The sequence below is a fragment of the Pseudophryne corroboree genome, chromosome 5, assembly GCF_028390025.1.
Source record: "Pseudophryne corroboree isolate aPseCor3 chromosome 5, aPseCor3.hap2, whole genome shotgun sequence".
Lineage (NCBI taxonomy): Eukaryota > Metazoa > Chordata > Amphibia > Anura > Myobatrachidae > Pseudophryne > Pseudophryne corroboree.
This window is the reverse complement of record NC_086448.1, coordinates 124,103,466-124,240,832: the sequence shown is the minus strand read 5'-3', so window position 1 is coordinate 124,240,832 and position 137,367 is coordinate 124,103,466. Positions and strand designations below refer to the sequence as shown.

The window sequence follows — 137,367 nt, the reverse complement described above, 5'->3', positions numbered from 1 at the left end:
GGCAGGCTACGCTTTGTATCACCGCTTTCCAGAATACGCACACAGCTGAAAACCTCTTACGGCAACTGAGGAAGATCATCGCGGAATAGCTTACCCCAATTGGACTCTCCTGTGGATTTGTGGCATCGGACAACGCCAGCAATATTGTGTGTGCATTAAATATGGGCAAATTCCAGCACGTCCCATGTTTTGCACATACCTTGAATTTGGTGGTGCAGAATTTTTTAAAAAACGACAGGGGCGTGCAAGAGATGCTGTCGGTGGCCAGAAAAATTGCGGGACACTTTCGGCGTACAGGCACCACGTACAGAAGACTGGAGCACCACCAAAAACTACTGAACCTGCCCTGCCATCATCTGAAGCAAGAAGTGGTAACGAGGTGGAATTCAACCCTCTATATGCTTCAGAGGTTGGAGGAGCAGCAAAAGGCCATTCAAGCCTATACAATTGAGCACGATATAGGAGATGGAATGCACCTGTCTCAAGTGCAGTGGAGAATGATTTCAACGTTGTGCAAGGTTCTGATGCCCTTTGAACTTGCCACACGTGAAGTCAGTTCAGACACTGCCAGCCTGAGTCAGGTCATTCCCCTCATCAGGCTTTTGCAGAAGAAGCTGGAGGCATTGAAGAAGGAGCTAACACGGAGCGATTCCGCTAGGCATGTGGGACTTGTGGATGCAGCCCTTAATTCGCTTAACAAGGATTCACGGGTGGTCAATCTGTTGAAATCAGAGCACTACATTTTGGCCACCGTGCTCGATCCTAGATTTAAAGCCTACCTTGGATCTCTCTTTCCGGCAGACACAGGTCTGCTGGGGTTGAAAGACCTGCTGGTGACAAAATTGTCAAGTCAAGCGGAACGCGACCTGTCAACATCTCCTCCTTCACATTCTCCCGCAACTGGGGGTGCGAGGAAAAGGCTCAGAATTCCGAGCCCACCCGCTGGCGGTGATGCAGGGCAGTCTGGAGCGACTGCTGATGCTGACATCTGGTCCGGACTGAAGGACCTGACAACGATTACGGACATGTCGTCTACTGTCACTGCATATGATTCTCTCAACATTGATAGAATGGTGGAGGATTATATGAGTGACCGCATCCAAGTAGGCACGTCACACAGTCCGTACTTATACTGGCAGGAAAAAGAGGCAATTTGGAGGCCCTTGCACAAACTGGCTTTATTCTACCTAAGTTGCCCTCCCACAAGTGTGTACTCCGAAAGAGTGTTTAGTGCCGCCGCTCACCTTGTCAGCAATCGGCGTACGAGGTTACATCCAGAAAATGTGGAGAAGATGATGTTCATTAAAATGAATTATAATCAATTCCTCCGCGGAGACATTGACCAGCAGCAATTGCCTCCACAAAGTACACAGGGAGCTGAGATGGTGGATTCCAGTGGGGACGAATTGATAATCTGTGAGGAGGGGGATGTACACGGTGATATATCGGAGGGTGAAGATGAGGTGGACATCTTGCCTCTGTAGAGCCAGTTTGTGCAAGGAGAGATTAATTGCTTCTTTTTTGGGGGGGTCCAAACCAACCCGTCATATCAGTCACAGTCGTGTGGCAGACCCTGTCACTGAAATGATGGGTTGGTTAAAGTGTGCATGTCCTGTTTTGTTTATACAACATAAGGGTGGGTGGGAGGGCCCAAGGATAATTCCATCTTGCACCTCTTTTTTCTTTTCTTTTTCTTTGCATCATGTGCTGATTGGGGAGGGTTTTTTGGAAGGGACATCCTGCGTGACACTGCAGTGCCACTCCTAGATGGGCCCGGTGTTTGTGTCGGCCACTAGGGTCGCTAATCTTACTCACACAGCTACCTCATTGCGCCTCTTTTTTTCTTTGCGTCATGTGCTGTTTGGGGAGGGTTTTTTGGAAGGGACATCCTGCGTGACACTGCAGTGCCACTCCTAGATGTGCCCGGTGTTTGTGTCGGCCACTAGGGTCGCTAATCTTACTCACACAGTCAGCTACCTCATTGCGCCTCTTTTTTTCTTTGCGTCATGTGCTGTTTGGGGAGGGTTTTTTGGAAGGGCCATCCTGCGTGACACTGCAGTGCCACTCCTAGATGGGCCCGGTGTTTGTGTCGGCCACTAGGGTCGCTAATCTTACTCACACAGCTACCTCATTGCGCCTCTTTTTTTCTTTGCGTCATGTGCTGTTTGGGGAGGGTTTTTTGGAAGGGACATCCTGCGTGACACTGCAGTGCCACTCCTAGATGGGCCCGGTGTTTGTGTCGGCCACTAGGGTCGCTTATCTTACTCACACAGCGACCTCGGTGCAAATTTTAGGACTAAAAATAATATTGTGAGGTGTGAGGTATTCAGAATAGACTGAAAATGAGTGTAAATTATGGTTTTTGAGGTTAATAATACTTTGGGATCAAAATGACCCCCAAATTCTATGATTTAAGCTGTTTTTTAGTGTTTTTGGAAAAAAACACCCGAATCCAAAACACACCCGAATCCGACAAAAATAATTCGGTGAGGTTTTGCCAAAACGCGTTCGAACCCAAAACACGGCCGCGGAACCGAACCCAAAACCAAAACACAAAACCCGAAAAATTTCAGGCGCTCATCTCTAATTTATGTGTACTGTATGTGTGTGTATGTATATATATATATATATATGTATGCATGTTTAATATACTATGTATATGTGTATATGGGTTCACTACGATCTCCCAGCTGCCGGCCTCCCGGCGACCAGCATACCGGCGCCGGGAGGCCGGCCGCCGGCTTACCAACAGTGTGGCGAGCGCAAATGAGCCCCTTGCGGGCTCGCTGCGCTCGCCACGCTACGCGCGCAACACTATTCTATTCTCCCTACAGGGGGGTCGTGGACCCCCACGAGGGAGAATAAGTGTCGGTATGCCGGCGGTCAGGCTCCCGGCGACGGTATGCTGGTCGCCGGGAGCCCGACCGCCGGCATACTGAAGACCACCTGTGTGTATGTATGTGTGTGTGTATGTGTATATATATATATATATATGTGTGTGTAGATATATGTATATGTGTATATATATATATATATATACACACACACACACACAGACACACTAGTTTTACGGACCCAGCATATACTGGGTCACCTCAGTCCCCACCCCCGTGATTGGCTCCGCCCAGTTCTGGAAACCCCCCCATGCAAATCCTGCGTTTGCCACTGACTATTATGTACTATTTTTATTGCATGAGCCACAAACAGTCCTGTTTTTTCTCACTTGGGGAAAGAAGAAGGGGCATGGCTAAAATAGTGGTGAAGATTGTGTGCCCCAGTCAATTCTGGATTTGCTGGTTTTGGCTGGGTGTTTCTGTGGTACATTGTAAACAGCTTGGTATTGCCGTCAATTTTGTCATATTTGTATTGCGTAAAGACGGATATATGTTACGTATGGGCAGCTTTGCACTATTGGGGACAAGCTTTTTCCTTCTTTTTCAAAGTATTATTATAGTGTAATTCCTTTATATAAAATGACTTGCAAAAGTACTTTTGCAGCCTTTTACTGTCTTGTTCATGTATATAACCTTCTCTCCCCATAAGATTCACTATATGATCAATGTTATTTGATTTAGGACATCTTTTATCCATAACAGCTGACATTTTGTTTAATGATTCACAGGTAGAGGCCAATTGAAAGCTAATTATTAGGGCAATATCCTTTATCTGTGTAAACTTGGAGCTTCCACAGCAGAGAGGTTACATTTTTATAAAAAGCATTTTTTTTAAACCAAATCTGTAGACAAATTATGAAGAGAGGGCGGGATGTACTAAAGTCAAAATATGGTAAAATCCCCATTTTCAGGGTTTTTACCACATTTTTGTATGCACTTTCCTCAGTTCTCCAGGTCTCCCCAGCATTTTTGCTGGTATTACCCTGCAAAAGCACATGTGGCTTCTTCTGCAATGCGATGTGGAGAGGGTCCGTCTTGAAACCCTCCCAGCATCCCCCTGCGGCTGCCACTGGTCTGCGGATGCGCAGATGGACTTCAGGTTCATAGCCCCAGAAGTCCAGCAGACGCAGCGCATCGCAAAGCACAGCTTTGATTGTAAGAGTTGTCCTTCGCAACACTAATCGCATATGTTAGTACATTTGCTATTTGTTTTGGCGTTTATGTGTGGTGGGATGTACCGTTACAGGTTGGTACTTCAACCCTATGAGTTTGAAAATTTACTTTCAGATCCTACTGGTTTGCAGTAAAATAATGTCTGGAATAATCTGTGTAAGGGTAATTTGCAATGCACACAAATTTGTTGACTTTTTAAAGTTTTGGATAATTTTGCAGATTGCTGCCTTAGAAACACAAGTGTGGCTAAACATATGCGCACAGAACATAAGTTAAAGACTAACGTTAAATGCGTTAATACGTGTATGGGTTGAGTCAAACTTCTCAACCACAAAAATATGAGTACAAGGGCCCTCATTCCGAGTTGTTCGCTCGCTAGCTGCTTTTAGCAGCATTGCACATGCTAGGCCGCCGCCCTCTGGGAGTGTATCTTAGCTTAGCAGAATAGCTAACGAAAAAGTAGCAGAATTGCGATGAAATAATTCTTAGCAGTTTCTGAGTAGCTCGAGACCTACTCCTACACTGCGATCAGCTCAGCCCGTTTCGTTCCTGGTTTGACGTCACAAACACACCCTGCGTTCGGTCAGCCACTCCCCCGTTTCTCCAGACACTCCCGCGTTTTATCCTGGCACGCCTGCGTTTTTCTGCACACTTACAGAAAACGGTCAGTTTCCGCCCAGAAACACCCACTTCCTGTCAATCACACTCCGATCACTTCAACAATGAAAATTCTTTGTTCGGACGTGAGTAAATCTACTAAGTTTTGTACTAAAATACTTAGCGCATGCGCGCTGCGTACCATGCGCATTCGCATTTTTGCCTTAATCGCTCCATTGCGAAAATCGGCAACGAGCGAACAACTCGGAATGACCCCCAAAGTGTACATCAGGTGTACTAAATTTGTATAATTACACACAAACCCTCCCACAGTCCAATAATGCAATAAAGTGTAATTAGAGGGAATCATTTTTGACAATAATGCTAAAATTTATAACACCATAAAAAAGATAACTTTCAGATCAACAACATTGATTTGTTCTAGACATACAAATTTTTTATTTTTTTATTTTATGATTTTCAAAATAGTATATAAAGTACGGAAACATAGGCAGATTAAAATATAGGGGACATAACAAAGGTTAAGGGATGTCAATAGATACAATCATGAACATGATCAAACAAAAAGCGACAATTGTAGCAATACCGGGCACAGAGCCGGCCCTAACCAATATGATGCCCTAGGCAAGATTTTGGCTGTTGCCCCCTAGCACCGCCGCTACTTCTGCAGGAGATGCCTGGCATGAGCTCTGCTAACGTTGGGCGCCTTTTGTTTATGAAAATGCATCTTATTTGCATTACTATGTGGCTACGATTCACAAGCAGTTTCTGCTGATTAAAATGATATGCAGCATGCTTATATTCTGTGTGTGACTGCGGCTGTATCTGCATACTAAATGCTACATTACAGTGATTTCCAGGAATACACTGCAACGTAGCATTTCATATGCAGATACAGCCACAGTCACACACAGAATATAGGCATGCCGCATATCATTTTAATCATCAGAAGCTGCTGGTGCCCCTAAGCATACCAAATGCCCTAGGCATTTGCCTAGTTTGCCTATGCCTAAGGCCGGCTCTGACCGGGCAATAGAAGTAAGCCATCAAATAATAGGCAATTTCAAAGTTCCAGCAAATAACTTATTTGCTGGAACACTGAACGGGTGAATCTTATCCAAGTTATTGAAAATAATATATAGAAAGTAGAATGGAGAATTTCAAGAACATAAAAGAGTGGCGCTACAGTATATGGTATTTAAGGTAGGTTCAGACTCAAAGTAATTCGTCCAGGGTGTCCAGACTTTTATGAAGTTGGAAGGGGTATCATCTGGGATCGGATGCAGGTGATTTCTATTGCAAAGCTGTATGACATTTACCCGAGTAAAAAATATGTTTCCTTTAATTTTGCATTGGACGAGGTATGTGAGGGATGGGTTGAGAAAGTAAAGAATGTAAGAGAGAATCTGAAAGCTGTACTCCTGGTATTGATCTGAGTCCAGAAATGCTGGACACAGGGCCAAGACCACCAAATGTAAGTAAAGGTGGGTACACACTGATAGATATATCTGCAGATCAATTGATCTGCAGATATATCTATGGACGGATCGGGCAGTGTGCTGTGCATACACACTGCCCGATCCATCGGGGACTGACGTCATGAACTAGACACGCATGCCCAGCTCAGCTGTCAGTCACCTCCGGCTGCCGCAGCATGTGTACGGGCGGACGGCTGGTCGCCCGTACACACAGAGCGATGTGCCAATATATCGGTATTGGCTGTCGGCTGTGCTGCGGGGCCGACGCGATATGTCTGGGAACGACGGAGTTCACAGACATATCGCCCGTACACACTGGCCGACGGACCCGCAATATATCGTCCGTTCAATAAAACGGCCGATATTTCGGCCAGTGTGTACCCACCTTTAGTCACACAAACGCCAGCATAGATCAGTAGCAGAGGGATAGATTGAGTGGAGACGTGTGGGGACTAAATACTACCAAATGGAATTGTTAACACTTAGAGGGATTTCCTATTAGCCTCGTTGTAATTTCAGCTGTCAAAAACGGTCAGATATCGCGATTAATGACTGCTGGTCATTATCACTGTATCCAATTAGATGCCGCTTTTAGCGGGCACAATTGAACCCGCGATCACACGAAAACACATGGGATTGGAGATATGTTCCCCATCCCATGTGTTTACGTGTGTCTCCGGCGGCTGCTTATTGGGGATTATGCGTGACTGAGGCACGTGAAGCATAATCCCTGATAAGTGCCGGCATCAGGGGAAAAGGATGCAGATATCAGGGCTAATAGGATAGACCCCGGCGAACCTATTAGCAGTGGTAAAGTACAGCTGCTAATAGGGTATCCCCCTTAGGGGGATATTAAATTAGCCACAGTATTTTACCGCTGCTAATTGACCCCCAATAGCCGGCAGTATCATGGATTTTGTTCCATCTGCCAGAGGCAGGAGAAAAAAAATCTGAGATTATGGACCCATTATCATAAATGGAAAAACACTTGGATTCGGGAACTTATCACAGATCCAGTGTGTTTTTGCTTGAAAATGAGAATATTATACTGCACATTGGGCAAAAATCGTGAAACACCCCCCTGTTTTTTCAGACAAAAGTTTACCGCTTTTAACACATCCGAGATATTTTTCTTTTCTTCTGAAAGCAATTTATTAATACGCTTCAGAGACGGATGATACAGAAAATTATGTATATAAGGGGTCAATACACAGAGCTGGGGAGGGAACGGTTTTCTATAAGATCAGCACAGAGGACACGTGGTCACTCGCTTAGGTTAGAGGAGAGGAGTTTACGCACATTGAAGCGAAAAGGTTTTTTCACAGTAAGGACAATACGTGTTTGGAATTCCCTGCCTGAGAGAGTAGTAACGGCGGACTCAGCCAACACCTTTAAGAATGGGTTAGATAAATTCCTATTGGATAAAGATATTCAGGGTTATGGTGCGTAAAAATAACTAGTCCTATAATAAGACTGCATAGGAGACCACAAATAGGTTGAACTCGATGGACAATTGTCTTTTTTCAACCTTAGTTACTATGTTACTATGTTGTACACATATCCATACAGATAACATGTAAAGGGTAAGTTATGTAGTACATCAAAAATGACGAGTATCTCTTGCTAACATCTAATTTAATCGACCATGTAAGCGATCCGTATATAGAAAAACTGAAGCTAAGGTAGTGACGTAAAGGATTCACTAACCCATTGAAGCAGGAACCATGTTGTATATTCAAAGACTCTAGTAATAGTGGTCTATAGGAGGACAGGAAGGATGAGAATATAAATTTCCCATTGTTTGTAAAACGCTTCACCCCATTTTCAATGTCGGAAAGAGCGTTACGTCTATCAAAGTAGATATGATCTAGTATGGTATAGTAGTTTGCAATTCCCAAATAGAAGGTGCTTTTAATAAATAATTTTTACAGTACCTCACACAATTAAAAAAAAAAAAAGAGTTGCAAAGATAATATTTCACCACAGGAGGGAGTTTTACTTCCATATTTCCTTCAGTTTTCTGCAAATTTAAAAATATAACTACTTTTTTTATTAAAAGATTTATAATAACTATTAACGTACACGGGAGAATGCAATTATACTTATTACACATCCCATTTAATGAATATTGGATCATCTATTCATAGACCATTGATATCTAAAATGCATTACATAAGCAAAAAATACATTGTCCATGGTCAGATCACTCCCTAATAATTTTGACTTTAGCACTCAAACATTTTACACACTTCTCAAGTACTCATACAAGACTCACACTACTGTATAAAACTAAAATTGGTTATACCATTGAGGAAACTTTACATCTACTGACCTACATGAGACTCCACAGGAAGCTCAAAAATGTGTAACTATGGTGGAAAAGTATCAAACTAGCCTTTTTAAATAAAAAACAGTTACTAGAACAATCCTAGAACAATTAATACAAACTAGATCAGTCATAAGCAAACATCTTAGAGATAAAATGAAATTTAGATTTTCGTAAATTCTCCAATAAATATTTACTGGGGGGAAGGGGGGATAAATCTGTATACATTTTGGAAAAAGCGAGCAGATGACAACACTAGAGATGAGCGGGTTCGGTTTCTCTGAATCCGAACCCGCCAGAACTTCATGTTTTTTTTCACGGGTCCGAGCGACTCGGATCTTCCCGCCTTGCTCGGTTAACCCGAGCGCGCCCGAACGTCATCATGACGCTGTCGGATTCTCGCGAGGCTCGGATTCTATCGCGAGACTCGGATTCTATATAAGGAGCCGCGCGTCGCCGCCATTTTCACACGTGCATTGAGATTGATAGGGAGAGGACGTGGCTGGCGTCCTCTCCGTTTAGAATAGATTAGAGAGACACTTGATTTACTAATTTTGGGGAGCATTAGGAGTACTCAGTACAGTGCAGAGTTTTGCTGATAGTGACCACCAGTTTTATTTATAATCCGTTCTCTGCCTGAAAAAAGCGATACACAGCACACAGTGACTCAGTCACATACCATATCTGTGTGCACTGCTCAGGCTCAGGCCAGTGTGCTGCATCATCTATTATCAATATCTATATATAATATTATATATATCTGTCTGACTGCTCAGCTCACACAGCTTATAATTGTGGGGGAGACTGGGGAGCACTACTGCAGTGCCAGTTATAGGTTATAGCAGGAGCCAGGAGTACATAATATATTATATAGTGAGTGACCACCAGACACACAGTGCAGTTTATTTAATATATCCGTTCTCTGCCTGAAAAAAGCGATACACACAGTGACTCAGTCAGTCACATACCATATCTGTGTGCACTGCTCAGGCTCAGGCCAGTGTGCTGCATCATCTATATATATATTATATATCTGTCTGACTGCTCAGCTCACACAGCTTATAATTGTGGGGGAGACTGGGGAGCACTACTGCAGTGCCAGTTATAGGTTATAGCAGGAGCCAGGAGTACATAATATTATATTAAAATTAAACAGTGCACACTTTTGCTGCAGGAGTGCCACTGCCAGTGTGACTAGTGACCAGTGACCTGACCACCAGTATATATAATATTAGTAGTATACTATCTCTTTATCAACCAGTCTATATTAGCAGCAGACACAGTACAGTGCGGTAGTTCACGGCTGTGGCTACCTCTGTGTCGGCACTCGGCAGCCCGTCCATAATTGTATATACCACCTAACCGTGGTTTTTTTTTCTTTCTTTATACATACATACTAGTTACGAGTATACTATCTCTTTATCAACCAGTCTATATTAGCAGCAGACACAGTACAGTGCGGTAGTTCACGGCTGTGGCTACCTCTGTGTCGGCACTCGGCAGCCCGTCCATAATTGTATATACCACCTAACCGTGGTTTTTTTTTCTTTCTTTATACATACATACTAGTTACGAGTATACTATCTCTTTATCAACCAGTCTATATATTAGCAGCAGACACAGTACAGTGCGGTAGTTCACGGCTGTGGCTACCTCTGTGTCGGCACTCGGCAGCCCGTCCATAATTGTATATACCACCTAACCGTGGTTTTTTTTCTTTCTTTATACATACATACTAGTTACGAGTATACTATCTCTTTATCAACCAGTCTATATATTAGCAGCAGACACAGTACAGTGCGGTAGTTCACGGCTGTGGCTACCTCTGTGTCGGCACTCGGCAGCCCGTCCATAATTGTATATACCACCTAACCGTGGTTTTTTTTTCTTTCTTTATACATACATACTAGTTACGAGTATACTATCTCTTTATCAACCAGTCTATATATTAGCAGCAGACACAGTACAGTGCGGTAGTTCACGGCTGTGGCTACCTCTGTGTCAGCACTCGGCAGCCCGTCCATAATTGTATATACCACCTAACCGTGGTTTTTTTTTCTTTCTTTATACATACATACTAGTTACGAGTATACTATCTCTTTATCAACCAGTCTATATTAGCAGCAGACACAGTACAGTGCGGTAGTTCACGGCTGTGGCTACCTCTGTGTCGGCACTCGGCAGCCCGTCCATAATTGTATATACCACCTAACCGTGGTTTTTTTTTCTTTCTTTATACATACATACTAGTTACGAGTATACTATCTCTTTATCAACCAGTCTATATATTAGCAGCAGACACAGTACAGTGCGGTAGTTCACGGCTGTGGCTACCTCTGTGTCGGCACTCGGCAGCCCGTCCATAATTGTATATACCACCTAACCGTGGTTTTTTTTTTCTTTCTTTATACATACATACTAGTTACGAGTATACTATCTCTTTATCAACCAGTCTATATATTAGCAGCAGACACAGTACAGTGCGGTAGTTCACGGCTGTGGCTACCTCTGTGTCGGCACTCGGCAGCCCGTCCATAATTGTATATACCACCTAACCGTGGTTTTTTTTTCTTTCTTTATACATACATACTAGTTACGAGTATACTATCTCTTTATCAACCAGTCTATATATTAGCAGCAGACACAGTACAGTGCGGTAGTTCACGGCTGTGGCTACCTCTGTGTCGGCACTCGGCAGCCCGTCCATAATTGTATATACCACCTAACCGTGGTTTTTTTTTCTTTCTTTATACATACATACTAGTTACGAGTATACTATCTCTTTATCAACCAGTCTATATTAGCAGCAGACACAGTACAGTGCGGTAGTTCACGGCTGTGGCTACCTCTGTGTCGGCACTCGGCAGCCCGTCCATAATTGTATATACCACCTAACCGTGGTTTTTTTTTCTTTCTTTATACATACATACTAGTTACGAGTATACTATCTCTTTATCAACCAGTCTATATATTAGCAGCAGACACAGTACAGTGCGGTAGTTCACGGCTGTGGCTACCTCTGTGTCGGCACTCGGCAGCCCGTCCATAATTGTATATACCACCTAACCGTGGTTTTTTTTTCTTTCTTTATACATACATACTAGTTACGAGTATACTATCTCTTTATCAACCAGTCTATATATTAGCAGCAGACACAGTACAGTGCGGTAGTTCACGGCTGTGGCTACCTCTGTGTCGGCACTCGGCAGCCCGTCCATAATTGTATACTAGTATCCAATCCATCCATCTCCATTGTTTACCTGAGGTGCCTTTTAGTTGTGCCTATTAAAATATGGAGAACAAAAATGTTGAGGTTCCAAAATTAGGGAAAGATCAAGATCCACTTCCACCTCGTGCTGAAGCTGCTGCCACTAGTCATGGCCGAGACGATGAAATGCCAGCAACGTCGTCTGCCAAGGCCGATGCCCAATGTCATAGTACAGAGCATGCCAAATCCAAAACACCAAATATCAGTAAAAAAAGGACTCCAAAACCTAAAATAAAATTGTCGGAGGAGAAGCGTAAACTTGCCAATATGCCATTTACCACACGGAGTGGCAAGGAACGGCTGAGGCCCTGGCCTATGTTCATGGCTAGTGGTTCAGCTTCACATGAGGATGGAAGCACTCAGCCTCTCGCTAGAAAAATGAAAAGACTCAAGCTGGCAAAAGCAGCACAGCAAAGAACTGTGCATTCTTCGAAATCCCAAATCCACAAGGAGAGTCCAATTGTGTCGGTTGCGATGCCTGACCTTCCCAACACTGGACGTGAAGAGCATGCGCCTTCCACCATTTGCACGCCCCCTGCAAGTGCTGGAAGGAGCACCCGCAGTCCAGTTCCTGATAGTCAGATTGAAGATGTCAGTGTTGAAGTACACCAGGATGAGGAGGATATGGGTGTTGCTGGCGCTGGGGAGGAAATTGACCAGGAGGATTCTGATGGTGAGGTGGTTTGTTTAAGTCAGGCACCCGGGGAGACACCTGTTGTCCGTGGGAGGAATATGGCCGTTGACATGCCAGGTGAAAATACCAAAAAAATCAGCTCTTCGGTGTGGAGGTATTTCACCAGAAATGCGGACAACAGGTGTCAAGCCGTGTGTTCCCTTTGTCAAGCTGTAATAAGTAGGGGTAAGGACGTTAACCACCTCGGAACATCCTCCCTTATACGTCACCTGCAGCGCATTCATAATAAGTCAGTGACAAGTTCAAAAACTTTGGGTGACAGCGGAAGCAGTCCACTGACCAGTAAATCCCTTCCTCTTGTAACCAAGCTCACGCAAACCACCCCACCAACTCCCTCAGTGTCAATTTCCTCCTTCCCCAGGAATGCCAATAGTCCTGCAGGCCATGTCACTGGCAATTCTGACGAGTCCTCTCCTGCCTGGGATTCCTCCGATGCATCCTTGCGTGTAACGCCTACTGCTGCTGGCGCTGCTGTTGTTGCCGCTGGGAGTCGATGGTCATCCCAGAGGGGAAGTCGTAAGCCCACTTGTACTACTTCCAGTAAGCAATTGACTGTTCAACAGTCCTTTGCGAGGAAGATGAAATATCACAGCAGTCATCCTACTGCAAAGCGGATAACTGAGGCCTTGGCATCCTGGGTGGTGAGAAACGTGGTTCCGGTATCCATCATTACTGCAGAGCCAACTAGAGACTTGTTGGAGGTACTGTGTCCCCGGTACCAAATACCATCTAGGTTCCATTTCTCTAGGCAGGCGATACCGAAAATGTACACAGACCTCAGAAAAAGAGTCACCAGTGTCCTAAAAAATGCAGCTGTACCCAATGTCCACTTAACCACGGACATGTGGACAAGTGGAGCAGGGCAGGGTCAGGACTATATGACTGTGACAGCCCACTGGGTAGATGTATGGACTCCCGCCGCAAGAACAGCAGCGGCAGCACCAGTAGCAGCATCTCGCAAACGCCAACTCTTTCCTAGGCAGGCTACGCTTTGTATCACCGCTTTCCAGAATACGCACACAGCTGAAAACCTCTTACGGCAACTGAGGAAGATCATCGCGGAATGGCTTACCCCAATTGGACTCTCCTGTGGATTTGTGGCATCGGACAACGCCAGCAATATTGTGTGTGCATTAAATATGGGCAAATTCCAGCACGTCCCATGTTTTGCACATACCTTGAATTTGGTGGTGCAGAATTTTTTAAAAAACGACAGGGGCGTGCAAGAGATGCTGTCGGTGGCCAGAAAAATTGCGGGACACTTTCGGCGTACAGGCACCACGTACAGAAGACTGGAGCACCACCAAAAACTACTGAACCTGCCCTGCCATCATCTGAAGCAAGAAGTGGTAACGAGGTGGAATTCAACCCTCTATATGCTTCAGAGGTTGGAGGAGCAGCAAAAGGCCATTCAAGCCTATACAATTGAGCACGATATAGTAGGTGGAATGCACCTGTCTCAAGTGCAGTGGAGAATGATTTCAACGTTGTGCAAGGTTCTGATGCCCTTTGAACTTGCCACACGTGAAGTCAGTTCAGACACTGCCAGCCTGAGTCAGGTCATTCCCCTCATCAGGCTTTTGCAGAAGAAGCTGGAGGCATTGAAGAAGGAGCTAAAAGGGAGCGATTCCGCTAGGCATGTGGGACTTGTGGATGCAGCCCTTAATTCGCTTAACAAGGATTCACGGGTGGTCAATCTGTTGAAATCAGAGCACTACATTTTGGCCACCGTGCTCGATCCTAGATTTAAAGCCTACCTTGGATCTCTCTTTCCGGCAGACACAGGTCTGCTGGGGTTGAAAGACCTGCTGGTGACAAAATTGTCAAGTCAAGCGGAACGCGACCTGTCAACATCTCCTCCTTCACATTCTCCCGCAACTGGGGGTGCGAGGAAAAGGCTCAGAATTCCGAGCCCACCCGCTGGCGGTGATGCAGGGCAGTCTGGAGCGACTGCTGATGCTGACATCTGGTCCGGACTGAAGGACCTGACAACGATTACGGACATGTCGTCTACTGTCACTGCATATGATTCTCTCAACATTGATAGAATGGTGGAGGATTATATGAGTGACCGCATCCAAGTAGGCACGTCACACAGTCCGTACTTATACTGGCAGGAAAAAGAGGCAATTTGGAGGCCCTTGCACAAACTGGCTTTATTCTACCTAAGTTGCCCTCCCACAAGTGTGTACTCCGAAAGAGTGTTTAGTGCCGCCGCTCACCTTGTCAGCAATCGGCGTACGAGGTTACATCCAGAAAATGTGGAGAAGATGATGTTCATTAAAATGAATTATAATCAATTCCTCCGCGGAGACATTGACCAGCAGCAATTGCCTCCACAAAGTACACAGGGAGCTGAGATGGTGGATTCCAGTGGGGACGAATTGATAATCTGTGAGGAGGGGGATGTACACGGTGATATATCGGAGGGTGAAGATGAGGTGGACATCTTGCCTCTGTAGAGCCAGTTTGTGCAAGGAGAGATTAATTGCTTCTTTTTTGGGGGGGGTCCAAACCAACCCGTCATATCAGTCACAGTCGTGTGGCAGACCCTGTCACTGAAATGATGGGTTGGTTAAAGTGTGCATGTCCTGTTTTGTTTATACAACATAAGGGTGGGTGGGAGGGCCCAAGGACAATTCCATCTTGCACCTCTTTTTTCTTTTCTTTTTCTTTGCATCATGTGCTGATTGGGGAGGGTTTTTTGGAAGGGACATCCTGCGTGACACTGCAGTGCCACTCCTAGATGGGCCCGGTGTTTGTGTCGGCCACTAGGGTCGCTAATCTTACTCACACAGTCAGCTACCTCATTGCGCCTCTTTTTTTCTTTGCGTCATGTGCTGTTTGGGGAGGGTTTTTTGGAAGGGACATCCTGCGTGACACTGCAGTGCCACTCCTAGATGGGCCCGGTGTTTGTGTCGGCCACTAGGGTCGCTAATCTTACTCACACAGCTACCTCATTGCGCCTCTTTTTTTCTTTGCGTCATGTGCTGTTTGGGGAGTGTTTTTTGGAAGGGCCATCCTACGTGACACTGCAGTGCCACTCCTAGATGGGCCCGGTGTTTGTGTCGGCCACTAGGGTCGCTTATCTTACTCACACAGCGACCTCGGTGCAAATTTTAGGACTAAAAATAATATTGTGAGGTGTGAGGTATTCAGAATAGACTGAAAATGAGTGTAAATTATGGTTTTTGAGGTTAATAATACTTTGGGATCAAAATGACCCCCAAATTCTATGATTTAAGCTGTTTTTTAGTGTTTTTGGAAAAAAACACCCGAATCCAAAACACACCCGAATCCGACAAAAATAATTCGGTGAGGTTTTGCCAAAACGCGTTCGAACCCAAAACACGGCCGCGGAACCGAACCCAAAACCAAAACACAAAACCCGAAAAATTTCAGGCGCTCATCTCTAGACAACACTACACAGAAAATGGAAAAATTATTTCACACTTTTTATGCTAACGTTTGCAATATATTAGCAGAAGCATAAATCATTAAAATTATAAAATAACAGTGGTTTCCAAACTTTTTGGAATCACGCACCCTATAGTATCAGAATTTTATTCACGGCACCCCTAGGACAAAAGTATCTTATTGAGAAATGTAGAAATAAATAATTAATTACTGTACTGTAAGTAAATTGTGTTTTTTGCATCCTTAGATCCAATTGTGTGGTGAGGGACAAGATTTGCGTCTGTTTGTCCACATATTTTATGATTGGCAGCCACTACAGTGGTTTTGCCTATTATATTGACCATAAATAATTTGAATTGGTCCTGGACTACCAATCCAAGGCCCCCCTCTAAGTGTTCCGAGGCATCCCAGGGTGCCTAGGCACACAATTTGAGAACCACTGCCATAGGCATAATGTCGTGTGAGCAATACTTTTTTTTTGCCTATATAATGCATACGTGTGTTTGTTCTTGAGTTCTTGATAAAGGTGGCAACACCGAAACGTTGAACAATTTGAACAGATTCAGTAGTCCTTTATTCGCCCGCCTAAGAGTGCCACCTTTCAAACATTATATATATATACTGTATATATATATATATATATCTACTGTGTATATATATATATATATATACTGTGTATATATATAGATACCAAATAATGGCACTCGAATGTATATATCCAACACCGGCACTCAGCTCTTGCAGTAGATATCACCTGGATGGCCTCCTTAGTCACCTCAGTGGCAAATATAGCAATTGTAGGTACGGCGGCACTCACAGGTCTTTTCGGCAACTCAAGTTAAAATCAGGCGACTGGCACCACAGCTGTCATCAACGTTTCAGTTTTAATGATAACATTTTCATCAGGATGCAGAGAAAGAAAATGTGTCTTACCTACAGTATATAGCCAAACACCCCCTCATGCAATGCACCATGCGGACGCCGGTGGCCGGGATGGGAATGACATCACAAATCTGCGGCGAGCGCTGTCCAGCGCTAATCCCATCACCTGTGTGGGTGTGGTTCATCAAATCGACAGTGTCTAGGTCGACAATGTTTAGGTCGACCACTATAGGTCGACAGTCACTAGGTCGACATGGATGGAAGGTCGACAGGGTTTCTAGGTCGACATGTGCTCGGTCGACAGGTCTAAAGGTCGACATGAGGATTTTTTTTTTTTTGGGTGTCGTTTTCTTCGTAGAGTGACCGGGATCCCAAATTAGTGCACCGCGTCCCCTCGCATGGCTCGCTTCGCTCGCCATGCTTCGGGCATGGTGCCTTCGCTTCGCTCGGCACACTTTACCGTTCCAATCGTAGTCCACGTGGATCGTTAAGTATGAAAAAATTCAAAAAAAGAAAAAAAATGTGAAAAACTCATGTCGACCTTTAGATCTGTCGACCTAGCACATGTCGACCTAGAAACCCTGTCGACCTTCCATCCATGTCGACCTAGTGACTGTCGACCTATAGTGGTCGACCTGAACATTGTCGACCTAGACACTGTCGATCTTCAGACCGGATCCCCACCTGTGTAGCCTAACATCATACAAAACAACAACAACAAACCATCATCCATCAATGTAATAACATCACATGGCATTATGGAGACCACTGTTACACACATCAAGTTGAAACAAAGTAGCCAATAAAACTATGCATGTATCTATCTTAACAGCGAGGCTATTTGCCCGGTCTAATGAATAAACAAAAAAAACGTATATCTTAATGTCAACTTGAAGTGCTTTCATACTACATAATGTATAACAAAAACACTTTTATGACAATAACTATATAATCATGCAAAGTCCACTAAGTAAGTTGGGAATGCCCCAAGGTGCATGCAGCCCCACATACTGTGTGAATACACTATAAAAGCAATAATGTAGCACATCAGATTTTGTAGCAAAATGATGTGCACAAGGGAATATGAAGACTGCTAATAACCTGAAAACACCACACTAATATAGCAACAAATACTTGTCACAAATGCCCGATCTCTGGGCCGTATATACAACCTGAACAACCTAAGATTCATAATTTACACATATCCACTTTGATGGTTTGTTTTTGTTTTATATGTTGCTGGGCTACGCAGGTGATGGAATAAGTGCTGGACAGCGCTCGCCGCAGGTTTGTGATGTCATTCTGCCCCGGCGTCCGCATGGTGCATTGCATAAAGGGGGTGTTCAGCTATATAGGTAAGACACATTTTCTATCTCTGTATCCTGACGAAAGTTTTATAATTAAAACTGAAGTGTTGCACCGAGGACAACTGACACATGCTATAATAAGTCAAAACAGGGTGCATAACTGACACATGCTATAATAAATAAGTCAAAACAGGGTACATGAGAAAATGGGATAGCAAAAGATTAATTATGAAAATGTATTTCAAATTGAGGCTTCCTCCTCTCTAAAGTCTATGAAAAAAAGACTGTCCCCAATGCCGCCCAAAAGTACGTATTATGAAATACGTACTTTTAGGTTGGATATCAAAAAGGACATGCATAGTTTAACAAACAAAGCACTTCAGCAACAAGGACTGCAACTTTTGGGGCAGAAGTGCTTGGATTGTTTGGGCCCCATAAACCAATTATTTGGAAAGACTACCTCCAATGACTATTGAGGACATTGATGTAGAGGGTGTTAATTGCAAATTATTATAATTTTTTAAAATAAATGTTATGTACTCATGGCAAATCAAATGGTGTAAAATGGAGGTGGTGCCTAGATGGTTAACGTCCCTACCTCTACTGACTTTGACACCACAAATGGAGCAGCTGCCTTCACAAACATTGTCAGGATTTTGGTAAAAATAATCCCACACCCAAGAGATGGCTTTTTTAGTCTAATGCCTAGGCATCACAAGGGCTATCTTTTTTAACATGGACAAGAACTGCTGCAACTGGTGCCTGACTTACACAAACGAAATCCTCCTTATCAGCATTCTCATTAATGGCTTTAGCTACATACTTATTTTTCTTATATTTGTATATATATATATATATATATATATATATATATATATATATAGAGAGAGAGAGAGAGATACTGTGTATTGTTTTTATATATATATATATATATATATATATTAGTTATATATATATATATTAGTTACCAGCACCAGCACCCTCAAAACTACAGGATAATATATCAGTAATGTCAGTGCAGGCAGCTGTGCATGCCCAAACGGAGCAACACTTGAATTGTTCCGTTGGGCGCCATCTAGTGGCCGTTGGCACGTAAAACACTTGAATTTCCCTCATAGAGGTGAGGTGCAGCGTTATCCTTTTGTTATACCAAATAAATAAATATATATATATATATATATATATATATATACCGTATTTGCAGGCGTATAAGACAACTGGGCGTATAAGACGACCCCCAACATTTCCACTCAAAATATAGAGTTTGTTATATACTCGCCGTATAAGACTACCCCCTCTTCTGCACACCTTCCACACACCAAATAAAACGTAAAAGAACATCAGATTGTAAAATGTATAAAAGTATACCCCTGTGTGCATTTATTGTTACCGGTTTCACATGAGTGCCATTAGTATTAGTGCCCTTACAGTACCTGTCATTGTCACCATTGCACGGCCACAACGCGACCGCAGCGCCTCCGGCCAGTCCCTGCATCTCCCTGTAATTGGCACTAGTGCGCAAGTCCGCATGTGCGAGCTCTGTGTAGACAAGGGGCGGGCCACGCTGATGACCCGCCGCGGCCGCACTGGATACGGCGCGATACTGGATGGTATGTAGAATGAGGTGGGCGGGCATCGGGAGGCCACTATGGGCACCGGGCGAGTATCGGAAGGCCACTATGGCAGCTATGTCTATCCCAACTGAAGTGCACCCGGCGTATAAGACGACCCCCCCACTTGGAGGCATGTTTTTCAGGGCAAAAAAGTCGTCTTATACGCCGGCAAATACGGTATATATAGCTACACAATTTTTCAGGACGAAAGGTGCTAATAAAGTGCACCTGAAACGTTGAAAGCATGCAGTTGTAGCTGTGGAAATTATTTACAAAGCCGAGGAGTGCCTCTCAAAAATTGTGTTGCTGTACATTGTGCCCTAGAGGTTCGGAGGGGGCACCCAGGTACTATCTGTTACTGTTTTATGGAGTGGCGGTCAAAACTGCTGGATTTTATATATATATACAGTATATATAATATATATATATATATATATATATTATATATTTGGTAATTTTATTGGTAGGGGTCCCCACAGGTATGTTGCCTACGGGCCTCCACAGACCTTAATCCAGCCCTGGCAACGGCTGTGTCCGACTCAGAATTAGCCCTTGTGTTTCTTCATGAGTATTGATCTCCAGTGCAAATTAACAGATGTCAGACTGCAAGCATCACTGGCACTGAAGCTGAAGGCCCTGAGATTAAATCTAGAAGAATTATTATAGAAGTTAGTTTCATAAACTCCCAGATTGCTGCTATTAAGCACCAGGAACCATTAATTATGGCAGGGGAAGGATTAGTTATTTGATTTCTATTAACCAATCTTTGGATCAATAAAATAAGATCTCGACTAAGGACGTAGTGTGTGAGATTAGTGCAGTGTGTGCTTAGAATATAAAAATAGGGACTGACAGAGTTTCTTTACAGTGGCTAGTAAATGTTGCTTGCTAGAAATGGCAGCATCACTTTCACACACAAAAATTATAATCTTATGAAAATGTTGTATTTTTGCTAACAGAACCCATTGCAGTACTTAGTAACTATTAATATAGTTCCACATTTAACACTTCAAATTACATATATATTTCACAGTGTATAAAACTGACAAATTCATACATAAATTAAAAATCAATTAACTGAGAAATACAAGTGATTATATGAGAGAAGGCATTTTTACCTTTTGTCTAGTTTCTTGAAAGCAGAAATGTTAACATGCTGTTACACTATGGAGAGGATCCCTCTTATATTTCATTTTATGACTGCTGTATCTTGCTATTATCCAATCAACTTGTCATGTGTCACATTGAAAAAGTCCTGATTATTACAAATATGACCGTACCAGAACTTTATGACACGTAGTTGCTGATGTCCTAAATTACACTTGTAGATGATAATTAATTATTTCTTATTTATTCAGCGATATATTTGGCTTTCTGAAGTAAATTTATTATACCAAAGATGATGCGTTTGCTACTAGGTGTGCATTTATAGTAGTAATAACAATACACTGTAACATAGATAAACTGTGGGCATTTAACTGATACGAATGGAATTAAACGCAGATGCCAATTGGTATATTGGGTTGACAATGAATTTCTTTAGAAATTATTTTGAAAATGTAAAAATTGCAACACTTAAAAAAAAAGATAAAGTAAATCCACAATAAGGAAGTGCACGTTGGTCGCTTGATTCTGAGCCAGACGCGCAATTCTGATATTCATACAAATTGTCATTTTTTTTTTTTTTTCATATATGTTTATTGAAAGAAACAAACATTACAGGTGATTCGCTTACATTTTTACATACAGGTTGGCAAGTCGATAGCAAAATAAAAGAGAACCAAAGCTCCAGAGGAAGACATTGGGAATATATATATATATATATAAATAGAGACATACATATAAATATGAAAATATCAAAAGAAGGGATTGTACACAGTTAATTGAGGATTTTAACTGCTCTATAAAAGAAAATCATAAAATAGGATAAAGCGAGCAGACTGACCCAATGTGGGTATCTAGCACCCATTAAATGAATCTCAACCTAGAAAGGTGGGTAGCCTTTTTCCAGTGTAGTTAAGTTATACCAAGAAGTGAGATGTACTATACCTCGAAGGAAGTCCTTCTCTTCAGTTGATAATGTGAGCACATAGGGCAGCTAAATATAAAAAAAAAAATTGTGATCGAGATTCTAAATCTAAAGAACAGTCTATCCACGCCATCCTGTAAGTATAAGCCAATCTCAGTAACATTAGAGAAAGAGCAATGGGAGTAGAGTGTATCCACTGGGACGAAATAGTATTTTTAGCTACTGCTGCTATTTTAGCAAGTAGAAGCGCAGTGCCTTTAGTATGGTGTAAGGATGGAGATTGAGTATAGTAATTCCACAATGCCCATGGCAACGTTACAGTGAAAGAAATGTGAAGGACATTGTTTATATAATTTTGAACAGTGGCCCAAAAGGCATGAACCACTGAACAAGACCAGAGGCAGTGAAGAAAGTCAGCATCAGGGAGGCAACACTTAAAACAATTGGAGTCTACTGCCACTCCAGTTCGAAATCTTAGTTTTGGGGTATAGTACGCTTGATGAAGGATCTTATATTGCATTTCAGCAACGAGGATGGGAGTAACTGTTTATTCAATTTGGCCGAGGCCGTAACAATAGTTTGTAAGGGGATATTAGGGGAGGAGTCGTTCCACTTTGCCATTACTGTCGATAAGGTAGTAAAGTCAATTTTCTTTCTAACCTGTTCGTATAATAAAGAGGTAGGGAAGGAGGTACCTAAATGGGTTTTAATCAAAACATCAAATACTAGAGAAAGATTTGAACGGGTTAGCTCAGATAATAATCTAGATAAAAAACTACGGGCCTGGAAATAAACAAATCTGGGAATCTGGATATCAGGAAATAACTCCTTGAGCCTCTCCAGGGTGTGGGTGGTGGAGAGACCATCATCCATCAAATGATATGCTAATTGAAGTCCATGGAGATGCCAAGTCTCAAAAATTAATTGAGGGTCACCCCGTTGAAAATCACTATTATGTAATAACGGTGAGAATATTGTACGAGTAAAGGACAATCCTACATGTTTACGTGATATATGCCAAGCCATACATGGAGTGCACAGCAGTGGGTTACCTTTAACTTCTACAGCAGTGATTTTCAACCTTTTTTTACTCGCGGCACACCGAACAATATTTTAAAACTGCCAAGGCACACCATCAGTTCCCCACAGAAAAAAAACAAAAAACACACATTGGCCTCATAGTAAAAAAAAATCTACACATACATTGGCCTACACAGAAAAAACAATCACATTGCTCCCCACATAAATCATATTGCTCCCTACATAAATCCTATTGCTCCACACTTGAATTATTCACATTGTTCCCCCCATAAATCCTTATTCTTCCCACATAAATCCTATTGTTCCCCACAGGAGAAAAAAAACAACAAATATTAGCCCCTAGCGGTCAGCTGTCCTCCTCCCTGTCCCTCAGTGGCGGGGATTGTCAATAGTGGAGTGCTGCGAATACTGAGCAGCGGGCGGTCATGCAGGTGTGGATGTGGGTGGGCAAGGAAAGATGTCTATGCAGGTAGGAACTGGAGGATGTGTGTGCAGGTGTATGGGCTGGCTGGGTGGTGAGAAGCGGCGGCCGTGACCTATGATATCACACCACCGTGTCTTCAAGGCATACGTCACAGCCGGAGCACGACTGATCCTCTAAGAAGAGCCCGGGCCAACAGTTCACTCTGAAGGTGCAGGAAGCTGCTCTGGCTCCACGGCACACCCTACAACTGGTCGCGGCACACTAGTGTGCCACGGCACACTGGTTGAAAAAGCCTGCTCTACAGGAAGAGAAAGCGGAGAGGTGTGCAAAATGGAAATCAAAGAGCCCTTGACAAGAAAGCCCCGTTCAATATCCAAATTAACAAAGGTAGAGGTTTCACCTATCCAGTCCAGTGCATATCTCAGATTAGAAGCTATTGCATATTCTTGTATGTTGGGAAGATTGATACCCCCCAAGGATACTGACTGTTGCCGTTTTAAAAACAATATGCGAGGGGGTTTGCCCGCCCATATGAATTTGGATAAGAATCTATTGACAGTGGCGATATCTTAAATTCTATAAAAATGGCAGCATATGGACTGGATATAGAAACCGAGGGAAAGAAATCATTTTAAATAAATTACATCTCCCAATATATAATAATGGCAGATGTCTCCATTTTTCAAAATCTGTCAACATTTGAGTGACAAAGTGGGTATAATTGACAGTATATAGTTTGGTAGGATCACTGGGAAATCGTAAACCCAGATACAAGAGATGATCTTGGGCCCAGTGAAAAGGAAAGGAGCTACACCACCCAGATTTAGCTAAAATATGTAAAGCTAAATCTTCAGTTTTAGTAAAATTAACAGTGAAACCAGATATCAATTGAAAATCTGCCAAAATATTTTGTAAGGAGGGGAGCGCCTGTTTTGGATTACTAAAATACAAAAGCAGATCATCTGCAAAGGCCGATACTTTAACCTCTGTAGTGCCTAATCTAATACCTTGCCACGTATTGTCCTTGCAGAATACTCGGATCAGTGGGTCAAGTGCCAAATTAAACAACAGTGGCGAGAGGGGTAAACCTTGGCGGTTGCCTCTAGACAGTGTGAAAGGTGATGAATTTAGTCCATTAATAGTTAAATAAGCCATTGGATGTGAGTACAACATATTAAAAATACCAATAAATGCCGGGCCAAATTGTTGGGCATGGAGTATATGTGAAATATGTGACCAGGAAACCGCATCAAAAGCCTTGTCAGCATCACAGCTGACAATGATGGCTTCTTTGTTGTTTAATTGATGATAACGATGCAACGCCGCTACCAACATACGCACATTGTGGACCGAAGTTCTGCCCTTCACAAAGCCATTTTCAGCTGGGTGCAATATCCGAGGGAGAAAACTCTGCATACGTTGCGCCAATAATTTAGTAAAGAGTTTCAGGTCCTGATTTAATAGAGAAATGGGCCTATAGGATTGGACCTGTATAGGATCTTTGCCTGGTTTTGGGAGAACTACAATCCTAGCCTCAGTGAAGTTTAAGGGGGGTTGTTCTCCAGAAAGCAAGGAATTAAACAAAGTAACCGTGTGGGGTAACAAATGATCAAAGAGGAATTGATAGTATTCTGCTCCGAAACCATCAGGACCTGGGGATTTACCCTTAGCCAATGATTTGATCAAAAAGGATAATTCTACATCAGTTACTGGCACAGTCTCTAAATCTCTTTCCTCCTCAGTAAGGACAGCCTTAGAAAGAAATTGGTCGCCTTCAGATGGATAATCAGGTTGAGAGGTATATAGCAACTGGTAATAATCCCTGAAATGATTAGATATCTCCAACGGATCAGTAACCGGAGATCCATTTGAAGGGCCTATTTAAAATATACGAGAAGGGGCGTTATGTGAACGTACAAGGTTAGCAAGCAGTCTCCCCGATTTATTGGACCCATAATAATATTTACTACGCTGGACATCAAGGGCAAATTGTGCCCGTTCAGTACATAAGGTATCATAAGAGTGTTTGGCATCTAAATAATGTTGTCGACAGGCTATAGAGTCCGACTGCAACATGGTATCATATGCTGTGGTCAGCAATTTACTGTGATCTTCAATAATTTTTGAAAGTTTTCTTCGTTTCCTGGTCACATACTCCATCACCTGACCTCTAATTACAGGCATCGCCACAGCCCAAAACAGCTGAATATCATCTAAATGGCTTGCATTATCTTGTTCATAATTACAGAAAGCAGTTGTTAAGTGATTACGAAAATCAGTAGCCTTGGCAAGATAGGCAGGAAATCTCCAATTATAAGATTAATCAGGGGATCTTTAATAGATAAGGTTACCCAAACTGGTGCATGGTCTGAAAGAGCAATAGGGCCTATACCTGAGTCCACCACCCTATATATAATGTGTCAGAAAGTAACCAAAAATCAAATCGAGAGGAAGTATGATGGTGGTGAGAGTAAAAAGTATATTCCCGTGAAATCGGATGTTGGCATCTCGGTGGATCACATAACTTTAAAGAATCTTTCAAAATGGCCAACGAGGAGACATCTCCCCCCACCCCCCAACCAGAGGAACGATCCAGGCCCCTAGAGAGAACACAATTAAAATCGCCACCAAGCAGTAATTCTCCTTCTGCTCATTCCTGCAATTTTGAATATATAGTTGTAAAAAACGGTCTAGTCGAGCATGTCAGTGCATAAAGCGCCACTAATGTATATAGGGAGCCCAGAAGTGAGAGTTTTATGAAAAGAAAATGACCTTCTGGATCAGATCACGTATCTTTAATGGTGTACGGCAAGTGTTTCCTAAATAAAATCAAAACCCACCTACGTTTTGCAGTAAATGAAGCAGTCTTAAATTCCCCCACCCAAGGTACCCTAAGGGTGTTGGGATATTTTATATCCCAGTGGGTCTCTTGTAAAAATGCAATATCCGGTTTAAGGCGTTTTAAACGTGACAATACTTTGCGTCTCTTAATAGGGTAGTTGAGTCCCTCCACATTCCAAGTGATAAAGAGGACTGAGTCCTAGTGGAGCTGTCAATGTGAGTAGCCATGCTATCCAATACTTACTCTAGGCAACTGAATTATTACGATTATGGGAAATAGTCGTGTCTAGCCCGTCCCAGCGAGCGGGCGGGGACAGTTATATGAGTACCTAGAGTATCTTGCCAAACATGTACACAAATATCACAAATCTAAAACATTAAACCAAACAATCAATGTCCAAAACGTCTTATAACTTTTTTAAACCCATGAGGGCAATCCATTTGCAATACCCGGATTGCCAATACCTAGAATAATAATAGCAGGACCAGAGGAGGAGGGATAGGGGAAGTGAAAGTAGAGCATGGAATAACATAACATTAGCAATCCAACAGCGATAATAATGAAACAATAAAACATTGTGAATCCACATATATAGCAAAATCAGCAACAATGAAAATAAGTAATAAAACTCAATTGCAGTATAGCTACAACTCACAATCAGCAATACTATGCCAAATATGGAGAAGCAAGTAATGGAGGCTGTGAAAACTAAAAGAGAACTGAAAGACCTGAATGTAAAAAGGGCCATGAGATAACAATACAAACAATACTTCTCATCTTCAATCTTCGTCTGATTTAAGTGCCGAGGATCCTGAGGAGAATGAGTCCACAAAGTTCTTGGCTGCCTGTGGCGAATCAAAGAAATGGGGTTTGCCATTGTGAAAAACACAAAGTTTTGCAGGATACAATAGTGAAAAGCGGCACCCCAAATCAAATAACTTCTTGCAGGTCGGGGCATATTATCGTCGTTTCATAGCCACAAGATATAAAAAGTACTGGAATAGTAGTAGCTTTACACCGTGGTAACGAAGATCAGCATGTTTACGATAAGCCTCTAGCAATCGCACTTTGGGGTCATTCCGAGTTGGTCGCTAGCTGGCGTTGTTCGCAGCGCAGCAATCAGGCTAAAAATCGTCTGTTCTGCGCATGCGTATGGGCCACAGTGCGCACGCACGAAGTACTTTCACACAAAACTATGTAGTTTTACACAAGGTCGAGCGACTCTTTTCAGTCGCTCGGCTGATCGGTGAGTGATTGACAAGAAAGGGGCATTTCTGGGAGGTAACTGACCATTTTCCGGGAATGTGCTAAAAAACGCAGGCGTGTCAGAAGATAACGCAGGCATGCCTGGGGAAACTGGGGAGTGGCTGGCTAAATGCAGGGCGTGTATGTGACGTCATAACAGGAACTAAATAGTCTGTAGTGATTGCAAGGTAGGAGTAGGTTTGCAGCTACTCAGAAACTGCCTGAAATTTTTTTTAGCAGTTCTGCTAACCTTTTCGTTTGCACTTCTGCTAAGATAAGATACACTCCCAGAGGGCGGCGGCTTAGCGTTTGCACTGCTGCTAAAAGCAGCTAGCGAGCGATCAACTCGGAATGAGGGCCATTGTCGGCATAATTCACGATCCGCAATATCACAGGGCGAGGGCGATCCCTAGTAGCCTATCTATCAGGGCCCACCCGATGCACCGTTTCCACTAACAATGATGAACCAGTTGGAACACAGCCCAATTCTTGTGGCAGCCAATCAGAAACCAGCGACATGAGCTCCGTATATTTGACTGATTCAGGAAGGCCGATAATGCGGACATTATTTCTACGATTTCTGTTCTCTAAATCTTCTAGCTTGTCCGCCATGGACAATACCGATTTCTCCTGATCAGATAAAGTGGCTTTAGCCGCTGTAAGCTCGTCTTCCAGATCTGATATGTGCTGTTCCGCTTCAGAGAGATGTTGATTATATTTTGTGAGTTGTGAGAGTGCAGAGTCGATAGTATCTTTATGTGGTACTAATTTCTGGTCCAGAAGTGAGGCTAGAAGGGTGGTTAGTTCTTGAGAGGTGAGAGAGCCAGCAGTGGCAGAAGTAGTGTCATCATAGGCTTGTTATTTTGCAACATTGCCCCGTTGATTACCAGGAGAGGCGGGTGATGCGGAAGATGGCGTGTCACTACCACGACCCCTACCCGTCTGGTCCCCCTTAGTGCTTCTAGTAGGTCTGGCCACGTATTTATCCATAATTAGCACAGTGGTGAATATAGGGGAATTTGTTGAAATCAAATGTAGGTGAACTCTGTTATTCCGAAGTATAAGACTCCAGACAGCCTGGCCCGCCAACAGTTATCAGAGCCAAGGATGGCGTTGTGATGACCCCTATCCACTGCTCCCTGTGCCCACCAATCTCTAATATGAGCAGGAGGAGTAAAGTAGGGGGTATCTGGCAGTTAGGGGCAAGAGAGTCCCCAGGAGAGAGTAACAGAGCCAGGAAAATAACAGAAGGGGTGGGGGTGTTACAGCCTACCCCAGCAAATTAGCAGCAGCTGCATCGGAGAGCTGATGAGAGTAATAGTAGCAAACTGGTAGCTTTGTTCTGCAAGGGCTCTCAGCCAAGAACCCCACTGCCTGTCAGCTATTAATGTCCTCTGTAGTCCCCTCCGGGTCCCGGTGAGTCTCTGCGAGCTGCCGCGTGCTGGTCGGCATTCAGGGGTAGATTGGAGCACCAAACTCCAGGCTGCGGCTTCCTCCAGTGGGGTAGGCCGCAGCTCGCTGGAGCTAATGGCTGCGTTCCCTGGCCCTGCGCGACCACCCCTCGATGCCTCGGACTGTGTTGGTCTGTTGGCAGTGCGAGCAGGGTGCTAATGCTTACTGTAGCTCCTCTCCCAAGGTGGCAAAGGGAATTTGGCTCCGGAGCACAGCGGCAGCACATCCTTCCTCAATGCCCACTAGTCCACGCCCCACAAATTGTTAGTGTTTTTTAACTGCAGACGCATCTAAGTAGCTAAAAAGTCACACTGTGTGCAGATTCAATTGTGATGTGCAGTGTCTGAAATGTATTGAAAATGTATTGAGCGTTACTTCCTAGATGGTGACTGGGAGGTGCTACTCAGATGCAGGCAAATGGGGGTGCTATGGGAGTGTAACAGGCAAGTCACAGAAGTTGCTGTTATCTCAGATACTCTTCTAATTTACATACTTTGGAGACCATACTGACGGAGATTTTATGTATTTTGAACTGTGGGGCATTTATGTACCTGGCACTGTGGGGGAATTTATGTATCTGGCACTGTGGGGGCATTAATGTATCTGGCACTGTGGGGGCATTTATGTATCTGGCACTGTGGCGGCATATCTGGCACTGTGGGGGCATTTATGTATCTGGTACTGCTGGGGGGCATATCATGTGTAGCTGGTACTGCTGGGGGCATATCATGTGTAGCTGTCACTGCTGGGGGGCATATCATGTGTAGCTGGCACTGCTGGGGGGCATATCATGTGTAGCTGGCACGGCTGGGGGGCATATCATGTAGTGTTCCCGTGTCTTAGTGCAATTCCTAGTGCAATGTGTCTCAGTGTTCTGCCTGGCGCAAAGTGTATAACGTGCTCTGCCTGGCGCAAGGTGTATAATGTGCTCTACCTGTCGCAGTGTGTATAGGAGGTTCTACCTGGTGCAATGTGTAATAGAAGTACTACTGTGTGGTGTAATGCGAATTGGCACTATTATGTGGCCACGCCCCTTCCCAATGGAGCAACACCCCTACATTTTTGCTGCACGCCTTTGGCGCGCACTGAACGTTGTCTGGCTTGTGGGAAGGGGAGCACCAAGCATTATGGTATGTACATAATTTTGACCTTATAACTTAGAAATGTGTCCTCCCCGTGATCAGCACCCTGCCCTAAAAAAATCCTACAGTGAACACTATTATGTGTAGCTGGCACTGCTGGGGGGCATGTCATGTGTAGCTGGCACTGCTGCGGGGCATGTCATGTGTAGCTGGCATGCTGGGGGGCATGTCATGTGTAGCTAGCACTGCTGGGGGGCATGTCATGTGTAGCTGGTACTGCTGGGGGGCATGTCATGTGTAGCTGGCACTGCTAGGGGGCATGTCATGTGTAGATGGCACTGCTGGGGGGCATGTCATGTGTATCTGGCACTGCACTACTGTAGACATTGTGTGTAAGGAACACTACTGTGGCTGTTATGTGTGAGGCTGCTAATTGTGTGCGTAGAGGGGATGTGAAAATATATTTATTTATAGTTTGATAATATGAAGTTGTGAGGCCACGCCCACTTTTCCAGGAGCCCACGCCCACTTTTCTAGGAGGGGGGGCGCTTTGAAATTTTCTCGCTCAGGGTGCTAGCAGGCCTGGAGCCGACCCTGTGCTGTTGCAAGGCTCGTCCTTCACATTTGATGCATTTGATGTTCTAAAAAATTGGTAACAGTTATTATTCCTGTAGGATTGTCTTTATTTGGTTTTGGTATTTGGTGGCAGAAAATGAATTTTTACATTGGTAAATAACTCTTTAAATGCTTATATTGTAGCTCTTAACATTTATAACTCTTTCATTGCATGCAAAGGCTCTAAGTAGAGTGGCCAATCCCGGGATCAGGATTGGCAGGATCCTGGGATTTAGGACAAAAATAGGCCAGGTCTCCATACTGGTATTGGAAGCTCCAATCTCAGGGATTGCGGGATCAGGCGGCCCTTTAATGCCGGGCAGCGTTGAGCATCTTCAGGACGCTCAACACTGCCCAGCTCCCTCCTCCTGGATCCCCTGGTGCAGCGTGACCTCTGACTGTGACGTCACGCTGCGCAGTCACCCACTGCTGAGGCCACTGGTAAGGTGGACGTCACCCTGCACCTCCTCCCGGCTCCCCCTGAAGTCACCGCGGCTGACAGAAGTTTACCTTCCATCCGCCCAGCAGGTTGGTGAGTTAATTTAATGTGCGGGGTGGGTGGGGAGAGGCGGGACGGCAAGACGGTACCCGGGATTGAAAAACTGGCCCGGGATTGGCCTTCCTAGCTCTAAGGCAGGGGTGGGCAATAAGATGTCCATGCAGCTGCTGTCCATCCCAGCAAGCCCTGCCACAGTTTTGTTTTCAGGTTATGCTAAAACTGTGGCAGGGCATGCTGGTTTGTGTAGTTCAACAGTAGCTGGAGGGCCTCTTATTGCCCACTCCTACTCTAGGGGGCTGATGACTACTGTATCATGCTATTATCCAATCATCTTGTCATGTGTCACATTGAACGAAGGCCTGTTTATTACAAGTACGACCTTACCAGACCTTTATGACACGTAGTTGCTGATGTCCTAAATTAATTACACTTGTAGATGATAAGGAATTATGTCTCATTTATTCAGCGATATATTTGGCTTTCTGAAGTAAATTTATTATACCAAAGTTGAAGCGTTTACTACTAGGTGTGCATTTATAGTAGTAATAACAGTACACTGTAACATAGATAAATTGTGGGTATTAAACTGATACGATTGAAGGTAAACGCAGATGCCAATTGGTATATTGGGTTGACAATGAATTTCTTTAGAAATTATTTTGAAAACGTAAAAACTGCAACACTTAAAAAAAAAAAGATAAAGTAAATCCATAATAAAGAAGTGCACGTTGGTCGCCTGATTCTGAGCCAGGCGCGCAATTCTGATATTCATACAAATTGTCAGTGTTTTTTAACTGCAGACGCATCTAAGTAGCTGAAAAGTCACACTGCATGCAGAACCAATTGCTATGTGCAGGGTCTGAAATGCATTGGAAATGTATTGAGCGTTACTTCCTAGATGGTGACTGGGAGGTGCTACTCAGATGCAGGCAAATGGGGGTGCTATGGGAGTGTAACAGGCAAATCACAGAAGTGGCTGTTATCTCAGATACTCTACTAATTTGCATACTTTGGAGACCATACTGACGGAGATACTGCGCCTAGCATAGAGCTGGTGCAAGTTTTGACTGTACTGTCTAAAAAACGCACCAAGCTGGGTGCCCTAGTCTTTACATATTCAAACACAAGGATGTACAGTATGCCAGGGAAAGGCTTATACTGTACTACTATTAGCATAACGTCACAGGTGCGACTAGGGGCGGATGGGGATCGAACACCAGCCCGGGAAATTTATGGAATCAGCCCTAATGGGGGCGGTGTCTGTTGAGTGGGAGGGTCTGTCAAGAGGGCTTGGTCACTCCTCAGTGGTCCGGAATCTGTCCCAGTGGCCGATCCGCCCTGATTATATACATAGCCACCACTTTATTTATTACACGAATAGCACTGCATTACATGAATAGCACTGCATTACACGTATAGCACCGCATTACACGTATAGCAACACATTACATGTATAGCACCGCACTACATACGTAGCCACCCCATTACATACGTAGCTGCCGCATTTCATATGTAGCCACCGCATTACATAAATAGGCTCATCATCATGGACAGACCTTTGGCAGCTATAGGGCTGAAGGACTTTGCATGAGAGATTGTCCCAGGGCTGGCTGTGAGTGCTGCCTGGTGAGCTGGCATCCCGAGAACAAGGTACATCCTGCTCCTGTCCAGTCCCCAAACCATACACTGCGACCAGGGACGCCCTAACCCTTACACCATCATAATGCAAATAATGTAAATAAAAATAACCTCTCTGCCGGGTCCCCTTCAGTGCTCAGTCACCGCTCTGGCCAGTTCAGTGAGAGTGCGGGAAGCTAGGGTGGCGGCGGGTGTAGTGAACCCAGCTTCGACCATCGCTATGCTGCTGCTCCCGGGCCGGGCTCGTTGAAGAGACCTTTGGCCAGGGTCAGGGAGAGGATGCTGCTAGGCAGGTTAGCTTTCTCAAGGTCCCCCATTGGTAGAACAGCTTCACAACTTTTCACGGCTAGCGGCACCCGGAAGTGCCCGCTAGCCTAACTTCCGGATTGTGTTCCAATGAACCGCAAGTACTGGAAGGAGTGTGAGCCAGCCCAGCCTGAGTGTGAATCGGCCTGGCTGAGGGGGATATCAGACTGGTCCATCGGAATCTGTCATGGTGTCCTGGTGGGCCAATCCGCCCCTGGATGCGACTGCAGCATGTTGACATTCTGACTTTCTCTACATTTGTCAATGTCAACATTTTACATGTTGACCTTATGTCCATGTGGGCATTTTCATTGTTGATATTCTGACCAGGGGGGTCATTCCGAGTTGTTCGCTCGGTAAATTTCTTCGCATCGCAGCGATTTTCCGCTTAGTGCGCATGCGCAATGTTCGCACTGCGACTGCGCCAAGTAAATTTGCTATGCAGTTAGGAATTTTACTCACGGCTTTTTCTTCGTTCTGGTGATCGTAATGTGATTGACAGGAAGTGGGTGTTTCTGGGCAGAAACAGGCCGTTTTATGGGCGTGTGGGAAAAAACGCTACCGTTTCTGGGAAAAACGCGGGAGTGGCTGGAGAAACGGAGGAGTGTCTGGGCGAACGCTGGGTGTGTTTGTGACGTCAAACCAGGAACGACAAGCACTGAACTGATCGCACTGGAAGAGTAAGTCTCGAGCTACTCAGAAAATGCACAGAGATGTCTTTTCGCAATATTGCGAATCTTTCGTTCGCAATTTTAAGAAGCTAAGATTCACTCCCAGTAGGCGGCGGCTTAGCGTGTACAAAGCTGCTAAAAGCAGCTTGCGAGCGAACAACTCGGAATGAGGGCTCAGATACCTTAACCCTTTATGACACATTGCATGTTTCCGGCGTATCCCAGAGATGACACAGGTATAGAAGAAACCAATAAAAATATGGTTTGGTCATTTGGACCCATTCCCAATGGACAGTGATTTGCTAGCCTTGTAGCTCGTACACCAAAACTTCGCCATTCATTCTAATTCAATTTTTTGATACTCTAGCAACTAAAGTTACTGTTCGCATAAGGATGACATGTAACTGATAAAATGCGTCTTTCTGCTGCGGGGTACACTGGGCTCCACAAGGATGGACAATGGGGTGTAGAGTAGGATCTTGATCCGAGGGCACCAACAGGCTCAAAAGCTTTGACTGTTCCCAAGATGCACAGCGCCGCCTCCTCTATAACCCCGCCTCCCTGCACAGGAGCTCAGTTTTGTAGTTGGTGCTGCAGATAGCAGGCACTTAACAGATGGGCTGCTCCTGGCATCCCTAAGAAGAGCTTTTTAGAAGAAAAGTGAAGACTTCAAGGGCTGCAGCAGTGTGTAGATGTCAGCAGACATTCACTGCTGCAGCTCCATCTCTCACTAGCGGCGCTGTACACTCCCGCGCCCTGGTTGCCGGGTAACTACAGCGGGAGGCTCCGGTTTTCTTCCTGTTAGACACACATGGCTGGGGCTCTCCGGGATCGCGTGGCCGCGTTTCGAGAGGTGGTAAGTGGGTCTCGCTCGTGGGACCCGCACTGTATCGCGATCCGGCGCGGTCGGTGGGAGGCGAGTCGCGCTCGCTGGCGGTGGACACTGTGGCATACAGGCGACCCCAGTAGACCACCAGGGCATGGGTACAGGTCAGGTTTTCTCTCTAAACCTATTTATATTGGCCTGCAGTACCAGGAGGTTATGCCAGCAGAGGGGATAAGGCTTAGACCTGGAGCCCCTCCCCCAGCCCCAAGGTGCCATTTACAGTAAATGTTCCCGCCCTGTAGCTGCATATCTGTCTCTCCCTCACTCCCTGTCAGTGTTTGGGCGCCATTTCTCTCAGCTACACTGTTCCTGGGACTGCTTGGGCAAATCCTCCTTTGTAAAGCCGCCTGATAGTCAGCGCTGTGACTTTACATGACACTTAAGTATTCTACATGTCATTTAGACAGTGATAGTTAAGAAAAAGTGCATTTAGTCGGGTTCTCTGGTACAAGTACCCTGGGATATACATCCAGTTTATACTGTGCGGTGTTATATCTATTGTTTACATAGCTGTATATAAGCTGGTCCAGTGCAGTATTATTGTGTGTAATAATCTCTGCATTGTACAACTGTGACTATATGTGTGTGCATTAGCTTGCTGGGTGATTTTCGTTTCGTGTTTCTCACTCAACTTGCTATCTCTATATTCTATAACCTGAGGGGGCTTGGTGCGTCAGGTTTATGATACTGTAATATAGGATATTCACAAAATATACTTTAATTGTATTTTTTTCTGTTATTCTAGTCACCGTATCTCTCCTGTGTCCCTGCTTGTGCTGACTACATTAAGCAGGGGTTTGGGTCAGGTATTGTGCTGCTGACAATTGTACTGTGTTACCTGATATTGCAAGTTATATCATGTCTGCGTATAAGGGTAACGGGTCTGGGGCCAAACACACTACCGGTGTTGCTGACGCCACAGATACCTATAAGGAGAATATAGCAGCTGAGGGCTCTGGTTCTGGGGGTTCCTTGCCTCCCAGTGGGACTGTGGCAACGGGGGTCCATAATGACCCACCGTGGGCTACTTTCTCCACACTTATGAATACGCTAGTTACTAAACTAATGCCCCCTGTGGGACCTCCTATGCCGGTTCAGCCGTATATGGGGGGTAATTCCAAGTTGATCGCAGCAGGATTTTTGATAGCAATTGGGCAAAACCATGTGCACTGCAGGGTAGGCAGATATAACATGTACAGAAAGAGTTAGATTTGGGTGGGTTATTTTATTTCTGTGCAGGGTAAATACTGGCTGCTTTATTTTTACACTGCAAATTAGATTGCAGATTGAACACACCCCACCCAAATCTAACTCTTTCTGCACATGTTATATCTGCCTGCCCTGCAGTGCACATGGTTTTGCCCAATTGCTAACAAAAATCTTGCTGCGATCAACTTGGAATTACCCCCATGGTCCCTGCGGCCGTGGGCAGATAACTTGTCCGCTCAATTGAAGAAATTGAACCAGTCACTGACTACTAAAAGGTCTAGCCCTCGCTCGCCTCTAAGCGAGCTATTGTCTCCTCACAATCCACTGCTGTCACTGACACCTCGTCTGATGAAGATGGCGCTTACACTGACCCCACAGATTCTGACACAGATAATGCTGAGGGGGATAGTGGTTCACAAGTGGATGTTCCTGATCTTTTGGAGGCTATTAAGTTGATCCTACAGATTACGGATGATCCCAAGCCATCCGTCCCTCCTAAGAAACCAGATAGAGTCAAGCGTCAGAAGGTGGTTAAACAAGTTTTACCTCATTCTGATCACCTGGTGGATATACGTCAGGAACCCTGGGAAAATCAAGGTAAGAAGTTCGTGCCTCATAAGAAGCTGCTTGCTCGATATCCCCTCGCGCCAGAGCTGTCTAAAAATTGGGAGACACCTCCTCCGGTGGACTCGCATGTGGCAAGGATGGTGGTTTCTCAGCTCTACCTGTCACTACCATCACGTCTCTGAAAGAGCCTACGGATAAACGCGTGGAGGGTTGTCTGAAAGCGATTTACACCCTCACGGGTGCTGCGCAAAGGCCCACTATTGCAGCGACATGGGCTGCAGAAGCTATTGAATCGTGGACCCTAGAGTTGGAAGCAGAACTCTCTTCTGACCATGCTAGACAATGCTTATCATATATTGTAACAGCTCTCACTATATTAAGGAGGCGGCTTCCGATGCCGGTGTTCTGGCAGCTAAGGCTTCTGCTACGTCAGTCCTAGTTCGCTGGATATTGTGGCTGCGATCCTTGTCCGTGGATCTGGATTCTAGAAAAACCCTGTAGGTACTCCCTTTTAAGGGAGATATCCTGTTTGGAGAAGACTTAAATAAGATAGTGGCTGATCTGGCTACTGCCAAAACGGCCTGTCTTGCAAGTACCGCTCCTTCTGTGCCGAAGGCTAAAAGTACTTCCTATCGTCCTTCAGGTAAAGCAAAAGGTCAGGCGTACCACAAACAGGCCCGCACTTCCAAACCTGGTAAGCCAAAGCCCAAAAGAGCCTGGGCTGCCCGTCTGCCAGCTTCCAAGACCGATAAGCCTGCCGCATAACGGGGCGGGCCTCCCCCTGGGGGACCCCAGGGTGGGGGGCCGGCTTCTAGGGTATACCCAGGAATCAGGAATGGTTGAAGACCACTTCAGATGCCTGGGTAAGGGAAGTCGTTACTCGAGGTTACGCCATAGCCTTCAAAAACCGTCCCCCTTGTCGATTTTGCCTGACAGGCGTCCCTGCGGATCAGATCAAGGCAAAGACTCTACATTCGGTGGTACAGACCCTCCTGGACACAGGAGTGGTGGTACAAGTGCCCCTTGTTCAGAGAGGCCAGGGGTACTACTCTCCACTGTTTCTAGTCCTGAAGCCGAATGGGTCTTTTCGGCCCATTCTCAACCTCAAGGCACTGAACAAGTTTGTGAAAATTTCCAAGTTCTGTATGGAAACCCTTCATTCTATAGTTCTGGCCTTGGAACCTGGGGACTATATGGTCTCCCTGGATATACAGGATGCTTACCTGCATGTTCCTATAGCAGTGTCGCATCAAGAAGTATCTGAGGTTTGCGGTTGGCAACCTCCACTACCAGTTTCGGGCGTTACCTTTTGGTTTAGCCATGGCCCCACGAGTTTTTACCAAAGTTATGGCGGTGATGACGGCAGTGCTCCGCCATCAAGGGGTCAGGATCCTACCATATCTGGACGACTTGTTGATCCTGGCAAATTCCCCGGAAATTCTCCTACGTCATCTAGATCTGACTGTCCGGTTTCTGCAAGCCCACGGGTGGCTCATCAACTGGAAGAAATCCTCCCTGGTCCCTGCTCGGAGCATGGTGCACCTGGAAGCGCTGTTGGACACTCACAACCAGTGGTTGTTTTTGTCTCAGGAGAAAGTCCTGAAGCTTCAGGACAGGATTCGTTGCTTCCTCTCTCGTCCGCAAGTGTCGATTCATTCGGCGATACAGGTGCTGGGCCTCATGGTGTCAGCATTCGACATGGTGGAGTATGCTCAATTCCATTCTCGCCCTCTCCAGAGGCTGATTCTTGCCAAGTGGGACGGCCTGCCTCACCGGATCAGGTCTCACATGATCTCATTGACTCCAGATGTCCGTCTGTCGCTATCCTGGTGGCTCCAGGAACAACAGTTGAGCAGGGGCCATCCCTTCTGGATACCCGACTGGGTCCTGTTGATGACGAATGCCAGTCTAAGAGGTTGGGGCGCGGTGTTGGAGCAACACTCCCTTTAGGGTCGGTGGACCAAGGAGGAGTCTCTCCTCCCGATCAACATTCTGGAATTGCGGGCGGTCTTCAATGCATTGAACCTGGCCCAGCATTTAATACAAAACCGTCCTGTTCAAGTACAGTCAGACAACGCCACCACAGTGGCTTACATAAACCATCAATGTGGCACTCGAAGCTACCTGGCAATGAAGGAAATCTCGTGGATTCTTCAATGGGCAGAACACCATCTTCCGGCCATATCGGCAATATTCATTCCGGGGGTCCTGAATTGGGAAGCGGACTTTCATGCCGGAGAGTGGGGCCTCCATCCAGAAGTGTTTCAACTTCTCATGGAAACGTGGGGCCTTCCAGATGTAGATCTGATGGCGTCTCGACACAATTACAAGGTTCCGGTCTTCGGAGCAAGGACAAGGGATCCTCAAGCAGCATTCGTGGATGCGCTGGCAGTGCCATGGAAGTTTCGGCTGCCGTACGTGTTCCCTCCGGTGTCACTTCTGCCCAGGGTAATTCGGAAGTTCAAGCAAGAAGGAGGAATCCTGCTTCTCATAGCTCCAGCGTGGCCCAGACGGCACTGGTTCTCAGACCTTCAGGGCCTCTCGTCAGATCGTCCAATTCTACTTCCACAGTGCCCAGACCTCCTCGTTCAGGGCCCCTGTATCTACCAGGACCTGGCCTGGCTATCTTTGACGGCGTGGCTCTTGAAGCTTCCGTATTGAGGGCTAAAGGTTTTTCAGAGGCAGTGATTAAAACTATGTTACGGGCCCGGAAACCGGCTTCTGCTCGGATTTACCATAGGGTCTGGCATTCTTACTTTGTTTGGTGCGCATCTAACAATTATGATGCTTCCAAGTTTAGTACGGCCAAATTTTTGGCTTTTCTGCAGCAGGGCCTGGATTTGGGCCTGCGTCTGGCCTCCCTCAAGGTTCATATTTCTGCCTTGTCGGTGTGGTTTCAGAGAAAAATTGCGACCTTACCTGATGTTCATACTTTCACTCAGGGTGTGTTGCGTATCCAACCTCCCTATGTCCCGCCCGTGGCTCCTTGGGATTTGTCGGTGGTTTTGGAGGCGTTGCAAGAGTCCCCATTTGAACCTCTTGGCTCAGCTGACTTTAAGTGACTTTCTCTTAAGGTGGTGTTTTTGCTGGCTATTGCCTCCGCTAGAAGAGTGTTGGATTTGGGTGCCTTGTCCTGTAGTTCCCCATATCTGATTTTTCACCGTGACCGGGCGGTCCTTAGGACTCGTCCCGGATATTTACCTAGGGTGGTTTCTTCGTTCCACCTTAACCAGGAGATTGTGGTTCCGGCCCTTGTATCTCCTGACTTGTCTCCCAAAGAACGGTCTTTGGATGTGGTACGGGCTCTCCGTATTTACATGAAGAGAACGGCTTCTCTTAGAAAATCGGATTCTCTCTTTGTTTTGTTTGGTTTTCAAAAACGTGGCTGGCCTGCTCACAAGCAGACGTTGGCCAGATGGATTAGAATGGTGATTGCACATGCTTATGTGAAGGCTGGTCTGTCAGCTCCTGGTCACATTACGGTCCATTCTACTCGGTCTGTTGGACCTTCTTGGGCGGCTCACCGTCGGGCGACCCTTGAACAATTGTGCAAGGTGGCTACATGGTCCTCAGTGAACACGTTCATAAGGTTCTATGCATTCGATACTGCTGCTTCCCAGGATGCTTCCTTTGGACGCCGGGTTCTTGTGCCCGCTACAGTGCATCCCCTCCCATAAGGAACTGCTTTAGGACATCCCCATTGTCTATCCTTGTGGAGCTCAGTGTACACCGCAGCAGAAAATGAGATTTATGGTAAGGACTTACCTTTGTTAAATCTCTTTCTGCGAGGTACACTGGGCTCCACAAGGCACTTAGCTTCTTTGGGTTGGTATGGCATTAGCCGCTGACACTTCTCCTGTCGTGAGACTGTGGTGTTTGTGGCTACTAACTGTTGTCGTCTCTTTTCCTGCTACTGCATTGGGATGGTTAACTAAAAACTGAGCTCCTGTGCAAGGAGGCGGGGTTATAGAGGAGGCGGCGCTGTGCATCTTGGGAACAGTCAAAGCTTTTGAGCCTGTTGGTGCCCTCGGATCAAGATCCTACTCTGCACCCCATTGTCCATCCTTGTGGAGCCCAGTGTACCTCGCAGAAAGAGATTTAACAAAGGTAAGTTCTTACCATAAATCTCATTTTTTACTTGTAAAGTGGTGATCTTTCTGGGAAAAAACAGCTTTCAGACTCACAGCAACCATTACAAGCCGGTGCTGCCATCTGCCAGAAAATATCCACAGTATTTTTATGCGCATTGGGATTGGAATAGGCAACCGTCATCGCAATACAGTTTATGCAATATTTAGGATTTTTTTTTATGTCCATGCCAGCAAGCCCTGCCACAGGTTTGTTTTCATGTTATGCTTAAACTGTGGCAGGGCATGCTGGTTTGTGTAGTTCAACAGTAGCTGGGGGGCCTTTTATTGCCCACTCCTACTCTAGGGGGCTTATTGTGAGTCAGATGCATCTGTGTCCACTTTTCCCAATGGGGAACAACAGATTGCTTGCTTCCTTATACAAGTATCTGCTCATCTATGCCAATTATCCATGTGTCTGCAAGTGGAAGGCATCATCAATAGTGTTGGGACTTACATTTACGCCATTCTGGGTGCAAAAGATCCATCTACTTGCTATGAATGATTAGTGAAGTCAGCCTACATGCTCACAGCACTCACATGATACTCCTATGGGACGGATCAGTGTCGTGAAATTGCATGGTTGCTGCTCTAGTTACTGCCGACAAATGCCCATTTCAAAGAAAGAGTGGTCCACCAATGAATAGATTAATCCAACCTACATTTGCAATCTCCATCTGTGTGCATATGCATGGTTCCACTGAGCAGGGATGTGCGGTGAGCTAAATGGCTCAGGAGGCACTGGCTAACCCCAGAGCCAGATTCGTCACTGCCACTGAGGTACAGATGATGATATCCCACATCTCATACACAGTTTGCAGATACAGGAGTAAAGCTACTGTATTTGAAATTGTCACCACACCGAGTGATAGTACAATGAGAAAGGGAAATTAGGGACTATTACCCAGAAAAAAAACTTTTTTCAACTTGTATTATTTTGTGGTGCAGCTGACAGAGCCACAACAACCAGTACAGCAATATATGCTGCCTCTCAAAAACACACAATCTTTCCTTGAAATATTTAAATCGAATTAAGACTTGATATTTATTTTTAAAACACAAAATAATAGGATTTTGGTTACCTACCGGTAAATCCTTTTCTCGTAATCCGTAGAGGATGCTGGGGTCCACATTAGTACCATGGGGTATAGACGGGTTCACCAGGAGCCATTGGCACTTTAAGAGTTTGAGAGGGTGGGCTGGCTCCTCCCTCTATGCCCCTCCCACCAGACTCAGTCTAGAAACTGTCCCCGAGGAGACGACATACTTCGAGAGAAGGATTATACACAGATAGTGGTGAGATTCATACCAGCTCACACATACAAGGCACGTCAAGTCAACTAGCTTGAACTACTCGGCAACAGCTGAAACATTACTTACAAAGTAACAATGCAGTACTCAACTAAAACGAAGTTGTACTGAACCAAATAACATTTGCAAGAACGAAGCGCTGGGCGGGCGCCCAGCATCCTCTATGGACTACGAGAAAAGGATTTACCGGTAGGTAACCAAAATCCTATTTTCTCTTACGTCCTAGAGGATGCTGGGGTCCACATTAGTACCATGGGTATGTACCAAAGCTCCCAGAACGGGAGGGAGAACGCTGAGGCTCCTGCAGAACTGATTGACTGAACTTCAGATCATCAGAGGCCAAAGTCTCGAACTTGTAAAACTTTGCAAACGTGTTAAACCCAGACCAAGTTGCAGCTTGGCAAAGTTGCACTGCCGAGACACCCCGGGCAGCCGCCCAGGAAGACCCCACCTTACGAGTAGATTGGGCCTTAACAGATTTTGGACATGGCAGCCCTTGCCGTAGAATAAGCGTGCTGGATAGTGAACCTAATCCAGCGAGAAATAGTCTGCTTAGAAGCAGGGCACCCAATTTTCTTGGAATCATAGAGGACAAACAGAGAATCCGACTTTCTGTGACGAGAAGTTCTTTTCACATATATCTTCAAAGCCCTTACGACATCCAAGGACTTTGATGTAATTGACGAGTCAGTAGCCACTGGCACCACAATAGTTTGGTTGATATGAAATGCTGTCACAACCTTCGGAAGAAACTGCTGATGAGTCCGTAGCTCAGCTCTATCTTCGTGGAAGATCAAGTAAGGGCTTTTACAGGATAAAGCCCCCAGCTCGGACACACGTCTAGCAGAAGCCAAGGCCAACAAAATGACCGCCTTCCATGTAAGAAATTTGACCTCTACCTCCTGTAGAGGTTCAAACCAATCCGACTGGAGGAACTGCAACACCCAGGGGCGGAAGTACTGGCAGGGCAGGCAGTGCATTGCACTGGGGCCCCGCCGCACTCAAGGGCCCACAGCCGCCGGCATTACAATGAGTCACAATGACTCATTGTATCATGCCGCAGCCGCACACCAGCGCTCCCGTCGGGTCTGCGTCCCGCGACTCCCGCCGCCCGCCCGTCGTAATGAACAGATCAGGCCAGGGCACTACGTGCAGCTGCCGCCTCTGTAACACACGAAGAGGGAGGAGGGTCGCTTGGAGATGAGAGGAGCAGCGGCACGGGGGGGAGGAGGAGGAGGAGGGAGGTGGAGGAGGGAGCCGCAGCAGCGCTTTGTTACTGGTGGAGGCGCTGCTGCTGCTGCCCCTCTGCTTCACTATAGGCTGTCTTCCGAGAACAGCCTATAGTGAAGCAGAGGGGCAGCAGCAGCAGCGCCTCCACCAATAACACAGCGCTGCTGCGGCTCCCTCCTTCACCTCCTTCCTCCACCTCCTTTACTGCCCGGGAATCGTCAAGCTGCACGAGGAGCCTGAGCCAGCGGAGAGGGTAAGTATAATTCTTCTTTCTTTCTTTCTTTCTTTCTTTCTTTCTTTCTTTCTTTCTTTCTTTCTTTCTTTCTTTCTTTCTTTCTTTCTTTCTTTCTTTCTTTCTTTCTTTCTTTCTTCTCTTTCTTTCTTTGTTGGGACTGCCTGCCGCTATGTGTAAAAAGGGGGACTGCCTGCCGCTATGTGTAAAAAGGGGGAATCTGCCTGCCGCTATGTGTAAAAAGGGGGAATCTGCCTGCCGCTATGTGTAAAAAGGGGGAATCTGCCTGCAGCTATGTGTAAAAAGGGGGACTGCCTGCCGCAATGTGTAAAAAGGGGGAATCTGCCTGCCGCTATGTGTAAAAAGGGGGAATCTGCCTGCAGCTATGTGTAAAAAGGGGGACTGCCTGCCGCAATGTGTAAAAAGGGGGAATCTGCCTGCCGCAATGTGTAAAAAGGGGGAATCTGCCTGCCGCAATGTGTAAAAAGGGGGAATCTGCTTGCCGCAATGTGTAAAAAGGGGGAATCTGCTTGCCGCAATGTGTAACAAGGGGGAATCTGCCTGCCGTAATGTGTAACAAGGGGGATGCTGTCTGCCGTAATGTGTAACAAGGGCACGCTGTCTGCCATAATGTGTAACAAGGGCACGATGTCTGCCATAATGTGTAACAAGGGCACGCTGTCTGCTGTAATGTGTAAAAAGTGTATGCTGTCTGCCATTATGTGTAACAAGGGCAGGCTGACTGCTGTTATGTGAAAAAAGTGTACGCTGTCTGCCGCTATGTTTAACAAGGGCAGGCTGTCTGCCGTTATGTGTAAAAAGTGTACGCTGTCTGCCGCTATGTTTAACAAGGGCAGGCTGTCTGCCGTTATGTGAAAAAAGTGTACGCTGTCTGCCGATATGTGTAACAAGGGCACGCTGTCTGCCGTTGTGTAAAAAAGGGGGATGCTGTCTGCCGTAATGTGTAAAAAGGGGACGCTGTCTGCTGTAATGTGTAAAAAGAGGAATCTGTCCGCCGTAAGGTGTAAAAGGGTCTCTACCTGGTGTAGTGGTGCTACTGTGCGGCGTAATTTAAATAATGGAGACTACTGTGCACCGTTTTATGAATTGGTATTATTTTGTGGCCACACCCCTTCCCCACGAAGCCACGCCACTATGTATTTTTGCGCGCGCCTACGGCGCGCACTGCCCCTGTTTTGCATGCAGGGGTGGGGCTCCAATGCCGTTTCTTGCACACAGTGCTAAAATGTCTAGTTACGGCACTGTTGCTAGGTATCCACTTCCCTGAGCAGGCCCCCCTCACCAGATCCTCTCCAGGGGTGAGGGGGTGGACTTGGATGGGATGGGATGGGGGGGGGCCCAAGCCATTTTGTCGCACATGGGCCCACTGCTCGCTAGTTCCGCCACTGGCAACACCACGTTATGGTCCCAAAGCACCGTAGGCGGTACAAAGGGAGGTTGGATATGCAGAACTTCCTTAAAAAATGTCTGAACCTCAGGGAGGGCAGCCAATTCTTTCTGAAAGAAAATGGATAGGGCTGAAATCTGGACCTTCACAGAAAGCAAACTCAGGCCCATATCCACTCCTGCTTGCAGGAAGAGAAGGAAACGTCCCAGTTGAAACTCCACTGTAGGAAACTTCTTGGGCTCACACCAAAAGACATATACGATGGTAATGTTTAGATGTTACCCCTTTCCTAGCCTGTATGAGGTTAGGAATAACCTTCTTCGTAATGAACGTCCGAGCAAAAATCAGGCGCTCAACTTCCATGCCGTCAAACGAAGCCGCGTTAAGTCTTGATAGGCGAACGGCCCCTGCTGCAACAGGTCCTCCCGAAGAGGAAGAGGCCTCGGCTCTTCTTGCAGTAGATTCAGAAGGTCCGCGTACCAAGGCCAGTCTGGGGCAATGAGGATCGCTTGATCCCTTGTTCTCCTTATGAGCTTTAGGATTCTTGGGATGAGTGGGAGTGGTGAAAACACGTACACTGACTGGAACACCCAGGGAGACACCAGGGCGTCCACTGCCACTGCCTATGGGTCCCTCGACCAGGAACAATAACGTTGAAGCTTCTTGTTGAGACGAGAGGCCATCATGTCTATTTGGGGTAAACTCCAAAGAACTGTTATTTCCTTGAACACCTCCGGATGGAGTCCCCACTCTCCTGGATGGAGATCGTGTCTGCTGAGGAAGTCTGCTTTCCAGTTGTCTACTCCCGGTATGAAGATGGCTGACAGCGCTAACGCGTGCTTTTCTGTCCAGAGGCGTATTCTTGTCACCTCTGACATTGCTGCTCTGCTCTTCATTCCGCCTTGTCGGTTTATGTAAGCCACTGTTGTTAAGTTGTCCGACTGCACTTGAATGGCCCGATTTCTCAGAAGAGGGGCCGCCTGAAGAAGACCGTTGTAGACGGCTCTTAGTTCCAGGATGTTGATGGGCAGGCCGGCTTCCAGGCTTGACCACCGTCCTTGGAAGGTTACTCCTTGAGTGACTGCTCCCCAGCCCCTGAGGCTCGCATCCGTGGTTAGAAGGACCCAGCCCTGAATCCCGAACCTGCATTCCTCCAGAAGGTGAGGCAATTGGAGCCACCAGAGGAGTGAAAACCTGGCCTTTGGCGACAGAAATATTCTCTGGTGCATGTGGAGGTGAGATCCCGACCACTTGTCCAGATGATCCAGTTGGAAGGTCCGAGCGTGGAACCTCCCGTACCGGAGAGCCTCATAAGAGGCCACCATTTTTCCTAATAGGCGAATGCATTGATGAACCGACACCATGGCTTGTATCACCAACGCCTTTTCCTGCGGAAGAAACACCCTCTGCACATCCGTATCCAGGTTCATTCCCAGAAATGACAACCTCTGGGTTGGTTCCAAATGTGATTTTGGAAGGTTCAGAATCCAACTGTGACTCTGGAGCAGTCGCGTTGTGAGGACAATGGACTGCTGCAGCCTCTCCTTGGACTATGCCTTTATCAGCAGGTCGTCCAGATATGGAATGATGTTCACACCTTGCTTGCGGAGGAGAATCATAATTTCCGCCATCACCTTGGTAAACACCCTCGGTGTTGTGGAGAGGCCGAATGGAACTGGAAATGACAGTCCAGCAATGCGAATCGGAGATCAGCCTGATGCGACAGCCAGATCGGAATGTGGAGGTACGCATCCTTGATATCCAGGGATACCAGGAATTCCCCTTCTTCCAGACCTGATATCACCACCCTGAGAAGACTTCATCTTGAACTTGACCTCCTTTAGAAAGGGGTTCAATGATTTTAGGTTCAGAATAGGCCTGACCGAACCATCTGGTTTTGGTACCATGAAAAGGTTCGAATAGTAACCATTGTTCAGCATGTGAGGTGGTACTGGCACAATGACCTGTGCCTCTACCAGCTTTTGGACAGGGTCTTGTAGTACAGTGCTGTCCTCCAACAGAGTTGGCAAGCCTAACTTGAAATAGCGATGAGGAGGGAGACTTTGAAATTCCAGCCTGCATCCCTGAGACACAACATCTACCACCCAGGGATCCAGGCCGGAAGATACCCAGACATGACTGAAGTGTCTGAGTCTCGCTCCCACTGGCCCCACCAGCGGGGCGTGCAGTCCACCGTCATGCGGAGGACTTTGGCGTACCCGAAGCAGGCTCCTGGGAACCTGCAGCGGCAGGTTTCTTGGACTTAACCCGACCTCTCCTAAAGAAGGTATTGGAAGTTCTGGCCTTTCTAGGCTTGTTAGGCCGAAAGGACTGCATTGCAGATGAAGAGAAAGATTTCTTCGGAGCAGGTGCTGCTGAGGGAAGAAACGGAGACTTACTCGCTGTAGCGGTGGATATCCACGCATCTAGAGCTTCCCCAAAGAGAGCCTGACCTGTATAGGGTAGGGACTCCACACTTCTTCTGGATTCCGCGTCGGCCGACCACTGGCGCAGCCACAGTCCCCGACGAGCTTAAACAGACATGGAAGATATTCCCGCAGCCATAGAACCCAGGCCTTTCATGGATTCTACCATAAAACCTGCAGAATCATGAATGTAGCGTAAATACAATGCAACGTCATCCCTATCCATCGTATCCAAATCCTCAAGTAAGGTAGCTGACCACTTTACTATTGCCTGTGCAATCCATGCAGTAGCAATAGTGGGACGTAATATGGCCCCTAAAGCAGTATACATTGATTTAGACATGTAATCAATTTTCCTATTAGCCGGCTCCTTTAAGGCGGTAGATCCTGGAACAGGTAAAACCACCTTCTTTGAGAGTCTGGACACAGAGGTGTCAACAATTGACGGGTTTTCCCATTTTTTCCTATCCTCCTCAGGGAAAGGGAACGCCACCTGGACCCTTTTAGGGATCTGGAATTTTTTCTCCGGGTTTACCCATGCTTTTTCAAATATAGCATTCAATTCCTTTGACGCAGGGAAGGTTAGCGAGGCTTTTTTATTTTCAGTGAAAAAAGCCTCCTCAACCTGCTTAGGTGTGGTATCATTAACATTTAACACATCCCTGATAGCCTCTATCAACAATTGCACCCCCTTTGCAAGAGATGTGGACCCCCGCAAAACATCCCCATCACCATCTGTACTGTCAGAATCAGTATCCGTGTCGTCTTGTGTGACATGCACAAGCGCACGTTTGTGGGGGTATAAAACGGGGCATCCTGAGGTACCAGAACCAGGCCATACTGCCATAGAGCTCTGTAATACCTGGGTTGCAGATTCATTAGAGGAAAACCACTCTGGTTCCCTTGCTGGTATCTGTGCTAAACTAGTTCTATCCTGATTACATGGAATGGGATCATCCTGGGAGTATAAATCCTCTGCAGCATATGACACAGTGTCCCTGGACATAGCTAAAGGAGACCATCAAACCAGTGGCGTAAGTTCGTCCCAGTCGCCCGGAGGCATGATAAATGTTGGTACCCCCCTATACACACACACACACACACACACACACACACACACACACACACACACACACACACACACACACATACCATATGTAACTATCCGGCACTCAGGGTAAACAGTAGTTGCATGCTCAGGTACCTTTCCCAATAGTAATATAGATACACATAAAAAGTGGATGCACTCCAAGTCAGTCATTACAATAAAAACAGATACCAGCATACCTTTATAGTACACCTACTGTGCTCCCTCACCCGCCAGCAGGTCTCGATGGAGATGCTTTGGTGCAGCGGTGTGCCGATATATATAAAAACCACACAAACACCTCATTCACTTAAAAGCACACACATGCCTCTCACTTACACACACGCCTCTCACTTACACACACACACATGCCTCACACACACACACACACACACACACACACACACACACACACACACACACACACATTCAGAAATGGACACCCCTCCATATAATTGTAAGGTAGCGTGTACCCAGACCAGGTGTGTGCTCTGTACATAGGTGGTCATTCCGAGTTGATCGCAGCCGGCAACTTTTAGCTGCTGCTGCGATCATTAGTCCTCGCCTATGGGGGAGTGTATTTTAGCTTAGCAGGGCTGCGATCGCTTGTGCAGCCCTGCTCAGCTAAAAAAATTTCAAGCAAAAGAAGAGTAGCCCTGGACATACTTACCCTGTGCGATGGATCCAGCGATGATGGGCCCGGCTTTGACGTCACACCTCCGCCCTCCGTTGTCCTGGACACGCCTGCGTTTTACTCACCACTCCCCGAAAACGGTCTCCAACGGTCCGGATCCACCCTGCCACTCCTCCTTCCTGTCAATCTTCTTAGCGGTTGCCTCTGCGACCGCTTCATTTGGTAGGCGCGACGTAACCTGGCGAACGTCGTGCACAGCGTCCGCCGCGCATGCGCATTCCGCACCCATTCGCACCGCTGCGAGAAACCGCTGCGTGCGAACGGGTCGGAATGACCCCCTTAGTCCTGTAGAAATGCTCAAATGCCTTCTTTAATCCTTGCCTCTCACACACGTGCCTCTCACTTACACACACACACATGCCTCTCACTTACACACACATGCCTCACACACATGCCTCTCACACACACATGCCTCACACACACACATGCCTCTTACTTACACACATTCATGCCTCTCACTTATACACACACGCAACACACACACACACACACCTCACTTACACACACGCCTCTCACTTACACACACATACACACATGCCTCTCACACACATGCCTCTCACTTACACACACACACATGCCTCACACACACGCCTCTTACTTACACACATTCATGCCTCTCAATTATACACACACGCCACACACACACACACACACACACACACACACACACACACCTCACTTACACACATGCCTCTCACACACACATACACACATGCCTCTCACACACATGCCTCTCATTTACACACATGCCTCTCACACACATGCCTCTCACTTACACACACACACATGCCTCTCACTTACACACACACATGCCTCTTTTACTTGAACACACAACTTTCCTTAAAAACACACACACACACACATCTCACTTAAAACATGCACACACAAAACACAGTGCTTCCAACATTTATCAAAGCCCCTCAGCACCCCCAACTACACCTTCCCCACCACAGTGCAGCTTCAGGCCAGTGGCTACCTTTGGCTATCATCAGCCTGACGGAGGAGCAGAGAGCTTCACTCGGCTGGCTTGCTTAACTGGAAGGGCCCGGGAGGAGCTGCGCTCTGGAGCTCCCCCTAGCTGCAGCCAGTGCCAGCTCTCTATATACAGGAGGCAGCTTCCGTGTCACGGACACAGCTCCTCCGTCTGTAAGAATCATTAAAAAAAAAAGTAGCAGCGAGCGATGGTCAGCGGGAGTCAGTGGAGGAGAAGTGCCCCCTTGAGGTCAGGAGCCCGGCGGCAGCCGACTCCACTGCCTCCCACAGTTCCGCCCCTGCATCAAACACTCCACACACACACACACAGGTGGGGGCAGACAGAGTTTCCCCCTCAAGAACGGCAAGAGAGACACAGAGATCGGAGCCAACCCACACACAGCGCTTTCAGTAAAGCGAGACCCCTTGTCAGCGCAGACTGTGTCCCTTAATAGGAGACACAGTCAGTTTACAGCCTCCCCTCACCCTTCTACAGCCCCCTGGTACCGTGTACTGACAGTTGGAGCTGCTGGGGAGGGACCTGTTCTTCCATCCAGCACTGTGCAGGCAGGAAAATAGCGCTGAAATGCTGCTGGGTCCGCTCTGAGGAGAAGCTCCGCCCCCTTAATGGTGCTGTCTTCCCGCTCTATTAGGGATGACGGTGACTCACCACTCTTCAGCTCTGTAAGGGGTTGGCTGCATGCTGCTGGGGCGAGCGGTCCCCTGTGGCGGAGAACGATCAGACCCCTCTGGAGCTCAGTGTCCAGTCAGCGGAGACAGTGGCTCAGACCACACAGGGCGGACACTGCTCCCCCCCTTAGTCCCTCGCAGCAGGCAGGCTGTTGCCAATAGCCTCCTGTAAAATAAAAAACTCTAAAAATAACTTTTACTAGAAAAGCTCAGGAGAGCTCCCCTAGCTGTGACCGGCTCCTCCGGGCACATTTTCTAAACTGAGTCTGGTGGGAGAGGCATAGAGGGTGGAGCCAGCCCACACTCTCAAACTCTTAAAGTGCCAATGGCTCCTGGTGGACCCGTCTATACCCCATGGTACTAATGTGGACCCCAGCATCCTCTAGGACGTATGAGAAATATATTTTCAAATTTTATGATGTTGGGGTGCAGCTGATGGAGACACAACACCCAGAAACTACAGTAATATACGCTGCCTCTCAAAAACACATAAGGGGAGTTTAAAATGTTTGAAAAATAAAATAGACTTTTATCTAATAGACAGGGAAAAACAGACACCCAACCGACTTTTCAAACATTTGACTTCCACCCATAATCTTCACTTTACATATTTACATTGAATTATAAAAGATTTGAGGGGTTTTTTTTTAAACCAAAAAAAAAAAAAAGTTTTTAAACTTCTATTATTTCGGGGTGCAGCTGATGGGGACACACACAACACTCGGCAAGTACAGTAATATGCACTGCTTCTCAGAAACACATAATCTTCTCTTTTAATATTTAAATTGAGTTATACAAGATTTGAGATTTTTTTAAACCAGAAGAAAACTAGTTTTACAACTGCTATTATTTTGGGATGCAGCTGATGGCGACACAACACCCAGTAAGTACAGTAATATGTGCTGCTTCTCAAAAATACATAATCTTCTCATTAAATAAATAAATTAAAAGATTTGAGAATGTTTTTTAAACCACAAATGTGTTTGTTATTAACTTGGATTATTTTGAGTACAGCCTCACAAAAAAAATCCCCCTCGAAATATCTAAATTAAATTATAAAAAAGTTTAGCTTTTTTTAAACCACAAAAAGATGTCTGCTTAGCAGTGCAGCGTCTATTCATAGGAGACAGAGGGTCTGGGGGCAAGGCCAGCAGTTCACAGAGCATTGGACATGCCCCAATAATCATGACAACAGGAAACGTGGTTCGTGGTCATGGCGTTCCCGTGAAGCCATGCCCCCTACTAAATATTAATAACCCCTTTATTTGGAGTAAATAATATACAGCACAGGACAGCACCACTGAACTTATAAGGCAGCACCACTGAACTGGATTTATACGGAATTATATGGAATTATACGGCAGGATCACTGGAATTACACAGCAGGATCACTAGAATTATACGGCAGGACCACTGGACTTATACGCCAGTACCACTGAAATTATATGGCAGGATCACTGGACTTTTACACCAGTACCGCTGGACATATACGGTAGTACCGCTGGACATGTACGGCAGTATCAATGGACATATACGGCAGTATCAATGGACATACACGGCAGTATCACTGGACATATATGGCAGTATCACTGGACTGGACTTATACGTCAATACCACTGTAATTATAAAGCAAGATCAATGGACTTATACGCCAGTACCACTGTAATTATACGGCAGGATCACTGGACTTATACGGCAGTACCACTGGACATATACGGCAGTACTGCCTGAGAAGTTCAGATTATTTCTAATAAATATTTCTAATGCCAGCGTTAATATATGTTATTACCATATATGATAAAAGTGCACTGTAGGTCACAAACACTACATCCCTTAAGAGAAAACAAGCACTCGCACACATTGTATGAGTTCCAACGCTCATAGATGTATATATTTGTTATTAAAGGATATGTATACAATAAATCACATGTACAGTATATATCATTCAGTTATAAAGTTACAATTACACAAGAAGCAGACAGTTACAAAAGAATCCATTACAGCCACAGCCAGCATACATTACCATTTCCCTCAATGCACACTCCGCTCCATCTCTCTCTCTCTCTCTCAGCAAAAAACAGCAACTAACACAGTAACAGAAAAACAGCAAACAGAGCTTCTTGGGTGAGTGGAAATGCCTATATCCTGTGTATTTTGGGGGAGTACATATCTGGGACTGAGTCTTCTGTTATTGGTCCAGAGGAGCTTTCTCATTCATGATGTGTTATTGGTCAGTTCATATGCATGCAACGTCCAGCCTTGAAGATGACATCATAGGGGTTGGCCACTGGTATCCTGCCCACATGCTTTCTTTGGAATGTTCTTTGTTCTAATAAGAGTGACTTTAGATTTCATACATTTAATCATAACTAATTGTTGCAATGTGCTACAACCTAACCTCACCTATCAAACCAACACACTCATTCCTCTGATTATTTTGACACCAAGCATGACATGTTTATCTTGTTCCGTTCCAATAATACATGTATATCTGGTTTTATACTCTATTATATAATTTAGTACATTATAATGTCTGGTGCTTGACATGTTTAATTTATGTGTTGTATGAAAATATGTGTATGTATTCATTTCGCAAATCAGACAGGGAGGAGGACAGGACATCCTCTATATGCACTCGGCGGTCACAGGACCACTGGTTGGATGTGGGACAACATTCAACCTATAGAATTTGCTGGGACAGTGCTATGGCCTATGATCGTCTATGTCATGGCTAGTGGCAGCAGCTTCAGCACTAGGAGGAAGTGGTTCTTCTTGATCTTTCCCTATTTTCTCCTCAAAATTTTTGTTCTCCATTATTTTTGGGGAGTTATAAGAGACAATATGCGTCACAGGAATGACTGGTAGTGTCTCAATCCGCAAAGTATGTGGGACTTGTGGATGGAGCCCTTCATTCGCTTTGCCAGGATTCAAGGGTGGTCAATCTGTTGAAATCAGAGCACTACATTTTGTCCACCGTCCTCGATCCTAGGTGTGCAGAGGTGAAAAGACCTGCTGGTTAGTAAATTGTCAACTCAAGTGGAACGTGACCCGTCAACAGCTCCTCCTTCAATTTCTCCCGCCACTGGGGCTGCAAGGAAAAGGATAACATTTCCTAGCCCACCCGTTGGCGGTGATGCAGGGCAATCAGCAGCGAAAGCTGACATCTGGTCCGGACTGAAGGACCTGCCAACGATTACTGACATGTCTACTGTCACTGCATATGATTCTGTCACCATTGAAAGAATGCTGGAGGACTATATGAGTGACAGCATCCAAGTAGGCATGTCAGACAGTCCGTACATATACTGGCAGGAAAAAGAAGCAATTTGGAGGCCCTTGCAGAAACTGGCTTTATTTTACCTAAGTTGCCCGCCCTCCAGTGTGTACTCCAAAAGATTGTTTAGTGCAGCTGGTAACCTTGTCAGCGATCGGCGTAGGAGTTTACTTCCAGAAAATGTGGCAAAGATGATGTTCATCAAAATGAATTATAAAGTCTTCCGGGAAGACCTTTACCAGCAATTGCCTCCAGAACGTACACAGGGACCTGTAAACTATCATTCCAGTGTGGACGAATTAATACTCAGTGAGGAGGATGTACACAGTGAAAGGGGTGAGGAATTGGAGGATGATGATGAGGTGGACATCTTGCCTCTGTAGAGCCAGTTTGCGCAAGGAGAGATTGATTGCTTCTTTTTTGGTGGGGGCTCAAACAAACCAGTCATTTCAGCAACAGTCGTGTGGCAGACCCTGTCGCTGAAATGATTGGTTTGTTAAAGTGTGCATGTCCTGTTTATACAACATAAGGGTGGGTGGGAGGGCCTAAGGACAATTCCATCTTGCACCTTTTTTTCTTCTTTGCATCATGTGCTGTTTGGGGACTAGATTTTTTTTTGCGCCATCCTGTCTGTAACTGCAGTGCCACTCCTAGATGGGCCAGGTGTTTGTGCCGCACACTTGTGTCGCTTAGCTTGGCCATCGAGCTACCTCATTGCACCTCTTTTTCTTCTTTGCATCATGTGCTGTTAGGGGACTAGTTTTTTTGTGCCATCGTGTCTGTAACTGCAGTGCCACTCATAGATGGGCCAGGTGTTTGTGCCGCACACTTGTGTCATTTAGCTTAGTCATACAGCCACCTCAGTGCAACGTTTAGGCCTAAAAACAATATTGTGAGGTGTTCAGAATAGACTGGAAATGATTGTTATTGAGGTTAATAATTCTGTAGTAGCAAAGTTACCCCCAAATTCTGTGATTTTAGCTGTTTTTATGTTTTTCCCCAAAAAATCATCCAGATCCAAAACCAAAACCAAAACACGAAAGGGTGGTTTTGATAAAACCAAGCCAAAACCAAAACACAAAAATGGAATTAGAACCAAAACCAAAACACAAAACATGAAAAGTGCCAGCCGCACATCTCTATGATGTGCACCGGACATTTTTCGGGTTTTGTGTTTTGGTTTTGGATTCGGTTCCGCGGCCGTGTTTTGGATTCAGACGCGTTTTGGCAAAACCTCCCTGAAAATTTTTTGTCGGATTCGGGTGTGTTTTGTATTCGTTTTTTTTTACAAAAAACCCTCAAAAACAGCTTAAATCATAGAATTTGGGGGTAATTTTGATCCCATAGTATTATTAACCTCAATAACCATAATTTACACTCATTTTCAGTCTATTCTGAACATCTCACACCTCACAATATTATTTTTAGTCCTAAAATTTGCACCGAGGTCGCTGGATGGCTAAGCTAAGCGACACAAGTGGCCGACACAAACACCTGGCCCATCTAGGAGTGGCACTGCAGTGTCAGGCAGGATGGCACTTCAAAAAAATTGTCCCCAAACAGCACATGATGCAAAGAAAAAAAGAGGCGCACCAAGGTCGCTGTGTGACTAAGCTAAGCGACCCAAGTGGCCGAAACAAACACCTGGCCCATCTAGGAGTGGCATTGCAGTGTCAGACAGGATGGCACTTCAAAAAAATAGTCCCCAAACAGCACATGATGCAAAGAAAAATGAAATAAAAAAGAGGTGCAAGATGGAATTGTCCTTGGGCCCTCCCACCCACCCTTATGTTGTATAAACAGTAGTGATGAGCACCGGAAATTTTTCGGGTTTTGTGTTTTGGTTTTGGGTTCGGTTCCGCGGCCGTGTTTTGGGTTCGAACGCGTTTTGGCAAAACCTCACCGAATTTTTTTTGTCGGATTCGGGTGTGTTTTGGATTCGTTTGTTTTTTTCAAAAAACCCTAAAAAACAGCTTAAATCATAGAATTTGGGGGTCATTTTGATCCCAAAGTATTATTAACCTCAATAACCATTATTTCCACTCATTTTCAGTCTATTCTGAACACCTCACACCTCACAATATTATTTTTAGTCCTAAAATTTGCACCGAGGTCGCTGGATGACTAAGCTCAGCGACCCAAGTGGCCGACACAAACACCTGGCCCATCTAGGAGTGGCACTGCAGTGTCACGCAGGATGGCCCTTCCAAAAAACACTCCCCAAACAGCACATGACGCAAAGAAAAAAAGAGGCGCAATGAGGTAGCTGTGTGAGTAAGATAAGCGACCCAAGTGGCCGACACAAACACCTGGCCCATCTAGGAGTGGCACTGCAGTGTCACGCAGGATGTCCCTTCCAAAAAACACCCCCCAAACAGCACATGACGCAAAGAAAAATGAAAGAAAAAAGAGGTGCAAGATGGAATTGTCCTTGGGCCCTCCCACCCACCCTTATGTTGTATAAACAGGACATGCACACTTTAACCAACCCATCATTTCAGTGACAGGGTCTGCCACACGACTGTGACTGAAATGACGGGTTGGTTTGGACCCCCACCAAAAAAGAAGCAATTAATCTCTCCTTGCACAAACTGGCTCTACAGAGGCAAGATGTCCACCTCATCATCATCCTCCGATATATCACCGTGTACATCCCCCTCCTCACAGATTATCAATTCGTCCCCACTGGAATCCACCATCTCAGCTCCCTGTGTACTTTGTGGAGGCAATTGCTGCTGGTCAATGTCTCCATGGAGGAATTGATTATAATTCATTTTAATGAACATCATCTTCTCCACATTTTCTGGATGTAACCTCGTACGCCGATTGCTGACAAGGTGAGCGGCGGCACTAAACACTCTTTCGGAGTACACACTTGTGGGAGGGCAACTTAGGTAGAATAAAGCCAGTTTGTGCAAGGGCCTCCAAATTGCCTCTTTTTCCTGCCAGTATAAGTACGGACTGTCTGACGTGCCTACTTGGATGCGGTCACTCATATAATCCTCCACCATTCTTTCAATGGGGAGAGAATCATATGCAGTGACAGGAGACGACATGTCCGTAATCGTTGTCAGGTCCTTCAGTCCGGACCAGATGTCAGCATCAGCAGTCGCTCCAGACTGCCCTGCATCACCACCAGCGGGTGGGCTCGGAATTATGAGCCTTTTCCTCGCACCCCCAGTTGCGGGAGAATGTGAAGGAGGAGATGTTGACAGGTCGCGTTCCGCTTGACTTGACAATTTTGTCACCAGCAGTTCTTTGAACCCCAGCAGACTTGTGTCTGCCGGAAAGAGAGATCCAAGGTAGGTTTTAAATCTAGGATCGAGCACGGTGGCCAAAATGTAGTGCTCTGATTTCAACAGATTGACCACCCGTGAATCCTTGTTAAGCGAATTAAGGGCTCCATCCACAAGTCCCACATGCCTAGCGGAATCGCTCTGTGTTAGCTCCTCCTTCAATGTCTCCAGCTTCTTCTGCAAAAGCCTGATGAGGGGAATGACCTGACTCAGGCTGGCAGTGTCTGAACTGACTTCACGTGTGGCAAGTTCAAAAGGTTGCAGAACCTTGCACAATGTTGAAATCATTCTCCACTGCACTTGAGACAGGTGCATTCCACCTCCTATATCGTGCTCAGTTGTATAGGCTTGAATGGCCTTTTGCTGCTCCTCCAACCTCTGAAGCATATAGAGGGTTGAATTCCACCTCGTTACCACTTCTTGCTTCAGATGATGACAGGGCAGGTTCAGGCGTTTTTGGTGGTGCTCCAGTCTTCTGTACGTGGTGCCTGTACGCCGAAAGTGTCCCGCAATTCTTCTGGCCACCGACAGCATCTCTTGCACGCCCCTCTCGTTTTTTAAATAATTCTGCACCACCAAATTCAAGGTATGTGCAAAACATGGGACGTGCTGGAATTTGCCCAGATTTAATGCACACACAATATTGCTGGCGTTGTCCGATGCCACAAATCCACAGGAGAGTCCAATTGGGGTAAGCCATTCTGCGGTGATCTTCCTCAGTTGCCGTAAGAGGTTTTTAGCTGTGTGCGTATTCTGGAAAGCGGTGATACAAAGCGTAGCCTGCCTAGGAAAGAGTTGGCGTTTGCGAGATGCTGCTACTGGTGCCGCCGCTGCTGTTCTTGCGGCGGGAGTCCATACATCTACCCAGTGGGCTGTCACAGTCATATAGTCCTGAGCCTGCCCTGCTCCACTTGTCCACATGTCCGTGGTTAAGTGGACATTGGGTACAACTGCATTTTTTAGGACACTGGTGAGTCTTTTTCTGAGGTCTGTGTACATTTTCGGTATCGCCTGCCTAGAGAAATGGAACCTAGATGGTATTTGGTACCGGGGACACAGTACCTCCAACAAGTCTCTAGTTGGCTCTGCAGTAATGATGGATACCGGAACCACGTTTCTCACCGCCCAGGATGCCAAGGCCTCAGTTATCCGCTTTGCAGCAGGATGACTGCTGTGATATTTCATCTTCCTCGCAAAGGACTGTTAGACAGTCAATTGCTTGGTGGAAGTAGTAAAAGTGGTCTTACGAGTACGACTTCCCCTCTGGGATGACCATCGACTCCCAGCAGCAACAACAGCAGCGCCAGCAGCAGTAGGCGTTACACGCAAGGATGCATCGGAGGAATCCCAGGCAGGAGAGGACTCGTCAGAATTGCCAGTGACATGGCCTGCAGGACTATTGGCATTCCTGGGGAAGGAGGAAATTGACACTGAGGGAGTTGGTGGTGTGGTTTGCGTGAGCTTGGTTACAAGAGGAAGGGATTTACTGGTCAGTGGACTGCTTCCGCTGTCGCCCAAAGTTTTTGAACTTGTCACTGACTTATGATGAATGCGCTGCAGGTGACGTATAAGGGAGGATGTTCCGAGGTGGTTAACGTCCTTACCCCTACTTATTACAGCTTGACAAAGGCAACACACGGCTTGACAAATGTTGTCCGCATTTCTGTTGAAATACTTCCACACCGAAGAGCTGATTTTTTTGGTATTTTCACCAGGCATGTCAATGGCCCTATTCCTCCCACGGACAACAGGTGTCTCCCCGGGTGCCTGACTTAAACAAACCACCTCACCATCAGAATCCTCCTGGTCAATTTCCTCCCCAGCGCCAGCAACACCCATATCCTCCTCATCCTGGTGTACTTCAACACTGACATCTTCAATCTGACTATCAGGAACTGGACTGCGGGTGCTCCTTCCAGCACTTGCAGGGGGCGTGCAAATGGTGGAAGGCGCATGCTCTTCACGTCCAGTGTTGGGAAGGTCAGGCATCGCAAACGACACAATTGGACTCTCCTTGTGGATTTGTGATTTCGAAGAACGCACAGTTCTTTGCTGTGCTTTTGCCAGCTTGAGTCTTTTCATTTTTCTAGCGAGAGGCTGAGTGCTTCCATCCTCATGTGAAGCTGAACCACTAGCCATGAACATAGGCCAGGGCCTCAGCCGTTCCTTGCCACTCCGTGTGGTAAATGGCATATTGGCAAGTTTACGCTTCTCCTCCGACAATTTTATTTTAGATTTTTGAGTCCTTTTTTTACTGATATTTGGTGTTTTGGATTTTACATGCTCTGTACTATGACATTGGGCATCGGCCTTGGCAGACGACGTTGCTGGCATTTCATCGTCTCGGCCATGACTAGTGGCAGCAGCTTCAGCACGAGGTGGAAGTCGATCTTGATCTTTCCCTATTTTTGGAACCTCAACATTTTTGTTCTCCATATTTTAATAGGCACAACTAAAAGGCACCTCATGTTAACAATGGAGATGGATGGATACTAGTATACTTATGGATGGACGAGCGACTGCCGACACAGAGGTAGCTACAGCCGTGGACTACCGTACTGCGTCTGCTGCTAATATAGACTGGATGATAATGATATAAAAAATATATATATATCACTACTGCAGCCGGACAGGTATATATTATATAATGACGGACCTGCTGGACACTGTCAGCACTGCAGACTCCTAAAGTAAGCTACTAGTATCAAGAAGATAGAAAAAAAAAAACACCACAGGTAGGTGGTATACAATTATGGATGGACGAGCGACTGCCGACACAGAGGTAGCTACAGCCGTGGACTACCGTACTGCGTCTGCTGCTAATATAGACTGGATGATAATGATATAAAAAATATATATATATCACTACTGCAGCCGGACAGGTATATATTATATAATGACGGACCTGCTGGACACTGTCAGCACTGCAGACTCCTAAAGTAAGCTACTAGTATCAAGAAGATAGAAAAAAAAAAAACACACAGGTAGGTGGTATACAATTATGGATGGACGAGCGACTGCCGACACAGAGGTAGCTACAGCCGTGGACTACCGTACTGCGTCTGCTGCTAATATAGACTGGATGATAATGATATAAAAATATATATATATATCACTACTGCAGCCGGACAGGTATATATTATATAATGACGGACCTGCTGGACACTGTCAGCACTGCAGACTCCTAAAGTAAGCTACTAGTATCAAGAAGATAGAAAAAAAAAAACACCACAGGTAGGTGGTATACAATTATGGATGGACGAGCGACTGCCGACACAGAGGTAGCTACAGCCGTGGACTACCGTACTGCGTCTGCTGCTAATATAGACTGGATGATAATGATATAAAAAATATATATATATCACTACTGCAGCCGGACAGGTATATATTATATAATGACGGACCTGCTGGACACTGTCAGCACTGCAGACTCCTAAAGTAAGCTACTAGTATCAAGAAGATAGAAAAAAAAAAAACACCACAGGTAGGTGGTATACAATTATGGATGGACGAGCGACTGCCGACACAGAGGTAGCTACAGCCGTGGACTACCGTACTGCGTCTGCTGCTAATATAGACTGGATGATAATGATATAAAAAATATATATATATCACTACTGCAGCCGGACAGGTATATATTATATAATGACGGACCTGCTGGACACTGTCAGCAGCACTGCAGACTCCTAAAGTAAGCTACTAGTAGTATCAAGAAGATAGAAAGAAAAAAAAACACCACAGGTATGTTGTATACAATTATGGATGGACGAGCGACTGCCGACACAGAGGTAGCTACAGCTGTGGACTACCGTACTGCGTCTGCTGCTAATATAGACTGGATGATTATGATATAAAAAAATATATATATATCACTACTGCAGCCGGACAGGTATATATTATATAATGACGGACCTGCTGGACACTGTCAGCAGCACTGCAGACTCCTAAAGTAAGCTACTAGTAGTATCAAGAAGATAGAAAAAAAAAAAAACACCACAGGTAGGTGGTATACAATTATGGATGGACGAGCGACTGCCGACACAGAGGTAGCTACAGCCGTGGACTACCGTACTGCGTCTGCTGCTAATATAGACTGGATGATAATGATATAAAAAATATATATATATCACTACTGCAGCCGGACAGGTATATATTATATAATGACGGACCTGCTGGACACTGTCAGCACTGCAGACTCCTAAAGTAAGCTACTAGTATCAAGAAGATAGAAAAAAAAAAACACCACAGGTAGGTGGTATACAATTATGGATGGACGAGCGACTGCCGACACAGAGGTAGCTACAGCCGTGGACTACCGTACTGCGTCTGCTGCTAATATAGACTGGATGATAATGATATAAAAATATATATATATCACTACTGCAGCCGGACAGGTATATATTATATAATTAATGACGGACCTGCTGGACACTGTCAGCAGAATGCGTTTATAGAATAAAAACACCACACGACGAGTGTTTATCTTTTTCAGGCAGACAATCACAATATACTGGTGGTCAGACAGTGGTCACTGGTCAGTCACACTGGCAGTGGCACTCTGGCAGCAAAAGTGTGCACTGTTAAATAATATGTACTCCTGCTACTGCTCCCCAGTCTCCCCCACAATTAAGCTGTGTGAGCACTGAGCACTCAGCACAGTCAGATATACATAGATGATGCAGCACACTGAGGCTGAGCACAGATATGGTATACTGTTACTGTGTCACTGTGTATCGTTTTTTTTCAGGCAGAGAACGGATTATATTAAATAATAATATAATTAAACTGCACTGGTGGTCACTGGTCAGTCACTAGTAAACTCTGCACTCTCTGAGTACTCCTAAGCTCCAGTAAATCAAGTGTCTCACTCTCACTCTCTCTCTTCTAATCTAAATGGAGAGGACGCCAGCCACGTCCTCTCCCTATGAATCTCAATGCACGTGTGAAAATGGCGGCAACGCGCGGCTCCTTATATAGAATCCGAGTCTCGCGATAGAATACGAGCCTCGCGAGAATCCGACAGCGGGATGATGACGTTCGGGCGCGCTCGGGTTAGCCGAGCAAGGCGGGAAGATCCGAGTCTGCCTCGGATCCGTGTAAAAAGGCTGAAGTTCGGGGGGGTTCGGATTCCGAGGAACCGAACCCCCTCATCACTAATAAACAGGACATGCACACTTTAACGAACCCATCATTTCAGCGACAGGGTCTGCCACACGACTGTGACTAAAATGACTGGTTGGTTTGGGCCCCCACCAAAAAAAGAAGCAATCAATCTCTTCTTGCACAAACTGGCTCTACAGAGGCAAGATGTCCACCTCATCATCATCCTCTGATTCCTCACCCCTTTCACTGTGTACATCCCCCTCCTCACAGATTATTAATTCGTCCCCACTGGAATCCACCATCTCAGGTCCCTGTATACTTTCGGGAGGCAATTGCTGCTGGTGAATGTCTCTACGGAGGAATTGATTATAATTCATTTTGATGAACATCATCTTCTCCACATTTTCTGGAAGTAACCTCGTACGCCGATTGCTGACAAGGTGAGCGGCTGCACTAAACACTCTTTCGGAGTACACACTGGAGGGAGGGCAACTTAGGTAGAATAAAGCCAGTTTGTGCAAGGGCCTCCAAATTGCCTCTTTTTCCTGCCAGTATACGTACTGACTGTCTGACGTGCCTACTTGGATGCGGTCACTCATATAATCCTCCACCATTCTTTCAATGGTGAGAGAATAATATGCAGTGACAGTAGACGACATGTCAGTAATCGTTGGCAGGTCCTTCAGTCCAGACCAGATGTCAGCACTCGCTCCAGACTGCCCTGCATCACCGCCAGCGGGTGGGCTCGGAATTCTTAGCCTTTTCCTCGCACCCCCAGTTGCGGGAGAATGTGAAGGAGGAGATGTTGACGGGTCACTTTCCGCTTGACTTGACAATTTTCTCACCAGCAGGTTTTTGAACCTCTGCAGACTTGTGTCTGCCGGAAAGAGAGATACAACGTAGGTTTTAAATCTAGGATCGAGCACGGTGGCCAAAATGTAGTGCTCTGATTTCAACAGATTGACCACCCGTGAATCCTGGTTAAGCGAATTAAGGGCTCCATCCACAAGTCCCACATGCCTAACGGAATCGCTCTGTTTTAGCTCCTCCTTCAATGTCTCCAGCTTCTTCTGCAAAAGCCTGATGAGGGGAATGACCTGACTCAGGCTGGCAGTGTCTGAACTGACTTCACGTGTGGCAAGTTCAAAGGGTTGCAGAACCTTGCACAACGTTGAAATCATTCTCCACTGCGCTTGAGTCCGGTGCATTCCCCCTCCTTTGCCTATATTGTGGGCAGATGTATAGGCTTGAATTACCTTTTGCTGCTCCTCCATCCTCTGAAGCATATAGAGGGTTGAATTCCACCTCGTTACCACCTCTTGCTTCAGATGATGGCAGGGCAGGTTCAGGAATATTTGGTGGTGCTCCAGTCTTCGGCACGCGGTGGCTGAATGCCGAAAGTGGCCCGCAATTCTTCGGGCCACCGACAGCATCTCTTGTACGCCCCTGTCGTTTTTTAAATAATTCTGCACCACCAAATTCAATGTATGTGCAAAACATGGGACGTGCTGGAATTTGCCCAGATGTAATGCACGCACAATATTGGTGGCGTTGTCCGATGTCACAAATCCCCAGGAGAGTCCAATTGGGGTAAGCCATTCTGCGATGATGTTCCTCAGTTTTCGTAAGAGGTTGTCAGCTGCGTGCCTCTTCTGGAAAGCAGTGATACAAAGCGTAGCCTGCCTAAGAACGAGTTGGCGTTTGCGAGATGCTGCTACTGGTGCCGCCACTGCTGTTCTTGCTGCGGGAGGCAATACATCTACCCAGTGGGCTGTCACAGTCATATAGTCCTGAGTCTGCCCTGCTCCACTTGTCCACATGTCCGTGGTTAAGTGGACATTGGGTACAACTGCATTTTTTAGGACACTGGTGAGTCTTTTTCTGAGGTCTGTGTACATTTTCGGTATCGCCTGCCTAGAGAAATGGAACCTAGATGGTATTTGGTACCGGGGACACAGTACCTCAATCAAGTCTCTAGTTGCCTCTGAATTAACAGTGGATACCGGAACCACGTTTCTCACCGCCCAAGCTGCCAAGGCCTGAGTTTTCCGCTTTGCAGCAGGATGACTGCTGTGATATTTCATCTTCCTTGCAAAGGACTGTTGGACAGTCAATTGCTTACTGGAAGTAGTACAAGTGGTCTTCCGACTTCCCCTCTGGGATGACGATCGACTCCCAGCAGCAACAACAGCAGCGCCAGCAGCAGTAGGCGTTACACTCAAGGATGCATCGGAGGAATCCCAGGCAGGAGAGGACTCGTCAGACTTGCCAGTGACATGGCCTGCAGGACTATTGGCTTTCCTGTGTAAGGAGGAAATTGACACTGAGGGAGTTGGTGGTGTGGTTTGCAGGAGCTTGGTTACAAGAGGAAGGGATTTAGTTGTCAGTGGACTCCTTCCGCTGTCACCCAAAGTTTTTGAACTTGTCACTGACTTCTGATGAATGCGGTCCAGGTGACGTATAAGGGAGGATGTTCCTAGGTGGTTAACGTCCTTACCCCTACTTATTACAGCTTGACAAAGGCAACACACGGCTTGACACCTGTTGTCCGCATTTGTGTTGAAATAATTCCACACCGAAGAGCTGATTTTTTTTGTATTTTGACCAGGCATGTCAATGGCCATATTCGTCCCACGGACAACAGGTGTCTCCCCGGGTGCCTGACTTAAACAAACCACCTCACCATCAGAATCCTCCTTGTCAATTTCCTCCCCAGCGCCAGCAACACCCATATCTTCATCCTGGTGTACTTCAACAGTGACATCTTCAATTTGACTATCAGGAACTGGACTGCGGGTGCTCCTTCCAGCACTTGCAGGGGGCGTGCAAATGGTGGAAGGCGCAAGCTCTTCCCGTCCAGTGTTGGGAAGGTCAGGCATCGCAACCGACACAATTGGACTCTCCTTGGGGATTTGTGATTTAGAAGAATGCACAGTTCTTTGCTGTGCTTTTGCCAGCTTAAGTCTTTTAATTTTTCTAGCGAGAGGATGAGTGCTTCCATCCTCATGTGAATCTGAACCACTAGCCATGAACATAGGCCAGGGCCTCAGCCGTTCCTTGCCACTCCGTGTCGTAAATGGCATATTGGCAAGTTTACGCTTCTCCTCAGACGCTTTTAATTTTGATTTTTGGGTCATTTTACTGAACTTTTGTTTTTTGGATTTTACATGCTCTCTACTATGACATTGGGCATCGGCCTTGGCAGACGACGTTGATGGCATTTCATCGTCTCGGCAATGACTAGTGGCAGCAGGTTCAGCACGAGGTGGAAGTGGATCTTGGTCTTTCCCTATTTTACCCTCCACATTTTTGTTCTCCATTTTTTAATGTGTGGAATTATATGCCAGTATCAATAGCAATGGCCTACTACTATATATACTGCGCACAACTGAAATGCACCACAGGTATAGAATGTAGATGGATAGTATACTTGACAACACAGAGGTAGGTACAGCAGTGGCCTTCCGTACCGTACTGCTATATATACTGGTGGTCACTGTGTAAGCAAACTGCAAAACTAAAATGCACCACAGATATAGAATGTAGATGGATAGTATACTTGACGACACAGAGGTAGGTACAGCAGTGGCCTTCCGTACCGTACTGCTATATATACTGTTGGTCACTGTGTCAGTAAACTGCAAAACTAAAATGCACCACTGGTATAGAATGTAGATGGATAGTATACTTGATGACACAGAGGTAGGTACAGCAGTGGCCTTCAGTACCGTACTGCTATATATACTGGTGGTCACTGTGTCAGCAAACTGCACAACTGAAATGCACCACAGGTATAGAATCTAGATGGATAGTATACTTGACGACACAGAAGTAGGTACAGCAGTGGCCTTCCGTACCGTACTGCTATATATACTGGTGGTCACTGTGTCAGCAAACTGCAAAACTAAAATGCACCACAGGTATAGAATGTAGATGGATAGTATACTTGACGACACAGAGGTAGGTACAGCAGTGGCCTACTGTACCGTAATGCTATATATTATATACTGGTGGTCAGCAAACTGTGCAAAACTGAAATGCACCACAGGTATGGATGGATAGTATACTTGACGACACAGAGGTAGGTACAGCAGTGGCCTTCTGTACCGTACTCCTATATATTATATACTGGTGGTCAGCAAAATTATGCACTGTACTCCTACTATATACTGTCTACAATGCAGCACAGATATGGAGTGTTTTTCAGGCAGACAACATATACTGGTGGTCACTGGTCAGCAAAACTCTGCACTGTACTCCTCCTATATAATATTATACTGGTGGTCCCCAGTCCCCACAATAAAGCAGCACACTGAGCACAGATATGGAGTGTTTTTCAGGCAGACAACGTATACTGGTGGTCATTGTCAGCAAAACTCTGCACTGTACTCCTGCTATATAATACAGCTGCTCCCCAGTCCCCACAATTAAGCAGTGTGAGCACAGATATATGCAGCACACTGAGCACAGATAAGGAGGGTTTTTTTCAGGCAGAGAACGGATAAAACTGGTGGTCACTGATCAGCAAAACTCTGCACTGTACTCCTCCTATATTATACAGCTGCTCCCCAGTCCTCCCCACAATTAAGCAATAAAGCACAATCAAGTTCAACAATAACGGAGAGGACGCCAGCCACGTCCTCTCCCTAACATTTCCAATGCACGAGTGAAAATGGCGGTGACGTGCGGCTGCTTATATGGAATCCGAATCTCGCGAGAATCCGACAGCGGGATGATGACGTTCGGGCGCGCTCGGGTTAACCGAGCCATATGGGAGAATCCGAGTATGCCTCGGACCCGTGTAAAAAGGGTGAAGTTCGGGGGGGTTCGGTTTCCGAGAAACCGAACCCGCTCATCACTACTTATTACACATTACGGCAGACAGCGTCCCCCTTATTACACATTACGGCAGACAGCATCCCCCTTTTTACACATTACGGCAGACAGCGTCCCTCATTTTACACATTACGGCAGACAGCATCCCCCTTTTTACACATTGTGGCAGACAGAATAGAGAGAGAGAGAGAGAGAGATACTTACCATCTCTCCCTGCTGGCAGTCAGGCTCCTCGTGCTGGCAGATCCCGGGCAGCCACAGGGGAGAAGGAGGAGGAGGGAGGGGGACTGGAGCCGCAACAGCGCTTTGTAATTGGTAGTAGCACCGCTTCAGCAGTCCCCTCTCCTTCTGCATTGGCTGCCCGCCGCTGTGAATGCTGGGATGAGGGAAGTGTATCCCAGCATTCACAGCAGCGCTGGGCAGCCAATGCGGAAGGAGAGGGGACTGCTGCAGTAGCGCTACTACCAATTACATAGCGCTGCTGCGGCTCCAGTCCCCCACCCTCCTCATCCCCTGCCTCCGGCGCTGCTGCTCTCCTCCAGTGCGGCGCAGAACAGGCGGCTTGTAATGAGTCAATTTGACTCATTACAAGCCACTGGCCGTGCGCCCTCAGGGCAACTGCGCTGTGTGCCAGGTAGGGCTGTAACTACGTGTGTGCCAGGTGTGTCTGGCACACAGCGCAGTTGCCCTGGGGGCGCAATGGCCAGTGGCATGTTTATGAGTCAAATTGACTCATTACATGCTGCCTCTGCTGTGTGCGCCACGCTGGGGAGGAGAGCTGAAGCGCCGGAGTCAGCGTAGAAGGAGGAGGAGGGAGGGGGACTGAAGCCGCACCAGCGCTATGTAATTGGTAGTAGCGCCGCTGCAGCAGTCCCCTCTCCTTCCGTATTGGCTGCCCGGCATTGCTGTGAATGCTGGGATGCGGTTCCTTTATCACAGCATTCACAGCGGCAGCGAGCAGCCAAAACGGAAGGAGAGGGATTGCTGCAGCGGTGCCACTACCAATTACATAGCACTGTTGCGGCTCCAGTCCCCCTCCCTACTCCTCCTTCTCCCCTGCCTGCACCGAGGGATCTGCCAGCACGAGGTGCGATGGTAAGTATCTCTCTCTCTCTTTCTCTATCTATTCTGAAAAAGGGGAACGCTGTCTGCCGTAATGTGTAAAAAGGGGACGCTGTCTGCCGTAATGTGTAAAAAGGGGACGCTGTCTGCCGTAATATGTAAAAAGGGGACGCTGCCTGCCATAATGTGTAAAAAGGGGGACGCTGTCTGCCGTAATGTGTAAAAAGAGGACGCTGTCTGCCATAATGTGTAAAAAGGGGGACTGTCTGCTGTAATGTGTAAAAGGGGCTCTACCTGGTGTAGTGGCGCTACTGTGCAGCGTAATGTGTATAATAGAGACTACTGTGCACCATAGTATGAATAGGTATTATTCTGTGGCCACGCCCCTTCCCGTGAAGCCACGCTCCTATATATTTTTCACGCGCCTACGCGCACACTGCCCCTATCTTGCATGGGGGGGGGGGCGCCATTGCCATTTCTTGCACACAGCACTAAAATGCCTAGTTACGGCACTGGTGCCAGGCACACCTGGCACACAGGTAGGTGCGGCTCTGCTGAGCGTCCCCTCACATGTCAGGGTGGCTGATTGTAGCTGTGCAAAATTTTGCACGGCTACGATCAGGTCTGAATTAGCCCCTTTATGTGAGTCTGCCTGCATTTTTAAAGTGCCAATCATTTACAATGCAAAGCTAGGTTGATTTTGGATGCATGCCCGGCCGGCCAGTGTGAGAGTGTACATGGCACTCGCCCATAGTAAATATGTCTGTTGCTGCGTTAACACATCTCTGTTGAAGAGATCTTTAATTAAAATCTTAATATTGTATTAACATTAAGCCAACGTGTAAAGTTAGGAGGAAAAAAACTTATGCCATCTATAAGGAAATCTTACAAGAACTCAGTAAAAAAAGCCTATTACTGTAAATTCAAAATTGCTCCCATGCGAAGCTGGGGCGAGTCGCTAGTATAATATAATATTATATACGCTGCGTCACTTGTTTACATTTTATCTTATTTAATAATAAAAAATATTTTGAAGTACAGACAGATAGGCGGTAACAGGCAGACACCCAGTAACACAACCCAGCTAATATAATATACGCTGCATCACTTGTTTTCAATCTAAAATAGCAGGGACAATTGGTCTTCTTTAATCATAATAAGAATTATTTATTGTTACTATTGACGAAAATAAGAATTTACTCACCGGTAATTCTATTTCTCGTAGTCCGTAGTGGATGCTGGGGACTCCGTAAGGACCATGGGGAATAGACGGGCTCCGCAGGAGACTGGGCACTCTAAAAGAAAGATTAGGTACTATCTGGTGTGCACTGGCTCCTCCCTCTATGCCCCTCCTCCAGACCTCAGTTAAGGAAACTGTGCCCGGAAGAGCTGACACAACAAGGAAAGGATTTGGAATCCAGGGTAAGACTCATACCAGCCACACCAATCACACTTTACAACTTGTGATAACTATACCCAGTTAACAGTATGAACAACAACTGAGCCTCAGTAACAGATGGCTCATAACAATAACCCTTTAGTTAAGCAATAACTATATACATGTATTGCAGAGAGTCCGCACTTGGGACGGGCGCCCAGCATCCACTACGGACTACGAGAAATAGAATTACCGGTGAGTAAATTCTTATTTTCTCTGACGTCCTAGTGGATGCTGGGAACTCCGTAAGGACCATGGGGATTATACCAAAGCTCCCAAACGGGCGGGAGAGTGCAGATGACTCTGCAGCACCGAATGAGCAAAGGCAAGGTCCTCCTCAGCCAGGGTATCAAACTTGTAGAACTTAGCAAATGTGTTTGAACCTGACCAAGTAGCAGCTCGGCAAAGCTGTAAAGCCGAGGCCCCTCGGGCAGCCGCCCAAGAAGAGCCCACCTTCCTTGTGGAATGGGTTTTTACCGATTTAGGATGCGGTGACCCTGCCGCAGAATGAGCTTGCTGAATCGTGTTACAGATCCAGCGCGCAATAGTTTGCTTTGAAGCAGGAGCACCCAGCTTGTTGGGTGCATGCAGGATAAACAGCGAGTCAGTTTTCCTGACTCCAGCCGTCCTGGCTACATAGATTTTCAAAGCCCTGACTACATCCAGTAACTTGGAGTCCTCCAAGTCCCGAGTAGCCGCAGGCACCACAATAGGTTGGTTCAAATGAAACGCTGATACCACCTTAGGGAGAAATTGGGGACGAGTCCTCAATTCTGCCCTGTCCATATGGAAGATCAGATAAGGGCTTTTACATGACAAAGCCGCCAATTCTGACACACGCCTAGCCGAAGCTAAGGCCAATAGCATGACCACTTTCCACGTGAGATATTTTAGCTCCACGGTCTTAAGTGGCTCAAACCAGTGGGATTTCAGGAAATCCAACACAACGTTAAGATCCCAAGGTGCCACTGGAGGCACAAAAGGTGGCTGAATATGCAGCACTCCCTTAACAAACGTCTGAACTTCAGGCAGTGAAGCCAGTTCTTTTTGAAAGAAAATAGATAGGGCCGAAATCTGGACCTTTATGGATCCCAATTTTAGGCCCATAGTCACTCCTGACTGTAGGAAGTGCAGAAATCGCCCCAGCTGGAATTCCTCTGTTGGGGCCTTCCTGGCCTCACACCAAGCAACATATTTCCACCATATGCGGTGATAATGATTTGCTGTCACATCCTTCCTAGCTTTTATCAGCGTAGGAATCACTTCATCTGGAATGCCCTTTTCCCTTAGGATCCGGCGTTCAACCGCCATGCCGTCAAACGCAGCCGCGGTAAGTCTTGGAACAGACAGGGCCCCTGCTGTAACAGGTCCTGTCTGAGAGGCAGAGGCCATGGGTCCTCTGAGATCATTTCTTGTAGTTCTGGGTACCAAGTTCTTCTTGGCCAATCCGGAACGATGAGTATAGTTCTTACTCCTCTCTTTCTTACTATCCTCAGTACCTTGGGTATGAGAGGAAGAGGAGGGAACACATAAACCGACTGGTACACCCACGGTGTCACTAGTGCGTCCACAGCTATCGCCTGAGGGTCCCTTGACCTGGCGCAATATTTTTTTAGCTTTTTGTTGAGGCGGGACGCCATCATGTCCACCTGTGGCCGTTCCCAACGGTTTTCAATCTGCGTGAAGACTTCTGGATGAAGTCCCCACTCTCCCGGGTGGAGGTCGTGCCTGCTGAGGAAATCTGCTTCCCAGTTGTCCACTCCCGGAATGAACACTGCTGACAGTGCTAGCACGTGATTCTCCGCCCATCGAAGAATCCTTGTGGCTTCTGCCATCGCCATCCTGCTTCTTGTGCCGCCCTGGCGGTTTACATGGGCGACCGCCGTGATGTTGTCTGATTGAATCAGCGCTGGCTGGTTTTGAAGCAGGGGCTCTGCTTGTAAATGGCCCTTAGTTCCAGTATATATATGTGTAGTGAAGTCTCCTGACTTGACCACTGTCCTTGGAAGTTCCTTCCCTGAGTGACTGCCCCCCATCCTCGGAGGCTTGCATCCGTGGTCACCAGGACCCAGTCCCGTATGCCGAATCTGCGGCCCTCGAGAAGATGAGCACTCTGCAGCCACCACAGCAGAGACACCCTGGCCCTTGGGGACAGGGTGATCAACCGATGCATCTGAAGATGCGATCCAGACCATTTGTCTAACAGATCCCACTGAAAGATCCTTGCTTGGAACCTGCCGAAGGGCATTGCTTCGTAAGAAGCCACCATCTTTCCCAGGACTCGCGTGCAGTGATGCACCGACACCTGTTTTGGTTTCAGGAGGTCCCTGACCAGAGATGACAATTCCTGGGCCTTCTCCACCGGGAGAAACACCTTCTTCTGTTCTGTGTCCAGAATCATGCCCAGGAAAAGCAGACGCGTCGCAGATATCAGCTGCGACTTTGGGATATTCAGAATCCAGCCGTGCTGTTGCAACACTTCCCGAGAGAGTGCTACGCTGACTAACAACTGCTCTCTGGACCTCGCCTTTATAAGGAGATCGTCCAAGTACGGGATAATTATAACTCCCTTCTTCCGAAGGAGTATCATCATTTCGGCCATTACCTTGGTAAATACTCTCGGTGCCGTGGACAGACCAAACGGCAACGTCTGGAATTGGTAATGACAATCCTGTACCACAAACCTGAGGTACTCCTGGTGAGGTGGGTAAATGGGGACATGCAAGTAAGCATCCTTGATGTCCAGCGACACCATAAAATCCCCCTCTTCCAGGCTTGCAATAACCGCCCTGAGCGATTCCATTTTGAACTTGAACTTCCTTATATAAGTGTTCAAGGATTTTAAATTCAGAATGGGACTCACCGAACCGTCTGGTTTCGGTACCACAAACATTGTGGAATAGTAACCCCGTCCCTGTTGAAGGAGGGGAACCTTGATTATCACCTGCTGGAGGTACAGCTTGTGAATTGCCGCCAGTACTACCTCCCTTTCCCTGGGAGCAGCTGGCAAGGCTGATTTGAGGTAACGGCGAGGGGGAGTCGCCTCTTACTCCAGCTTGTATCCCTGAGATACAATTTGTACAGCCCAGAGATCCACCTGTGAGTGAACCCACTGGTTGCTGAAGTTTCGGAGACGCGCCCCCACCGCACCTGGCTCCGCCTGTGGAGCCCCAGCGTCATGCGGTGGACTTAGTGGAAGCGGGGGAGGATTTTTGTTCCTGGGAACTGGCTGCCTGGTGCAGCTTCTTTCCTCTACCCCTGCCTCTGGGCAGAAAGGATGCGCCTCTGACCCGCTTGCCTTTCTGAGGTCGAAAGAACTGTACATGATAATACGGTGCTTTCTTAAGCTGTGAGGGAACCTGAGGTAAAAAAGTTGACTTCCCAGCTGTTGCTGTGGATACGAGGTCCGAGAGACCGTCCCCAAACAATTCCTCACCCTTATAAGGCAAAAACGCCATGTGTTTTTTAGAATCAGCATCACCTGTGCACTGCCGAGTCCATAATACTCTCCTGGCAGAAATGGACATTGCATTAATTCTAGATGCCAGCAGGCAAATGTCCCTCTGTGCATCCCGCATATATAAGACGACGTCTTTTATATGTTCGATGGTTAGCAAAATAGTATCCCTGTCGAGGGAATCAATGTTGTCTGACAGGGTATCAGACCATGCTGCTGCAGCACTACACATCCATGCTGAAGCAATAGCAGGTCTCAGTATAGTACCCGAGTGTGTATACACAGACTTCAGGATAGCTTCCTGCTTTCTATCCGCAGGCTCCTTTAGGGCGGCCGTATCCTGAGACGGCAGTGCCACCTTTTTTGATAAGCGTGTGAGCGCCTTGTCCACCCTAGGGGATGTTTCCCAACATAACCTGTCCGTTGGCGGGAAAGGGTACGCCATCAGTAACCTCTTAGAAATCACTAGTTTCTTATCAGGGGAACTCCACGCTTCTTCACACAATTCATTTAATTCATCAGATGGGGGAAAAGTCACTGGCTGCTTTTTCTCCCCAAACATAATACCCTTCTTGGTAGTAACCGGGTTAACATCAGAAATGTCAGCAATACATTTTTCATTGCAGTAATCATGCATCGGATGGCCTTTGTAGACTGTACATTTGTCTCATCCTCATCTACACTGGAGTCAGACTCCGTGTCGACATCTGTGTCTACCATCTGAGCTAGCGGGCGTTTATGAGCCCCTGATGGCCTCTGAGACGCCTGGGCAGGCGCGGGCTGAGATCCCGGCTGTCCCAAGGCTGCTGCGTCATCGAACCTTTTATGTAAGGAGTTGACACTGTCTGTTAAGACCTTCCACATATCCATCCAATCCGGTGTCGGCCCCGTCAGGGGCGACACCACACTTATCTGCCCCTGCTCCGCCTCCACGTAACCCTCCTCATCAAACATGTCAACACAGCCGTACCGACACACCGCACACACACAGGGAATGCTCTGACTGAGGACAGGACCCCACAAAGTCCTTTGGGGAGACAGAGAGAGAGAGTATGCCAGCACACACCACAGCGCTATATAACACAGGGATTTACACTATAATGACTGATTTTTCCCAATAGCTGCTTATTATCCTATTTGCACCTAAATTTATGTGCCCCCCCCCCCTCTCTTTTTTACCCTTCTTGTACAGGATACTGCAGGGGAGAGCCTGGGGAGCGTCCTTCCAGCGGAGCTGTGAAGAGAAAATGGCGCTGGTGTGCTGAGGAAGAAGGCGGGCTTCTCCCGCGTTTTGTATAGCTTAATGGCGGGGTTTTTTACACATATACAGTTTTCCAGACTGTATTAAGTGTATTTAGTGCCAAAAGGTATTCTTATTGCTGCCCAGGGCGCCCCCCCCCCAGCGCCCTACAGTGACCGGAGTGTGTGGTGTGCAGTGGGAGCAATGGCGCACAGCTGCAGTGCTGTGCGCTACCTTAATGAAGACCGGAGTCTTCTGCCGCCGATTTCATCTCCTTCTTCTGTCTTCTGGCTCTGCAAGGGGGACGGCGGCGCGGCTCCGGGAACGGACGATCGAGGTCAGGCTTTGTGTTCGAACCCTCTGGAGCTAATGGTGTCCAGTAGCCTTAGAAGCACAAGCTAGCTGCACGCAGGTAGGTTTGCTTCTCTCCCCTCAGTCCCACGTAGCAGTGAGTCTGTTGCCAGCAGATCTCACTGAAAATAAAAAACCTAAATATACTTTCTTTCTAGCAAGCTCAGGAGAGCCCACTAGGAGCACCCAGCTCTGGCCGGACACAGATTCTAACTGAGGTCTGGAGGAGGGGCATAGAGGGAGGAGCCAGTGCACACCAGATAGTACCTAATCTTTCTTTTAGAGTGCCCAGTCTCCTGCGGAGCCCGTCTATTCCCCATGGTCCTTACAGAGTTCCCAGCATCCACTAGGACGTCAGAGAAAACAGGAAGAAGATGGTTTCTTGGGGTGCAGTTCAGACACAGCGTTTCTTGGACAGATAATCTGTAATCAAGACTGTCTCTGTCCAGGCTCATACATAAGGCATATCTGGAGGAAGATAGCGCCGCACATTGAAAGCAAAGACTCTGGCACTGTGCCAGTCTTTGCTCTCTAGTGGCCAGCGTCATCTTCCCAAATATCACTGGGAAGATGGGGCTGGCCAGGGAGGAGAAACCAGTTTCCTGATCAAGTAAGGTAAGAAGCGGGTGTCAACCCCCGCCACCCTGCAATTATTTTATTTTTTACTTTAATAAAACTATTTTAAGCCACATCTCCACCCCCCTTACTGGGGCCATGCCGGCTCTCTACGCCCCTGATCACCCTTCCCAGTTCTTCTAAAAGATCCCTAATGTGCTTATTAATGACGTTGCAGCTCCGTTCCTCCCCCTCTCCTTCCACTCTCCACTTTCAAATGGCACCCAATCACGAGGGAGGTACTTTTATATGGTATCCAAAACACATGAGATGTGGCACCAGGGGAATCTAAAACATACGAGATCTGACTCCAGGAAAATCACGTTTTGTTTCAGTCTGGTATCCATGTGTGGCAGGAATACCCGAACCGGTACTCGGAGATACTCGGATCCCCTTTGTTTGGGGGTGTTTGGATTTTGCAGAAATTGAACTACACATCTCTAGTCAAAAGTGAAGGAATGCAGTTGAAATATAAGAATAACACATAAACACAAGAAATAAAGCCTGAGTACGATAAAGCATAATAACAAGTACATTAATGCAAACAATATAATCAGGGTCGGACTGGCCCACAGGGGTACCAGGGAAACCACCGGTAGGCCCCACTGCCTGAGGGCCCACTCCTTCCTCTAGGGATCAGGTTCCAGACTGTGCACTTATATTATACATGGTAGATATGTTGCGTTACATTGCACTAAACTATTGTGTATTTCAAGCCTCTGCGGAGGCTGGTCACACCCCCTTTGTAGGCTGGCCACACCCCTAAGCATGGGCCCCTATAACTGCATTCCCCCGGTGGGCCCTTCATGCCCCAGTCCGACGCTGAATATAATATAATAAATATAATAGTGAATACAATATGCAGAATAATGGCATAATGTGGGAGTAGAACTTATAACACCACAAGCAGACCAACGGATGGAAGTTAGAGAGGACATTGCTCTTGAGAGTTTACATTCTGGAGGGAGCAGCTGGTGACAGTGGGAGCAAATCAGCAACAAGTAACCATTGAAGGATGAGAAGGAAAGGAAATAAGTCATTGTGCACAATAGTAGTCAACCAAGTAATTAATAAGCAGAATCATTCCTATGGAAATATATAAAAATGATCTTATATGAATATATTTTCTGTAAAAGTCTGTACACACACCATCCATTTTTTCATCTCTGTGTATACTTCTATAATCAGACGGTCAGGCATGTGTAAAAAAAGTTCTAGATAAACTTAAAATGATTAATCTACAATAACTTCGGCAACATGAAAACTTTTGGTAGTAGGTTTATCCGGTATCCGGACTCTGGGTCAACACCACTTAGGTCGACATCTATTGGTCGACAGTGACTAGGTCGACACTAGAAATAGGTCGATATGACCATCAACATGCAAAAAGGTTGACATGAGTTTTTTTTTTTAAAAATCTGTTTTTGAACTTTTTCATACTTTACGATCTGCGTGAACTATGATTGGGAACGGTAAACTTGCCCAAAGCATGGCGAGCCATGCAAGGGGACACTGTGCACTAATTGGAGTTCCCAGTAACTCTTTACGGAGAAAACGACACCCAAAAAACATGAAATACTTATGTCGACCTTTTTCATGTCGACCTTGTTCATGTCGACCTAATGGACATGTCAACCTATTTCTAGTGTCGACCTAGCCACTGTCGACCAATAGGTGTCGACCTAATGGATGTCAACCTAGACACTGTCGAACCTGAGTCCCATACTCGGTTTATCCGTATAAAAAACTATAAAGATGGAGACTCCTCATAGTCTCACTAATACAGAGTCCAGACTTCAGACCAGAAGTGACGGCACTGGTATCTTTTGCTTAGCCATTGAATAACCAGCCTCAAACTTCTAGGAAATATCTCTGCTATTGAGAGGGCTAATAGTTTATTGATTACCCAGACTTATATTGCTGTAGGTGGAGAGTGAATGAGAAGCTGGTGGTGAGCTACAAACAAATAATGTCAAATACCTAATTAGAGGATCGCCACACCTGTCCAGTTATATGCTACCTACTGAGGAGATGCCTAGGATGGTTGTCTTCAGTTTAACAAAATAATAAATGCTATATTGCCCAAGGGCCTCATTTATAGTTCCACATAAGTGTCTTTTTGAGTGCTAACTTTATGTTTTGCATAAAAATTATGCCCCTATTTTGTGTTGCCCTCACAGCTCCATATGCTTTAAGAGGTGACTCCTGGAATGTGTCCTATTTTTGGTTTCACCTATAATAATAATAATAATTATTACTATTATTATTATTATTATTAATAATAATAATAATAATAATAATAATACTGTAATGTCATTTTAATAAAACAGCTGCAATAAAGTATTTTTTTTATTATTATTATTATTATTATTATTATTATTATATAGGAGAAACTAAGGTGGTAACTAGGCTGCATGTATCTAAAAGTATCTGCTACAAGCACATATTAACTCTGTATGCAAAATGTATACTGTATCTTTCCATGTAACTCCAAATGACATCAGAATACATTTACTACCAAATTTACTTAAAGATTGCTGTACAAAAGTAATTTTTTATACCCCACACATTTAGTACTGCAGTAAAAACAGGGGCGTATTAAGAGAGAAGGGGGCTCGTGTGTGCAGTCTCCAACTTTGTCCCCTCTTCTCTCTAGCTGGCAGCTGGGCAGCTCCTAGTCAGTTTCTGTCTCCGGGCACTAGTAGACTCTAGAGCTGTGCTAGAGTCTACTGCGCATGCACAGTACTTCGGGAAAATGGCATGGCGGACATTTTCCCAATGATTCTCTTACTGCGCCTGCACAAAACACTGGGAAAATGTCTGCCACGCAATATTCCTGGTGATTTTGCAGTTCTCTGGAAAGGTGAGTACTAAAGAAATGGGTGCAGGGTGGGTCCCCTGGATACAAGGGGCCCGTGTGCACCTGCACATACCACGTCCATTATAAATACGCTACTGAGTAAAAGTCTTTCTCATCCCTCATACTGTAAACTAATAAATCAATCCTCCTATCTCATGACGCTACACCACTGTTCCCTTGGCAGGAATATTACATCCCTTTGCCAAGTAATATATATTCAATTGTTTTGTTTTGGGGGTTTTTAAGAGTAATATTTAACAGCTCTCTTCTTTGGAAAAATTGTAATGCTACAAAGGTCAAAGCCAGCTGTCCTTTATTAGTTGCCAAGCCATAAAGATATGAATGACTCCCTAGATACTGGCTGGTTTACCAAAGAAATGATACCATTCGTCATTGGATCTAACAAGGTTGGCTTTATACTTTCCTGTCTTCCTTCTCTGTGAGATAATAGGAAAGTGATAATGTCCCGGTGTAAGACAGACTGTATACAGTCAGAAACCCCTCTCTCGCGTATTCTGCGGGCTTGGAACACTGGTGGCAAGGTATCCCTGGTGGTTCCTAGTTATTCCTCTTATTGTATCTGCTGGGCTGGGAGCTGGCTTTTACTTTTTACCCCAGAGAGAAGCTAATGACATAGAAGACCACTTCACACCACTCGGAGGTCCAGCTAAATCTGAACGAGAATTTGTCAAGGTGCATTTTCCAACCAATGACTCAGGCCAGTTTTCTGCACAGCGACTGTATACAGAAGGATCATTTGTCTCACTCATTGCTGTCAGTGTGTCCGATAATGTCCTGACTACAGACACATTCACAGAGCTGCTGAGGCTGGATGAGATGGTGCAGAACCTGAACATCACCATGCCACAACCTGGTGCTGATGTCAGTCTCGATTTCCAGCAGCTGTGTGCAGAAATACCGGGGCAAAGATGTGTTGCTGCCAATCCACTCCTATCCGCAGTGCAAGGTGACGCCAGTCTCATAGAGACAATGAATATAACTTACCCCATGTTTCAGCGTAGAACATTCCTTGGTACACACCTGGGTGGGGTGACACTGAACACAGACAACACTGTGCAGAAAGCCCAGGCAATCAGGTTAGTGTATTACCTGAGAGAGGACAATGAGCAGGACCACGACAACAGCCGGCAATGGATCCAGCACTTTCTCCAATCCATCTCGCAGGATATAGACACATTACAACTCAGACATATAAAGGTAGGTTACAGATAGATAGATAGATAGATAGATAGATAGATAGATAGATAGATAGATAGATAGATAGATGATAGATAGATAGATAGATAGATAGATAGATAGATAGATAGACAAGCTGATTTTAAAACAAACAATATCACACCTGCCAAGCATATATTTTTTACATTGTGTTTTACACATTTTATAAATATGTTTAAATGATGCATCAGTTAAATGAAAAAATATACTGTATATATACTTTTAGTGGTGCATTGGGTTAACTGCTTGGGAGTAGCCAGGTAAACCCCAAAAAACCCTACTGCACTTACTGCTGATTTCTGTCTGCACCTCAGGATGGTGCAAACGGAAACTCATGAAAAGTGCAGCTTGCGGGCTTACTGCATAATGTAAAGGTATAGCCCCAGGCACTTAGGGGTCTATTCATAAAGCAGTCAAAAGGGTGGAGAAGTGAGCCAGTGGAGAAGTTACCCATGGCAACCAATCAGTGTTGAGCCATGGCGACCAATCAAGTTTCGAGGTAACATTTATTAAGTGCCTTCTATAAAATTATACGTAGCAGATAATTAGATGCCATGGGCAACTTCTCCACTGGCTCACTTCTCCGCACTTTTCACTGCTTCATGAATAGTCCCCTTTACCTGGGAACTACAAGCCCTGGGTTACTGAATTTAGCCCTATATGTTAGAGATGTGCACCGGAAATTTTTCGGGTTTTGTGTTTTGGTTTTGGGTTCGGTTCCGCGGCCGTGTTTTGGGTTCGAACGCGTTTTGGCAAAACCTCACCGAATTTTTTTTGTCGGATTCGGGTGTGTTTTGGATTCGGGTGTTTTTTTCAAAAAACCCTAAAAAACAGCTTAAATCATAGAATTTGGGGGTCATTTTGATCCCAAAGTATTATTAACCTCAATAACCATAATTTCCACTCATTTTCAGTCTATTCTGAACACCTCACACCTCACAATATTATTTTTAGTCCTAAAATTTGCACCGAGGTCGCTGGATGACTAAGCTCAGCGACCCAAGTGGCCGACACAAACACCTGGCCCATCTAGGAGTGGCACTGCAGTGTCACGCAGGATGGCCCTTCCAAAAAACACTCCCCAAACAGCACATGACGCAAAGAAAAAAAGAGGCGCAATGAGGTAGCTGTGTGACTAAGCTCAGCGACCCAAGTGGCCGACACAAACACCTGGCCCATCTAGGAGTGGCACTGCAGTGTCAGGCAGGATGGCCCTTCCAAAAAATACTCCCCAAACAGCACATGACGCAAAGAAGAAAAAAAAGAGGCGCAATGAGGTAGCTGTGTGACTAAGCTCAGCGACCCTAGTGGCCGACACAAACACCTGGCCCATCTAGGAGTGGCACTGCAGTGTCAGGCAGGATGGCCCTTCCAAAAAACACTCCCCAAACAGCACATGACGCAAAGAAAAAAAATGGCGCAATGAGGTAGCTGTGTGAGTAAGCTCAGCGACCCTAGTGGCCGACACAAACACCTGGCCCATCTAGGAGTGGCACTGCAGTGTCACGCAGGATGGCCCTTCAAAAAAACACTCCCCAAACAGCACATGACGCAAAGAAAAAAAGAGGCGCAATGAGGTAGCTGTGTGACTAAGCTCAGCGACCCAAGTGGCCGACACAAACACCTGGCCCATCTAGGAGTGGCACTGCAGTGTCAGGCAGGATGGCCCTTCCAAAAAATACTCCCCAAACAGCACATGACGCAAATAAGAAAAAAAAGAGGCGCAATGAGGTAGCTGTGTGACTAAGTTCAGCGACCCTAGTGGCCGACACAAACACCTGGCCCATCTAGGAGTGGCACTGCAGTGTCAGGCAGGATGGCCCTTCCAAAAAATACTCCCCAAACAGCACATGACGCAAAGAAAAAAAGAGGCGCAATGAGGTAGCTGTGTGAGTAAGCTCAGCGACCCTAGTGGCCGACATAAACACCTGGCCCATCTAGGAGTGGCACTGCAGTGTCACGCAGGCTGGCCCTTCCAAAAAACACTCCCCAAACAGCACATGACGCAAAGAAAAAAAGAGGCGCAATGAGGTAGCTGTGTGAGTAAGCTAAGCGACCCTAGTGGCCGACACAAACACCTGGCCCATCTAGGAGTGGCACTGCAGTGTCACGCAGGCTGGCCCTTCCAAAAAACACTCCCCAAACAGCACATGACGCAAAGAAAAATGAAAGAAAAAAGAGGTGCAAGATGGAATTGTCCTTGGGCCCTCCCACCCACCCTTATGTTGTATAAATAGGACATGCACACTTTAACCAACCCATCATTTCAGTGACAGGGTCTGCCACATGACTGTGACTGAAATGACGGGTTGGTTTGGACCCCCACCAAAAAAGAAGCAATTAATCTCTCCTTGCACAAACTGGCTCTACAGAGGCAAGATGTCCACCTCATCATCATCCTCCGATTCATCACCGTGTACATCTCCCTCCTCACAGATTATCAATTCGTCCCCACTGGAATCCACCATCACAGCTCCCTGTGTACTTTGTGGAGGCAATTGCTGCCGGTGAATGTCTCCATGGAGGAATTGATAATAATTCATTTTAATGAACATCATCTTCTCCACATTTTCTGGAAGTAACCTCGTACGCCGATTGCTGACAAGGTGAGCGGCGGCACTAAACACTCTTTCGGAGTACACACTTGTGGGAGGGCAACTTAGGTAGAATAAAGCCAGTTTGTGCAAGGGCCTCCAAATTGCCTCTTTTTCCTGCCAGTATAAGTACGGACTGTCTGACGTGCCTACTTGGATGCGGTCACTCATATAATCCTCCACCATTCTTTCAATGGGGAGAGAATCATATGCAGTGACAGGAGACGACATGTCCGTAATCGTTGTCAGGTCCTTCAGTCCGGACCAGATGTCAGCATCAGCAGTCGCTCCAGACTGCCCTGCATCACCGCCAGCGGGTGGGCTCGGAATTCTGAGCCTTTTCCTCGCACCCCCAGTTGCGGGAGAATGTGAAGGAGGAGATGTTGACAGGTCGCGTTCCGCTTGACTTGACAATTTTCTCACCAGCAGTTCTTTGAACCCCAGCAGACTTGTGTCTGCCGGAAAGAGAGATCCAAGGTAGGTTTTAAATCTAGGATCGAGCACGGTGGCCAAAATGTAGTGCTCTGATTTCAACAGATTGACCACCCGTGAATCCTTGTTAAGCGAATTAAGGGCTCCATCCACAAGTCCCACATGCCTAGCGGAATCGCTCAGTGTTAGCTCCTCCTTCAATGTCTCCAGCTTCTTCTGCAAAAGCCTGATGAGGGGAATGACCTGACTCAGGCTGGCAGTGTCTGAACTGACTTCACGTGTGGCAAGTTCAAAAGGTTGCAGAACCTTGCACAACGTTGAAATCATTCTCCACTGCGCTTGAGACAGGTGCATTCCACCTCCTATATCGTGCTCAGTTGTATAGGCTTGAATGAACTTTTGCTGCTCCTCCAACCTCTGAAGCATATAGAGGGTTGAATTCCACCTCGTTACCACTTCTTGCTTCAGATGATGGCAGGGCAGGTTCAGGCGTTTTTGGTATTGCTCCAGTCTTCTGTACGTGGTGCCTGTACGCCGAAAGTGTCCCGCAATTCTTCTGGCCACCGACAGCATCTCTTGCACGCCCCTCTCGTTTTTTAAATAATTCTGCACCACCAAATTCAAGGTATGTGCAAAACATGGGACGTGCTGGAATTTGCCCATATTTAATGCACACACAAAATTGCTGGCGTTGTCTGATGCCACAAATCCACAGGAGAGTCCAATTGGGGTAAGCCATTCTGCGATGATCTTCCTCAGTTGCCGTAAGAGGTTTTTAGCTGTGTGCGTATTCTGGAAAGCGGTGATACAAAGCGTAGCCTGCCTAGGAAAGAGTTGGCGTTTGCGAGATGCTGCTACTTGTGCCGCCGCTGCTGTTCTTGCGGCGGGAGTCAATACATCTACCCAGTGGGCTGTCACAGTCATATAGTCCTCAGTCTGCCCTGCTCCACTTGTCCACATGTCCGTGGTTAAGTGGACATTGGGTACAACTGCATTTTTTAGGACACTGGTGAGTCTTTTTCTGAGGTCTGTGTACATTTTCGGTATCGCCTGCCTAGAGAAATGGAACCTAGATGGTATTTGGTACCGGGGACACAGTACCTCAAACAAGTCTATAGTTGGCTCTGCAGTAATGATGGATACCGGAACCACGTTTCTCACCGCCCAGGATGCCAAGGCCTCAGTTATCCGCTTTGCAGCAGGATGACTGCTGTGATATTTCATCTTCCTCGCAAAGGACTGTTGGACAGTCAATTGCTTGGTGGAAGTAGTAAAAGTGGTCTTACGACTTCCCCTCTGGGATGACCATCGACTCCCAGCAGCAACAACAGCAGCGCCAGCAGCAGTAGGCGTTACACGCAAGGATGCATCGGAGGAATCCCAGGCAGGAGAGGACTCGTCAGAATTGCCAGTGGCATGGCCTGCAGGACTATTGGCATTCCTGGGGAAGGAGGAAATTGACACTGAGGGAGTTGGTGGGGTGGTTTGCGTGAGCTTGGTTACAAGAGGAAGGGATTTACTGGTCAGTGGACTGCTTCCGCTGTCGCCCAAAGTTTTTGAACTTGTCACTGACTTATGATGAATGCGCTGCAGGTGACGTATAAGGGAGGATGTTCCGAGGTGGTTAACGTCCTTACCCCTACTTATTACAGCTTGACAAAGGCAACACACGGCTTGACAAATGTTGTCCGCATTTCTGTTGAAATACTTCCACACCGAAGAGCTGATTTTTTTGGTATTTTCACCAGGCATGTCAATGGCCATATTCCTCCCACGGACTACAGGTGTCTCCCCGGGTGCCTGACTTAAACAAACCACCTCACCATCAGAATCCTCCTGGTCAATTTCCTCCCCAGCGCCAGCAACACCCATATCCTCCTCATCCTGGTGTACTTCAACACTGACATCTTCAATCTGACTATCAGGAACTGGACTGCGGGTGCTCCTTCCAGCACTTGCAGGGGGCGTGCAAATGGTGGAAGGCGCATGCTCTTCACGTCCAGTGTTGGGAAGGTCAGGCATCGCAACCGACACAATTGGACTCTCCTTGTGGATTTGTGGATTTGTGATTTCGAAGAACGTACAGTTCTTTGCTGTGCTTTTGCCAGCTTAAGTCTTTTAATTTTTCCATCCTCATGTGAAGCTGAACCACTAGCCATGAACATAGGCCAGGGCCTCAGCCGTTCCTTGCCACTCCGTGTGGTAAATGGCATATTGGCAAGTTTACACTTCTCCGACGACAATTTTATTTTAGATTTTTGAGTCCTTTTTTTACTGATATTTGGTGTTTTGGATTTTACATGCTCTGTACTATGACATTGGGCATCGGCCTTGGCAGACGACGTTGATGGCATTTCATTGTCTCGGCCATGACTAGTGGCAGCAGCTTCAGCACGAGGTGGAAGTCGATCTTGATCTTTCCCTATTTTTGGAACCTCAACATTTTTGTTCTCCATATTTTAATAGGCACAACTAAAAGGCACCTCAGGTAAACAATGGAGATGGATGGATACTAGTATACTTATGGATGACCAGTGACTGCCGACACAGAGGTAGCTACAGCCGTGGACTACCGTACTGCGTCTGCTAGTATAGACTGGATGATAATGATATAAAATATATATATATATCACTACTGCAGGACAGGTATATATTATATAATGACGGACCTGCTGGACACTGTCAGCAGCAGACTCCTAAACTACTAGTATGAAGAAGATAGAAAAAAAAACCCACCACAGGTAGGTATACAATTATGGACGAGCACTGCCGACACAGAGGTAGCTACAGCCGTGGACTACCGTACTGTGTCTGCTAGTATAGACTGGATGATAATGATATAAAAAATATATATATATATATCACTACTGCAGGACAGGTATATATTATATAATGACGGACCTGCTGGACACTGTCAGCAGCAGACTCCTAAACTACTAGTATGAAGAAGATAGAAAAAAAAAACCCACCACAGGTAGGTATACAATTATGGACGAGCACTGCCGACACAGAGGTAGCTACAGCCGTGGACTACCGTACTGCATCTGCTAGTATAGACTGGATGATAATGATATAAAAAATATATATATATCACTACTGCAGGACAGGTATATATTATATAATGACGGACCTGCTGGACACTGTCAGCAGCAGACTCCTAAACTACTAGTATGAAGAAGATAGAAAAAAAAAAAAACACCACAGGTAGGTATACAATTATGGACGAGCACTGCCGACACAGAGGTAGCTACAGCCGTGGACTACCGTGCTGCGTCTGCTAGTATAGACTGGATGATAATGATATAAAAAATATATATATATCACTACTGCGGGACAGGTATATATTATATAATGACGGACCTGCTGGACACTGTCAGCAGCAGACTCCTAAACTACTAGTATGAAGAAGATAGAAAAAAAAAACCCACCACAGGTAGGTATACAATTATGGACGAGCACTGCCGACACAGAGGTAGCTACAGCCGTGGACTACCGTACTGCGTCTGCTAGTATAGACTGGATGATAATGATATAAAAAAATATATATATATCACTACTGCAGGTATATATTATAATATAATGAATGACGGACCTGCTGGACACTGTCTGTCAGCAGAATGCGTTTATAGAATAAAAAAAAAAAACACCACACGAGTGTTTAACTTTTTCAGGCAGACAATATACTGGTGGTCACTGGTCAGTCACACTGGCAGCAAAAGTGTGCACTGTTATGTACTCCTGCTATAACTGCTCCCCAGTCTCCCCCACAATTAAGCTGTGTGAGCAGTGAGCACTCAGCACAGTCAGATATACATAGATGATATTATCATGCAGCACACTGAGGCTGAGCACAGATATGGTATGTGACTGTGTATCGTTTTTTTTCAGGCAGAGAACGGATTTTAAATAATAAATAAAACTGGTGGTCACTAGTATAACTATCAGCAAAACTCTGCACTCTCTGAGTACTCCTAATGCTCCCCAAAATTACTAAAATTAAATTACTAGTAAATCAAGTGTCTCACTCTCTATCTAAACGGAGAGGACGCCAGCCACGTCCTCTCCCTATCAATCTCAATGCACGTGTGAAAATGGCGGCGACGCGCGGCTCCTTATATAGAATCCGAGTCTCGCGATAGAATACGAGCCTCGCGAGAATCCGACAGCGGGATGATGACGTTCGGGCGCGCTCGGGTTAGCCGAGCAAGGCGGGAAGATCCGAGTCTGCCTCGGACCCGTGTAAAAAGGCTGAAGTTCGGGGGGGTTCGGATTCCGAGGAACCGAACCCGCTCATCTCTACTATATGTACTGTATCTGATTGAACGTAAAGAATTTAAAATACTGATGCAAGCTTCAAAATTAAAGTTTAACATGGTGACACAGATGGACTCAAAAGAAAAATAATATATTGTGAATCATGAAAATAAATGAATTTATAATTTGCCTAATGCTATGTACTTACTTCTGGCAGTTGAGATATTGGGCCGGGTGTAATGGAGTCCGAGATCGCCAGACGTGGAGTAGATACGTTTTTCTTGTACCAAAATATGTCTCCAATTTTGGAGTGATAGGGGAGAAAAAAGAAAAGGAATATAGTGCTCACTGTATAAGCTAAGACATGTAACATGCTCTTCCCATAAAAATAAGTCCAATAATATTAAGTATATATAAATGTAACTTCCACTATTAATAGCATTTCTGTATGCTGAATAAAATACAATAAAACCACATGGTGCAGAGTTTTCTCTATGAAATATGTGTAAAATAGAGCGATGCACAAACACATAACCAAATGCTTATAGTGGCACTTTGGAATTAGAACGATGGTGAAAGTGCCTTGGACAGAATATCCTGCGACTTGGGTGGAAAGTTAGTACTCCCCATGATCAAGGAGCACATCATGCAGATGCAGGGCAGTAGAGAGCCTGGCTGGGCCCAGGTACTTTTCAGGGGGCGTGGTCTAATCACAGGAGGTGTGGCCGTGCACCCTTAGAAAATAAATCCAGACAAAATAGTACTTTAAGCGCCTCCCTGGCCACACTCCAGCCCAGCACAGAGCAGCAAGTGCTGGGTTACGGAGAAGAGCTGCAGCTGATGCTGTCAGTCAAGGGGGGTGGGGGTGGGGGTGGACTTGGCCCCTCCATCAGACCTGGGTTCGGGTAATTATTCCGCCCCAGAACCACTGTGCAGATGCTACAATACCATAAGTATTTTTCTTTTTTGCTTCCAAAGTTGATACTCAAAGGACTAAACCTAAGTACTTAATGGGAGATTTATTAAATCGCGGAGAGAAACAAAGGGGTCTATGTACTGAGCCTTGGAGAGGGGTGGGGTGGACGGAGATGAGGTGCCAGTCAATCAGCTCCCAACTGCCATGAAACTAGAGATGAGCGGATTTGGATTTACTCGTTTCTTTACGCCAGAATTATCGCCATTTCTTATTTTCTGGATTTTTCTTATTGGCTAACCAAAACACGTGACGTCCTATAGCCAATAAGGAGATTCGGGTAAATCCAAGTAAATCCGAGTAAAACCAAACCCGCTCATCTTTACATGAAACAGGCTGTGTTAGAAAAATGGCAGGAGCTGGTTGGTTGGTGCTTTATCTCCATCCACTTTGTCTCTCTCTGGGACTTAGTACATAAACCCCACAGTACAATCCAATCCGCTCCCGTCATTTTTCAAACAGTCTGTAACATGGCAGGAGTGGTGGACTTGGCTTGTCCCGTACATGACAACTACATTTTGTGAAAATTGTTTTGCGTTTAAAGCAGCAAAAAAAATTCTACCTAAAAAATGAGCCTAGCTAGGCACTTTGATATTATGTTTTTTTATTTTTTTTATTTCTTTGTTAAGTTTTAACAAATATTTATATGTTAAAACTTGTATAAATGTCCCATACATGACAGTATTGCTAATTGTTTACTTCCGTAATTTCACAGACCTAGATTAAGGTGGGAAAATTTGCACTATACTGTGCAAAGATATATAATACTACCAGAAAGGTGTCTCCTGGGCAATGTGGTTTGGTGTCTCAACCATGAAACTGTGTAGATGGTGGCCAATTGATCTTTTTTTTGTGAAATTCTTTATTTATACGTGGTCAGGTACATTGAGAAGGCATTCTAGAAATACATGGGACAGGCGGCCAACATAGCCAGCGTCCAAGATAGACCACAATTTTCAGATACATAACAGGGTTAATCGGTGTGGGAAAACAGTCGAGTTCAAACATGGGAAATTGCAGAGTCAGGTGCGCCAGATGGACAATTTTGGCTGAAACATGGGGATCAGGGGGGGGGGGGGGAGGAGAGGAACAGGGGGGGGGGGGGAGAACCACATTTATGTTCATACATAATATATATCTCGAGAACAACGAGATCATAATAGAGGGGAGGAGGGGAGACAGGAAAGAGACGAAGAGAGAGAGGGTAATAGGAAGAAGAGGTAATTGAGAAAGATAGGAGTGGGGTTGAAGAGGAATGTCGGAGAGAGAAGGTGGTGGGTGCCCAGACTTGCTCGAAGACGTGGCCCCGGTCGTGGAGGTAATAGGTGATCTTTTCCATGGAGGCGATGTGCCAGATTTTAGCTTTAAGGGATAGTAGGGAAGGTGGTGAGGGGCTCTTCCAGTTGAGGGCGATCAGTGATTTCGCTGCCGCTAGAATGTGTGAGGTCAGCTTTTGGGAGAATTTATTGAGAAGTGGGGGGGGGATAACACAGTAAGGAGATCCAAGGATCTTTCGGCATAGGAGATTCTAGAAGTGAGTTGAGGAGGGAGTGGACCAAATCCCAGAAGGACATGATAACCGGGCAAGTCCACCATATGTGGAGCATAGTACCTCTAGCTCCACAGTTCCTCCAGCAGGCCGGAGAGGCGGACGGGAAAAATTTGTTAAGACGGTCGGGGGTGTAGTACCAGCGGTAATAAACTTTGTAGGCTGTTTCCTTAAAGGCGGTGGCAATAGAGCATTTAGCAATCCCTAGTCTCATGTCCTCCCAGTCTTCAGTTTCGGGTGGAGGCCCGAGGTCCCGTTCCCATGCGAGTTCATGGGGCCGGGATAAAGGCAGGGAGGATTCCAGTAGGAGAGAGTAAAGTTGGGAGATTATGCCTTTGGAGGAGTGGGAGTTGACACATAGGGATTCAAAGGGAGTAAGGGCACGAAGTAAGGCGGTGGGGGGGAGGGAGGTTAGAAAGTGGCGTATTTGTAGGAATTGGAAGGGATTGAGTGGTTGTGAGGGGATTTTCTGCTGGAGGTCAGGCAGGGACAGCCATTGGCCCCGATCGGCAAAGTCGATTGGGAATTTAAGGCCCAGTGTTATCCACGTCCGGGATCTCGTAATTGAGAGTCCGGAGGGAAACATGGGATTCTGCCAGATGGGGGTCAAGGGTGAGGGTGTAGTAGTGAGACCCCACTTCAGAGAGAGGGTGTCCCAGGTTTTGAGGTTGAATTTGATGGTGGGAAGAAGTTTAGAGGTTGGGGGTCGAGAGGTGGAGGAGAGTCCCCATAAGGGGGTCAGGTCTGGGATGCCAATGAAGGCTGCCTCGATGTCCAACCAGGATATCGACCCTGGAGGAGCGTATGAAGTGACAATGTGGGATAAGTGGGAGGCGAGGTAGTATAACTTGACGTCGGGAAGGCCTCTGCCTCCCGTGGAGGTTGATCTTTTCAGAGTGTTGGCAGCAATGCGGGGAGGCCTGTGGTTCCAAATAAAGCGTATAAGGGCTCGTTGGATAGTGCGGAGAAAGGAGGCCGGGACCGCTACAGGAAGAGTCTGGAAAAGGTAGAGCCATTTGGGGATTATGGTCATTTTAACTGCTATGATCCTGCCCAGCCATGAGATGAAGAGACTGTTCCAAGAGGTCAGGTCGGCTAGTGTGTTGGTGAGGAGGGGCGGGAAGTTTTCCCGGAACAGGGAGTCATAGCGCGGGGTTAGGTATATCCCTAAGTATTTAATCTTCGTGGGCTGCCATTTAAATTTAAAGTTGGCGCGAAGGGATTCAGCCTCATGTTGGGGGATATGTAGCATCATGGCCTCAGATTTGGAGTAGTTGATCTTATAGCCTGAAATAAGGCTATAGGCTTGTAGAACTGAGAATAAGTTTGGGAGTGAAATAAGGGGCTGGGTCAGGGAGAGTAGGATGTCATCTGCGAAGAGGGAAATTTTGGGATCTGTGGGGCCTACCTGTATTCCGTGTATATCCGGATGTGTTCTAATTTGAGAGGCAAGGGGTTCTATGATGAGGGCAAATATTAAGGGGGAGAGGGGGCAGCCCTGACGTGTGCCATTGGAAATACTAAGTGGGGCGGATGGGGTACCATTGATAAGGACGGTGGCAGAGGGGGTGGAGTATAATGCTAGGATGCTAGTGAGGAAGCCCCCGGACAGGCCATAAGCCTCAAAGGCGGGTTTCAGGAATTCCCAGGAGATACGGTCAAATGCTTTTTCGGCATCTAAGGAGAGCATGATAGTAGGGGATCCCATGGAATTCGAGATATGTATAAGGTCAATAGCTCGTCTGGTGTTGTCTCTTGCCTGGCGGCCCGGGATAAACCCTACTTGGTCGTAGTGAACAAGGGAAGGGAGGTATGGGTTAAGACGATTGGCCAGAATTTTAGCAAAGATTTTCAGGTCTAAGTTCAGGAGAGATATGGGGCGATAGCTAGCGCAGTTAAGGGGATCTTTGCCTTCTTTGGGGATCACCACAATTCTAGCCTCTAGCATCTCAGGGGGAAAAGGGTCGCCTTGGACAATCCTATTAAACAGAGAGTGTAGGTGGGGGGAGAGAAGGGCAGAGAATTTTTTGTAATAAAGAGCCGTGAACCCGTCCGGACCCGGGGATTTGCCGATTTTTTGCATGGAGTATAGTCTGGGTGATTTCATCCACCGTAATCTCTCCGTTAAGAAGGTCCAAGGCGTCCTGGGGTAGTCTGGGTAGATTAGAAGCAGAGAGAAAGTGGGAGATAAGGTCGGATCGAGGTCGGGGGGAGGAGCCCGGTGGAGGGGGCGGGAGGTTGTATAGATCGGTGTAGTAAGATTGGAAAGTGGCTCTAATGGCGATGGGATCCTGAACAAGTTGATTGAGAGAGTTTCTGATAGTGACAATGTTGGTTTTGGCTCTCGTGGAGCGGAGTCGAGCCGCCAGGATCTTGTCCGCCTTGTCACCCTTCTCATAAAAGGACTGGCGAAGCCACTTAAGACGCTTGGCCACTCGTGTAGTAAGGAGGAGATCAAGTTCCGCCTTAATGGTGCGAAGTTCGGACAAGACCGTTGGGTCGGAGGACGCCTTGTGTTGGGTCTCAAGTGCGTGGAGTTTAATGGAGAGCCTGTTGTATTGGGAAAGGGATTGCTTTTTGGCTTTTGAGGCTAGGCTGATGAGGTGTCCACGAAGAACAGCCTTATGCGCCAGCCAGAGGGTGGATCTGGAGATATCGGGGGAATCATTTAAGGTGAAATAATCAGAGATTTTGTCATGAAGATGGGACCTAATCTCAGGGTTGTGTAGGAGGGAGTCGTTGAGGCGCCATGTCATAGGGCGAGGACGGGAAACCAAACCTGCCAAGTCGCAGGAGATGGGAGCGTGGTCGGACCATATTAATGGGTGAATATGGGCATCGCGGAGATTCAGAGCAAGATCATGACTGAGCAGGACCATATCAATGCGGGAGTAGGAGTTATGAGGGGCAGAGTAGAAGGTATAATCGCGGGTAGAGGGATCTTTTATCCTCCAGGAGTCGTAGAGGAGTTGAGAACGCATAAGTCGGAGGAGGGATCTAGAGCGGAGGGAGTACGATGGGGAAGGAGTAAGGGAAGAGGAAGAGCGATCTAGCTGTGGGTTGAGGACGGAGTTGAAGTCCCCTGCAAGTATAAGGTCGCCCTGGCGGACTCGGGTGAGAAGATTATCTAGCCTTGTAAAGAATCGTTCCTGTCGCTGGTTAGGGGCGTAAACGTTAACCAGGGTGCATAGATTATTATTAAGTTTCCCCACCAGGACAAGGAACCGGCCGTCTTTGTCAGTATGAGAGTCTAGGAGTTCAAAAGAGAGGTGGCGGGCCATTAAAATCGCTACTCCACGTTTTTTGGCCAAGTGATCGCAGGCGTGAAAGGAGACAGGGAATGGTTTACATTGGAGGGTAGAGTGAGAGTCGTGTACGAAGGGAGTTTCCTGTAGGAAGATCAGATCGCCTCCATGGTGTTTAAGGGAAGCAAAGAGCTTACCCCTCTTTTGAGGGCTATTCAGGCCCTTCACGTTATGAGAGAGTACCCGGAGACCCATGGGCAGGCAACAGCGAGGTCAGCGGATTTGAAAGGGCGGAGGTGGTTAAAGGTGGAGAGGGGGGAGGGGGAGACAGATCGGAGATATATGATGTGAGAGAGAGTGTGGTCAGAAGAGGGGGGGGAGGGAAAGAAGACCGGAGGGGGTGGGAGGGTGGGTGGTCGTCTGGCGGAGGAGGCCAGGACCGGTAGAGCTGACAAGGGGAAGGAATACTAGGTGTCGGGGGAGCACCTAGGTCAGCAGTAGGGCCTGGGGCCCTGTGGGGGCGCGGCATGGGGTCCAGATCGCGGATCACGAGCCGCTCGGGAAAGGACAGGAGGCAAGCCTCCTCTGGGGGTACCTGAGGGAGAGAGCTGGAGAGAAGACAGGAGGAGAAGACAGCCGGAGCGCCAGCCCCAAAGGGCGAGGAATAGGAAGGGGGGGGGATGGAAGAGAGTAAATCAAGTGTCAGCATGGAAACATATCAGAAGGGAGAGCTTCGAGTTTTTAGGCAGTTAGGCATTTAAGCTTTTAAACATTGTAACAATTCAACAAGGGATAACAACAAAACATTTGTGAGGCAACTAAGGGATCAAGAGGCAAGGTTACGGGGAACCTAAAGTAAAGTAGCGCCTCTGATGGGGGGATACGACCAGGAGTGATCGCCCCAATTCAATGTGGGGAGCGTTAGCGCAGAGAGGTTAAAGTTCTCAGGGAACTGGAGGTGGAGCCTGGGAGGCCGCAGAGGATGGCACCGTGAACCACTCGGAGCGAGGAGATTGAAGTGAGACCCGCTGTGTTCGTGGTGGGAGGCGTGGAGAATGGACATCTTGGTCAGGAGCGGAGATGCCCAGTCTGGAGAGGAGCGTGATGGCCTCAGGTTGGTCTCTGGCTGTGAGGAGCTTCCCTTGGTGCCACACTAGGATCCGGAAAGGGAAACCCCAACAGTACTTCACGTTGTGACGGGAGAGCAGGGAGGTGATGGGTTTAAAGGCCCTGCGTTTAGCTAAGGTTAGGGGGGATAAATCCTGAAAAATTTGGAGCGGGGTATTTTGGAAAGTCACAGAGCCCAGTCGTCGGGCCTCCCTCATGACGGCCTCCTTCGCTGTAAAGTAGTGCATTCGGAGGATGACATCTCTGGGCTGGGAGGAGTCCTGGGAGCGAGGCCGTAAGGCCCGATGGGCTCGGTCCAGTAGGAGATGCTCCTCAGGGGTGTCAGGCGACAGGTGTGCGAAGAGACGTTTGAGGTAAAGCTCAAGATGGGTCGCCTCGACCTCCTCTGGGATGCCTCGGATCCTCATATTATTTCTCCTTGCTCTATTGTCTTGGTCCTCGTTCTCCTCCCGGAGGTGGGCAAAATCCTGATGGAGTTGATGAAGATCGGTCTCTGCTGTTTGCTGGAATGTTACCACTTCTTCCACTCTCCTTTCAAGTTGGTCGGTTCTGGAGCCGATATCGGCTATATCGGATTTCAAGGAGTGTAGAGCCTGGACTGAGGACTTGATGTCCCGCATCTCCTTAAGGAGGGAGAGGTAGTCTTTGTGGGTGAGGGGGGTGAGATTGTCATCTTCGGCCTCCGATTCGGAGGGACCTTGGGATGGGCCGGGATTGTCAGGCCTGTTCGTGGCTGGAGTGCTTTTTTTGGTTAGAAATGGTGTGAGGTCGGACCCCTGGGATTTTTTGTTACCCCTGGTCATCTTGGGAGCGCAGGGGGGTGGGTGGAGAGCAGGGTGGGAAATGGAGGCGGCGCTCCTGCAGTGAGGCTCAGGGCCAGGGAAGGTGAATCGGGGGCTTTAGGGAGGCATCATGGTGTGGACATCAGCCGAGCCCGGCAGATGGAGCCTGCCCAGGGAGGCTCAAGAGAGCAGAGGGAGGGCACCCAGCCCCGGATTGGAGGCTGATAATCCGAAGCCGCAGGAGGGGGGGCCCCGGAGACGATCTCCACCGCTCGGGGACCACGGGGGCGGGTCCCGGGCACGGACCAGCCAGTGAGTGGGGTAGCCCCGCGGCTGGGTCCCGGCAGGGGGAGAGGACCGTGGACCGGTATGGAAACGGCCCTCGGGTGAGCTCCAGTGTAGGCCCCAGCGGGATTTAGGTGGTTGGAGGCAGAGGGGAACTGCGGTCCCGGAGACCCACAAAATGGCCGCCGCTGGAGTAGGCTGCAGGGAGCCGGAGGCTGGGGGGGATCCGGGCCGGCACTCCCCGAGAGGCAGTATAGGAAGGTCTCCAGGCAATGGAAGTGGAGCAGGTTCCCTCAGGCCCAGGAGGGGGACAGAGTCAGTCCCAGATTGAGGTCACAGGAGGGGGGGGGATGGAGCTGCGTCCAGCCCCTCCAGCGTGTTAGGGCCGCCGACGGCGGCCGTCCGTTGGTGGTGTGCGCTGGGGCCCAGAAGGAGGGAGCACCGCAGGGAGGCAAGATCAGGGGAAGCGGCTTACCACTTCGCCGGGGGGATCCCCGGGCCGCACGTCCTCCGTCCTCCCGTCCGGGTCCCGAGATCCAAGATGGCCGCCGCTGCGGGGATTCCGGGCCTCTCGCAGCCGCGACCAGTCGGGTTCTTCTCCCTCTTGCAGCACCGCCGACCCCAGGTGTCAGGTAAGGGTGGTCCGGATGCACAGATCCGAGCTGGGAGTCTTGAGCGGGCACTTCGGGGTCCCCAGAGGCGGACGGCCCCCGCGACGAGTGGCGCCGGACTGAACTCGAGGCCCCGGCTTCAGGTGGGTGGACAGGCCGCAGTCCGCAGAAGCCAGTATACCGGCTTCCCGACTCCGCAGCACGGGTCCACCAATGTGAGGGGGTCTTAGTGGTGCAGTGGAAGGTATGGTGGTGCAATCAGGGGATGAGGGGAGGAAAACAAGGGGATATTTTCCACAGGGGATAGAGAGCTCCCTGTATGTGCAGCCACCCTGGTCAGCCTCCAGGCCACGCCCCCCGCAGCCAATTGGTCTTTAATCCACTGTTCATAACATTTTACAGGTTCATTTGTTTTCTGCAAAAAGAGGCTAGTGTTGGTACTCTACCCTATTGGTAGCTCTATGCTCTTACTTTGAGTTATAGGTTTCCGGAAAGGAAAATTATGTTGCTTACTATCCTGTTTTGTATTGTTCAGTGGTAACCGGATACCTGTTAACCAAAATATTCTGAAAAGTGGAATGTTTCGGCCCTGTAGTGAAGTCCTGACGCGGCCGGCATCATGCTGTCAGTGGAGTCCACGGCCAATCACAGACAGGTGGGGGAGTAGCTTTTGACACCTGTATGTCCTAGCATCCTGCCGTGCTGGGGTTGAGGTTAGGTTTAGGCAGAATAAGGGGTATTAGGGTTAGGAGGAAGCACAGGGAAGGTTAGGGTTAGGGACCGAGGAGGGAGGGTTAGGTTTAGGTACATAGAAAGAGAGGTTAGAATTAGGCATTAAGCAGGGAGAGTTAGGTTTAGGCAGCAGGGAAGGGAGGGTTAGGGTTAGTCACCTAGCAGGGAGGGTTAGGGCTAGGCACCAACGGGGAGGGTTAGGGTTAGGCACCACCGGGGAGGGAGGGTTAGGGTTAATGTAGCCAAAAGGTGAGGGTTAGGGGGCTTACTGGGGGCTGTCGGGATTATGATGGATGGGATGCCAGTGTCAGTATGCTGACCACCGGCATCCCGTCCATCGGTCATTCATACTGATCCCTGGGAGATGGCTGAGGGGAGCCGCTGGTACTCAGCAGCAGCAACAGCAGTGGGCAGTTAGCAGCACCGTGCTCTGAAATGTCCACTGTGGGGCAAGCTTAGCCCCTCTTCAGGGTGCCAACTTTTACACCCTGCTGTGCCCCCGGTCCAAGTGCCACCTCCCTGAACTAATACTTTTCTAGATAGCACTTCAATGAACAGGCTCTCTGGGTCAATGGTGGATGCACAGTTTGAAAGACCTTTTCAGCTGCGGCTACAACTTCAACAGGGTACAACAAACATCACATACAGTAAGACACAATAAGCTTGGTCCAAGTATAAACTTTCTGAGGCAACATCTGGCTAAATTAGTTTGAACATCTCCTCTAACTATGCTTCTAGGTCAGCAGAAAGCTTGACCATGTCAATAGTTTTGGGAATATATTTGATCTGGATATTATTAAGATGCAACCTGTTCTCAAGGCTTTCAATCTTGTCCTTTATCCAGCCCACATAAGTTTTTAGAGATGTTTGCTCCAGGAAACTATATTATTGAACTTTCTTTACAGTTCTTACTCACTTTAGCCTCCAAAGCATCAGTTAAAAGATGTAAGAATGACACCTCAGTCTTGAATTCCATTAAAAACCTGAACCTACAATAAAGGTTCCTTCACACAAGGTCCCCTCTTCTGACGTGTCCTTCACAACTCGAAACTTCCCACCAACCCCAATCAGTAGCAACCCACTCATAAGAAAAGCTTATTATTACCTGCAAAATTACATTACCTTTGAACATTGATGCCAGCATTCATATGCTTTTTTAACTTTCTCAAGTACCGCTTATGTAAAAAGCTGATTCTAGTTTATAAGAACATTATGTCTTTGGACTGTGATACATAAGTAGGGAGGTCATTTAAGAAGAAATACTCTATTAAGTTATTTCATATGACCAATGGGACTAGCTGTGCTAGATTACATTTAGAAAGGTATTGGGGAAATGGTGAAATACCTCACTAATTGGAGCACATTACCTATTAGATAGCAATCAAATACAATTGTATAGTTCTATATAAAAACAAATGTATTCACTATAAACACAAAAATATAATAAATATATAAAAGATTAATATCAAGTGGCACAATTAGACTCACTTCTGGTAAAATGGACCCTTCTAGGAAAATTAGTAAACACAGTGACTAATATGCAAAAAACACAGTGGTAGCTGCTCAATCACTCTGGAAGCACATATCAGGTGCATGAAAAGGGAGGGGTCACAACAAACAGAAATGGGGGTCCTTTTTCTCCTCTGGTATCCCACTGCACACCAGCTAGCACTTATAACAATATTTGAAAACTATACCCATCTGGTGTACTTATATTTTGCGGATATCCCCCCCCATTTTCAGAGAATATCATGTAAAATCTGTTTAATAAACATGCCTCAGGGTAATTTACAATATGATGGAATGATAGAGTATATATAAAATAGTAAACAAATAAAGCAGCATAATGTTTTGGCTTAATGAAACTTATTAAAAAATCCTGATTATTTTACTGCTGCGCACTCAGCTAAATAATATAATCACCAAAGATATTTTCTTTTTTATACCAGATATTCTATTTCACATCAGTATCTCGGCAGCAGGAATTTGAAGGCACAACAACCGCTATGATTCCACTTTTATTCCATTACATACTTCATCACCATATTCTTTTCTATTGTTTCATGGGTAAGGTAAGGTTATCTCTCTTCTTTCACATAACTAATATACATGCTTAACAAATAATATTCCACCTCCAGAGTGTTTATGTATAGAATATTTGGATAGTTTTGATTAGTGATGAGCGGGTTCGGTTTCTCGAAAACCGAACTCCCCCGAACTTCACGCTTTTTACACGGGTCCGAGGCAGACTCGGATCTTCCCGCCTTGCTCGGCTAACCCGAGCGCGCCCGAACGTCATCATCCCGCTGTCGGATTCTCGCGAGGCTCGTATTCTATCGCGAGACTCGAATTCTATATAAGGAGCCGCGCGTCGCCGCCATTTTCACACGTGCATTGAGATTGATAGGGAGAGGACGTGGCTGGCGTCCTCTCCGTTTAGATAGAGAGTGAGACACTTGATTTACTGGAGCATTAGGAGTACTCAGAGAGTGCAGAGTTTTGCTGATAGTTATACTAGTGACCACCAGTTTTATTTATTATTTAATATAATCCGTTCTCTGCCTGAAAAAAACGATACACAGTCACATACCATATCTGTGCTCAGCCTCAGTGTGCTGCATGATAATATCATCTATGTATATCTGACTGTGCTGAGTAGTGCTCACTGCTCACACAGCTTAATTGTGGGGGAGACTGGGGAGCAGTTATAGCAGGAGTACATATTTAACAGTGCACACTTTTGCTGCCAGAGTGCCAGTGTGACTGACCAGCAGTGACCACCAGTATATTGTCTGCCTGAAAAAGTTAAACACTCGTGTGGTGTTTTTTTATTTTTTATTCTATAAACGCATTCTGCTGACAGTGTCCAGCAGGTCCGTCATTCATTATATTTCTATCTTCTTCATACTAGTAGTTTAGGAGTCTGCAGTGCTGACAGTGTCCAACAGGTCCGTCATTATATAATATATACCTGTCCTGCAGTAGTGATATATATATATTTTTTATATCATTATCATACAGTCTATACTAGCAGATGCAGTACGGTAGTCCACGGCTGTAGCTACCTCTGTGTCGGCAGTCGCTCGTCCATAATTGTATACCTACCTGTGGTGGGTTTTTTTTTTCTATCTTCTTCATACTAGTAGTTTAGGAGTCTGCAGTGCTGACAGTGTCCAGCAGGTCCGTCATTATATAATATATACCTGTCCTGCAGTAGTGATATATATATATTTTTATATCATTATCATCCAGTCTATACTAGCAGACGCAGTACGGTAGTCCACGGCTGTAGCTACCTCTGTGTCGGCAGTCGCTCGTCCATAATTGTATACCTACCTGTGGTGGGTTTTTTTTTCTATCTTCTTCATACTAGTAGTTTAGGAGTCTGCAGTGCTGACAGTGTCCAGCAGGTCTGTCATTATATAATATATATCTGTCCTGCAGTAGTGATATATATATATTTTTTATATCATTATCATCCAGTCTATACTAGCAGACGCAGTACGGTAGTCCACGGCTGTAGCTACCTCTGTGTCGGCACTGGCAGTCGCTCGTCCATAATTGTATACCTACCTGTGGTGGATTTTTTTTTCTATCTTCTTCATACTAGTAGTTTAGGAGTCTGCAGTGCTGACAGTGTCCAGCAGGTCCGTCATTATACAATATATACCTGTCCTGCAGTAGTGATATATATATATTTTTTATATCATTATCATCCAGTCTATACTAGCAGACGCAGTACGGTAGTCCACGGCTGTAGCTACCTCTGTGTCTGCAGTCGCTCGTCATCCATAAGTATACTAGTATCCATCCATCTCCATTGTTTACCTGAGGTGCCTTTTAGTTGTGCCTATTAAAATATGGAGAACAAAAATGTTGAGGTTCCAAAAATAGGGAAAGATCAAGATCCACTTCCACCTCGTGCTGAAGCTGCTGCCACTAGTCATGGCCGAGACGATGAAATGCCATCAACGTCGTCTGCCAAGGCCGATGCCCAATGTCATAGTACAGAGCATGTAAAATCCAAAACACCAAATATCAGTAAAAAAAGGACTCAAAAATCTAAAATAAAATCGTCGGAGGAGAAGCGTAAACTTGCCAATATGCCATTTACCACACGGAGTGGCAGGGAACGGCTGAGGCCCTGGCCTATGTTCATGGCTAGTGGTTCAGCTTCACATGAGGATGGAAGCACTCAGCCTCTCGCTAGAAAAATGAAAAGACTTAAGCTGGCAAAAGCACAGCAAAGAACTGTGCGTTCTTCGAAATCACAAATCCACAAGGAGAGTCCAATTGTGTCGGTTGCGATGCCTGACCTTCCCAACACTGGACGTGAAGAGCATGCGCCTTCCACCATTTGCACGCCCCCTGCAAGTGCTAGAAGGAGCACCCGCAGTCCAGTTCCTGATAGTCAGATTGAAGATGTCAGTGTTGAAGTACACCAGGATGAGGAGGATATGGGTGTTGCTGGCGCTGGGGAGGAAATTGACCAGGAGTATTCTGATGGTGAGGTGGTTTGTTTAAGTCAGGCACCCGGGAAGACACCTGTTGTCCGTGGGAGGAATATGGCCATTGACATGCCTGGTGAAAATACCAAAAAAATCAGCTCTTCAGTGTGGAAGTATTTTAACAGAAATGCGGACAACATTTGTCAAGCCGTGTGTTGCCTTTGTCAAGCTGTAATAAGTAGGGGTAAGGACGTTAACCACCTCGGAACATCCTCCCTTATACGTCACCTGCAGCGCATTCATCATAAGTCAGTGACAAGTTCAAAAACTTTGGGCGACAGCGGAAGCAGTCCACTGACCAGTAAATCCCTTCCTCTTGTAACCAAGCTCACGCAAACCACCCCACCAACTCCCTCAGTGTCAATTTCCTCCTTCCCCAGGAATGCCAATAGTCCTGCAGGCCATGTCACTGGCAATTCTGACGAGTCTTCTCCTGCCTGGGATTCCTCCGATGCATCCTTGCGTGTAACGCCTACTGCTGCTGGCGCTGCTGTTGTTGCTGCTGGGAGTCGATGGTCATCCCAGAGGGGAAGTCGTAAGACCACTTTTACTACTTCCACCAAGCAATTGACTGTCCAACAGTCCTTTGCGAGGAAGATGAAATATCACAGCAGTCATCCTGCTGCAAAGCGGATAACTGAGGCCTTGGCATCCTGGGTGGTGAGAAACGTGGTTCCGGTATCCATCATTACTGCAGAGCCAACTAGAGACTTGTTGGAGGTACTGTGTCCCCGGTACCAAATACCATCTAGGTTCCATTTCTCTAGGCAGGCGATACCGAAAATGTACACAGACCTCAGAAAAAGACTCACCAGTGTCCTAAAAAATGCAGTTGTACCCAATGTCCACTTAACCACGGACATGTGGACAAGTGGAGCAGGGCAGACTCAGGACTATATGACTGTGACAGCCCACTGGGTAGATGTATTGACTCCCGCCGCAAGAACAGCAGCGGCGGCACCAGTAGCAGCATCTCGCAAACGCCAACTCTTTCCTAGGCAGGCTACGCTTTGTATCACGCTTTCCAGAATACGCACACAGCTGAAAACCTCTTACGGCAACTGAGGAAGATCATCGCAGAATGGCTTACCCCAATTGGACTCTCCTGTGGATTTGTGGCATCGGACAACGCCAGCAATATTGTGTGTGCATTAAATCTGGGCAAATTCCAGCACGTCCCATGTTTTGCACATACCTTGAATTTGGTGGTGCAGAATTATTTAAAAAACGAGAGGGGCGTGCAAGAGATGCTGTCGGTGGCCAGAAGAATTGCGGCACACTTTCGGCGTACAGGCACCACGTACAGAAGACTGGAGCACCACCAAAAACGCCTGAACCTGCCCTGCCATCATCTGAAGCAAGAAGTGGTAACGAGGTGGAATTCAACCCTCTATATGCTTCAGAGGTTGGAGGAGCAGCAAAATGCCATTCAAGCCTATACAACTGAGCACGATATAGGAGGTGGAATGCACCTGTCTCAAGCGCAGTGGAGAATGATTTCAACATTGTGCAAGGTTCTGCAACCTTTTGAACTTGCCACACGTGGAGTCAGTTCAGACACTGCCAGCCTGAGTCAGGTCATTCCCCTCATCAGGCTTTTGCAGAAGAAGCTGGAGACATTGAAGGAGGAGCTAACACAGAGCGATTCCGCTAGGCATGTGGGACTTGTGGATGGAGCCCTTAATTCGCTTAACAAGGATTCACGGGTGGTCAATCTGTTGAAATCAGAGCACTACATTTTGGCCACCGTGCTCGATCCTAGATTTAAAACCTACCTTGGATCTCTCTTTCCGGCAGACACAAGTCTGCAGGGGTTCAAAGAACTGCTGGTGAGAAAATTGTCAAGTCAAGCGGAACGCGACCTGTCAACATCTCCTCCTTCACATTCTCCCGCAACTGGGGGTGCGAGGAAAAGGCTCAGAATTCCGAGCCCACCCGCTGGCAGTGATGCAGGGCAGTCTGGAGCGACTGCTGATGCTGACATCTGGTCCGGACTGAAGGACCTGACAACGATTACGGACATGTCGTCTACTGTCACTGCATATGATTCTCTCCCCATTGAAAGAATGGTGGAGGATTATATGAGTGACCGCATCCAAGTAGGCACGTCAGACAGTCCGTACATATACTGGCAGGAAAAAGAGGCAATTTGGAGGCCCTTGCACAAACTGGCTTTATTCTACCTAAGTTGCCTTCCCACAAGTGTGTACTCCGAAAGAGTGTTTAGTGCCGCCGCTCACCTTGTCAGCAATCGGCGTACGAGGTTACATCCAGAAAATGTGGAGAAGATGATGTTCATTAAAATGAATTATAATCAATTCCTCCGTGGAGACATTCACCAGCAGCAATTGCCTCCACAAAGTACACAGGGAGCTGAGATGGTGGATTCCAGTGGGGACGAATTGATAATCTGTGAGGAGGGGGATGTACACGGTGATATATCGGAGGATGATGATGAGGTGGACATCTTGCCTCTGTAGAGCCAGTTTGTGCAAGGAGAGATTAATTGCTTCTTTTTTGGTGGGGGTCCAAACCAACCCGTCATTTCAGTCACAGTCGTGTGGCAGACCCTGTCACTGAAATGATGGGTTGGTTAAAGTGTGCATGTCCTGTTTATACAACATAAGGGTGGGTGGGAGGGCCCAAGGACAATTCCATCTTGCACCTCTTTTTTCTTTTATTTTTCTTTGCGTCATGTGCTGTTTGGGGAGTAGTTTTTGGAAGGGCCATCCTGTGTGACACTGCAGTGCCACTCCTAGATGGGCCAGGTGTTTGTGTCGGCCACTTGGGTCGCTTATCTTAGTCACACAGCTACCTCATTGCGCCTCTTTTTTTCTTTGCGTCATGTGCTGTTTGGGGGGTGTTTTTTGGAAGGGCCATCCTGCGTGACACTGCAGTGCCACTCCTAGATGGGCCAGGTGTTTGTGTCGGCCACTAGGGTCGCTTAGCTTACTCACACAGCTACCTCATTGCGCCTCTTTTTTTTCTTCTTTGCGTCATGTGCTGTGTGGGGGGTGTTTTTTGGAAGGGCCATCCTGCGTGACACTGCAGTGCCACTCCTAGATGGGCCAGGTGTTTGTGTCGGCCACTTGGGTCGCTGAGCTTAGTCATCCAGCGACCTCGGTGCAAATTTTAGGACTAAAAATAATATTGTGAGGTGTGAGGTGTTCAGAATAGACTGAAAATGAGTGGAAATTATGGTTATTGAGGTTAATAATACTTTGGGATCAAAATGACCCCCAAATTCTATGATTTAAGCTGTTTTTTAGGGTTTTTTTAAAAAAAACACCTGAATCCAAAACACACCCGAATCCGACAAAAAAAATTCGGTGAGGTTTTGCCAAAACGCGTTCGAACCCAAAACACGGCCGCGGAACCGAACCCAAAACCAAAACACAAAACCCGAAAAATTTCCGGTGCTCATCACTAGTTTTGATATGGTCAGTCTAAAGTGGATTCAAACTTTTTACAATAATAAATGTATGTGCTTGATTGATGTGCTTGGCTGGTGGGATTGCTGCTCATCTTGAAAGCCTGTCTTGCCATATTCAAAGGCAGTACGTCACACCCAAACCTGTTTCCATGACACAACATTGCCACCGTACATCTCAACAACTTTAGACACAAAAATCTGATCACACCACTTACCTCTGTAAGTATGACTGATATGAGGGGCAGTCTAATGCCAATGAGTGGAAGCAGAGGCATAGCATGGAGAAATGACTCCCGCAGCAGGGTCATGTCACGGCATCCACCACCACTATATATATAAATATATATATATATATATATATATATACAAACAGAGACGCTTACAATGGGAAGCAGCTCTGTGCACTCCCAGCGTAACAAGGCGGACGGATCGCCTAGTCACGCCGGGAGTGCACGCCTGCGACTAGGCAGGCATAGATAAGAAAGGCTCCATCTGTATACAATAATTTCCGGACATTCATGTCCTATGTTTTTATCCATTCACCTAGAGAGCCCGTTGATGTTATAAGTGCGTCAGCATAAGCTACGTAGAGATAGCTGGTGTGTGCATAGACTCTTCAGTTTTTCTGGTCTCCCGACCGCCTGCATCTCTCTAATAGCACAAGTCAAAAGAAAGTGAAGATGAATAGTGCGCAGGAATTTAGCTGCCCAGCATGAACTGTTCAATGAAAATAGCGTGTCACCATACACCCAAAACAATATTCTAATTAACCAGAGATATCACCAAACTGCCCACAGGCACTGATGGATCTGCGTTTGGAATAATGCTCCTTAGCAGAAGGACTTTGAATTTCCAACCTTTTACAATCCTCCAACATGTATAATAAAACAAAAAAGAACAACAATGGTGTGATATTGTTATTTCAATTCAGTTCTTATAATAACACTGCAAGTGGGATCCGTACTGTGAGGAATTGTCTACTGCAATTGTAGACACTTATAGCATGAATGGGAGAAGGTCAATCCTTAATGGAATTCAGCTTCATCATCTATTCCTCTCTGATATACGTCTCTCACGTTTTCCAATGTCATAAAGAGAACAAACAGGTATAGTATAATACCGCTTTTATTAATATAAGACAAACAAGCTAGGATGAACACTGGACTCTCACCATAAAGGATTGTCCACCTTAACTAGTAGACAAACAAGGCATGATCTTAAAAAAACAGGCGTCCCCAGCACCTGTGGAGCTAATTATTTAACTTGCGATTCTGTGAGGAGACCTTCAAAACATGCACTGTGTGGGGTCCTGAGGACCGAGTTTGAGAACCTGTGCACTAGACAAAACATCATATTCCCAGTGTCGGCCCCTGCATGTTTTGTATTTTCCCAGAGTCAGATCTCTCCTGTTTTGGATAGTGATGTGCACCGGACATTTTTAGTGTTTTGTGTTTTGGTTTTGGATTCGGTTCCGCGGCCGTGTTTTGGATTCGGACGCGTTTGGGCAAAACCTCCCTGAAAATTTTTTGTCGGATTCGGGTGTGTTTTGGATTCGGGTGTTTTTTTACAAAAAAACCCTCAAAAACAGCTTAAATCATAGAATTTGGGGGTCATTTTGATCCTATAGTATTATTAACCTCAATAACCATAATTTCCACTCATTTCCAGTCTATTCTGAACACTGAACACCTCACAATATTATTTTTAGTCCTAAAATTTGCACCGAGGTCGCTGGATGACTAAGCTAAGCGACCCAAGTGGCCGACACAAACACCTGGCCCATCTAGGAGTGGCACTGCAGTGTCAGACAGGATGGCAGATTTAAAAAATAGTCCCCAAACAGCACATGATGCAAAGAAAAAAAGAGGTGCACCAAGGTCGCTGGATGGCTAAGCTAAGCGACCCAAGTGGCCGGCACAAACACCTGGCCCATCTAGGAGTGGCACTGCAGTGTCAGACAGGATGGCACTTAAAGAAATAGTCCCCAAACAGCACATGATGCAAAGAAAAAAAGAGGTGCACCAAGGTCGCTGGATGGCTAAGCTAAGCGACCCAAGTGGCCGACACAAACACCTGGCCCATCTAGGAGTGGCACCGCAGTGTCAGACAGGATGGCACTTCAAAAAATAGTCCCCAAACAGCACATGATGCAAAGAAAAAAAGAGGTGCACCAAGGTCGCTGGATGGCTAAGCTAAGCGACCCAAGTGGCCGTTACAAACACCTGGCTCATCTAGGAGTGGCACTGCAGTGTCAGACAGGATGGCACTTAAAAAATAGTCCCCAAACAGTACATGATGCAAAGAAAAAAAGAGGTGCACCAAGGTCGCTGGATTGCTAAGCTAAGCGACCCAAGTGGCCGACACAAACACCTGGCCCATCTAGGAGTGGCGCTGCAGTGTCAGACAGGATGGCACTTAAAAAAATAGTCCCCAAACAGCACATGATGCAAAGAAAAAAAGATGTGCACCAAGGTCGCTGTGTGACTAAGCTAAGTGACCCAAGTGGCCAACACAAACACCTGGCCCATCTAGGAGTGGCACTGCAGTGTCAGATAGGATGGCAGATTTAAAAAATAGTCCCCAAACAGCACATGATGCAAAGAAAAAAAGAGGTGCACCAAGGTCGCTGGATGGCTAAGCTAAGCGACCCAAGTGGCCGGCACAAACACCTGGCCCATCTAGGAGTGGCACTGCAGTGTCAGACAGGATGGCACTTAAAAAAATAGTCCCCAAACAGCACATGATGCAAAGAAAAAAAATGTGCACCAAGGTCGCTGTGTGACTAAGCTAAGCGACCCAAGTGGTCAACACAAACACCTGGCCCATCTAGGAGTGGCACTGCAGTGTCAGACAGGATGGCAGATTTAAAAAATAGTCCCCAAACAGCACAAGATGCAAAGAAAAAAAGAGGTGCACCAAGGTCGCTGGATGGCTAAGCTAAGCGACCCAAGTGGCCGGTACAAACACCTGGCCCATCTAGGAGTGGCACTGCAGTGTCAGACAGGATGGCACTTCAAAAAATACTCCCCAAACAGCACATGATGCAAAGAAAAAAGAGGTGCACCAAGGTCGCTGGGTGACTAAGCTAAGCGACCCAAGTGGCCGACACAAACACCTGGCCCATCTAGGAGTGGCACTGCAGTGTCAGACAGGATGGCACTTTAAAAAATAGTCCCCAAACAGCACATGATGCAAAGAAAAAAAGAGGTGCACCAAGGTCATTGGATGGCTAAGCTAAGCGACCCAAGTGGCCGGCACAAACACCTGGCCCATCTAGGATTGGCACTGCAGTGTCAGACAGGATGGCACTTAAAAAATAGTCCCCAAACAGCACATGATGCAAAGAAAAAAAGAGGTGCACCAAGGTCGTTGGATGGCTAAGCTAAGCGACCCAAGTGGCCAACACAAACACCTGGCCCATCTAGGAGTGGCACTGCAGTGTCAGACAGGATGGCACTTCAAAAAATAGTCCCCAAACAACACATGATGCAAAGAAAAAAAGAGGTGCACCAAGGTCGCTGTGTGACTAAGCTAAGCCACAAACACCTGGCCCATCTAGGAGTGGCACTGCAGTGTCAGACAGGATGGCACTTAAAAAAATAGTCCCCAAACAGCACATGATGCAAAGAAAAAAAGAGGTGCACCAAGGCTGCTGGATGGCTAAGCTAAGCGACCTAAGTGGCCGACACAAACACCTGGCCCATCTAGGAGTGGCACTGCAGTGTCAGACAGGATGGCACTTCAAAAAATAGTCCCCAAACAGCACATGATGCAAAGAAAAAAAGAGGTGCACCAAGGTCGCTGGATGGCTAAGCTAAGTGACCCAAGTGGCCGACACAAACACCTGGCCCATCTAGGAGTGGCACTGCAGTGTCAGACAGGATGGCAGATTTAAAAAATAGTCCCCAAACAGCACATGATGCAAAGAAAAAAAGAGGTGCAATGAGGTAGCTGTGTGACTAAGCTAAGCGACCCAAGTGGGCGACACAAACACCTGACCCATCTAGGAGTGGCACTGCAGTGTCAGACAGGATGGCAGATTTAAAAAATAGTCCCCAAACAGCACATGATGCATAGAAAAAAAGAGGTGCACCAAGGTCGCTGGATGGCTAAGCTAAGCGACCCAAGTGGCCGGCACAAACACCTGGCCCATCTAGGAGTGGCACTGCAGTGTCAGACAGGATGGCACTTAAAGAAATAGTCCCCAAACAGCACATGATGCAAAGAAAAAAAGAGGTGCACCAAGGTCGCTGGATGGCTAAGCTAAGCGACCCAAGTGGCCGACACAAACACCTGGCCCATCTAGGAGTGGCACCGCAGTGTCAGACAGGATGGCACTTCAAAAAATAGTCCCCAAACAGCACATGATGCAAAGAAAAAAAGAGGTGCACCAAGGTCGCTGGATGGCTAAGCTAAGCGACCCAAGTGGCCGTTACAAACACCTGGCTCATCTAGGAGTGGCACTGCAGTGTCAGACAGGATGGCACTTAAAAAATAGTCCCCAAACAGCACATGATGCAAAGAAAAAAAGAGGTGCACCAAGGTCGCTGGATTGCTAAGCTAAGCGACCCAAGTGGCCGACACAAACACCTGGCCCATCTAGGAGTGGCGCTGCAGTGTCAGACAGGATGGCACTTAAAAAAATAGTCCCCAAACAGCACATGATGCAAAGAAAAAAAGATGTGCACCAAGGTCGCTGTGTGACTAAGCTAAGCGACCCAAGTGGCCAACACAAACACCTGGCCCATCTAGGAGTGGCACTGCAGTGTCAGATAGGATGGCAGATTTAAAAAATAGTCCCCAAACAGCACATGATGCAAAGAAAAAAAGAGGTGCACCAAGGTCGCTGGATGGCTAAGCTAAGCGACCCAAGTGGCCGGCACAAACACCTGGCCCATCTAGGAGTGGCACTGCAGTGTCAGACAGGATGGCACTTAAAAAAATAGTCCCCAAACAGCACATGATGCAAAGAAAAAAAATGTGCACCAAGGTCGCTGTGTGACTAAGCTAAGCGACCCAAGTGGTCAACACAAACACCTGGCCCATCTAGGAGTGGCACTGCAGTGTCAGACAGGATGGCAGATTTAAAAAATAGTCCCCAAACAGCACAAGATGCAAAGAAAAAAAGAGGTGCACCAAGGTCGCTGGATGGCTAAGCTAAGCGACCCAAGTGGCCGGTACAAACACCTGGCCCATCTAGGAGTGGCACTGCAGTGTCAGACAGGATGGCACTTCAAAAAATACTCCCCAAACAGCACATGATGCAAAGAAAAAAGAGGTGCACCAAGGTCGCTGGGTGACTAAGCTAAGCGACCCAAGTGGCCGACACAAACACCTGGCCCATCTAGGAGTGGCACTGCAGTGTCAGACAGGATGGCACTTTAAAAAATAGTCCCCAAACAGCACATGATGCAAAGAAAAAAAGAGGTGCACCAAGGTCATTGGATGGCTAAGCTAAGCGACCCAAGTGGCCGGCACAAACACCTGGCCCATCTAGGATTGGCACTGCAGTGTCAGACAGGATGGCACTTAAAAAATAGTCCCCAAACAGCACATGATGCAAAGAAAAAAAGAGGTGCACCAAGGTCGTTGGATGGCTAAGCTAAGCGACCCAAGTGGCCAACACAAACACCTGGCCCATCTAGGAGTGGCACTGCAGTGTCAGACAGGATGGCACTTCAAAAAATAGTCCCCAAACAACACATGATGCAAAGAAAAAAAGAGGTGCACCAAGGTCGCTGTGTGACTAAGCTAAGCCACAAACACCTGGCCCATCTAGGAGTGGCACTGCAGTGTCAGACAGGATGGCACTTAAAAAAATAGTCCCCAAACAGCACATGATGCAAAGAAAAAAAGAGGTGCACCAAGGCTGCTGGATGGCTAAGCTAAGCGACCTAAGTGGCCGACACAAACACCTGGCCCATCTAGGAGTGGCACTGCAGTGTCAGACAGGATGGCACTTCAAAAAATAGTCCCCAAACAGCACATGATGCAAAGAAAAAAAGAGGTGCACCAAGGTCGCTGGATGGCTAAGCTAAGTGACCCAAGTGGCCGACACAAACACCTGGCCCATCTAGGAGTGGCACTGCAGTGTCAGACAGGATGGCAGATTTAAAAAATAGTCCCCAAACAGCACATGAGGAGTGGCACTGCAGTTTTCTAGCAAGAGGATGAGTGCTTCCATCCTCATGTGAATCTGAACCACTAGCCATGAACATAGGCCAGGGCCTCAGCCGTTCCTTGCCAGTCCGTGTCGTAAATGGCATATTGGCAAGTTTACGCTTCTCCTCAGACGCTTTTAATTTAGATTTTTGGGTCATTTTACTGAACTTTTGTTTTTTGGATTTTACATGTTCTCTACTATGACATTGCGCATCAGCCTTGGCAGACGACGTTGATGGCATTTCATCGTCTCGGCCATGACTAGTGGCAGCAGGTTCAGCACGAGGTGGAAGTGGATCTTGATCTTTCCCTATTTTACCCTCCACATTTTTGTTCTCCATTTTTTAATGTGTGGAATTATATGCCAGTAATATATCAATATCAGTGGCCTACTGTACCGTACTGCTATATATTATATACTGGTGGTCAGCAAAATTATGGACTGTCCTCTTACTACTGCGCACAACAACTAAAATGCACCACAGGTATGGATGGATAGTATACTTGATGACACAGAGGTAGGTAGAGCAGTGGATTACTGTACCGTACTGCTATATATTATATACTGGTGGTCAGCAAAATTATGCACTGTCCTCCTACTACTGCGCACAACAACTAAAATGCACCACAGGTATGGATGGATAGTATACTTTACGACACAGAGGTAGGTAGAGCAGTGGACTACTGTACCATACTGCTATATATTATATACTGGTGGTCAGCAAAATTATGCACTGTCCTCCTACTACTGCGCACAACAACTAAAATGCACCACAGGTATGGATGGATAGTATACTTGATGACACAGAGGTATGTAGAGCAGTGGACTACTGTACCGTACTGCTATATATTATATACTTGTGGTCAGCAAAATTATGCACTGTCCTCCTACTACTGCGCACAACAACTAAAATGCACCACAGATATGGATGGATAGTATACTTGACGACACAGAGGTAGGTAGAGCAGTGGACTACTGTACCGTACTGCTATACAGGGCCGTAACTACGTGTGTGCCAAGTGGGCTTGGCACACAGCGCAGTTGCCCTGAGGGCGCACAGCCAGCAGCATGTAATGAGTCAAATTGACTCATTACATGCCTCTGAAGTCTGCGCCGTGCGCCGCCGCCGCACTGTGGAGGAGAGCTATGCGGTTCCTCCATCCCAGCATCCACAGCAGCGCCGGGCAGCCAATACGGAAGGAGAGGGGGATGCTGCAGCGGCGCTTACTACCAATGAAATAGCGCTGCTGCGGCTCCAGTCCCCCTCCCTCCTCCTCCTTCTCACCTGCCTGCACCGAGGGAGCTGCACGAGGAGCCTGTCAGCGGGGAGATGGTAAGTATGTTTCTCTCTTTCTCTGTCTCTCTCTCTCTCTCTCAGGGGGACACCGTCTGCTATAATGTGTAAAAAGGGGGACTGGCTGCCGCAATGTGTAAAAAGGTGACTGGCTGCCGCAATGTGTAAAAAGGGGACTGGCTGCCGCAATGTGTAAAAAGGGGGACTGGCTGCCGCAATGTGTAAAAAGGGGGACTGGCTGCCGCAATGTGTAAAAAGGGGACTGGCTGCCGCAATGTGTAAAAATGGGGACTGGCTGCCGTAATGTGTAAAAAGGGGGACTGGCTCCCGCAATGTGTAAAAAGGGGGCCTGGCTGCCGCAATGTGTAAAAATGGGGCCTGGCTGCCGTAATGTGTAAAAATGGGGACTGGCTGCCGTAATGTGTAAAAAGGGGGACTGGCTGCCGCAATGTGTAAAAATGGGGACTGGCTGCCGCAATGTGTAAAAATGGGGACTGGCTGCCGCAATGTGTAAAAATGGGGCCTGGCTGCAGTAATGTGTAAAAAGGGGGACTGGCTGCCGTAATGTGTAAAAAGGGGGACTGGCTGCCGCAATGTGTAAAAATGGGGACTGGCTGCCGCAATGTGTAAAAAGGGGGTCTGGCTGCCGCAATGTGTAATAAGGGGGACTGGCTGCCGCAATGTGTAAAAAGGGGGACTGGCTGCCGTAGTGTGTAAAAAGGGGGACTGGCTGCCGCAATGTGTCTAAAGCGGGACACCGTCTGCCGTAATGTGTAAAAACGGGGACGCTGTCTGCTGTAATGTGTAAAAAGGGGACGCTGTCTGCCGTAATGTTAAAAAAGGGGACGCTGTCTGCTGTAATGTGTAAAAAAGGGGACGCTGTCTGCCGCAATGTGTAAAAAGGAAGGGGGACTGGCTGCCGCAATGTGTTAAAAGGGAGACTGTCTGCTGTAATGTGTAAAAAGGGGGACGCTGTCTGCTGTAATGTATAAAAGGGTCTCTACCTGGTGTAGTGGCGCTACTGTGCAGCGTAATTTGAATAATGTAGACTACTGTGCACCGTAGTATGAATTGCTATTATTTTGTGGCCACGCCCCTTCCCCATGAAGCCACGCCTCTATATATTTTTGGCACGCCTATGGCGCGCACTGCCCCTATCTTGCATGGGGGGGCGCCACTGTCGTTTCTTGCACACAGCGCTAAAATGCCTAGTTACGGCACTGCTGCTATATATTATATACTGGTGGTCAGCAAAATTATGCACTGTCCGCCTACTACTGCGCACAACAACTAAAATGCACCACAGGTATGGATGGATAGTATACTTGATGACACAGAGGCAGTGCCAGATTAAGGTCCACATGGGCCTGGAGCTGAAATTTATGAAGGGCCTATTGTGTGCCTCGGAAGGAGGTGTGACAAACGCTGCGGTGGTGTGACTAGTGATGTGACCAGTTTGGTATGAATAGGGGGTGTGGTCTGTGCCATGAGTGTGGCTATCGCCGTGGAGGTCATACAGTAGCTAGTGATTACCTTTAACCACTTAATAGTTAACTATAAAGAGAAAAAGTTTGTGACCACCATATAATACAGAGCATCAGTGATCACCATATCATACAGGGAGCATCGCAGCGACTGCCATATAATACAGAGAGCTGTAGCAACATGCAAAGAAGGTGGAAAGGTGAGCAAAGATTTTTAATGTGTGGAATTATATGCCAGTAATATATCAATAGCAGTGGCCTACTGTACCGTACTGCTATATATTATATACTGGTGGTCAGCAAAATTATGCACTGTCCTCCTACTACTGCGCACAACAACTAAAATGCACCACAGGTATGGATGGATAGTATACTTGACGACACAGAGGCAGTGCCAGATTAAGGTCCACATGGGCCTGGAGCTGAAATTTATGAAGGGCCTATTGTGTGCCTCGGAAGGAGGTGTGACAAACGCTGCGGTGGTGTGACTAGTGATGTGACCAGTTTGGTATGAATAGGGGGTGTGGTCTGTGCCATGAGTGTGGCTATCGCCGTGGAGGTCATACAGTAGCTAGTGATTACCTTTAACCAAAAAGGTTTATTTGAAAGAATGTCACTGTCTGCAGGGTCGCTGTGCTCTCCTCACACACTGGCTGCTGCAGGGGAGAAGCAAGGACAGGACAGGCCTGTCCTGTCCTTGCTTCTCCCCTGCAGGCCTGTCCTGTCCTTGCTTCTCCCCTGCAGGCCTGTCCTGTCCTTGCTTCTCCCCTGCAGCAGCCAGTGTGTGAGGAGAGCACAGCGACCCTGCAGACAGTGACATTCTTTCAAATAAACCTTTTTGAAGTATTTTGGACGTTGTTTCTGGTTCTGGCTTGAAAGAAACATTGATACATGGGAATAATCCCCCTCCCAAAGTAAGTGGGGTACGTCATCTGTCATTTTCGTATTGCCTTACATCACGTGGGATAGATCTTCAAAAGATACCTTTATATACCTGTCCCTATCCTATTTTATGTGAGTTTCGGTTCGTCCACGAGTCCAATTGAGTGGTGGCGAGACACTGTCCTCATCCTCTATCAAAAACATCCCGGCACCTTAGGCTTTCTTTTTCTGGACACTTATGGACTAAACAATTAATCCCAAAGCAATACCACCCATATATGTGTATCATTTTCCTTTTTTTTTCATGTTTATCATCTGGATGTTATGAGACGTTTCAAAGAGTGATCAATCAGGAAAGGACATCTTAACATGTGACGTATATTAATCTATTTATTTATTTTGTTATCGCCTTTGATCCACCACCTCATTGCTTTTTGTATAATATTGTTTTATCTGTTATTTGGACGGATTGAGGATTGAGATTGGGCTGATAACTTGTTGCGCCAGGAATTTACACTATTATCTGTTTCATTGTATCTCCTAATCGCACCAGTGAGATGCATCTCACTGGGACTTACAGGGTGCGCGTGCACACTCCTCAAAAGCCTTCAGAGTGCAGCGATCGCCCCTGAATCATCCCCACAGTCCATGAGGCTTACACATGCAGTAAGCCCCATAGATTCCCTCCCCCATAATATTGTTCTGCTACCTGCACCCCCATTTATATTTAAGTTGAGCATTCTGTCCCCATTATATATTAATTTACTTTGTGCTCCACCTATATATTAATTTAACCTGTATCTACCCCCTTTATATATTAATTTAACTTGTGCCTGCCCCCCTTATATATTTATTTAACTTATGCTGCTATCGCATGTTAAATAATATATTAATTAGGTGCTGTGCCACCAGACAGGGTAAAAGCAAAGGTGAATAGGCTTACTCACTGTGCACAGCCTGCCAGTGCCACATCAGATGAGGGGGCGGAGCTTCGGGCCGGTGGGGGCGGAGCCACGGACGGGGCCGGGGGCGTGGCCTCGGGCAGATTCAGACAGGGACAGTTTCGTGGTCGGAACTCTGTTGATCTTCGCCAAGCTGGATCGGTGTGGAGGTAACTGAGTAGCCGGGAGGTGAGGGAGCTGAGGTGCTGGTGATGTGACAGGAATATTTTTTCCTGTCAACACTGGCAGCGTTGCATTGGAGCCTGTGGGCCTATTTTCAATGGGGGGCCTGGAGCTGCAGCTCCATCCGCCCCATTGTTAATCCGGCCCTGCACAGAGGTAGGTAGAGCAGTGGACTACTGTACCGTACTGCTATATATTATATACTGGTGGTCAGCAAAATTATGCACTGTCCTCCTACTACTGCGCACAACAACTAAAATGCACCACAGGTATGGATGGATAGTATACTTGACGACACAGAGGTAGGTAGAGCAGTGGACTACTGTACCGTACTGATATAATACTGGTGGTCACTGGTCAGCAAAATTCTGCACTGTCCTCCTACTATATACTACAATGCAGCACAGATATGGAGCGTTTTTCAGGCAGAGAACGTATAATACTGGTGGCCACTGGTCAGCAAAACTCTGCACTGTCCTCCTACTATATAATACTGGTGGTCCCCAGTCCCCACAATAAAGCACACTGAGCACAGATATTTGCAGCACACTGAGCACAGATATGGAGTGTTTTTCAGGCAGAGAACGTAGATATTTTTAGCACACTGTGCACAGATATTTGCAAGCACACTGAGCACAGATATTTGCAGCACACTGAACACAACTGAGAGAACGCTGCACACGTCCTCTCCCCAGTGGCGGAACTTGCAAGCGGTGGGCCCAGGTGCGACAAAATGCTTTGGCCCCCCCCCCCCCCCCCCCCATCCCATCCAAGTCCACCCCCTCACCCCTTGAGAGGATCTGGTGAGGGGGACCTGCTCAGGGCCAGAGAAGTGGATACCTAGCAACAGTGCCGTAACTAGACATTTTAGCACTGTGTGCAAGAAATGGCATCGGAGCCCCACCCCTGCATGCAAAACAGGGGCAGTGCGCGCCGTAGGCGCGCGGAAAAATCCATAGTGGCGTGGCTTCGCGGGGAAGGGGTGTGGCCACAAAATAATACCAATTCCTAAAACGGTGCACAGTAGTCTCCATTCTTCAAATTACGCCGCACAGTAGCACCACTACACCAGGTAGAGACCCTTTTACACCTTACAGCGAACAGATTCCTCTTTTTACACATTACGGCAGACAGCGTCCCCTTTTTACACATTACGGCAGACAGCGTCCCCCTTTTTATACATTACGGCAGACAGCGTCCCCTTTTTACACATAACGGCAGACAGCATGCCCTTGTTACACATAGCGGCAGACAGCGTGCACTTTTTACACATTACGGCAGACAGCGTACACTTTTTACACATAACGGCAGACAGCGTGCCCTTGTTAAACATAGCGGCAGACAGCATACACTTTTTACACATAACGGCAGACAGCGTCCCCCTTTTTACACATTACGGCAGACAGCGTCCCCTTTTTACACATTACAGCAAACAGCGTACACTTTTTACACATAACGGCAGACAGCGTACACTTTTTACACATAGCGGCAGACAGCGTGCCCTTGTTACACATTACGGCAGACAGCGTGCCCTTGTTACACATTACGGCAGACAGCGTGCCCTTGTTACACATTACGGCAGACAGCTTGCCCTTGTTACACATTACGGCAGGCAGATTCCCCCTTTTTACACGTTGCGGCAGGCAGTCCCCCATTTTTACACATTGCGGCAGGCAGATTCCCCATTTTTACACATAACGGCAGGCAGATTCTCCCTTTTTACACATAGCGGCAGGCAGATTCCCCATTTTTACACATTGCGGCAGGCAGATTCCCCATTTTTACACATTGCGGCAGGCAGTCCCCCCTTTTTACACATTGCGGCAGGCAGTCCCCCATTTTTACACATTGCGGCAGGCAGTCCCCCCTTTTTACACATTGCGGCAGGCAGTCCCCCATTTTTACACATAGCGGCAGGCAGTCCACCCTTTTTACACATTGCGGTAGGCAGTCCCCCATTTTTACACATAGCGGCAGGCAGTCCACCCTTTTTACACATTGCGGCAGGCAGTGCCCCCTTTTTACACATTGCGGCAGGCAGTCCCCCATTTTTACACATAGCGGCAGGCAGTCCACCCTTTTTACACATTGCGGTAGGCAGTCCCCCATTTTTACACATAGCGGCAGGCAGTCCCAACAAATAAAGAAAGAGAAAGAAAGAAAGAAAGAAAGAAAGAAAGAAAGAAAGAAAGAAAGAAAGAAAGAAAGAAAGAAAGAGACAGAAAGAAATAAAGAAAGAAAGAGACAGAAAGAAAGTAGAATCATACTTACCCTCTCCGCTGGCTCAGGCTCCTCGGTGCAGCTTGACGATTCCCGGGCAGTAGACGAGGTGGAGGAGGGAGCCGCAGCAGCGCTGTGTTATTGGTGGAGGCGCTGCTGCTGCTGCCCCTCTGCTTCACTATAGGCTGTTCTCGGAAGACAGCCTATAGTGAAGCAGAGGGCCAGCAGCAGCAGCGCCTCCACCAGTAACAAAGCGCTGCTGCGGCTCCCTCCTCCATCTCCGTCCTCCTCCTTCCCCCGTCTGTGCCGCTGCTCTTCTCCTCTGTGGGCGGCTATGCGCTGCGGGCAGCGGTTGCCCGCAGCGCACAGCGGCATGTAATGAGTCAGTTTGACTCATTACATGCTTGGGCCCCTGGACAGAGGCGGGCCCCAGTGCAACGCACTGCTTGCCCTGCCGGTAGTTCCGCCTCTGCCTCTCCCTATCATCTCCAATGCACAAGTGAAAATGGCGGCGACGTGCGGCTCCTTATATAGAATACAAATCTCGCGAGAATACGACAGCAGGATGATGCGTTCGGGCGCGCTCGGGTTAACCGAGCAAGGCGGGAGGATCCGAGTCTGCCTCGGACCCGTGTAAAATGGGTGAAGTTCGGGGGGGGGGGTCATTGGGGGGTTCGGATTCCGAGGAACCGAACCCGCTCATCTCTAGTTTTGGATTCCATATAAGTCCCTCCCTCATGACTGTGAACGCCATTTCACACTGTAGACCGGAGGGAGCGGGTGAAGGACGCGGGCACAATGCTGGAGGAGGCTGCATCAGATGTTTATTTCAAGTAAAAACACCATTACCATTTACCAAGTGTTCTATACTCTTATAGCACACCATCAGGGCACCATTACTGTGCTATAGGAGTATAGAGAGCCTGTTATAAACAATAATTGTACTTAGTGGTTTTGCCTGTCAGTATCTGCAGGCATCATTATTGTCAGTGCACTGTTTGTCACACACACACACACACACACACACACACACACACACACACATTCACTGCAAGTGCACTATTTGTCACACACATACTGCACACCAGTGACGTGCGGTGGGGTGAGGCAGATGAGGCAGAGCCTTTCCTATCATACTAACGTTTGTGACAGAGTTTTGACTGTATAAAGTATATGAAAAGTACAAAGAATATGTTTGAAATTTCTTTTTTGCATTATTCTAATCATTTTTATAGCCAAAACTCTGGAGTAAAAAGTCTATGGCAGATGGAGCAGTGCCTCACCTGCTTATCTTTTCCACACATCTTTAATCAAAACTCCCCAAATTTCTAGGAGTTTATACTGCTGCACCTGTATATAATGCCCGGATGTACCTTTTGGCTCATATATTGAATGTAAATATGGCTCTGGTCACACACACAAACGCACAGACATACACAGATACACACTGCAGTAGCCATCTTGAGTGTTTTCGTGGCTGTTATAAAAAAGAATAATTAAAAAAATATGTCCTGTTTATAATCATTAAATATTTTTTAAGATACTTTATTAATATTATGCCTATCTATATACTAGAAAATTATTCTTATTGAAGTTGACTAATTGTTCCTGCTGCTCTTAAAACAAGTGACACAACATATCATACAGTATTAGCTGGGTTGTGTGTTACATAATACATACTGGGTGCTTGGCCTGGCTGATATATACCGCCTGTCTACTAGAAAATATTGAGCAATTGTTCCTGCTGCTATTGTTAAAAATTAAAACAAGTGACACAGCATGAGTCAAATTTGCTGGAAATACTGGAAATGAATGTTATTGGGGTTAAAAATACTGTAGTAACAAAAATAGGTCCAAATGACATGATTTTAGCTGTTTTATCTATTTTCTTTAATTTAAATAATATTTTTTTTATTAATTAAACAGCAAGAACGCATAAAAGAAAAACAGAGTACAAGCAATGTTATGATCAAATAACACAAAACTCCAGGTACAGTGACAAGAATACAGTGTAATGTACTATGTACTAAGCCAAACAATCTTACAATTAATTAAGCAAACAAATATAAGGGGGAAACAAGAGGGCTAGACAAAGACAGACAAGGGTAGACAAGGTAATAAACACAAACAGTACTATGTGCATGTCAATCATAAATCAAACAGTATACCGTGGTTCAAATGAATCATGGGACAAAAGTGTCTCTTGGAGACTGTAAAACCGTGAAAACTTCAGGATCACTGTATATAGTGGACTGACCCACAGTCTCCCGGTATTCGCTCCATTTGAACCACTTCATATGTATAGAAGAGGCAGAGGAGGAATATTTATAGGCAGCCGTTTCAAACACATAATGTTTGTGGACTTTATGAACAATATGCTGAATACAAGGCACAGAAGCTGATTTCCATAACTGCGCTATAGAAGCCTTAGTAGAAATCAATACATGTCCAAGGAGATAAGCGTCGCCCCTAAGAAGCTGCTGAGAAGAATAATGAAATAATGCCACTATAGGGTCAACAGGAATTATCACAAGTAACACATCTTCTATAAGAGAGAATACCTCAGACGGAGCACAGGGCATTCCCAAAAAATATGATCTATACTCCAGTCCCTATACAGCCACAGTACCTCCAGCAATACCGGGAAGTGGAAGGCCATATACTGTGTTGCAGCTCTGGTGTGAATTATGCCCTCTGGCACAGTTTATAAAACATCTCAGAGTGGCTCAAACATTTTGATATCCTAAAACAGTTATAAGAGATAGAGTCCCAATCTTCCTCGTTGAGAGTTCTAGACAGATCCTTTTCCCATTTGAGATAAGCTGGTAATTTCCCTGTTTTGAGATTAGTCACTATTAAGTGATACCATTTTGTTATACCTCCTCGGTGTTGTGGGGAGGTCAATCTAGACAGTACCAGTTTAGGGAAAAGAGGGAGAACATGCACCCCACCAAGGTAGGTGGTCAACCAGTGACGTAATTGGAGACACTTAAAAAAATCCTGTTCAGGAATATGAAAGTGCGTTTGTATGTAGGAAAAGGATGCTAGTTGCCCTTCAGGGAAGATATCTCTTAAGCTCGAGAGGCCCACTAAGTGCAACGAATCAAGCTTCAAATCAGGAATGAGCCGTGCGATAGTCAAAAGCATAAGGTCAGGGGCAGGCAAAGATAAATCATCATGTTTGGAGACAAGTCTATGCCACACGGACAAGGTTGTCCTAATCACCGCTCCCGGGCCGAGCAACTGAGGGGCAGCATGTGAAGGGAGCCAAAGCAAGTCTGTAAGCGTCACTGGTAATACAAAGGAACGTTCTATCATTACCCAGGGCTTCGGTGTCAGTGAAGCAAACCAATCTCGAACCTGATTGAGTATGCAGGCTGCATGATAGCCGTCTAGATCAGGGTAGGCCACACCATCAATAGTTTTGGGTAGAACAAGAGTCCGTCTGGCTATACGGGGCCTAGCACCTTTCCAAACATATTGGGATAGGATATTATTAAATTTATCACTTACAGATTTAGGGAGTGGTCTGGGGATAGCACGGAATAGATACATAAGTTTTGGGAGTAGGATCATCGTTAGAGATGAGCGGGTTCGGTTCCTCGGAATCCGAACCCCCCCAAACTTCAGCCTTTTTACACGGGTCCGAGGCAGACTCGGATCTTCCCGCCTTGCTCGGTTAACCCGAGCGCGCCCGAACGTCATCATCCCGCTGTCGGATTCTCGCGAGGCTCGTATTCTATCGCGAGACTCGGATTCTATATAAGGAGCCGCGCGTCGCCGCCATTTTCACACGTGCATTGAGATTGATAGGGAGAGGACGTGGCTGGCGTCCTCTCCGTTAGAATAGATAGAGACACTTGAGTTGATTTACTACTAACTTAGTAATTTTGGGGAGCATTAGGAGTACTCAGAGTGCAGAGTTTTGCTGATAGTTACTAGTGACCACCACCAGTTTTATTTATTATTTAATATAATCCGTTCTCTGCCTGAAAAAAAACGATACACAGTCACATACCATATCTGTGTTCAGCCTCAGTGTGCTGCATGATAATATCATCTATGTATATCTGACTGTGCTGAGTGCTCACTGCTCACACAGCTGAATTGTAGGGGAGACTGGGGTGCAGTTATAGCAGGAGTACAGTGCACACTTTTGCTGCCAGTGTGACTGACCAGTGACCACCAGTATATTGTATGCCTGAAAAAGTTAAACACTCCTGTGGTGTTTTTTTTTTTATTCTATAAACGTATTCTGCTGACAGTGTCCAGCAGGTCCGTCATTCATTATATTATATAAATATTTACCTGCAGTAGTGTTATATTTTTTTTGTTCATCTCTATCATCTTTATCATCTCTATATTAGCAGACGCAGTACGGTAGTCCACGGCTGTGGCTACCTCTGTGTCGTCAGTGCTCGTCCATAATTGTATACCTACCTGTGGTGGGGTTTTTTTTTCTATCTTCTTCATACTAGTAGTTTAGGAGTCTGCTGACAGTGTCCAGCAGGTCCGTCATTATATTATATATACCTGCAGTAGTGATATATATATATTTTTTATATCATTATCATCTCTATACTAGCAGACGCAGTACGGTAGTCCACGGCTGTAGCTACCTCTGTGTCGTCAGTGCTCGTCCATAATTGTATACCTACCTGTGGTGGGTTTTTTTTTTCTGTCTTCTTCATACTAGTAGTTTAGGAGTCTGCTGACAGTGTCCAGCAGGTCCGTCATTATATTATATATACCTGCAGTAGTGATATATATATATTTTTATATCATTATCATTTCTATACTAGCAGACGCAGTACGGTAGTCCACGGCTGTAGCTACCTCTGTGTCGTCAGTGCTCGTCCATAATTGTATACCTACCTGTGGTGGGGTTTTTTTTTCTATCTTCTTCATACTAGTAGTTTAGGAGTCTGCTGACAGTGTCCAGCAGGTCCGTCATTATATTATATATACCTGCAGTAGTGATATATATATATTTTTTATATCATTATCATCTCTATACTAGCAGACGCAGTACGGTAGTCCATGGCTGTAGCTACCTCTGTGTCGTCAGTGCTCGTCCATAATTGTATACCTACCTGTGGTGGGGTTTTTTTTTTCTATCTTCTTCATACTAGTAGTTTAGGAGTCTGCTGACAGTGTCCAGCAGGTCCGTCATTATATTATATATACCTGCAGTAGTGATATATATATATTTTTTATATCATTATCATCTCTATACTAGCAGACGCAGTACGGTAATCCACGGCTGTAGCTACCTCTGTGTCGTCAGTGCTCGTCCATAATTGTATACCTACCTGTGGTGGTTTTTTTTTTCTATCTTCTTCATACTAGTAGTTTAGGAGTCTGCTGACAGTGTCCAGCAGGTCCGTCATTATATTATATATACCTGCAGTAGTGATATATATATATTTTTTATATCATTATCATCTCTATACTAGCAGACGCAGTACGGTAGTCCACGGCTGTAGCTACCTCTGTGTAGTCAGTGCTCGTCCATAATTGTATACCTACCTGTGGTGGGGTTTTTTTTTCTATCTTCTTCATACTAGTAGTTTAGGAGTCTGCTGACAGTGTCCAGCAGGTCCGTCATTATATTATATATACCTGCAGTAGTGATATATATATATTTTTTATATCATTATCATCTCTATACTAGCAGACGCAGTACGGTAGTCCACGGCTGTAGCTACCTCTGTGTTGTCAGTGCTCGTCCATAATTGTATACCTACCTGTGGTGGGGTTTTTTTTTCTATCTTCTTCATACTAGTAGTTTAGGAGTCTGCTGACAGTGTCCAGCAGGTCCGTCATTATATTATATATACCTGCAGTAGTGATATATATATATTTTTTATATCATTATCATCTCTATACAAGCAGACGCAGTACGGTAGTCCACGGCTGTAGCTACCTCTGTGTCGTCAGTCACTCGTCATCCATAAGTATACTAGTATCCATCCATCTCCATTGTTTACCTGAGGTGCCTTTTAGTTGTGCCTATTAAAATATGGAGAACAAAAATATTGAGGTTCCAAAAATAGGGAAAGATCAAGATCCACTTCCACCTCGTGCTGAAGCTGCTGCCACTAGTCATGGCCGAGACGATGAAATTCCATCAACGTCGTCTGCCAAGGCCGATGCCCAATGTCATAGTACAGAGCATGTAAAATCCAAAACACAAAATATCAGTAAAAAAAGGACTCAAAAATCTAAAATAAAATCGTCGGAGGAGAAGCGTAAACTTGCCAATATGCCATTTACCACACGGAGTGGCAAGGAACGGCTGAGGCCCTGGCCTATGTTCATGGCTAGTGGTTCAGCTTCACATGAGGATGGAAGCACTCAGCCTCTCGCTAGAAAAATGAAAAGACTCAAGCTGGCAAAAGCACAGCAAAGAACTGTGCGTTCTTCGAAATCACAAATCCACAAGGAGAGTCCAATTGTGTCGGTTGCGATGCCTGACCTTCCCAACACTGGACGTGAAGAGCATGCGCCTTCCACCATTTGCACGCCCCCTGCAAGTGCTGGAAGGAGCACCCGCAGTCCAGTTCCTGATAGTCAGATTGAAGATGTCAGTGTTGAAGTACACCAGGATGAGGAGGATATGGGTGTTGCTGGCGCTGGGGAGGAAATTGACAAGGAGGATTCTGATGGTGAGGTGGTTTGTTTAAGTCAGGCACCCGGGGAGACACCTGTTGTCCGTGGGAGGAATATGGCCATTGACATGCCTGGTGAAAATACCAAAAAAATCAGCTCTTCGGTGTGGAAGTATTTCAACAGAAATGCGGACAACAGGTGTCAAGCCGTGTGTTGCCTTTGTCAAGCTGTAATAAGTAGGGGTAAGGACGTTAACCACCTCGGAACATCCTCCCTTATACGTCACCTGCAGCGCATTCATCATAAGTCAGTGACAAGTTCAAAAACTTTGGGCGACAGCGGAAGCAGTCCACTGACCAGTAAATCCCTTCCTCTTGTAACCAAGCTCACGCAAACGACCCCACCAACTCCCTCAGTGTCAATTTCCTCCTTCCCCAGGAATGCCAATAGTCCTGCAGGCCATGTCACTGGCAATTCTGACGAGTCCTCTCCTGCCTGGGATTCCTCCGATGCATCCTTGAGTGTAACGCCTACTGCTGCTGGCGCTGCTGTTGTTGCTGCTGGGAGTCGATGGTCATCCCAGAGGGGAAGTCGTAAGACCACTTTTACTACTTCCACCAAGCAATTGACTGTCCAACAGTCCTTTGCGAGGAAGATGAAATATCACAGCAGTCATCCTGCTGCAAAGCGGATAACTGAGGCCTTGGCATCCTGGGCGGTGAGAAACGTGGTTCCGGTATCCATCATTACTGCAGAGCCAACTATAGACTTGTTTGAGGTACTGTGTCCCCGGTACCAAATACCATCTAGGTTCCATTTCTCTAGGCAGGCGATACCGAAAATGTACACAGACCTCAGAAAAAGACTCACCAGTGTCCTAAAAAATGCAGTTGTACCCAATGTCCACTTAACCACGGACATGTGGACAAGTGGAGCAGGGCAGACTCAGGACTATATGACTGTGATAGCCCACTGGGTAGATGTATTGACTCCCGCCGCAAGAACAGCAGCGGCGGCACCAGTAGCAGCATCTCGCAAACGCCAACTCTTTCCTAGGCAGGCTACGCTTTGTATCACCGCTTTCCAGAATACGCACACAGCTGAAAACCTCTTACGGCAACTGAGGAAGATCATCGCAGAATGGTTTACCCCAATTGGACTCTCCTGTGGATTTGTGGCATCGGACAACGCCAGCAATATTGTGTGTGCATTAAATCAGGGCAAATTCCAGCACGTCCCATGTTTTGCACATACCTTGAATTTGGTGGTGCAGAATTATTTAAAAAACGACAGGGGCGTGCAAGAGATGCTGTCGGTGGCCAGAAGAATTGCGGGACACTTTCGGCATACAGGCACCACGTACAGAAGACTGGAGCAACACCAAAAACGCCTGAACCTGCCCTGCCATCATCTGAAGCAAGAAGTGGTAACGAGGTGGAATTCAACCCTCTATATGCTTCAGAGGTTGGAGGAGCAGCAAAAGGCCATTCAAGCCTATACAACTGACCACGATATAGGAGGTGGAATGCACCTGTCTCAAGCGCAGTGGAGAATGATTTCAACGTTGTGCAAGGTTCTGCAACCTTTTGAACTTGCCACACGTGAAGTCAGTTCAGACACTGCCAGCCTGAGTCAGGTCATTCCCCTCATCAGGCTTTTGCAGAAGAAGCTGGAGACATTGAAGGAGGAGCTAACACTGAGCGATTCCGCTAGGCATGTGGGACTTGTGGATGGAGCCCTTAATTCGCTTAACAAGGATTCACGGGTGGTCAATCTGTTGAAATCAGAGCACTACATTTTGGCCACCGTGCTCGATCCTAGATTTAAAACCTACGTTGTATCTCTCTTTCCGGCAGACACAAGTCTGCAGGGGTTCAAAGAACTGCTGGTGAGAAAATTGTCAAGTCAAGCGGAACGCGACCTGTCAACATCTCCTCCTTCACATTCTCCCGCAACTGGGGCTGCGAGGAAAAGGCTCAGAATTCCGAGCCCACCCGCTGGCGGTGATGCAGGGCAGTCTGGAGCGACTGCTGATGCTGACATCTGGTCCGGACTGAAGGACCTGCCAACGATTACGGACATGTCGTCTACTGTCACTGCATATGATTCTCTCACCATTGAAAGAATGGTGGAGGATTATATGAGTGACCGCATCCAAGTAGGCACGTCAGACAGTCCGTACTTATACTGGCAGGAAAAAGAGGCAATTTGGAGGCCCTTGCACAAACTGGCTTTATTCTACCTAAGTTGCCCTCCCACAAGTGTGTACTCCGAAAGAGTGTTTAGTGCCGCCGCTCACCTTGTCAGCAATCGGCGTACGAGGTTACTTCCAGAAAATGTGGAGAAGATGATGTTCATTAAAATGAATTATAATCAATTCCTCCATGGAGACATTCACCAGCAGCAATTGCCTCCACAAAGTACACAGGGAGCTGTGATGGTGGATTCCAGTGGGGACGAATTGATAATCTGTGAGGAGGGGGATGTACACGGTGATGAATCGGAGGATGATGATGAGGTGGACATCTTGCCTCTGTAGAGCCAGTTTGTGCAAGGAGAGATTAATTGCTTCTTTTTTGGTGGGGGTCCAAACCAACCCGTCATTTCAGTCACAGTCGTGTGGCAGACCCTGTCACTGAAATGATGGGTTGGTTAAAGTGTGCATGTCCTGTTTATACAACATAAGGGTGGGTGGGAGGGCCCAAGGACAATTCCATCTTGCACCTCTTTTTTCTTTCATTTTTCTTTGCGTCATGTGCTGTTTGGGGAGTGTTTTTTGGAAGGGCCATCCTGCGTGACACTGCAGTGCCACTCCTAGATGGGCCAGGTGTTTGTGTCGGCCACTAGGGTCGCTTATCTTAGTCACCCAGCTACCTCATTGCGCCTCTTTTTTTTCTTCTTTGCGTCATGTGCTGTTTGGGGAGTATTTTTTGGAAGGGCCATCCTGCGTGACACTGCAGTGCCACTCCTAGATGGGCCAGGTGTTTGTGTCGGCCACTAGGGTCACTTATCCTTAGTCACACAGCTACCTCATTGCGCCTCTTTTTTTTCTTCTTTGCGTCATGTGCTGTTTGGGGAGTATTTTTTGGAAGGGCCATCCGGCCTGACACTGCAGTGCCACTCCTAGATGGGCCAGGTGTTTGTGTCGGCCACTAGGGTCGCTTAGCTTACTCACACAGCTACCCCATTGCGCCTCTTTTTTTCTTTGCGTCATGTGCTGTTTGGGGAGTGTTTTTTGGAAGGGCCATCCTGCGTGACACTGCAGTGCCACTCCTAGATGGGCCAGGTGTTTGTGTCGGCCACTAGGGTCGCTTATCTTAGTCACCCAGCTACCTCATTGCGCCTCTTTTTTTTCTTCTTTGCGTCATGTGCTGTTTGGGGAGTATTTTTTGGAAGGGCCATCCTGCGTGACACTGCAGTGCCACTCCTAGATGGGCCAGGTGTTTGTGTCGGCCACTAGGGTCACTTATCTTAGTCACACAGCTACCTCATTGCGCCTCTTTTTTTTCTTCTTTGCGTCATGTGCTGTTTGGGGAGTATTTTTTGGAAGGGCCATCCGGCCTGACACTGCAGTGCCACTCCTAGATGGGCCAGGTGTTTGTGTCGGCCACTAGGGTCGCTTAGCTTACTCACACAGCTACCCCATTGCGCCTCTTTTTTTCTTTGCGTCATGTGCTGTTTGGGGAGTGTTTTTTGGAAGGGCCATCCTGCGTGACACTGCAGTGCCACTCCTAGATGGGCCAGGTGTTTGTGTCGGCCACTTGGGTCGCTGAGCTTAGTCATCCAGCGACCTCGGTGCAAATTTTAGGACTAAAAATAATATTGTGAGGTGTGAGGTGTTCAGAATAGACTGAAAATGAGTGAAATTATGGTTATTGAGGTTAATAATACTTTGGGATCAAAATGACCCCCAAATTCTATGATTTAAGCTGTTTTTTAGGGTTTTTTGAAAAAAACACCCGAATCCAAAACACACCCGAATCCGACAAAAAAAATTCGGTGAGGTTTTGCCAAAACGCGTTCGAACCCAAAACACGGCCACGGAACCGAACCCAAAACCAAAACACAAAACCCGAAAAATTTCCGGTGCACATCCCTAATCATCGTGGTGGCTGCAATACGCCCCAACCAAGATATCTCATGAGTCAGCCAATCTGTAACAAGTTTCTCAAAGCTACATAGCAAGACATTATAATTACAGTCAAATAAATCTCTAACTCTAGATAAATGAACCCCCACATTTTTAATAGATCTATATTGCCATGCATACCTACATTTATCTTTAAGCAACTTAACCAACTCATCTGATGTTTTATCAATTTTCAAGAAATCTATAACCAAATCCGAACCAAAACACTTGATGGTGGTTTTGGCAAAAACAAAACACAGAGGGTGGTTTTGGCAAAATCCTGTCAAAATCCTGCATAGTTTTTGAAAAATTGCATATGATAGCTCTGCCATCGCAGCTCTGTATAAAGTTAAACAGGCAGAAAAGTGATAAAGCTCCTGGTTTGCCTTGTAAAAAATCCCTTTACCTAGCAGCTGTGTCAGAGAGGGGAATACTCAACCCCTTAAAAGAAAAACACAAATCAGAGCGAATTCAATGACACATGCGCTTGTAAAGTATTAAAAAATACAAATTCAATTTATTAAAATATTAATATCATATACCCCACAGTCGACCGGACAGAAAAAATATTAAAAACCCACAACATTTAAAATGCTATATAGTATGAGCTTTTTTGTATAACACCACTCTACGTTACAGCCCCTACAGTGTCTGGACTACTGACAGAGAGCCGACCTGCATGTCCAGAAAACCGTCTCTACCCTCTGTTTCTATCTATAGAGCACCAAGCCTGAGCTGTGCCTAAAGGATTCAACCAGCAGCCGGGAGCATCCTAATAAGGAGAGGTATATGGACAGGCTCGGACTGGCCCATAGGGGTACAGGGGAAACCACCGGTGGGCCCCACTGCCTGGGGGCCCACCCTCTCACTTATACATTCTGAATATGTTACATTATGCTGCACAGGACTATGGTGTATTTTCGACAGTGCATTGCTGTTATTATTCTGGAACATTATCATGCACGCACTAGCAGTATTTACTATATATATATACACTGCTCAAAAAAATAAAGGGAACACTAAAATAACACATCCTAGATCTGAATGAATGAAATATTCTTATTAAATACTTTGGGGCAGATGTATGAAAGTGCGCTGTGGTTTCCGCTGACCACAGCGCACCTTAAGCCTGCATTTAGCACTTCCTCTTAATGTATGAATGGCGTGTTAACGCCGTATGGCCTCTCCGCCGCACGCCCCCGCCACTTACCGCTACCCCGCTGAAGTGAATGGGAGACGAAGAGCAGAGGCAATGTATGATTGCCTCTGCTGTCACTTTTCGTCTCTTGTGAACGCCGGGCGTAACGCCTCCCCCGGCCAGGCGCTGTGTGTTACCATCAATCATGGATGTGCTGTTGTTTTTTTTTTTAAATGAAATTGAGATGAAAAAACTTTATTGTTCCTGGACAAACCTCCGGCGGCGCATGAGCCGGAGGCTGCTAGCAGTGCCTGCTGGAAGGAGGGGAGAAGGGCGCATGCGCACAGACTGCTGCGCCGATAACAGCCTCGCCGATGTGGAAGAAGGCATATCACACTACAGGTGACATAACGCCCTCCCACATCGGCAGGCATGCAAATAATACATTGTGGCGGCGGGTGGGGGCGTATCACCACGATAATGTGGTGATACGCCCCCAGGCACATAACGTCCGTTAGGACGTTTTTCATACATCACCCCCTTTGTTCTTTACATAGTTGAATGTGCTGACAACAAAATCACACAAAAATGATCAATGGAAATCAAATTTATTAACCCATGGAGGTCTGGATTTGAAGTCACACTCAAAATTAAAGTGAAAAACACACTACAGGCTGATCCAACTTTGATGTAATGTCCTTAAAACAAGTCAAAATGAGGCTCAGTAGTGTGTGTGGCCTCCACGTGCCTGTATGACCTCCCTACAATGCCTGGGCATACTCCTGATGAGGTGGTGGATGGTCTCCTGAGGGATCTGCTCCCAGACCAGGACTAAAGCATCGGCCAACTCCTGGACAGTCTGTGGTGCAATGTGTCGTTGGTGGATGGAGCGAGACATGATGTCCCAGATGTGCTCAATTGGATTCAGGTCTGGGGAACGGGCGGGCCAGTCCATAGCATCAATGCCTTCATCTTGCAGAACTGCTGACACACTTCAGCCACATGAGGTCTAGCATTGTCTTGCATTAGGAGGAACCCAGGGCCAACCGCACCAGCATATGGTCTCACAAGGGGTCTGAGGATCTCATCTCGGTACCTAATTTCAGTCAGGCTACCTCTGGCGAGCACATGGAGGGCTGTGCGGCCCCCCAAAGAAATGCCATCCCACACCATTACTGACCCACTGTCAAACCATTCATGCTGGAGGATGTTGCAGGCAGCAGAACATTCTCCTTGGTGTCTCCAGACTCTGTCACGTCTGTCACATGTGCTCAGTGAGAACCTGCTTTCATCTGTGAAGAGCACAGGGCGCCAGTGGCGAACTTGCCAATCTTGGTGTTCTCTGGCAAATGCCAAACTTCCTGCACGGTGTTGGGCTGTAAGCACAACCCCCACCTGTGGACGTCGGGCCCCCATACCACCCTCATGGAGTCTGTTTCTGATCGTTTGAGTAGACACATGCACATTTGTGGCTTGCTGGAGGTCATTTTGCAGGGCTCTGGCAGTACTCCTCCTGTTCCACCTTGCACAAAGGCAGAGGTAGCGGGACTGCTGCTGGGTTGTTGCCCTCCTACGGCCTCCTCCACGTCTCCTGATGTACTGGCCTGTCTCCTGGTAACGCCTCCATGCTCTGGACACTACGCTGACAGACACAGCAAACCTTCTTGCCACAGCTCGCATTGATGTGCCATCCTGGATGAGCTGCACTACCTGAGCCACTTGTGTGGGTTGTAGACTCCATCTCTTGCTACCACTAGAGTGAAAGCACTGCCAGCTTTCAAAAGTGACTAAAACATCAGCCAGAAAGCATAGGAGCTGAGAAGTGGTCTCTAGTCACCTCCTGCAGAACAACTCCTTTATTGGGGGTTTCTTGGTAATTGCCTATAATTCCCACCTGTTGTCTATTCCATTTGCACAACAGCATGTGAAATTGATTGTCAATCAGTGTTGCTTCCTAAGTGGACAGTTTGATTTCACAGAAGTGTGATTTACTTGGAGTTACATTGTGTTGTTTAAGTGTTCCCTTTATTTTTTTGAGCAGTGTATTATATATCAAGGGGCCCAGACCATGCACTAATGGTTTGCCAAGCCTCTAAGAATGGGCCCCTACCACTGCATTCCCCGGTGGGCCCTTCATGCGCCAGTCCGACACTGCCTATGGACACTGCAAGATAAAGAGCCTTTATTATCACTATGGTGTGAGATTTCCAGAAAGAACATTCTCTCTGTGCACAGAGTTATAAAACTGCAGAGCTGTAGTTGCAAGTGAACCATCATAATCAGCATTAAAGTGATTAATAGTTGCTGCTATATGGACAAATCCTTGAATTAGCCTCCTGGGTAGTGATGTTATATACAAAAGCTCATACTATATAGCATTTTATATATTGTGGGTTTTTAATATGTTTTCTGTCCAGTCGACTGTGGGGTATATAAAATTAATATTTTAATAAATTGAATTTGTGTTATTTAATACTTTACAAGCATATGTGTCATTGAATTCTCTCTGATCTGTATAAAGTTAAGTTCTTATATCCAACTTTACATTGTAAATCACAAAGGCAGTTTCACTCCCGGTTATGTTAGTGTGTATTAGGTTGTTTGTGTTTTTATTTGTTTGTTTTTAAATATAATTGATAATAATATAGTGGAATTAAAATGTTTAATTTGATGATTTTAATGTTTTTACTTTTACATTTCTCTTATTTGTAATTCTGCACAGACTTGATTGTGTGAGAACTAAAGCATGGACTGCTGCTTTCGGAGTCCTTTCTTCTGGATTAGCCATTCTCTCTAGTTTTGGGCTGTTGTTACTGTGTGGAGTGCCCTTTGTCATTACTGTAGCAAATGCTCCATTTCTTATTCTGGGTAAGTTTATTTGAGGGGGGGAATATAACTCTGGGATTAAACATGTTATTTGTTACTTTGTTTGAACTGTCTTTATGGTTATAAACTCAACTTTGAACAATTAATGTTATTGGGGGTAATTCCAAGTTGATCACAGCAGGAAATTTTTTAGCAGTTGGGCAAAACCATGTGCACTGCAGGGGAGGCAGATATAACATGTGCAGAAAGAGTTAGATTTGGGTGGGTTATTTTATTTCTGTGCAGGGTAAATACTGGCTGCTTTATTTTTACACTGCAAATTAGATTGCAGATTGAACACACCACACCCAAATCTAATTCTCTCTGCACATGTTAAATCTGCCTCCCCTGCAGTGCACATGGTTTTGCCCAACTGCTAAAAAAAAATCCTGCTGCGATCAACTTGGAATTACCCCCAATATTATTACATACTGTACATTTTTGGCTATTATTCATGTGGGAGGCATTTGATACGTCGGCTGTTGGGATCCCAGCGCTCACCATACCGACAACTTATCTCCCTTATGGAGGGTCCATGACACCCCTGGTGGGAGAATAAATAGCGTGGCGTGCTTAGCGCGCCACCATACCCACAGTGTGGCGAGCACAGCGAGCCTGCAAGGGGCTCTTTTGCGCTCACCCCACTGCCTGCATGCTGGCAGTCGGGATCCCGGCGCCGGTATGCTGGGCGCTGGGATCCCAGGCGCCGGCATAACATACTACACCCAGTCATGTTTCTACTCAATTTGCTATGTGAATATAATTCCATATTTGTAATTGTCCTGTCTGTTTTTTTGTTCAGTCGATGACTGAAAACTGTGAGTCGTTTTTCAGATGAAAACATTGTGTTGCATTAATATCAGATAGCTAGTTTTAGATGGCGCAATAACCTGTAAGCAGGGACACACCTAGGGGGGTTCTGAAGAACCAATTGCCAGTGCTCATGCTGCAGATGCCCAAGTACTTCCTGCCCTCCCTGCCTGAAACCCAAGATCCCTGCCCCCTCCTAACCCTGTCCTTTCTTATACTCCTATCGCTGCCTGAGACCCTGCTGCCTCGCCCTCAGAAAGCCTAGCTTCACCGAGTGGCGTCACAAGGGGAGGGTGGCCCGCTCCCGGGTGTCACCCGCCGAGGGGTGACACCAAAATGCCGGCTCCTGCACAGTGACAGGAGCCGAGTGCTGCACTGTTATATTATGTGCAGCACTCGGCTCCTATCACTGTGTAGGAGCCAGCACTGCAGGGACAGCACCCCTGGGAGCCAGCCCTCACCTCCAACACCCCCCAGTGACAAAAAAACGGGTGTCGGGACACGAAGCCCTGCCCCTCCAGCAAAGCCCCGCCCCTTTTTGTGCCTTCAATGGTCTAAAAACGGGTGCCGCCTGGAAGCCCCACCCCTCTATTTAAGCCCTGCCCATTCCCGCGAAGCCCCGTCCCCTTTTCTCTCGCTGCTGCACCGGGTATTACAGAGGTAAGTGACGCCTCTGGCTTCACCCTTACCTGTAACCATGTTATTAAGGTGACTGTTCTGGATTGACTCTCAATCAAAATAAATAATTTCTGTTTCAGATTGGCTTGCTTCCATCTGCTGTAGCAAGTCAAATAGTGTGCAAGAACTCTTTTAAATAAGGTGTAATTGTAATCACTTTATTAAACATTATATTTGGCATAACATATATCTCTTAACTCCTTAACCAAAGGATAAATCACTGGCTAAAGCACAGGACTTTTTATATTAACTCTTAAATGTTACTACAGATATAGCCATATTAATTTTTGCTGCGATGCTGCAAGCAGCATGACGCACCGAGCTGTAACAATTCGCAGCCGGCGATCAACCCATTAATTCCATTAGGAACTTGATGGAGCAATCGCCTGGTGATGCAGCATGCCACATGCAGTAAGATGAACATGGCTACACTCTGAACTCAAGCATGAATATCCATAAAATCTGGACTATAATAGAGAAATTCTGCTGCAACCAATGTACAGTATAATGTATGGACGAGGAGACAGAATCAGACTTGATGAAGGGGACAAAGAGACCAGGGCACAGAGCACTAGTGACACAGTGTACTAGAGAAGAAAAAGAGGGAGGAAGGCCATACTAGTCAGAGCATAGAACAGTTGGAGGGTGAACTGTAAAAGATAAATGGTGGGGTATTGTAGAAGGATCATTTTAAGAGGAGCGCTGGTATGCTTTAATAAAAAGTTACGTTTTGAGGGCACATTTAAAACTGGGGAGGCTGGTAGAAAAACCTGAGCAAGTGAGTTCCACAGGAAGGATGAATCCTCAGTGAAGTCTTGGAGATTAGAGGGAGAGGAAGCAACAGTGTGGAACAACATTGGCAAGAGGAAAAACAGCTATTAGATAAATGCCTCAAGATTACAGTATATAGAAATTGCTGTGAGATGTATACTATGTACAGGGTGATTCAAAAGTCGCAGTACACCCTTTTGTTTCAAAATCTGTGCAGGAAATGGGAAAACTGAATATGCCAGTAAGGTATGGGTGAGGTGGGCTATCTTTTAGGGCATTAGCAGTTATGGTTCAAAAGTTACAACACTTTTTTTGTTGGAATTACAGGCTGAACTGTTCTCATTTAATGTGTTCAACATGTTGTCCCTCTTGGTCAACACAAATTCAACCATTCAACCATTGTTGAGGTTGTCTCGTCAGTAGCACTTTTTTGACGACCACTCCGTGACTTGTCAGCCACAGTCCCAGTTTCTCGGAATTAGGAAATTAGGCACCTGACAGTGTTATGTGAAATTGGAGGTCTTTCTGGGTGCCGGTTGTTAGAATTTGCAGCTGTATGTCACAAGGAAACTTTATTCTCCAGACATCAAAATGACCTAAATTCTCTCCTCTTTTGTCAAAGCCATCTTCAGTTACCTGCAACAAAAAAAGTATTGTAACTTTTGAAGCATAACTGCTATTTCAAATATGTTAGCAGCAATAAACTTTTCAGCAAATTCTGATGTTGTTTGATATGTTACACGACCCCTTTTCCATTTGTCAAAAATGATTTAGATTCAAGATGGCCGATTTCAAGATGGCGCCCATGTTCGGTATATACCACCTCACCCATACCTTACTGGTGTATTCAGTTTTCACAACATTTCCTGCACAGTTTTTTAAACAAAAGGGTGTACTGCGACTTTTGAATCACTGTGTGTGTGTGTGTGTGTGTGTGTGTGTGTGTGTGTGTGTGTGTGTGTGTGTGTGTGTGTGTGTGTATATATATATATATATATACTGTGCATAATACATTACATTCATACTGTGTATTTCACTTTGTGTGGTGGATAACCATGTATTACATATATGCTTATACTGCTATTATATACATTTTTATGTACTTTTATAACAAGGCAATGTATAATGCTTGTATCTAATTGGAATTCACATACTGTAAGTAATGTATTTTAGATATTAGAGATCTAATAAGAAAAAACAAGTGCAATGTTGGTAAAGAAAAAAAATATTTTTAATTAAGAGTAATATAGCATGCAGCATATAAGGCACATAGAAACCAATCTTCATTAAAAAAAATCCAAATAATTTATCCCCAAACTTTCAAACTATTAAAAAGCTTGTACTGAAATGTGTTAGAATGAATAATATATATTAATACTTTGTCTTCTAGGTGTCGGGGTAGATGACATGTTCATTATGATTTCCAGTTGGCAACAAACTAAAGTAAAGAGTAAAGTGGAATGGCTGAGACATACACTGAAGCCGCTGTCTCGATAACAATTACAACACTCACAGATGTTCTAGCCCTCTACATAGGAATTATGACGCCTTTTCAATCAGTGAAGGCATTTTGTATCTATGCTGGAACTTCAGAATTGTTCTGTTTCCTGTATAATATCACTTTCTTTGGGGCATTTTTAGCCCTTAATGGTAGAAGGGAAGAGAGTAATAGGCATTGGCTGATTTGTAGAAGGGTGAAGGACCAAACAGATGATCATCGTTCATGTTCATATAACCTGTGTTGTGTTGGGGGAAAATACAGCCAGATCACTGGTAAAGAGAGTGACCAACCAGTTGCTGATTTTTTCCATAAGCAATATGGTCCATTCATCACAAACAAGTGGATCAAGTGCTTGGTGCTGGGTCTGTATGGTAGATATCTGGCCAGCAGTATATATGGCTGTTTTCAGGTGCAGGAAGGAATCGACCTACGGAATTTGGCTACTGACAAGTGACAACTCATATGTTCGTTCCTTCTATGACAATGAAGAGTTATATTTTTCACAGTATGGTCCCAGAGTTATGGTTGTTGTTAGAGAAGAGATTTCATACTGGGATTCAGATGTACGTCTTAAAATTGACAGGTGTATAGAGTCACTTAAAGATGACTGCTATGTTAGTGAGTCCCTCTCAGAGTCCTGGTTGGATATATACATAGGCATGGCTAATCTCATTAAACTTGACATTAATACTAAAAGTGATTTTATTGGTAACTTGTCACAACTATTTAAATTAGCTCCTGATTATGAACAGGATGTGGACATTTATTCAGGGTCTATACGAGCCTCTCGTGTCTTCATCCAGACTGTGAATGTTACTTCTGCAGTGGATGAGAGACAAATGTTAAACCATGTCCGGAACACAGTGATCAGCTGTGACATCCCGGTTCTTGTGTATCATCCAGCCTTCATATACTTTGACCAATATGCCGTAATCATCTACAACACCATCCAGAATGTTGTGGTTGCTGCAGCTGCCATGTTTGTGGTCTCAATGCTGCTAATTCCAAATCCTCTATGTTCCCTGTGGGTGACTTTCACCATAGCTTCTATTATATTTGGTGTAACCGGCTTTATGGCTTTCTGGGATGTTAACTTAGATTCCATCTCTATGATCAACCTTGTTATCTGCATTGGGTTCTCAGTCGACTTCTCAGCACACATTTCATATGCCTATGTGTCTAGTCAGAAGACCACAGTCAATGAGAGGATGACGGATGCTTTACACTCTCTTGGTTATCCTATAGTGCAGGGTGCTCTGTCCACCTTCCTTGGGGTCATCGCTCTATCCGCATCAGCGAGTTACATCTTTAGAACATTTTTTAAGATCATATTCCTCGTCATTACATTTGGAATCCTGCATGGGCTAGTTTTTCTTCCAGTTTTTCTAACTTTGTTAGGAAAATGTGTCAGAAATCGTGATGATGCCACATCTAGAGGCCAGGTGTCTGCTGGTACCATAGAAGGTGACATAGGAGAACAATACTATAATAAACATGGCAAAGTAGTAGAAACTTTTTCAAATAAAATGTTTTCTCCAGATGCTGCCTGTCCATAAGTTTTGCTCATATACAGTAGAACATTTGCACTTTTAAGTTTCAATCACAACATGTTATCAACCTTTTCTTTATAACATAACAGCACTATCTGTAAATATATTTTATTTGCTCCTGATCGTGTTAGGACATATTCAGAGGATTTTCTTACTAGGATCAATACTACATAGAGAATCTGGGAAATTTAAATAGTTTTCCATACTGTAGATAATACATTTTAATGGAAGTAAATTGCACTTAATATTAGGGATGAGCGGGTTCGATTCCCTGAGAACCGAACCCGCCCGAACATCGGGATCCGGGCAAGGATACGAGTCAGGCTCGGTTTTGCTCGCCAGACTCGGATCCAAAAATGAGGCAAAACATCATCATCATCATGCTGTCTGATTTTGCGGGTTTTGGATTCTATATATAGTCCCGTTGATCTGCGCCATCTTCACTCCGGACTTGGAGAGTACACAGTAAGGATGTGTTCCTTCTGTGCTGTGTGCTGTT

General features: G+C 46.3%; 1 pseudogene; it reads left to right on the top strand.

Moving 5' to 3' along the window:
* The first annotated feature begins 78,346 nt into the window (after positions 1 to 78,346).
* Positions 78,347 to 136,874, top strand: LOC134929566 (patched domain-containing protein 3-like; annotated as a pseudogene).
* The last annotated feature ends 493 nt before the right edge of the window (positions 136,875 to 137,367 follow it).